This window comes from Lycium barbarum, chromosome 7, assembly GCF_019175385.1.
Source record: "Lycium barbarum isolate Lr01 chromosome 7, ASM1917538v2, whole genome shotgun sequence".
NCBI classification, from domain to species: Eukaryota; Viridiplantae; Streptophyta; class Magnoliopsida; order Solanales; family Solanaceae; genus Lycium; species Lycium barbarum.
Genome location: NC_083343.1, coordinates 124,283,000 through 124,427,178, shown reverse-complemented (window position 1 = coordinate 124,427,178; position 144,179 = coordinate 124,283,000). Strand labels below are relative to the sequence as shown.

The following is a 144,179-nucleotide window of genomic DNA, read 5'->3' as shown; positions in this document are numbered from 1 at the left end:
CCCATAAAAAGAACTTATATGTAATTAAATTGTTTTGAGATAATCTTTTTTAAATAATTAAAAATAGCAATAACCAAGTTTTCAAGAGAGCACTTTTTTAGAAAGTTGTTAAAAAAGGAATTCGACTCTGCAGCTTTAAAACACATCATGTTGGTTATCCTTTGCGTCAACTTTTTGTTATCAAGTTCTAACGTTTTCGTTACGTTTATCCTTCTTTTTCATCATCATAGCCATCAGCTTTCGCTTTTCTGCCCTCATATATGCAGAACTTTATGCATTTTAATTTTTAGGATACCAATATCAAGAATTAGTAATGGATTCTAATTTTTATATATATATACTAATTTTAATATAAAAATATAGTTTAAAGTAAAATTACTAGGTCCGATCAAATTCGTATGTCGGCTTCTAGTTCCGCCGTGCACATATGCCCTTCACTATACAAAAAGCAAAATTTTGAATCTGGAGAGTATCACTCGCAAGAAATGGAACTTACTTACTAATTAATAAGAAATGAATATTGAATTTAACCCAACAATAAATATCCACATTCCATATATGTAGGACAATTCAACACCTCCTCGCACGCCTTGGCCTACCAATTGGAGCGCGAACAATCGGGGACGAAATCTGAATTTGAAGTTTATGAGTTCTTAATTTTATTTTTTTAAGTTACCGGGTTCTAAATAAATAATCCGAATATATTCAATAAAAGTTTTAAGATAAATACAGAATTTAAATCAAAGCTAGGTTCGGCCGAACCCGTAGCCGACACTCTCTCTGTGCTCCTGTGGACAACCCAGCATGGGGTAAACCAAGAATTAGAATGATAAGAAAATGCATCCTGGGACTAACTAAACCCCAAAAACTAGCCCATGAAAATGAGGATTACCAACAACAACAACAACAACAACATACCCAGTGTAATCCCACAAGTGGAGTCATGGAGTATATGATGTATGCAAACCTTACCCACCTTTTGTGGAGTAGAAAGACCGTTTCCGATAGACCCTTAGCTTAAAAAAAAAAAAGACAGTAAAATAGCAAGAGACAAAACAAATACAACAACAGATAGTAATACACATCAGGGATTACTCAATACCATATAACAAAACCAAGTATCCACATCTCATTCGATGCAGGACAACTCAGCACTAATTATTTTTATTATGAATAATTGCCTCTAATTATCTTTCAATTGGTCTGTTTTATATAAATTAAACCTTTTGTTTTCTCAGTGCTCATCATTCGGTTCAGTGCAAGCAAGACGCGGGACACTTGTTATTTCAACACCAAAAGTTGATCGATCATTTAATAAAGCACTACCATGTTATTTCTTAGAAGTGAAGTGTCTTATAGTACCGATGTTGGACACTACAATTAACCATAAACATCACTATCACTTCTATCTTTTGTTTCCACATCATCTCTTCACAATAAAAAGGCCAAAAATCTGAAACCAGATAGAAATTAAATATCTATTTCAAGAAATGGAGCTCTGGAAATCCATTGTGTTGTTTAATTCTGTTTTAATATTTATTGGTTGTGTGAGTTCACTTCCATCCAAGCAAGATGGGTTCTGGTACGATAACAGAATGGACAAAACAGAATCAATATTAATCGAGGCCTTCTTTGATCCAGTGTGCCCTGACAGTAGAGATTCATGGCCCCCCCTCAAGCTAGCTCTCCAGCACTACGGTTCTCGTGTCTCTCTCGTTGTTCATCCCTTCCCTTTACCGTATGCGCTTTTCTCTGTTAGATAACATGTTTTTATTTATCCAAGTAGATTTTTTTTTTCATGGATCATGTGAAAATTAAATTTGATAATGAACGGCGTCTAGAATTGAACTCAGGATCCTTGCATGATGCCATTTTGAATTGTGTGACCAGCTTATCTAAAAGTTTAAGTCGTTAGAGAGGGCACATTTCGCCTTTGATTAGAGAAATTGTCGTGATAGACCATCAGTTTTCTTGAATGATGCTCATGGGAAAATGTAGACAAAATAGCTAAACATATGTGTAATATTATGAAAATTGAATCACATGATTTTTTTACTGTTGGTTTGATTGGTGATTTACTTAAATCTGTTAGTTGATGGTAGCATCTCGTTCAAAAACTTCTCTAATTAATTATCATCTGAATTTAGAGTTTGTGCAGTGGTTCTAAACCTTGATTAAACATACTAGTGTAGCTTATTGATAGCCATGTTTTTCTAAAATGAGATTGATTGTCCTAATATGCAGTTACCATGATAATGCATTTATTACCTCGCGAGCGCTGCATATTATCAATAAGTTGAATACTTCTGCCACATACAGATTACTGGAATCTTTCTTTGATCAACAGGTATGAATCTTCAGCAGCAGTACAACTTCAATGCTATTGTTTTATATAGAAAGAATATGCAACCCTCCAATTTTTAGTGCCTTGTGCCACTTTCAGTATGCATACTTAATTTCTACTGCTTGAAGCTTGAGCATATCTTCTTTGGCCCCTTGTCTCTATTATGGAAGTATAGTATTTATGAAATTGCCGTTGCAAAACTATGTTACCTAGATTTGGCGAGTCACTTAACTGAATTTTTTTAGGTAAATATCTTACTTACAAACCCTCTCTGAAGTCTGATATGCTATACTATCTTGATAATGTCATATGTTGAAAAAACTTTACATATTTTGAAAACCTTACAACTAGGTAACCTTCAAGTTACAGTCTCATGGAGCTTAATTGGATTTTAAGCAACTGCAACAATCTGTTTACTTCATAGTCATCTCATATTGGCTTTATTGATTATTGTTCTATGTTGATTTAAGTGGTGGCCTTCAATTATTGTTCTAGCTGTTCTCCGGGAGCTGGACTAAAATATAATTTTCAGTTGTGGAATCGGCTATTGATGCTTGATTCAGGGTAGGCTATCTACATTACAACCTTTGGGGTGCCGCCCTTCTCCACACCATGCGTGAATGCGAGATGCTTCATGCACCAGACTGCCCTTTTTTTTAGTCTTTATAAGAATCTAATAGAACACCTTAAATATGATATTTCAATGCCCAAAATTTCAAATTTCTCTGATACTGATGAGCTACAATCTCTGATACTGATGAGCTACAACAAGGCCACCAATTTTTCATTATTAATGGGTAAAACTAGAACAATGGAAAAGCATGAGTTAGTTGAATTCACAAACTACAGAGTAGTACTTATCAGATTGTATGCCAAAAAGTTTCTCTGTTAGTCAATTATGGTAATAGACATATATTTTAATTTTGGTTTTAACTGGCCTGGTTAAAACAGGATAAGTTTTATGGCAAAGCAACTTTCAACTTGTCCAAAGCATCTGTTGTAGATAAAGTTGCAAAATTTACATACAATGCAATCGGGATTTCGAATTATGCTGCTGTAAAGGATGGATTTACTGACCGCAAAACCGATCAAGCAACTAGAATGTCCTTCAAGGTACATTAATTTCAATTACCTTATACATTGTGTGTACATATATTTCACCTATGCCGAAACTTACATTTGTGTGTATTCCATTTTTTTCACAGTATGGTTGTGTGAAAGGCGTATATGGGACACCTTTTTTCTTCGTAAATGGGTTTCCACTGCCTGATGCTGGCTCACCATTGGACTACAAAAAATGGAGAAATACACTTGATCCATTGTTTTCACCAGAGGACAAATGAAGAACTGAAACTTTGCATTTCTTCTTGTGAATCACTGATCTTTAAGTCTTTAGTTGTATTTGTAGCCTCATCACCTTATATCTGAGCTAGAGAGACACACTTTTAACTCTTATGTTTACAGATATAATGACAATAATTTATTGCTTCTCTATATATCTTATGGTTATAGAAAAAATGAAATTACGAATTCGATAGTAAATGCTATTTTCTATCTAACTGGAAAAAAGGGCAAAAGAGCAGCCCGGTGCATCCCGTGTTCAGGCATAAAGGCATGATTAGTTTCACAAATCTCACTGTGCTGACTATAGTAACTCCTTGTTGTACCGAAATAGAAGTATATCCATTCTCTCTCCGCAATGGTAAGCTCCTAGATCTAGCTGGATAATAGCAAATCAAAGATCTCAAGGCTCTCAGAATATACCAACCCAAAGCAAATGTCTCTAAGACACTTATTGATCTTTGCCTCTTCTTCCACACTTCACTCTTCAACTTGACGGAGACTAAGCTATTGTTTGGCCATAGATTTAGGATCATAATTGAAAATTTATCTTCAAATATTTGTTTGACAATGAAATTTGATTAGATTTTGAAGACGGAAAAGGGCCAAATATACCCCTTGACTATTAGAAAAGGGCTAAATATACCCTTCGTATACTTTGGGGTCAATTATACCCCCGTCGTTATACTTTGGTCCATATATACCCTTCATTTTAACGGAGGACACGTGTCACCATTTTATTGACCAATTTTAACTATTTTCTAGAATTGGACAATAAAATGGTGGCACGTGTCCTCCGCTAAAATGAAGGATATATATGTGCCCAAAGTATAACGGTAGGGGTATAATTGACCCCAAAGTATAACGAAGGGTATATTTAGCCCTTTTCTAATAGTTCAGGGGTATATTTGGCCTTTTTCCGTTTTCAAAATTTATCTTCAAAATATTTTTCAAGTTCCAAAAATCTCTATACTAGCTTTAGGGAGAAATTTCATTTCCATTTACAAAACTTCAATTTCTTTCCAAATAAAATGCATGGGCAAACACAACTTCAAGTTCCAAATCACAACATAAAAAAATCAAATTTCAAGTTTTAAACTTCAAAATCTATGGCCAAATGGGGCTACAGGTGTTTAAGTTTGACAAATCTAAAGGACCAAAACTGTTAAATGCATACTTAAAGGACTAGTTTGAACTTATCCTCAAACATAAGAGACCACTTTTGTCACTTTTTCCTTCCTCAACTTTAGTTTTCTCAATAACCAATAAAAAGTCCAGGAATCTGAAACCAGATAGAATTAATATCTACCACAAGAAATGGAGCTTTGGAAAATTCAGTAAAAACCAATTCTGTTTCTTATTTCTGTTTTAGTACTAATTATTTTTTGTGTGAGCGCTCAGATTTCACTTCCATCCAAGCAAGATGGGTTTTGGTATGAGAACCGAATCAATATTACTCCCTCCGTCCCAATTTATATGATGTGATTTGACTCGACACAAAATTTAAGAAATAAAAGAAGGCTTTTAAATCTTGTAGTTTAAAATAAGTCAAAGATATTTTTGTGGTTATATATCATCTCATTATGCGTAAAAAGTAAAATTTAAAGTTAAATCCTTGTCAAATAAAGAAATGTGTCATTCTTTTGGAATCGACTAAATAGGAAAGTGTGTCATATAAATTAAAGCCTCTTTGATCTTGTGTGCCCCGACTTTTCGGGGAGTAGCGAAAACTGTTTTTTAGAAACTAAAAAAAAAAAAAGTAGTTTTTTCCAAAAGCACTTTGAGAAATATACACTTAGAAATACTTTTTAAAAGCTTAGCCAAATACTAATTGATATTCAAATGTAATTTTTTTATTAATGGGCCAAATTTTAACCGTTTCTCACAAAAAATACTTTTTACAAAAACACTTTTCAAAATAAGTTGATTTTAGATGTTGGGCCGAACAAACTATGAGCCCATTTGAATTGACTTATAAGTCGCTGAAAACAGCTTAGCTTTTTTGTGTGTTTGACTAGCTAGCTTAAAGTCATTTTGTACTTAAAATAAGTTCAAAAAAATAATTAAACCTATTTAATTTATATTATCTAAAGCAACTTATAAACTGTTTTCAGCTTATAAACTTTCTTTTTTCAAGCCCATACAAACAAGCTCTATATAGTGTTTTAGTTTGAGAAACTTAAATGACCAAAATTGTTAAATTCATACAGAACTATTTTGAACTTGTCCTCAAACATAAGAGACGATATTTTTGTTCATTTTCTTTTCTCAACTTTAGTTTTCACATCTCGTCACAATAAAGAAGTCCAAAAAATCTGAAACAAGATAGGATTACTATCTACCACAAGAAATGGAGCTTTGGAAAATTCAGTACATATCCATTCTGTTACTTAGTTCTGTTTTAGTACTAATCATATTTTGTGTGAGTGCTCAGATTTCACTTCCATCCAAGCAAGATGGGTTTTGGTACGATAACAGAAAGGACAAAACAGAATCAATATTAATCGAGGCTTTCTTTGATCCAGTATGTCCTGACAGTAGAGATTCATGGCCCCCACTTAAACGAGCTGTCCAACTCTATGGTTCTCGTGTCTCTCTCGTTGTTCATCCCTTCCCTTTACCGTATGCTCCTGTTTCAACCCACTTTTTCATTCTATAGTTTGAGATCTGATTATGGGTTGACGTGAATTTAGTAATTGTTGTATCGACTCATATATATACCCCATCAGTTTTAATTTATTTGTCTGATTTTGATTTGATCTCAGACTTTAAAAAAAGTAATTAAAGTAAAGAAGACTTTTGAATCTTATTATCTTAAACTAAAACTAAAGATACATAGAATGTACTAAAATGCTTGTTAATCTTATAGTCTTAAATATGTCACGTGGAAATTTGGAGTTACTCACTCTGTCTCAAATTATCTGTTTTTTTTTTACTTACCTTTAAGAAATACTCCCTCCGGGTCAAATAAAGTATCCACTTAGCCATTTGCGCACCTCGTAAGAAAATATTAACTCTTAGATAAAAATAGGTGGTTTGATTAAATTGCCCTTAAATTAAATAGGTATTAGGATTTGATCACATAGCATTTAATAGAGGCAAATCTGGAAAAATAAGGTTAATTATTTCTTGATTTGATAAATTGACATTTTGTTTACTAAAAAAAAGGCTAAGTGAACACCTTTTTTATTCGGAGGGAGTATTAATTAGGAGTGATATTTGACTAATTTTACTCTTATTTATGTCTAAATTATAATATCTCTCCATTGAATGATTGCTCTATTTATGTGTCATCTCCATCAATGGCAGAACCCCACTTTGTGTGATTATACGGGGTAAGTTGTTGTTGTTGTTATTGCTCCATTAATGACGAAATTAAAATGGGGAAAAAAAAAAATTAATTGTGTCTTGAACTTCTAAAACGACAAATAATTTGAGACAACTAATTTTAGTAACCACAGCTATTTTGAGACGGATAGAGTAAAGAGTTGCCAAAAAAGGAAATAGATATTCTTGTTTAAACGGGCTAAAAAGAAAAGTAAGACAAACAAATTGAAACAGAGTGAGTGTTATCTATAGTATTAACCTGAAGTCCTTATAGTAACTACTCATAAATCTCAAATCTTGGATCCTGCATATAGAGGCTAAGTTGTAAAGTATAGAGACAAATCCTGGATTTAAAGTTTGTGAGTTCCTATAAAGACCTCAAATTAATTAACAACAATAATTGAGTTCACACTCAAATATTCATAGATATTTACTAGATTTGAGTTTGGGTAAAAACTAGTGAGTTCACGTGAACCCATAGATTATAAGCTAGGTCTGCCCTGGTAAACAGTCCATAAAAAATAGGATTAGTAACCTGAAAAGTCAGGCAAGTTCTCCTATAACAGGTATAAGTTAAATTACACTAACAGGGGCAATGGTTATTTATATTGTCAGTACAGATCAGTTAAATCCTATTGTATAGGTTTCTTATTTAACTTCTATGTACGGACAGTGTGGAGAGTCTTTATACTGTTACATCATCTTAACATATAACTACAGGTAATCATCCATAAAAATGAGAACTAATAACATGAAAAGTTGGAACGGTTACCTGTTACAACATGTTAAAATACTAGCTAGAATCATTTGTCCGATTAATATAACTATAGGACCTCACAAGCAATGCTTATTGGCTAAGTTAACAGGGGAGTTAGTTCTTTTAGTTTTCCTAAAAGTACATCTTTGCTGCTGTTAGCTGAAATAATGACACATTTCACAAGATTGAAGTACCTATTGCTGTTTTTTGATTGCTTTTACTTCTATTTCTGGGAGCCAGATTGTTGGTATGTGTAGGAAATGACAATATCATTTGGTCTTCCAGTTCAGCATTAATTTGTGGAGTAATAGACATGAGGATGATTTGTTTTACTTGTTATAATATGCAGTTACCATGACAATGCATTTATCACCTCGCGTGCGTTGCACATTATCAATAAGTTGAATACTTCTGCCACATACAGATTACTGGAGTCTTTCTTTGATCACCAGGTAACAATTTTTTTCTGGTGCAGAATCTATAAATGTCAAATAGCAGTAAAATTACACATATTAGTTTTTTTAACGAAAACAATATGCAACTCTCCAATTTTTAGTGCCTTGTGCCTCTTTAAGTGTGATCGTTTAATTTCTACAGCTTGAAGCTTGAGCATGTTCTCTATTATGGAATTAGTATTCATGAAATTGGTGTTAATAGGATCTGCAATATATATCGTATAATCACATGACTGAATTTTTTTGGGAAAGATCTTACTTACATACTTCCTCTGCTTTTCTATACTATCTTGAGAATGTCATATGCAATTGAAAAAACTTAACGAAAGTTTACAAACCTAACAATAGGTAACCTTCAAATACTGGTCTCATGGAGCTTAAATTGATTTTAAGCAATTGCAGCAATCTATTTTGTTCACCATTCATCTCATAATGGCGTTAGAGGTTATTGTTCTCTGTCGTTTTAAGTGGCCTTTAATTGTTTAACTGTTCTCTGAGAGCGGGACTAAAATACAAGTTTTCAGCCATGGAATCATTCACTGTTACTTGCTTCAGGATAGGCTGCCTACCTTACAATTTACACCCCTTTGGGTGCGGCTAGATGCTTAATGCACCAGGCTGTCCTTTTTTAGTCTGTATAAGAATCTAATCGAACACCTCAAATATGAAATTGCAATGCCTAAAATTTCTCTGATACTGATGAGCTACAAGAAGGCTACTGATTGTTCATTATTAATGGGCAAAACTAAAACTATGGAAAAGCATGAGTAATGTTTTTTCTTCTTTTTTCTTTTTTCTTTTTAATAATCAAACTCGTACTCCATTGATCATTGATGAGCAAAAATATACAGCCTGAGTTTGGCATTCCAAACTTAGTACATGATCATTGAGATGGGATTTGAGCTAAAGCCAAAAGTCCTGATCTACCCTAACCAAAAAATGAATAAGAGCTGTTTCAAGGAGGTTCATATACAATTATGTGGTTTTAAAGGTAGGAAGATTCCATCTATTCATATTTACTAGGCCTTTGACCTACCTTGGAAGAACAGAGGAGGAGTTGAAGACATGGTCTTCATTTAACTCATGGCTCATGGAAGCAAACTTATCAGTTGGTCTTGTTGGCTTCCCTGAAACAATGGTTGATGTGGAAACAGCTTCTGTATCTCTAGCACTTGGTAGTTAATCCTCCATGGGGGTCTCCACTCTCCTTTTATATACTTAGTAAGTCGTAAGGAGTCTGTTTCCCCCATTACCATCTGAAAACCATCCCTGGCACACCAATTTAGTCCATAAAGCAGTGCCATACTGCCATTGCTTCAGCAAGATTACTTGTGCCAGGGCCAATTTTGATGGAGTATGCAAAAAGAATTTTGCCTTGACTGTCCCACACCACACCCTCTCCTCCACATTGCCCTTGTAGATAGCATCAGAATTTATCCTAACTTGAGGGAGGAGTGGTTTCATCCAAGTGATGACAGATTGACAGTGATTGTGTGTTGGTTTAGTCTGGCCTCACTTGCTTGACACAAGCTCTCCCACTTGTTGCCGGTACTTGCTCTCCGAAATTGGTTTTTTGTTACCTGCAAAATATTGAAAGGATGAGTTGGTACTTATCAGATTTTATGCCGAAAAGTTCCTCTTGCAAATTATGGTACTAACATATATACTTAGTCTTGGTTTTAATTATGCCTGGTTGAAACAGGATGAGTTTTATAACAAAGCAACTTTCAACTTGCCCAAAGCATCTGTTGTGGATAAAGTTGCAAAATTTACATCCAATGCAATTGGGCATTCGGATTACACTGCGGTAAAGGATGGATTTACCGATCCTGAAACCGATCAAGCGACAAGATTTTCCTTCAAGGTAGGTACATCAATTAGCTCAATTACCCTGAACATTGTGTGCACATCTTTTTCACCTATACTGAAACTTGCATTTGTGTATATATGCTTTTTCGCAGTATGGTTGTGTGAAAGGCGTATATGGGGCGCCTTTTTTCTTCGTAAACGGGTTTCCTCTGCCTGGTGCTGGCTCACCATTGGAATACAAAGCATGGAGAAATATTCTTGATCCATTGATTTCTCCATCAGGACAACTGAAGACTGACGCTTTGCATTTCTTCTTGTGAATCACTGTATTTGTACTCTCATCACCTGATGGCTGAGCTAGAGAGACAAACTTTTCGCTTATATTTACATATAATGACAATAATTTATCGCTTCTATATCTTATAGTTATAGAAAATGAAAATACTAATCTGATGGTAAAAGTTTTTTTCTGTCTAATCGATCAAGTATAAATGCTTTGGAACGACAAATGATTGTGGAGTATGAATAATCCGTCGTCTATGCAGTAGATAAGACAGAGACCTTATTACTTATAATATAAGAAGGATTTAAATTATATGCACTGACTACACAAATTAGTATAATTTAACTAGTTGCAGCAGGTTATTTACAATATACAATGACTATGCAAATTATATACACTGACGATACAGTTGTTACCGCTGAGAGAGGCAGGAAACTCACACTAACATAAGAGTAACTCTATTTTGCATAAAGCTAGACATTGAGGCCTATATAGCTTTGTAGATGGATTGTTCTACTAGGGAATAAAACAAATTAAGAGATCATTTCAGCCAAAGATGAGGAACAAAGTCAACCATGTAGAATGATAGGTAGGGGAATAAACTGTCACGTCCTTATTATCTTTCACTAAATGTTGTAAGTAGCCTCTCAATGCCTAATAGAGAGTGTAGGTCTTACTAACTTACCAAACTTATTTACGTTCTCCACAATAATAGACATATTGACTTGCTCATTTATTAAGTCAGCTCATATTGACCTGCCTAAATTCAGTCTAACCTGCCCATTTGACATCCCTTAATTGATATATAGTTTTGTTTTGACGCAATGATGTGCCATGGATTCAATAAAGTGCTGCACCAAATTGTTGAATAGTTTGGGTTTGGGACAAAATTCAATCTCGGCTATTGAGAAGGATTTGAGCATCTGATCAATGGTAATTCCAAAATCTATGGGCATACAGGAGCTTAACCTTTTGCGTTCAATCAAATTGTCTTGTCGATCCATCTCACAACTTTTTTATACAAAATAATTGCGCTAATAAATCTTGTTGGATTTGATTTTTTCAATTTTGGGGGAGCATACTTGATAGGAGACGGACATACATGCAGTGGAGAGGTCCACCACTGCTAGAAAGAACGGATCAAAGAGAGGTGGGTCAATCACTTTGGTTGGATAGTTTGATTATTTTGATTTGATGTATTTAGTTTAAGTTCTATTTGTGCTTTTTGGAGGTTTTGGAGGACTCAGATTAGGGTAGAAGGCTAGTAGGTAGTCGTTGTTTCGATCTATAGTCTATTGTCCTTTGTTTTTTGCTACTCTATGTGGTTTCTTGTACTTCGATTATCTTATTTATCTGTGGTAGTTACTGCTCCCTTTTTTCAGACTGCTCTATTTTTACTTATTCGCTTTCTTTAGTTTCATTTGCATTCTGTTTTGAACTGCTTGTGTTTATCTAACCTTTCTCGTTGTGATTTCTCTTGAGCCGAGGGTCTTTCGGAAACAACCTCCCTGTCTTCCGAGATAGGGGTATGGTCTGCGTACACTTTACCCTCCCCACACCCCACATTGTGGGATTTCACTGGGTATGTTGTGGTTGTTGTTGTTGTTCTTGTTGTTCTATTTGTGCTTTTTCAATTTAGATCTCTTGCACGGTCTACTGGACTATGTTATTATGCCTTTGGATATGTAGTTAAAGTTGTAAACAAGATCATTATTGAAGTTGAAAAATAGTAATTTGAAGGCATAATACATAAATAGGCTCTCAAACTTGGTCTCAGTTGGCAAGTATGTCGTCCAATTTTTGATATGCACAAGTAGGCACCTCAACTTGTATAAAGTTGAACACGTAAATACAAATACTAACGTGGCACATAAATTTTGGAGGTGTCTGGATGATCATTTTGTAAGTTGGAGTGTTCAACTGATAAAGTGGAAACAAATTGAGGTGCCTACTTGTGCACACACAAAATTGGAGGACACACTTGTCAGCTGAGGCCAATTTTGAGAGTTTGTTTATGTATTATGCCTCATTTGAAGTTGGAGTTGTGTTATCTATTTCTAATATTCAAACAATGCCAACGCTCCAACATGAAACACTATTTCGTCCTTAATGAGTGGTAGAAAAATCATATTTTCTATTTAATATCTCAAAAATAAAAGGAACATTTCTAACGTTCCTATTGATTATTGAATTTAATACAAAGACTTGATTCAATTCTGTTAGACTTAATGGCAGAATTCATGTTGAATGAATTTGACATTTTCAAACGGTATTATTATATTTAATTTGGTCATTGATGACATTTTATGGCATATATATATATATATATATATATATATATATATATATATATATATATTTTCGGATGTGTTCTTCCAGGTATTTTTTCTAGATGAGAGAAAAACAAATAAATAAAACTTTCCTCTTCTCATTTCTCTTGTAGTGCTGGATTTTTTTTTCTTTTGGATAATCTTTGTTAGATTCTGGCTACTAGTTTTGTACTAGAAAAGCTTGATGAATCTTGAAGGATACACCTATACCGGGTGAAATATCCTTAAGGATAGTGTTTTAATTGACATACCTCAAGCTATCAAGAATTTCTTACTGCAAGTTTCGTGATCAAGTATTTTCCGATAAGATTCGTGATCCAGTATTTTCCGTAAGATTTTCAACAATCTTAAGAATATTTCTCGCTCTATTCTTACGGGAAATTGATAGAGAATAATTTAGTACAATATGTCTAAGTTTCAGGTATGCTTCTGCTAGTATATAAATGTTAAACGTACTTTATAATGGGTAGATGAACTTTGACGCTCTTTACCTTTCCTTTTAAAGTGATGCCCAGTTAGTTTTAGATTAGTTCTTATCTGTGATGAATTTATGTTGTTATAATATTATTTTAGGTAGTTCAAATAATGTCCAAGTCATTTGAATATTTGTGGATAATTTATATTTGAGTTGGTAAAATGAGTGCAGATATATATAATAATATACATCTATTGTGATGATTTTTAAAAAGTTGGCTTGGAATTGATATTATATTAATGGATTAATTACGGTGCAAGAATTTGCAGACCTATTTTATGAGATCTCTCTTTGAATTTTATGTATAAGTTGTGTTGTTTGCACATTGAAGAGTTTTTGGTAAATTTAAATTAGGCTTTAAAAATATCTTGCTTTATGATTTGGATGAAGAAATGTTGAATTATGACAAATTTCTTTTTCTTGAGATATTTTTGTGGAAATTTTACTTTGGTCTTTGAATATGGGATTGAATGTGGCACTAACGGTTTTTTTTTTTTTTATGAGAATGATGCTTGACAAAGTCAACTTAATGTGTCAAATGATATGGCAGTGATCAGATTCCGCAAAACTAATAAACAAGTTTTTGATGGAAATAATTATTATTTTGTGCTGTAAAAATTAAGCTATCATTTTCAAAATGTAGAAGAAGATTTAGAGAATGATAATCCCGCTAAACAAAAATATATTTGATGAAGTAGATGATATAATTATTGTGGTCATTTCTCAAGCGAATCTTGTGGGCACGACATTGAATGTTGATGACTTTGGTGCTACTAAGCTTCTTTGTGCTAACAAAATAAATTTGTGTAACCCAAGTTGAAGAAGAAGAATGATCTATTTATGTTGGTGATTCAAAAACTACCCAAGTTCTTGAAAAGAGAAAGCTAGCTCGTATTTTAAAAAAAATGAAGTGATGGTTATTTGATTATGATAAAGATAGGCAATAGATATTGTAATCATAGTTCATTTGTGCCTAATATTTTTTTAAAAATAATTGAAAAAAATATTAGCATTGATACTGACTTTTCTCATATTGTTCTCTTAAAATATTTGTCGATGGTGTCATAGGATGAGTAAATTTACATGATTATTTGAGTCAAGTTCTATACCGGGTGAAATATCTTTAAGGACAGTGTCTTAATTATCATGCCTCAAGCTTTCATAAATTTTCTGCAAGGTTCGTGATCAAGTATTTTCCGATAAGGTTAGTGATCAAGTATTTTTCGTAAGTTTTCCAATAATTAGAGCCTCGAATTTGAATCCTGAAAATAAAATAAATCCTGATAGGATACGTTTTTCAATGCGCATATTTTGAATATCAGATAGTTAGTTTTGTTTTTTTTTTCCAGAAAAAAAATACCACCAAAATGGAAAGAACGAGAAACTGAATGATTGAGTTTTACTTTTTAGTGCCAAACTTCTTCCAGAAGGAATAAAGGTTTATGATATTATAGAAAGAAAACGACGAAGAGAAGACTTGACTAAAAAGAGAAAAGACATAACGAGTTTAAGAAAGGTTGTAGTTAACAACCAATAATTTGATTAAAAAAAAAAAAGATACTAGTGGCAACTGGCAAGGACACGGTATAATAATTGACTATTTGACTTCCATAGACCATACGAGCTTTTGCGCTGATTGATCAAAAGTTTCACACACTTTCGCGTCTAAGGCTTATAATAAGTAAACTTGGCGGAAGTTGTTGATCTTGAGCGCGTTTGGATTGGCTTATAAGTTACTTATAAGTTGCTTATAAACTGTTTTCAGCTTTTTTGAGTGTTTGGCTGGTCAGCTTAAAATTATTTTGTGCTTAAAATAAGTTCAAAAAAATAATTGGGCCCATTTAACTTAACTTATCTAAAGCAGCTTATAAGCTGAAAACAGCTTATAAGCCAAAAAAAAATAAGTTAGACTACCCAACTTATTTTTTTTAGCTTATAAGCTGCAAACAGCTTATAGACATAAACTCATCCAAGCAGGCTCCTTAAGCATGAATAATTATTGAAATTATCAATAAAGTTTAATCGGTCATATCTTACTTATCGTCCTTTTTCTATAGAATAAACGTACACTTGCTAATGGTTATTAGATAAAAAAATTAAAAAAAAAAAAAAAGTAGAAGACTAAGAAGAATGTACTCCCTCCGGATAAAAAAGAATGTTCACTTAGCTCTTTTTTTTTTTACCTTTTTTTTTTTTGCAGATCTGTCCCTATTAAGTGATATGTGATCAAATCTTAATACTTATTTAATTAAGGACAATTTAGTCAAATCACCTATTTTTTCCTAGAAGTTTAATATTTTTTTAAGGGACATGCAAATGGCTAAGTGAATATTTTTTTTTTTATCCAGAGGAAGTATTATTTAAGCACAAGAAAAATGGAACAAACTTAGAGCCTGTTTGGATGGGCATATATTTTTAGTAATTTGGCCAAACATGCTCTAAGTTTGTTCTATTTTTCTTGTGCTTAAATAATACTTCTTCTGGATCAAAAAAAGTATTCACTTAGCCAAATTACTAAAAATATATGTCCCAAATTACTTGTTCATTTACAAAACCAAGATAAAATTAGTCAAATCTTTCCCATTTAGTATTAAATGTTCTTGAAAATAGTCAATATTGATTAGAATGTATTTATTGGAGTGATATAGGAGTAAGGTAATAAAATACATTTTTTATTTATGATTTCTTAAGGGCGTGTAAAAGGAAAAGTGGCCAAATAATATGGGATTGAGGGAATATTGGTATCTGGATATTAATAGCATTATTATTGCACCATTATTAAAGTGAACCTAATTCAAAAAGAGAATCGCAAAAGGCCATAGAAGTACTACCACATCAATGTATTTAACTGAGTCTTTTAATAACTTTAATTAATTAGTTATTCTTTGTTCACAATTGTGAGTCAAGGAATTCAAATTATAAAGGAGTGAGAAGCACGACACCACTCATTAGTCATATTTTACAACGAGTGCGAATTTAATATAAATACAAAAAATTTGAAGATTTTCAACTATATTTATACATATTTCTGGTCCAAAATATTTTTTGTGCTCATATAGCGCATGGCGGCGGTATCATTATGTTGTTGAGTGTGCAAATAAAATCCCTAATTAAAAGAACAAAAAACTACATATATATAAGATATACAAGATATTTCGCTAATGATCTAATTTTTTTGGGGGGAAAACTTGCATGATGACTATAACCTATTCCTTTGTATATTTGTTTTCCTTTTTGATGTAAAAGGGAGACACCACCATACGGCGTAATTGCATTTTAAAAAAGATCATGTTTTGCTTTTTTAGAATTAGCCAAATATCTTCTAAGAGATGTGTGTCACACTGATCTTTCCTTTTTAATCAGTTTACAAAACCATGACATTTTTAAATATTTAGTAACAATTTAACTTCAAACTTCTCCTTTTACCCTTAGGCTGACTTGGTATGAAGGAAAATATTTTTCACGGAAAATATTGAATTATTTTACTTATTTTCTTGTGTTTGAATTAGCAGAAAAATTATCTCAAAAGTATTTTGAGTATAATTTAGGCAAACACCATTGGAGGTGGAGGTGGTCATACGGGTATGGGGTGATGGGATGGAGGCTAGGTGGAGTGTGGTGAAGGGCGGATAGGAAACAATCAATGCGGGAGACTACTCGTAAAACTTATCTTCTCTCCAAGTGGAGAAGTCATTTTCTTCATTAATGTTTTTCAAAAATTTGACCAACCAAACATGAAAATTTTCAAAAATATGTTTTGGGAAATGTTTTCCTTCATACCAAACAGACACTTAATGATATAATTTATAATCACATAAGTTTCTAAGACTTATTATAAATCACAAGTATCAAAAGTTTTGTTTGTTTTAAATTTGGTACTAAATCAAACAGTTTCACAAAAATTAAAACGACCGGAATAAAATTTATATGTACCATATGCCAACACCTTTTGGAAATACAGAAAAAAAATAATCATTTTTTTAGACCGGAAGCAAAGCCTTGTAATCTCCATAACTCCAAAATCAGACCCACAACAATCTAAATTATGATCATAACACTTGGTATGGGCATGCATGGACTTTACTTTCTTGATGTTATTGTAATTATGTGGACGAAGATGAAAGTAACTCCTTAACAACCTTAAATTTCTTGAAGCTATGATTGAAATTATGTGCAATGAATTATGATGAAAGCAACTCCTTAACATCCTTAATTACTTTACTACTATATAGAAGCATGGTTAAACCCATGCTTCGTCGTCAGTCATCATTAAAAAAAATAAAAATCAGGTGGGTCCCATACCAAAAACACAAAGCCATATTAAAAAAAAAATGAACTCCATCATCTCCAAACTCATGTAAAAAAAAAAAAGTGGATTCCATATTAAAAAAATCAAGCAATATTTAAAAAAAAAAAAAAAGTGGACCCCATATTAAAAAAATCAAGCAATATTTAAAAAAAAAAAAAAGTGGACCCCATATTAAAAAAAAGCAATGTAAAAAAAAAACGTGTACCCCATATTAAAAAATCAAACAATATTTATGTAATTCCCAAAATATCCCCATTAAGACAATAATGGTAGATTCATTGCCACATGCGTATCAACTCATTAGTGGGAGCAAATAAAATTATTGCACAGCAAAAAATATGAACCCCATATTATTGCTTTTCTTCAAAAGGTTAAGTAGCCAAACCATACAATTTCCTTTCTTTTAGAAGCATGGGTTTACTACTGCTTCATCGTCAGTCACTGTTAAAAAAATAAAATAAAAAATAAGGTGGGCCCCATACTAAAAACACCCTTAAATATATATAAGGTGGGCCCCATAAAAAAATACCGAGCAATATTAAAAAAAAGGAAAAAAAGTGGACCCCACCATCTCCAAACTCATGAAAAAAACTGAACCCCATATTAAAAAAATCAAGCAATATAAAAAAAAAGTGGACCTCATATTAAAAAAAACAAACAATGTCAAAAAAAAAAAACGTGCACCCCATATTAAAAAATCAAATAATATTCATGTAATTCCCAAAGTATTCTCATTAAGTCAATAATGGTGGATTCATTGCCACATGCGTATCAACCCATTAGTGGGAGCAAATGAAATTATTGTACAGTAAAAAATATGGACTTCATATTATTGTTTTTCTTCAAAAGATTAAGTAGTCAAACCATACAATTTCCTTTCTTTTCTTATATTAGCTTGAGATCTAATATAGATATTTAACTGTTGTATTTGCTATTCAGCCAAGTCATTTATTTGTTATGTTTATTAAATAAATATACTTAAAATATTTATATTTTAAAATAAGATAGAATTTAATTACTTTTTCATTTTTATTCTTACTCTAATAAATGTGAAAAGAGATTAATGTCATAAAAGAAAAAAAAGTATTAAATGGAGATCAAATAATTAATAAGGTAAATTAGTCAAATTATAATTCTAATTGACGTTTTCTTAAAAAACCATGCAACAGACAAGATGACAAGTAAAATGAGCTAAACCAAGAATATTTACCGAAAAATAAAAAATAGTAGTTCTTCGTTTAAATAGAAAATCAAATTTCTACTTTGTTTCGTTTTAAACATGTAATTTTTTTTTTTGGCCAAACAGAAATTTTATTCAACCAAGTATAGCATTATGTACAATCAGCTCATTTGGACTCTAGAGCTAAATCTCAAACATAAATCTCTCACTCAACATATTCTGCACTCATCCTCACTGCACAAGCCATCAGTAGCTCAATATGTGAGCTTCTTCGTCTAGCAGCAGGGTGGGAGGCAGCTAACATGGGAAACAATTTAAACTATCTAATACTTTGGACCATTTAGGCTTGCATCTCTCCACAATATGTAGTTGCAGGGCTATCTCTTTGACGATTTTGTGCTTGGTTTGCTGCTTCTGTTGAAATCTTCTATAGTTCCTCTCAGTCCAGATGTGGTATAGAGTAGCAGCAAGCAAAGTTCCTAGCACCAGGGTCTTTGGTTTACTGGGTCGGATGGTTGCCACAAGCCATTGCACTTCTCCAGACCATGATCCAACCTGTCTAGCTATGCTTATCCATGTAAGAAGAGTCTGCCAGATGTATTTGGAATATTGGCATTCAAAGAACAGATGATCATGCGTTTCCTCAGCATTAGTGGAGCACAACACACAATTAGGGTCAACATGAACCCCCCATTTCCTGATCCTATCTACTGTAGACAGTCTCTTGTGCATAGTTAATCATAGAATAAATTGATGCCTAGGTATCATGCCTGGAGCCAGAATCAATTTCTTCCAAGATACTTTAATTTAATTTAATAATTTGAATTAGAATTATCCAAATCAAAATTTGATAAAAAAAATAATAAGTATTGTTTAGGTTCAATCTACATACATTAACAATAGAATATTTTACACCTTTAAATTAATCGAATTAAAATTCAAAGTATCAACTGATGCTTAAATAATATTTATCTCAAAGAGAGGAAAATAGTTTCCTTTTAAACAAATCTTCTCTTTTAAAAAGTATTAATAAATTTTTGTCAGCTTTGTATTCGTAAAAAACACCAGTATAATAAAGTTTTAGATACGGAGCACAAACTACAATGTTATATTAATCGTGTTTTGAACATAGTGTGTGTGTGTGTGTGTGTGTGTGTATATAAACAGTGCAAACTTATGTGTATTTATTACCAATATAAAATATATATATATATATATATATATATATATATATATATATATATATATATATATATATATATATATATATATATTATCACTATCTAAACACAACTACATACATATAGATACATCATAATCTAAAGTGTTGGGTCTATGCGCAGCACGGGCATATGCCGTCTAGTTTGGTGTGTATGATTGAAACTATGAGCCTGTTTGGATGGACTTATGCCTATAAGCTGCAAACCGCTTATAAGCTAAAAAAAATAAGTTGGGATAGTCTAACTTATTTTTTTTAACTTATAAGCTGCTTTAGATAAGATAAGTAAAATGAGCCCAATTATTTTTTTGAGCTTATTTTAAGTACAAAATGACTTTAAATTAGACCGTCAAACACAACTTATAACCAACTTATTTTGAGCTCTATGTCTAATTTAACTCAATTCGTGTTAAGCCACCTATCTCCTAATTACTTCCTTCTTCTGACCCAATGCAAGGCAAGTACTCCGAAAAATGTACCAACGTGAAAAGATTGATTGATCCATCATATATCGTAAGTGTTTTCAAAAGCCACTTTTTGCAGCAATATTAGTGGACGGCAACTCAAGTGGTTCCTATCCCTTAGAAAACTAGTAAGAAATGCCGTTTTAAGAGATTCTTAAATTTGTACTTTTACCTATTCAAAATGAAAACGTCTTTGCTCTTAATTTGTAACTTTTTCATTAGTATAAGCAGTGACAGGAATCAAGATTTTCATTAAAGGAATTTAAAAATATAAAAGAATAAAAAACGAGGAAGCCAGGGGGGTTTAATATTTATTATTTATATATAAAAAATAATTTTAATCTTGTGTATATATGATAATTTTTCGCCGAAAGGGTTTTGGGTGAACACCCTGGCCACCACTTGGCTCCGCCCCTGAGTATAAGTTTAGAGCTCTTCCTAAGATACATTTTGTTAAAATTATAGTGTAATACAACTTTCATAATCATAAATTTAAATTGAATAAATTTCTCCTAAAAGATAAAATGCAATATAAACTTGTACAATGTTAAATTTAGTGATGTATTGTTATTAGCTTTAGTATTTACAATTATTTTCAATACATTGCTCAAAATTTTGGATGCACTAGCTTATTCAACTGTTATCTAAGCTTTGTGAAATGTTAGACAGTTTATAATAGTAGTATGATTTTGAAGAAGTACTCAATAAAGAAATATCACAAAGCTGGATATAAGTTATGCAATGCTAAGAGAGAGACAAGTATTGACACATTTAAAAAAGCTGCAAGTGAAAGTGGAAAATTTTTACCGTGGTAGAGGCTCAACCAATAAAAGTTGTGTAAGGCTCCACCCTTTGCTTGACAAGTGAAATTTCTGAGTTCCACAAGTACTTTTGCTTACATACACCTTTCTCTCTCTCATTTATTCTTTCCAATTATCTTTTTTCTCTCTCATCTCTCTCTTTCTCATAGAATGTAAAGCTTTTTTCTCTCTCTCTCTCTCTGGAAAATACTAGTTAATGTAAAAATATTTCGTTTCTATTATTTTTAGCAGAGTATGGAACTTTTGAGTTCACTAATGCACAACTGTTATCAGAATTCTAAATATGCAAAATGTATATTAAAATGCGTGTGATATACTATACATGTGTTTAAAAGTTAATTGAGGTAATAAAACGTTGAAAAACGATATTTAGCTTCACTTAGATTTATAAATCACATTTCTAAAATGAAAAAAAGGCCCCTGGAGCCCTAAGCTCCAATATGAAAAATATAATTTATTAAAAGCAATTATTGAATAATTTATGTAGTTAACAAAGTGATTATTCCAAAATAATGTAATAAATGGTCAATCAATATTTTAGAAATGCATTAACTATTCCTTATTCCTTATATGTTGTATGCCATTTACAAAATTCACACAATTATGTATTGATAATTGGTCAATTGTCAGTTTCGTACATTTTAGTAGATGAAGAGAAATCAAAAAGATCTATTTCTATATTTATCCATTTATTTTGTCAATTTATGTTGGTTTATCCTTAGCATTAAAATAATGTAATACCTTCTATTCAAAATAAATGTCACTTAGCCTTTTTCACACCCTTAAGAAAATATTAATTCCTAGAAAAAATAGGTATTTTGATTAAACTATCCTTTATTAATAAGATTCTTACCTATTTATTGCCTTGAGTAAATAGGGGCAAAACTGAAAAATAAAGTTAATTCTTTCTTGATTATGTAAGTAAACACTTATTTTGAACTAAAATAAAAAGGCTAAGTGAAAACTTATTTTGGTGCTTTACAAAGTGATTTTTAAATATACGATTTATAAATTGCATTTGAGAAATTCAATTAACAAATTTGATTTTTAGAATACGATTTAAGTTAACGTCATACACGTATACATTTTGCATATTCTTAAAAACTTTGAAACAAAATTCTTCCTTTTTTTGTAGGAGCGAGTGAGAACTAGAAGACAAAATAACAATTAATTCACTATTGAAAACTAAATATTTGTTGTTGAACTATGAAATTGCATGGGTTAATTTAGAAGAGAAAATTATAAAACTAAAATTTGTGCTAAGTTGTGTGGGGATAGTGGGCAAAATGATAGAGTGAATGATTAGAATAAAAGAGAGAAAACACTGTGAATAAGCAAAAGTACTGGTGGGACCTAGAATTCCACTTGTCAAATAAATGATGGATCCTCACACAACTTTTGTTGGTTGAGCCTCTACCAAAGATAAAAATTTTCGTTAAAGTGTAAGAAAATTCTGCCTGCATTGTCAAAAAGTGATAGTTGCAAAAAAGCTTGCAATTGCAGCGTGTGGCGTGGAAATTAAGGTAGGCCCCAATTTAGCAAATTCATATACACGTGTCCAAAGATTATCAAAGGAAGACATGAAATGACCAAAAAATGGAAAAATGGGGAAGACTATAGTCTTTCTTTATTTGTTATCATTCGAGTCAACCCAAAAATGGAAAAATGGGGAAGACCAAAAAGATTATAGTACTGTCGCAGCGTTAGTATATAAGTAAAATGTCTCTGAAAGTCTAATAATCTATCTCAGTTGGAGAAGTATTGAAATAGAGAAGGAATAATTCACTAGCTAGCCAAAAGAAGCATTATGCAGCCACAAAAGGAGAATATGGAGATAAATGAGGACATTGTCATAGTTGGTGCTGGAATTGCTGGACTTGCCACTTCTGTGGCACTTCACAGGTATACAAAATCGTACTAAAAGGGTAATCTTAGGGCTAAAAAGTATTTTTTCCAATTTATATGACGATATTTGACTGGACATAGTTTTTTATTTTTTTTAGAAAAAGAAAGACTTTTAGTCTTTTCGAAAGTATTCTTACAATTTGTGGTCTTAAAATGCCAGACATTTTTATGGCTACAAGAGCATTTGGTTAGGAGTTTTTATTTCATATTATTTTGATTTCAACCATTGAAACTTAGGCGAAATGAGAAATTTAAAATTAGAGACTTTTCAATTATAGAAAAATGTAATTCTTTTAATAAACAAATTAGAATTAAAAGAGTCCCATATAAAATGAAACAACACTAAAACAAAGCATTGAGGAATAATCAATGGGCAATTTCTTTCGTTAAACATCAAAAATCCGTTGTTAATCCTATTTAACGACGGATAATAAAAAAAAAATCATGTTAGGTACAGACTATTTGGCAACAAATTTCTTAACTAATTCCTCTTTCTTTTTATAGTGTAAGAGCATAGCAGTTTGTGTACATGTGCTAGATTTCACTATCACATCAACATTATTTTCATTGCTTAACGTTTTCAGTGTATATATAATTTCTTTGAAAATCATATAACAAGTTATTAAATTCCTACAATATGTTATTAATTTAGGTTGGGAGTGCGTAGCATAGTTTTGGAATCATCAGAATCTCTACGAACATCTGGATTTGCACTTGCTTTATGGACCAATGCGTGGAGGGCACTTGATGCTCTTGGTGTTGGAGACTCTCTTAGACAACTTTCTCTCCACTTTACTCGGTAAGGCTAACTCAAAACTATAACCACTTCAATTTGAAACTTGCACATTGGTGTAATGCCTTGCATGATTAAAGTATGTTGAAGGAAAAAAATAAGTAGATAAAAGTGTTTCCTTTTTTTCACAGTTTAAATTTTTAGATAAGATAATCATAATTCAACATAGTACTGGAGCAGAAAGAGATTCTTGATTCAAATCTCACTCCTTCTTATCAAAAAGAAGTTTTACGTGTTTGACTCATGGAAAAAAAGAAAATTTTGCCCGCACATAAGGGCATGTTGGAGACAAAATTAAACAAATAAAAATGTGTTCTCTCTCACAATTTAAATTCTTAGATGAGATGATCACACACTTTAACAAAGTATTCCTACAATTAACTAATTCGTACGTGTGGGATCTGGCTTGAATTTAATGATTTTTTTCTTGTAGGTTCCAAGCATTTTCAGCAGATTCAGGCCTGCCTATTGCAGAGATTTCCCTCGAGGCAAATAACAAACCGTAAGCACACATTCCATATTTAGTGCTTCCTCTTCCATTTTTGTTTTTAATACGTTTAAAAAAGAATGATAAATTTTTAAATTTGGAAATACTTAATATTACACTTTTCATTTTAACTTTTATAACCTTAAAAATATTATGAAATTTTATAGTCACACAAATGCGATAACATGTTACCGTAACAAATTTTTTCATTTTTTCTTAAGTTTTTTATCCATTCAATCTATACCACATAAATTGAACTATAATATAGTTCTCCTCATATCTTTTTCTTCTCACACAACTCTTAATACTATTACAGAATTGATTACGACAGCCGTTGTATAAAAAGGCAACAGATAGTGGAGACTTTAGAGAAAGAACTGCCTCCTGGAACTATCAAGTATTCTTCTCGTGTTATTTCCATTGAACAATCTGGAGTATTCAAATTGGTGCATCTCGCCGACAAAACTGTTCTTCGAACCAAGGTGAATTATATTTTTGGTCTTCTTCCTTTTTAGAAGTATTTATACTCTATGATACGCTTATAGTCAGAGGTGGATCTAGGATTTGAAGGTGGCGGGTGTCACAATTTTCTTCAATGTCAATCTTATTAGGAACATATATTTGGGTCGGGTCCATTTCTTTTTAGTTTATTCGGGTCAACTTAATAGACTTTTTTTTAATTTGCAAATATGAAAATTACATCTCAAAAATAAAAAAACGAACATAATTAGCATCTTAAACAAGGAATCACACTCATTAACACCCACTTTCAGTAAAATCAACATTTTCACCAAGGGACTTGCATCTCTTATGTATATTAAAAAATGAATTTACACAAGTAAAATAACATATTCAATAAGGGAATTGCGCTAATCAAAATAAGAAAAATAATAGAAAAACTCTTCAATAGGTAAATACTCCCCATAGGTAAATGTTACTACTATATATAAGGAAGAACCAAGCGGTATTTGTAGTCCTCACAAAAGTTTTCAATTTAATTTCAAACTTTTCAATTAACTACTTCTAGGTTCCAAATTTATTTTTAAGGTCAAATTAACTTTTTATTTTTATTGTCTACTTTTCCTTACTTTACTATTAGATATAAGGGAGAATAGCGATTTTTTGTAGTCTTCACGTGAATATTTTTTGACTCTTTTTACCCCTAATTGAAAAATTAATGGCTTTGTGAATCTTCACACATTTTTGAAACTTTTGAGAACTTTAAGGACTTTTTCATGCCACTAAAAATTATGATGTTATGAAAAAGGTTATAGAGGCCCCACAAAGCATACTCATACATATTTGAATCTTTTATGTAGAAATATTATTAAACTGGTTTCAAATTATGTTTTTCCTTAAGAATTTATTATAGACATATAAAGAATTATCATGTCATTTTATTCTATCTTAATATAGGCTTAATAATTGAATTACAATATTATTCTGATAATACTATTTATTATTTATTGATGTTATGTATCATTTATCATTTGCTATTTTAATTTTTTATTCGTCCATTTAGTAATTTCTTTTTAATTTTTTCCGTACAATCTTATGTCGTACATGCTGGCGAACATAAGCAATTTATGAAGATTTCACTTAAGTTTGGATTGAGTTTTAAATTAAGAAAATAAATGTAAATAACTTATATCATTGTTAAATACTAGTGTTTTAAAAGGCGAGAGCGTAAGGCGGGGCGTTTTACGTCTGCCTCAGTGAGGCGTAAGCCCCGAGGCACGGGGTATAAGCCCCATGGGGTTTTAACTTTTAGTATTTTATAAAATGATATAATTATAATAAATACTTTTAAATAGGTGAAATAGGGTAAAAAATTGAAGAAAACTATAAATAAGTGATATATATATATTCTCCACCCCCACAAAAAAAAAACTAATTAGAACAATCTACTATACGCTACTTACAAGTACAAGTGATTGCTCGTTACTTTTTTGAGATAGTAGAAGACAGGATAAATAATTGGAAAAGAACATGTATTAGGCATTCTAGCAATAAAAAAAGGTCTTGACTTTTAAATTTAATGTTTCAGTTCCTTTTTAAAACATTTGAGTAATTACATGTTGACTTTTGAGAATTTGGACATTATACTAAGGACTTATTTAACAAATTTCGTTTTAGTTTGAAGAAGTTTTCTGGGCTTACGCCCCAACAAAAAAAACTTACCCCAAACTCCCGGGCATACGCCCCGAATTGCTGGGCGTACGCCTTTTGGGACTTTCGCCCCGACCTATCACCCCGGGGCATTTTTGGTACGCCCCGCCCTAGGGCTCGCCCTGAAAACGACTTTTAAAACACTGTTAAATACTTCAAAAATGTAAATTGCAGTCCCTCCGTATCAATAGAAAAAAATGAATTCCGAAGTACAGTAGTTAATTATAATTTTACGTGCACACACTATTAACATAAAATTTATTTATTGTATTAAAGAGTAACAATAAAATATTATTTTATATATTCTGAAAATGTTTGAAAAAATAATGTAGTTAAAGAAAATACAATTTAATTTTCAAACAGTAATAATACTAGACAATTGTAAAAATTATATTTTTTTACCTATTTTTAAATATTAAAATATTTTACAAAATCTAGGATAATCAATATTTTATATAGTCTGGGATAAAATAGTTACGTTTAACATGAACAAGTTATTACAATATAGATTTCATAAAATGGTTTATTAAATTAAGAAAAAGTAAAAAAAAAATGTTATTTTTAAACATGCATCTTTTGGAATGTAAAACAAAGCTTAAAGTAAGAACAATTAATTCTATTGACTTTTAAGTAGTTTTTTGTGAATTAATTTGAAAGAATATCTACAAGAAATTCTTGTAATATCAAGGCTTTTACTTATTTATATTTATTTGTAAGTTAACTTTATTGATGTCATCATGCTACAATATTTGCGCATCAAATATTTTTGACATAAATTGAATATTGTAATATCTTTGGTAAAAAAAATGAGTTTGGCAATATGCATTTAATTCAAAGAAGCAAATGAAATTAATTTAACTTATGAAAACTAAATTTGGATCATAGAGACTTTAATCTCAAAAAATTTAAGTAAAATGGAAATTATGAGAGCTTTCATTTTTTTTTTAAGTCTAATATATAAACTAAGAAAAATACTTTCCTTTAATTTTCAGGTCCGCTTTTTGTACTTTAATATTTTAGAAGTCTTTCGAAGTATCAGATTAATGTTACAAAAATAAAAAAGCAAGAGTAGAATTTTTTTAAAAGATACCTATAATTAATGCCAGTTTAGGCCCGGGCTTAGCACGGGCCAAACGACACTAGTAGAATTAGATAAACTAAAAGTTCTAAAAAATAAATCATAAATTTCATGTCTTTTCTAAGCTGTGCTTACGGAATTTCCACCATAAGTAGTAATTAAAGTGATTTAAATTGAATTTAATAATTATAGAATAGCATAAATTTTTATAATACACTCCCTCCGTTCATTTTTATTTGTCCATTATACTAAAAATATATGTCCACTTTTACTTGTAAGTTATATAGTTTGAAAAACCAAGACATAATTTACCATTTTATACCTATTTTACCCTTATTATTAAGTACTCCAATTCATTTCTCATTTTATTTATTGCTTATTAAGAGTGTCTCAAGTCAAATATAGACAAATAAACATGGACGGAGGGAGTAATAAACAAAAGAAATTATTTAAAGAAAAAATTAATATCAATCCAAAATTCCCATTGAGACCCTAACTTTTTTATTTAAATACTTACAGATTTGAGATTAAGAGAAATGTTTAATTTAAGGGATTTTGAAGTTTTTATTTGTCTAGCGAGAACATAGATAAAATAATAGAAAAGAGGAAGGACAATATAAATAATAAAAAGATAAATAGAAACTTGGGAGGGCCGAAAAGGGAATTACTGGTACAAAGGAAGTAAAAAGCGCAAAGAAAAACGGGAGTCCGAAAATGTTCAAGACAGATTTAAATTTTTGTCTACCAACCGTGACACCTTTGTCTAATTACGATTGGGGGTGGCAGGATAAAATATTTAACCATTTAAGCAAATTACAGCATAGGTATAAAAAAAAAATTTAATCAAGGGGGTGTCATGCCACCCCACCCTAAAGGGTGGATCCGCCCCTGCTTATAGTGTAAATAATTTTTATACTATTGTATTAAGCTGGCTTACCATAACATGGAGCATCATATTACGTCTAACATGGTAATCTAAAAAAGTAAAGTAATAACTTACTATAACCAGTTAGATTGTCCAGATAGTATCCTTTACATCGCCAGTGTAAATAAAATTAAACTAATGTATATACAAAAAAAAAATATAAAATCTGTGTACCTTAATTTGTAGCAGCAGGTTGATGTAAATTATTTTTTTAGATTACTAATTTCACTTATTATGAGTAATTATCCGTAGACAATTTTTCACCTACGAGTCCCGTGCATGAAACCTTCAACTAAAGAAAATCAAGTTATTAGTAGAAACTTAGACAGGATTCAGGAAGGTGGATTTAGAATTTTAGTTACCACTACTAGAAATAGAGTTTTTTCCCACCGATATTCAATGGGAAATATGTAGAGCTGTCAATATGAGCTAGGCCCGCGAGGCTGACCAAACCCAACCCTTTATTTAAGTAGGGTTGGGCTAAGATTTCTTTAGCCCATATAGAAGTGAGACTCAAAAGTCCAGCCTCTCTTGGCGCGCCGGCCTCAAGGATTAGGCCGAGGCCAGCCCTTAAGGCCAAAAAAGAATAATATTAATTAATTTAAAAAAAATATAAGTAAATTAAACAAAAAGATAAAAAGTAATGAGAAAGAAGAATGTGCTTACTACTGAGTAGTAATTAGAAACTGGAGTAATACTTTTTTAGTCTTAGAATTTATATTATGTTTAATTTCTTTTGAACGTGATCTGAATTAGTGATTAAAAATAATAATTTATATTTGTTCCTTGAATTTTTTCTTCTATGATATGGATTTGCGCAAGAATGGGTGGTGGAAGATTCTATTTCATATTGCAAAAGTTTCATGTTCAAATTGTACCAAAAATCACTAAGAAAATGTTATTTCGAAAGATGAAAAAACTTAAAGGGCTGGCTTGTCCTAGCCAGCAGCCCGCTTAGGGCTGAGTTGAGCTACCATTTTGCAGGCCCTTCAATTAAAAGGGCCAACCCGTCCTAGCCCATTTAATAATTTGGCCCTTTAGGGTTGGGTTGGGCTGGGCCAACCCAGCCAACCCATTTTGACACCTCTAGAAATATATGTTATGAAAAATGATTTTCCAACCTTATTCTTACCGAACCAGCTCACTGGGAAAAGTCATGGTGGGAAACAGGTTCCCATTGAAACGCTGTAAAGTTTCTGATTTTTCCTTGTGAAAACACTATTGTTTAGGTTTTTCCACCGAAATTCAATGGGAATAGCCACTAAACATTTTTCAGTGGGAAAAAATAGTGATTTTTAGTAGTGATTTTATAAAAAAATTCACTTAATTTATAAAAATAATTTATCAAGAACTCACGAATAAGCTTTCTTTTCTAGAATCCAAACTCATAAACTCAAAATTCTGAATCCGACATTGAGCAGGATATATATCGCTGACTGAATTCTATTTGCATGAATTAGGTGTTAATAGGATGTGATGGTGTCAACTCAGTGGTGGCTAAGTGTATGGGTCTTCAAAAACCAGTTGATGCAAATCGTTCAGCAATTAGAGGATATGTTGAGTATCCAAAGGCTCATGGTTTTGAGCCCAAATTCTGTGCTTATTTTGGTGGTGGAGTTCGTATTGGCTTTCTTCCTTGTGATGACAAGAGCTTGTACTGGTTTTGCACTTTTACTCCCTCCGATTGTAAGCTCCTTCCTTCTATTATTACTATAAATAAATATAGAATCAATACAACATACCCAGTAAATTCCACAAAGTAGGGTCAGAAAAGGGTAGTCTACCCTATCTTGAGAGTTGAAGAGACTATTTTTTGGACATGCTAACACACTATAATCATAGTTATATTATGACGTACGTACTCCTTTTGTCTCATTTTAAGGTATCACACTTTTTTGTAGTTTGTCCCGAAAGATAATGTCACTTTTATACTTTTAAAAACAATTTAAGTTTAAATTTTCTATTTATCGTTACACGATTATGATTTGTTTAGATCACAAATTTCAAAAGTCGATTTTTTTCTCTTAAACTTCATGTCGAATCAAATAGTGCCACATCGATTGGGACATCTGAAAGTATTTAATGTTACAAGTTCTAAGCATACTTTTAAATATATACCAAAAGTCTTTTTCCCCCCTTAAATTTCATTCTCAATTAAACATCATCATGTAAAATAAAAGGGAAGAAGGGCTTATTAGTGGTATATCTCTTTCTTTTATCTACAGAACATAATGAGGTAAACTATCTGTATACCTTTTTACAGACGATAAAGGGACGATTAATTGTGTACTTTTTCACCGGAAGATAATGCGACCTTTTATTTCTGCTCTTTTTCTACATAAAGTAACCCTTTTGTGTATGCTTGTCTCTTTCTTTCTCTTTTATGAGTTGTACTAATTAATTAATTATCTGCCTTTGAATTGTATACATCTCAGACGATGAAAAGATAGAAGGAAGTCCAACAAAAATGAAACAATTCGTGCTAAGTCTGGCCAGCAACGTGTCAAAAGAAGCATACGATATCCTAGCGAGAACTTCACTAGATAGCCTATATTGTGCAAAGCTAAAATTAAGGTCACCATGGGACATTTTAAAAAGAGACAGTATTGTCAAAAATAACATTTGTCTAGTTGGTGATGCACTTCATCCAATGACACCTGATATTGGTCAAGGTGGATGTTCAGCATTAGAAGATAGTGTTGTTCTTGCAAGGTGCATTTCAGAGGCTATTTTTGCAAGAAAATTAATTAAAGTGGAGAAATTAGAAGAGGGTGATGAATTGTACAAAAGAATTAAAGTTGGTTTGGAGAAGTATGCAAAAGAGAGAAAATGGAGGATTTTTAGCCTTATTAGTACTTCATATTTGGTTGGTTTAGCACAAGAGAGTAATGGGATGGTGATTAGCTACTTGAGGGAGAAATTCTTGGCTCAATTCACTATTAAGACTATGCTGAGAATGGGTGATTTTGACTGTGGGAAACTATTGAAATAATCTTGTTGAAGTGAAGATGTTATGATGCTCTATTTGTTGATTTATGATCAATGAAAAATAGAGTCACCTAGAAAAATATCCAAAATTTGTTGTAAGAACTTATCAAGCTTGTATGGAAGTCCTGCTATTTGGTTAGCACTTAGCAAGTATATTAGCATTGAATTAAGGTTGCAAATGTTGTCACTTTATCACAGGTAAGATTTTCATTTCTCAAATTAGTATTCCATTTTAATTTAAGTCTCTTAATTTTCTTTTTTAGTTTGTTTAAAAAAGAATGTCTTTTTCTATTTTTGGTAACTCTCAAATATCAACATTTTTCATGATTTGTTTAAGACCAAAAGTTCAAAAGGCATTGTGGTACATTACACATGTTTTTAATTTAAGACCATAAGATTTCAAAGTCTCACTTATTTTCTTAAAATTTGTACCTAAGCAAACTAAGAAACTTAAATTGAAATAAAGGGTGTAGTAACTATCAAAACCAATTTGAACGTACATTGGATTACAACATTAACTGTCATACGATAAATTAAAATTCAACAGAATTATTGGAACATGATATACTGAAATGAAGATCTAAACAAAACTATATTTCACTTAAAGAGTGCACTTTAACCTTTTGATTTATATATCAACTAGATCAAGGCCCGTGCCGACGTGTAGTTAGCGCCGGTAGGTAAGTTAGTACCACAACTAAGTTGCGAAGAAATGGTCTTTACAATTTGCATTACAAACACTGGCGCTACTGATTGCTGTTAATGTGGCAGTTGATAGTCAGTGCATAATTCAATATTTATCGACTCGTTATGTAGCAAAGTAGTGATAGTTAATTTGGGGAAAAATAAAAAATGGTATCAACAAACTTCACACTTACGCAATGGACATTACCAGGAAGCCATGATTGTTATATATGAAAACTGGATACCATAACAATAGATAAGTACATTGTTTAGCATAACTATATTCAAATAACATCTTCAAGTACATCTTCATTTATCATTTCATATGAGCAGGAGCTACAATCCCCTAATCTTAGTAGCCAACCTTTGCTATTCCAAAAGCCACATAGCAGGGAGGTATTTTGAAGTACCTTCAAAAAAAGGTAAAATACCAATTATCAACGATTTGTTTTCAGAAAATAAGATTGCCTAAAATAAGGCACATCCTCAATGAAAACACAAATTTATGAAAAAGTTAAAACTAATATTATATGTACAGAAGTTGTGGACAACATGTATATACTTAAAATGTATAGAGAGATGCACAATTCATGAACTTCAAACTTAAGGCTTCCCTATCAAGAAATAGATCTTCAACACTACTATCAATTAGAAAATTGAAAAAGACAACATGATTAAATAACCAACCAACACGGGCTAAAATTAGAACCATATCCGTCAGAAAGTAACCAACATTTTATAGGTCAAACGTATGTAGAAACCTGAGTACAAAAACTAAATAGTTACAAAGTAAATGCAAACTACATCATGATATGAAACTATTTTCTATCTGGGATCTCCAATAGATGTGGGACCAAGATGAGGTGCCATTTCAATAGAAGCAATCCATAGAAGGACATTCCTGCATCACTTTAGTCATGATTCGATGATTTTTTTTTTGTTTGCCATGGTAAGCACTTCTTGAACAATACTTAGCACATTCATTTTTCCTCCATATCAGAAAGACACCGACAATGGATACAATGTGGCAGTGCTTAGGCCAGATCCACATATATTTTATGCCTTCTCAAAATTACAAAGAACAAAAAACTTACAAGGCTACAACCTATCAGTTGTGATTTTTCTAGAAATAATAGTAGCAAGAATGTTGTGTTTTCTCCTAAGCAGTGATACATATACAATACATGGTCCAACTGAGTCTCTTCTTATATTAGAAATACCTCAGAATCTGTCTGATAAGGGCATATCAACTTATCAAGTACACAGAGGATCGCAACCTTCAAAATTGAGCTGCTTTGTTCCTCTCTATTACATCCCACATAATTCAAAACTTTACATCGAAATTTTTTATGGAAGAACTCATGTTTGGGGATTATGGATTCCAGCATAAGAAGTTTAGATGTTATCATCATCTACTTACCATCTCCACGTGTTGTGACTGCACAAAATTGTTAGTTTGGGTAACCAAATACCAAGTCATTCACACTCTCGACTTGAGCACCATTTTTCAAATGAAATATAGGTCACATTGCCGGTAAAAATTGACATTTAAGTACGCCACAACATTCTAACCCACATTTTCCAAAATAACTTAAACAAAATCTCTTTGAAGTGTTGTTGGACATCATTTGTTCCAATGGTGCCATACAGGTAGACCAAATACGGATTTTTCTGTTCTATCTGAAGAAAAGACCACTACAAAACATATATTTCTTAGCTTTAAAAGTAAAACATATACTCAAGCATTCATCCATTCTACTCTCCAAGCTTGAATTTTTAACTTAATCCACATTTGTATTTTGATGTTCGGCTTTTTTGGTTTCATCAGAAAAATTTAACAGAAGGCTGCAACAAAACATATATTTCTTAGCTTTAAAATTAAAACATATACTTAAGCATTCATCCATTCTACTCTCCAAGCTTGAATTTTTAACTTAATCCACATTTGCATTTTGACGTTCGGCTTTTTTGGTTTCAGAAAAATTTAACAGAAGGTTGCATGTCTACTTACGTGTGAATGTGCAACGTTGAGGCTCGCAAAAAAAAAAAGCTAAATAACCTGCATATCATCTTCGTTACTATCTCTTTTCCAGTAAGCAAAAGTCACAAAATGAGGACGACAGTTCCTGCAACGGTATAAAGACAGTCAAAAGGAAAATCTAACTTATATTATATCTCAAGCGTGTCGATTCAAAAGTAGAGGTGGAATGAATCGATGCTAATTTTTCCCTTGACATATGGCTCTAAGGGTGTATAGTCATTTGGTATAGCAGGATAGCAGTAAAAATAAAAATAAAAAGAACAAAAAAAAATTATGAAAGAGCATATCGGTATTACATAACTTATAGATTGATGTCTGATTTTTCTTTTCTTCTCTCAAAAATTCAGATCTCAAGAATTTCATGAATCTAAAACTATCTTCTATTTGAAGTCACCAATAATGTGATGAAGACCTTTGAGGGGGAAACAGTTGAATATTTTCTATGCGCAGTATTTTTCAACTATGAAATACAATTTAATTTGGCAGGAATTGCTACGAACTTGCAACGCATGTATCCAGAATTTGCCAAAATCAGCAAGTGTGTCATAGCTGCGAGGAAACTGTTTCAGATAGGGCCACCACCGAGAACTCTTGCCCTTGTTCACTTCATTTATATAGGGTCAGTATCTGCAGTAAAAATACGCTCAAAACCATAACATCAAATTTGAAGGAAACTGTCATCACTAACCAAACAAATGCTTTTCTCTACACTTTCCAAAGCTTTTTCAACACTTGTTTAATGCTTATCAAAAAATTCACTTCGAGCACGACTTCTTTACTTAAAGATGTTCATTTCAGAAAGTTATCGATTTGTACAAAACCTAAATAGACCGCTTAAATTGAGGGCAGAGAATAGCAGTTCATTAAGCCCCAAATCTCTACCCAATTTGTTTTAAGAACACAGTAGACACACAGCTCCATAAAAAGGTGTCCAAGTTGAAACAAAAGCTAAGTCAACACATGTACCGGAGGTTGTTCTCAACATCTTCTCTAATCAAGGCAAGTTTATGAATCTGCTGCACTTCCATGTATTTCTCTTCCATCTCCATTGCTTATTTCTTCTTTCAATGTGACTCCCACATTAGTAGAGATGTTTTCAGTTATTCCATTTTAACCATGCGTTAGTATTGCAGCAATGTAATTTCCCGACAAAAATATTTTTCTGGCGATTTACTACCATGGTGTGTGCTCTTCAAACTTGTCATACAATTTATGCATTAATAGCTCAGTCATCTCATACTTTTGAACACAATTCTTTTCTCCGAACTTTTTGTTTCATTATATAAAAACAAATCAAATTGTTAAGCAGAACATCACTGTGAAAGAGGAGATTAATTATTACCGCAGAATTCTAGCTTTACATTAAGAAGCAAAAGTACACATGATTAAAGAAGGTAAACACACTGACCAATAAATTTTTAGTTAAGACACTACATAAAGCTTCCTGATTATTACTCTCCTTCATCATCCGTTCATATTCCATGTCTTGGACAAGACACAAGTTCGAGCTGCCTCTTTTGCGTTGCATTGGCTAACCCAGCGTATGATATGCGGAATTATGTGGTCAGGCAACTCTGTTATTTTGTCCTTGACATCAACTATTTCCGTCATCTTAAGAAAGAAAAAAATCACAACTTTGTTCTATTCTTTGCAGGCTTTTATGGGGTATTCTCATTCTTATAAGAAAGGCAAGCATCATATATATATTATTCAGTCAGTTCTCGACAATTACAACGTCCAATTTTGGTATTTGAATCGACTGACCTTTTACGGCTTTTTTGCTGGTGTGGTTGGTTGACCTTTCAGTCTTGTGCTTGAAAAGTCAGATGCAATAACTGCTTTCTCCATGTCAACCTCACTTGTGCTTAGAGACTTCAGTTTTCTGGTGTTCCTCTGATTAATGCTAGGTGGAAAAATTGGTACCCTTTCTACGTAGGATAGAATTGATACAGTTGTCTGTGTGTCGTTCGAGCTTCTCCAGCATGACTTTTTTAATTGAATTCGGAACAGTCTGTTCGACAACATCTTATGAACATGGTCAATGGGCAGGAGTTGATTCTGCAAGCGGGAAGAGTCATTTCTTAGATTTAATAAAATATCTAATAATCATGAAGCTGATGTGAACGCTTATATAGATAGTGTTTTGCATGCTAAAACGATTTAGTTGTGGCTGGTTTTTACAGAATTAGCAAATCAATAACATATATGAAGTATACTACTACATATAAATAAGGGAACCTTGACCAAAGTTGTTTCAAATATATGTTCTGTTGTCATGGAGAGCATCTTCTCAGCTATATCTCCAGAAATTAATGCTGTAATCGACCCACTGCCATCAATAAGATCAATTTGGAAGGTACACGTGCAACCATATTGAGTTAATATTTGTACACCTATGCTATATTTTGTAGGGATGAAATTTATATGTATGGTGAAAACGTAATACCGAGGCACTAATGCTGTTTGTCGATTACACTTTGTGCATTCAAATTCTCTTCTTTCTTTCGTGTGCTTTTTCTGTTTGCATCCTGAACATTCAAGCACACAAAATTTCTACAGCTCGTTTGAAATAAACATTTCTGCCTCAACATAGAAACTCCAATCTGTCAAGGAAGATGAAAAGCACATGTATTACTCTGTTTCATGAATAAACGTATTCACATATCTAGATAAGTGAAACACTTACCGAAGTTTGTGATGAAAATTCTGCAATGGGGATAACTTGCTTCTGAGCTGGAGTTACTGTGAGAGATGTTGATGACGCGGAGAAGCTGGCTGATGCATAACTCGAAAGCATGTGTTTGTTTGTTTTGCCCTATTGTCACACCAAATAAAGTATTCAATATGTTGTTGAAGGGCAAGTTCAAAAGTAAGGCTGAAAAGTTGGTACTAGTTGATGAGCTCCAACGCCTATGGGTAAAAGTTGGTACTAGTTGATGAGCTCCAACGCCTATGGGTAAGCAGGATTTATTTGTATTGTTGAATTGAGTCTAGTTTGCAGCGATAAACATGTATGGCACAATGTATGTGTAATGTTGTATTAAATAAAAATATGTAAGTAAAATATTTTAATATGTGCATACCCTGATAAGAAGATATTCCTATATTCCTTTCAAGGATTATAGGGAACTCTTCGTCCTTTCCTATTTTAGCTTGGAGCTCAGTTCCTTCAATTTCTCTGAAGTCCTCCCATAAAGTGACTAGAAACTGTTTTTTCCTGAGAGCGCGGGGAATATAATACTAATATTTTGAGCATCTATCGTAAGGATATGCATATACTTCCAAAGGAAAACAAGGGCATATAATCTGAAATGAATGTTGTACTTACTGATTGTCAAACAAAATAATCTCTCAGCACCTGTTTTGATTGCGACTTGCGTATTTTGGAGGGCCACAACGTAGAAAAACTCCTAGTATGTCTGCTAGTAAGATATAAGGGCAGGGGCGGACCCATTTACAAAATACTGGTGCTCGAGCACCCATTAACCCTGACGTAAATCACGTATATTTGTATAGAAACTTTTCAAAATTGGGTTATATTAAATCATCAGCACCTAATGAACAAAATAGCTGGTGGGTGCTTTGGTTGGGGCGCTGAAATGAAGACCCCTGGGCAGATGGACGGAGGGTTCGATACCTCACTGCTGCATCACTGTCATTTTTTCTTGCTTTGAAGTCAAATGTTTTCCTTCTTTTTCTCCGATACATGTTCTTCATTCTTTTTCTCATATTTGATTTATGGCTTTTCCTTTTAGTTTTGGTCTCAACTTAGTGATTCCTCCTCCCCCGTTTATACTTTATTAATCTACTTCACATTTAGTTTTGTTAGATTTTTTTTTTTTATGTAATTTCTTGTGACAAAGAAAGAGAAAAAAATCATCCTCTCGTTTTTCTTGAGAAATGTTGGTTGGCTAAGAAAATCCTTCAAGCTAATTCATTTTTTACTAAGAAATGAAGAGTTTTTTTTTTTTGGAATAAAAATATAGATCGCATTTTCTCATTCACTTTTTTAAAACTACCGTGTTTAAATAGTTGTGCACTTATACCATGTGATTTGTACTAACTTTGTATTAAAAAAGTGAGCACCCACAAGCTTAAAATTCTGGATCCGCCACTGTATAAGGGAATATAATGAGTGCGTACATGTATACGCATATATAATTGAGCATGCTAGTTATTGATAGGAGTGGCATATCAATTTCTATAGAAGAATGAGGAGTCATATGAGCGATGTTGTCAAAAGTTGTGATATTCAGCTTAGTTGATAGTGGGAGTGATTTCTCATGCTCGTCAGTTGGCTTGACATGTTCAACTATAGTTTCTTTGTCGAGTACCCAATAAAATTTGTGTATTGATTTGTCGTATAAAGTGGGCGAAACTCGAACTCTTGCGGTGGAAATCAGATATGTCTCGGAGATTTGAAGCTTCTCGCATAATGCCCAATATCATCACCATACACAACATCCCTAATTTGCTGCTCCTGTAGAGTTCAGCATGTGTCTCAGATGCACGTAAATTATACTTCCATATAAAGAAAATTAAATGATACTGCTATAGATAAAATTACATCTTCATCTTCCAAAATCAAATTTTGGAATCTGATTTTCTTCTCAGGACTTTCTCGCTCACGGCTCATGTCCACGATTTGAACTTTGGAAGTCCAATCTGGTGTGTCGGTTGTTATTTGATCGATGTTTAATCTTGGTGCCATGTGTCTGCCAAATGTATAACTTTACTATAGTACTGTCAGGAAAAGTTATACAAATAATTAATATCGCATTCTGAGAGAGATATACCAAATAGAGTTCTTATTTTTCAATGTGATAAGGTAAGAAGTCCTGGGTAGGAAAAAAGGGAAATTTTCAGAAATATTGCTTACATCTATATATACTACTACTCTGGTAGAAGAATAAAAAGAAGAACAGAAAGCATCTTTACCTATCCAACTTCGACTTCTTTATGGATTATAGACAATTCCGCTCTTCCAGAAATAAAAAGGATTCTAACATCACTCCAGAAGCTTATTCAGAATATTTACTTATCTTTTCGTCTACCAATATTTTTTCGTCTCCGTCATTTCATCTAGAACATAGTTATGTGCTCTAGCAAGAATCTCTGACAGTTTCCACCCGCGGTTAGTTATTACTATCTTCTTTCCTCATCTTGTTATATTTATTTTTTGTGTGAACCAACTGATCCAAGACCACTAAAACTGCACAATTTCGTATAATCCATCTCAATTCTCAAGTAGTTTGGTTGACATATCGAAACAATAGCTAGGCTCAGAAAGCAATATATTCAAGCATGAGAAGTTCTTCCGGTTGTTAACATTAACTACTGCAAATTGGCTGAAGAATTGGTAATTAACCTACCTGATTTTTTATCAACACCGACATATTTAGCTCAGCTAATTCATCATCCTTATGTCTGTCTCTGTTTCTCTCGGTTCAAGATAATGAGAGCATGACTCAACAATTGCCAAGGCCCAAGAGGAAGAGGAATAGGCAAATTCTAGCTTTCTGTTAGTTTAATCTTTTTTTTTTCTATCTTTTTAATTCTTAATTTAGAGATTTTCTGTACTTAGTTCTTGTAAGCTACATTCTATGCTGAAATTTCAAGCGCTTATTTTGATTTTCTTCAATCCTAATTTTCAAGCATCCATGAGTAAACCCAGCCAAATTAGGAACAAGCAAGTACAAAATTCTACAATAAACTGCCAAACCACCAGGAAACCTATCATATACCCATCAAAAGTAGTGGAATAATATACCCAACAAATAAACAGAGATTTTTTTTATCACAATCAGTTAAATTAGCCAGAAAAAAAAAGTTGGAGTATAAGCTAATGACATCAAACTAACAGATTGAATTTAAAAGGAGTGTCAATTAATAAAAGCAAGGAAAGTTTTAATATCAACATATTCAGAAAAATCTTGAACAAAGGAAAAAAAAACCCAATTTCTTAAACTGGTGTTGCTCTTTCTTTTTCTTCATAAAATTGAAAAATTGGAAAAAATCTAAGATTGCTATGAACCCCAAATCGCTGAAAATCAGCATAATAGCCATACAAATTCTATAATAAACTACCAAACCACCAGAAAACTTATCATATACTTATAGAATGAGTAGGAAAATAAAAGTACTGTAAGAGTCTAATGGAAGGGGGGGGGGGGGGGGTGTAACACCTCGTAGCTTCAGGTAAAGATTTGACTCATCAGATGATAATATAATGAAACCAATATGAGGGTTTTATAAAGTAATTTGAAAACAAATAAGTCATAGGAATAGTCTTTGGACAAAGCAAAGTCAGAAGCCTTTCTACGAGGGATGTTTTCAAGTGAGTTTGTAGAAGGTCTTACTTCCAGCGACCATAACCCCTTTATTATTTGGGAATTTGGGAAAACTTCCTTGATGAAAGTTGTATCCCTTCGAAATAGATTTCCAACGGTATATTATGGGTCTCCAACAGAGCTATGTACAAGAAGTTATGCCTATTTTACCGAACACTGTTCAGAACCGACACCCGTCGCTTGTGCAGGCGCGTGCGATGGCCCCGCGTCGCGGGCCGATCGCACAAAAACCCCCTCTCTGACCATCGGTCTGCATGGGGGTCGCTCGATGCATGTGCGTCGCAGAACCAACGCATAAAAGGTCGGGTTCGGGTCAAAAGTAGGATTTACGCGTTTTAAGTTATATTTAAGATTTGGGGTTTATTTCCCAACACCCCATTCACGAAAAATCACCCTAAATTCATAGAGAACAAGTCCCAGACCTCAAGGACCTTCCAAGGTAAGTTTTATCATGATTCTAGGTTGAATTCAAGTCCCTAATCCCTTTCTAACATATACTCTAATAATCTAAGCAAGAAATCATTGTTCCTAGTCTAGGGTTATCAAGAAAACCCATCTCAAGATTCAAGAATCAAGATTTAGGAAATCTTCTCCAAAATTCAAGTCTTTAATTCAAGATTTTGGAGCAATTAAGGTATGTAGAACTTCCATCCACATGTGGGAATCTCTACGTTCTTCCCCATGCTCCGTTTCTTGATATCCATGAAGTTCAAACCCTAGGGCATTAAACCCAACATATTAGTAGCCCGTATTTATGTACATGAATTTTGTATCTATATTCGTTATTGTATTCCTAATTTTCCATTACGGTTATTAGGAACCCTAGCTTAATCCATGAATCATGAATTCTTCCTCATGTGTTCTTATTATGTTTATATGAAACTTTATGATTTTATGTAGCAAGTTACAAGCATGTTTTCAAGTCAATTATATATATATATATATATATATATATATATATATATAATTATGAACTATTGTTATTACTCATGAATCAAGAACATATTTGCAAGACTATGACAAGTTATCTCATGAAACCATATTTACAAGATATTTCATGAAACCATGTTTACAAGTTATTTCGTGAAATCATGATTACAAGTTATTTACAAGTTATTTCACAAAAATCATGGGCTTCTTAGCCAACTATATTATGTTCATGTTTTGGGGAATTGCTTAGTTAACCGAGAATGCTCAGATAGCCTGAAACTACGTAGCCACCGTAGGATAAGGGTTGTCAGCAAGGAGGCAATACCTTCATTATGCAGTTTGGATCCTTACATGCTTATTATTACTTAAATCTCATATCCCTGGCAAGGTTGTGAGTGTTCTGCTGGTAGGACGCAAGTACCAGACCATGTTGTCGGTTATACTATAGCATTCCCTACGTTACAAGTAGTTTTACATACAAGTATTTCTATTGATTGCTGTTTTAAGACTTCACTTACGTTTCATGTTCATGTTCAAGTTACATTCAGTTTCAGTTCATATCCTATATCTATGTTGTGCCATGTTCTTCATTTCAGCAGGTTTTACATACTAGCACTATTCACCATGTACTAACGTCCCTTTTGCCCGGGGCCTGCACTTCACGGTGCAGATACCGATTTTCAGGAGCATACATCTGCGCAGTAGGATCACTTCGGATATTAGCTTATTGGTGAGCCCCACTTCTCTCGGGGTTCAACATGGAGTCTGCATTAGTATTCAGTTTATGGTAGTCCAGGGCCATGTCCTGGTAATTAGTATTCAGACATGTTTTAGAGGTTTCATAGACATATGTTAGTTCACAGAGTCAGTTATGCTTTTATGTTTGCAAACTATTGTGTTTCCATGATATTTCATGCTATGAGATAATTTCAAGACTTTTTTTTCGCAAATTACATTTTCATGATTTATTTAAATTACATCATATAGATTATATTGTTTTGATGCCATGTTGACAAGCAAGCCATGAGGTTCGCTCGGACACATGCAAGTAAGGCCCGAGTGCCGTGTTACGCCCAGGCCATGGTTCAGGGCGTGACGGGGGGGGGGAGGGAGAACGAAAGAGTCAAGGAAAACTACCAAAAATCACAAGATACCTGAAATTGGAAGAGTGAAGAACAAAGAGAATTTCTGAGACCCTAATTTGAAGATTCAAAGCAGTGAGACCAAAGTTTACTGATATGAGTTTTGAGCGATTGTGAGATAATAGATTTTAGTAGAAGAAAGTGGAAGCTTCTATCTGAGTCTAAATCTAAAGGAGTAGGAAAATAAAAAGACTTGTGGAATGAAAGGGTTAAATACAAAATTGTCCTTGACAAATATTGGTAATTTCTGTTTTGCCCCTGTTCGGCCTTTCAAATTGCCGTTTCTAAATATTAGTAATACTCGCTACACGTTTTGAATAGAAATGAAATTTTTCTTGGGTTCAGAATCAACGGTATCAGAGAACACACTTATCCGTAATCAATTATGTTGTTATGAAATAAACATTGTATGGATGTTCCTCTCATTCTATGAACCAACTTAATTCATGTATTTATTAAAGTGTTCACTTATGTTTTGTAACTCTTGGGATGATCACAATATTCATGCAAAAAAATGTTAAATACTAATACACTGATCAATCACTAGTTATATAATTTTTTAAAAGGAATCTATTAAGTCTTGAGCCATTCCACCAATTACGATGAAGTTTTTTGTGGGATGCTTAAGTTCTTTCATAAACAACCAAAATGAAATTATTGGTGCTGGAATATTCAAAAGGTTAAAAGTTGTGACATCAGTTAGAAACACCTTTTTGTTGAAAATGCAAATATTGCACAACATTGTTCGTATAAAATTTGAATTCCAGTACTCTTCTTTTTCCTCCTTTTAACTTTTTTCTTTTTGGAATATCAAAGCATCACTTTATATTTTATGATATTTTTCTCATGGAGCTTAATTTTTTGTTTACTATATATACCGGTGATACCTCTTTTTGAAGTATTAATTGTACAACTTGATCTTTTACTTTGGAAAAAAGACATCATTTAACCCCGGAACTTAGCACGAAAACTCACTTTAACAACTAAACTTAAGTTGTATTTATATACCCCCTTAACAACTTTCATTTCAATTATTTTTCACCCTAAAAAAATAATACCACTCTCACAAGGTGAGGTGTATTACACTCGCGCCACGTCATTGCCACATCGTTGCCATGTCATTGCCATGTCAAAAATTACCAACACTTCATTTTTTGTTTTTCTTTTATTATTTTTTCTCTTTCTCTTTCTTCTTCTTCTCCCTTTTCTCTTTCTTCTTTTTTCTCCTCATCCTCACCCTACTTTAGCAACCACTACGCCGCTGCTGCCGCCACCGCAAAAAAAAAAATTATTATTATTATCAGTCCAAATTGGACAAACTGCCCTTCAGAAAAAAATCATCACCTGTAACACCTCGTAGCTTCGGGCGAATGTTTGACTCTTAAGATGATAATATAATTGAACCAATATGAGGGTTATAGGAAGTGTTTTGAAAACTAATCAAGTCATAAGAAATGTCTTTGGCCAAAGCAAAGTTGGAAGCCACTTTACGAGGCATGTTTGCAAGTGAGTTTGTAGAAGGTCTTACTTCCAACGATCATAACCTCTTTATTAATTAAGAATTTGGGAAAACTTCCTAAATGAAAGTTGTAGCTCTTTGAAATACCTTTCCAACGGTATATTATGGGGGGGGGGGGGGGGGTAAAGGGGACATCTGTACAAAAATTTATGGCCATTTTACTGAAGGATTACAGTGCAGTCTGTTCACTGATCATATTATATGAACTTGTTATACGGCCCATATAATTTTATACGGACTGTATAACTCGTCCGTACTTCATGAAGCTTCAAATCAACGTTCTGTTTTCAGCCATGATAAAATATGGTCATATTATACGGACCGTATAACTTTATACGGACCGTGTAATATGTCCATATAACTTCCGCCTCACTTTTGTATAAATTCAAAGCTTGAGTTCTTTTATTTCATTATTCACAATTCCAAGCCCTAGCAACAATCCAAACCCTTCCAACTCAATTCTAACATATACTCTAATAATCTAAGCAAGAAATCATTGTTCACAAACTAGGGTTTTCAAGAAAACCCATCTCAAGGTTCAAGAATTCAAGATTTTGGAAATCTTCTTCAAAGTTAAAATCTTTAATTCAAGTTTGGAGCATTACCAGGTATGTAGAGTTACTATCTATGTGTAGGAACATCATTGTTCTTCCTCACGTCTCAAAATCCATAAATTATGATTCTCTACTAAACTAGGGTTTCTATACCATGCTCATGATAACCCTAGGCCCATGTCCATGATTATATTATGTATGAATTGCTATTTTTCTATCATTGTGTTCTTAATAACTCCATATGATTATTGAGAATCAGTCCGTAATCCATGAAAACCAATATCTTGTATTCCATGGGTTCTTGCATGCATGTTTTAACTAAAATGATTATTTCATGAATATCCTACATGTCTACAAGTTTTCATGCAACTATATTATATAATTACTTTCATGCTATGATACAAGATACATAAATGCTAAATACAAGTTATTTCATGAAACCACGTTTACAAGTTATTTTATGATATCCATGTACAAGCAAGTTATATTCATGAAAATCATGGGCAACAAGTGCCACTTATTTTACATGTTCATGTTTTTGGGAGTTGCATTAATTACCGAGAAGGCTTCAAAAATCCTGAAACTACGTAGCCACCGTAGGATGAGGATTGCTCCACCCATGCTTAGGACGATCTCTCATAATGACTGGATCCTTTCATAATATTATTAAATCTCATGTCCCTGGCAAGGTATGAGTGTTCTGCTGGTAGGATGCAAGTACCAGACCATGTTGTCGGTTATATTTACTGCTCTCCCTACTCACGATACTTTACACATGTTATATATATATATATATATATAACCATGCTCATGTTCATGTCCAGGTTTTCAGTTTCAGTTCTTATCATGTTATTCCATGTCCCATGTTATTTCTTTCAGTTGCTTTACATACCAGTACATTCAATGTGCTGACGTCCCTTTTTATTGCCCGGGGGCCTGCATTTCACGATGCAGGTACGGATTTACAGGACGACGCCTCTGCTCATTAGGATCTGCACGTACCAGCTTATTGGTGAGCCCCATCTCATTCGGGGTTTAGGCATTGTCTTTCTTATTTAGTTTTGCATCTAAAGGTATGCTGGGGGCCTTGTCCCAACAAGTATGTTACGTGTTTCAGACTCATGTTAGAGGTTTCATAGACAAGACAAGTGTCATGTTAGACTTCCAGAGTTGGTTAGCCGGTTTGGCTCATTTATGATATTGTCGGCATTCATGACTTAATCAAGTACTTATGTTTAATATTATTACTTACTATGTTTTATAAAAGCTCATCATGCACTTCACGTTATATTTCCGCTCATGTATGCCTCATAATGATTCAGGAAGCCATGTGGTTCGCTCGGTCACATGCAGTCAGGCACCGAGTGCCGTGTTATGCCCTGGCCATGGTTCGGGGCGTGACATCACCATCATATTTAACCCACACCCACCACCACCACCATCATCTCCCCACCAAATTTCATCCAATTCTTTCTCAAATTAGTTCCACTTACACTCAAATTCGTCCAAATTGATTGTTTTGGTTGTTATTGTGGGCCATTATTAGTTTGGACGAACTGCCCTTAAAAGAAAAAAAAAGTCACCACCACCATCTTTAACCCACACCCACAACCACCGCCATTATCTCCCCCAACAAATTTCATCCAACTCCTTTTCAAATTAGTCCCACTTACACTCAAATTCGTCCAAATTGGTTGTTTTGGTTGTTATTGTTAACCATTATGATTATTATTAGCAAACTCATTTCTTCCATAACCATTATTCTATAACTTTATTTTTGAAAGAAAACAAAAACCAAAATCAAGAAACCAAAAAATGGTGAAAATGAAAAGAAAAGATTGATGAGAATATAGAGAAAAGGAGGGATTTGTGGGGCGGAGCTGTAGTGGGGGCGGGGCTGTGAGGTGAAAAAGAAGAAGAAGGTGGTGGGGGCGGGGCTGTGGGGTGAAGAAGAAGAAGAAGGTGGTGGGGCGGGGCTGTGGGGCGTGGCAACGGGGGAGGGGGCGGCGGGACTGTGGGGTGTGGCAACCGGGGTGGAGGGGCTGGGGTTTTGAAGAATGGGGAAGAAGGAGAGAATGAAGAAGGAGGTTGAAATTATGGGGCCCATTTTTTTATTATTATTATTTTATGTTTTAATTGTATATTATTTTTATTTTATTTTTTAATTGTATAATATATATATATATATATATATATATATATATATATATATATATATATATATATATATATATGTCAGCGGGTCCACTTTTTGTGTTGTTTACTCTCTTAATTTTTTTATTTTTTATTTTTGTCACGTCAGCATTTGGGGTAGAAAATAATTGAAATGAAAGTTGTTAAGAGGGGTATATAAATACAACAATACAACTTAAATTTAATTGTTAAAGTGAATTTTCGTACCAAGTTCAGGGGTTAAATGATGTCTTTTCTCTTTACTTTAACTAGTGAATTTTGTGTAAATGATTTAAAAAAAATTAAAGATCACGTCATTTTTACTTACTTTTCAATCTAATGATATGAGAATATCAATTTCATCAATAATTTGTTTGTGCTGATTCCAAGGACAGCTGGATCTTGATGTGCTGTAAACAGATAGACTAGTGGGCCAATACGAATTTTAATAATTTTCTTATCCCTACGAGTAAAAATTAGGAATTTTTACTGGTTGTAGCTTCTCTTAAGATATATTTATTAATAATAACTACCCTTTAAATTATTTATAAATAGTAACTAAAGTACTTTTTAAAATTACTGCACATAGCTATATCAGCAACTTCTAGTTACTATGCCAAATACACACGTAAAACACTCCCCCCATCCCCAAATCCCACGTTTAACGGTTATTCAATTAATTAGTCTGATTCTCTCTCCAGCCACTTTAATCCTTGCCATTTTTTTCTCACCTAGCTTCCTTCACGTTTCACCACGTTCTAACCACTGTTGCGAAATTTGGGGTAGTTGTATTTGGATAGGTTTTTACATTCTATTGGTGTATTTTTGTTCAGAATAATTTCATATTTTCAAAGATTGTGAACCGTATTCAACTTCCAATCCTTTCCTTTTTCTTCTCCAATACCTTCCTTCAAGATTCTTCAGCTTCAAATCAGCTTATGCGAAAATTGGGGAAAGTTATATTGGGGTAAGTATTTTACATTCTATTAGTGTATTTTGCTCATGACTACTTCATATTTTTCAGATTTTGAAGTGTATTCAACTTCTATTTGTTTAGGTTTTCGAGCAATTAAACTCACCTGTTAATGGCAGACGGAGCAACACCTAATAGGGTTACTCGAGGTATACCATTTACAGTTCAAAATATAGTTTTTCCTTCGTTTGATTTGGGGATTTCTCAACAACAACATAATGTTGTTGCAGCCTCTGCCGATAAAATGGCTACTGAAAGGCGTTCCAAGAATATACATGATCCTCGCAGAATTCCAAATCCACCAATTGCTAAATTGTCAAACAAAATAGATGCGGCTACAGTGACGAAGAGGAAAAAAACTACTGATGTTGTTCCGGCTAGCAAGGGGAAACAAGTCGTAGAGGCTGAAGCAGAAGAAGATCAATTACCTGTGAAGAAACAAGTATTTCTTTTAATATATATGTTTTTTTGGTTAAAATGTATGTGTAGCTAGAATGTACATCAATCTTTGCTATTACTGATGTTCAATTCCTGGGACTTTGATATTTTTTTATCAAATCATGTGTTTTGGCACGTATAAATGTGTTTTTCAACAAGCGAGGAACGACAATCATGTATTTGAACAAGTGTTAAATGTATTTTTGTTATAAATTTGCATGTTCTGTTGCACCATAAATGTGTATTTGAAGGAATGAGTAACTTAATATCATGTATTTGAACATATGAATTATATGCATTTGCACAGACTTGCATGTTCATGGTAAAGGTAACTGTGTATTTGAACAAATGAAGAACTGATTTTCATGTATTTTTTCACTTTTTTTGTATGTTTTGTTTACACCTAACTGACAATCATGTATTTGAACACGTGTCATATGTATTTTTTATAAACATTTATATGTTCTGTTACATGATAACGTCCAAATCCACCCTATTAATTAGAATGAGCACGGTCGTATGCAAATATAATTACCCAACTATGAGTCGGGGTCGAATCCCACAGAGAACAATATGTAGGCGATTAGGAAAAGTAGGAATTTTCACCAATAATAGCTAAAGCCAAACGATGGATAATATTTTGGTTTTGGAGAAAATTATAACTAATGCAAAAATGTAAACTAACCTAGAAAGCAAGTAAAATGATCAATGACCACAAGCATGGATACAAGGGAAACTACGCTCAAGTAACGATCCAATGTACTTCATGATTTACAAATAATGGTGAGTTTATATTACTTAGCCTCGGATAATGACTCTAAATTAGCTTCTTCCGAAGACTAACTAGACTACCTAATTGAATATCCCTAAAGCAATTAGGAGCATTAAGAACACCCGAATATGGCTACAAGTGGCGTCGCCTATCCCTAGGTCGATTTCCATTAGATGAGGGTTAACACCCCAAATTCTTGTTAATTAATCTTTCCCAATCCCGAGTTTTCCTCTTCAAAGTTTAAATCGAAATAAATGGGCAAGTCTTAGGGTTAGCTACTCCCTTAAGAATCATTCAAAATGAGATTAATTAAAGAAACAATAACCCACTTCATTAGGAATAAAATCATTCAACACATAAGCAAAACAAGAGATTCAATCCAAACTTAAACAATATATACTTCCATAAACAAGGTTCAAGTATTGAAATGAAATACTACACACATAAATATTCAATACAAAGCAAGAGTAGAAGAAATGGGTAAAGAATTTCTCATTGGGTGCTTCCAAATCTTCTCTTCCAAGGTGTTAGTGATGAACCCTAGCCTCCAAGAACTTGTGTGTTGTTCCAAAGATGATATGTTTTTGCCCCCTAGTCTTCCTTTTATGTTTCCAAATTTTTCCAAGTCCAAAAAATGACAAAATATGCCCCAGATTTTCGTTTTTGCAGTTCTGCCCGTTTTTTGCGAATCTGTCCCGTTTTTGCAAAACTGTCCAGTTTTGACAGTTTTGCAAATCTGTCCAATTTGACCTCTTTTTGACTTTATTTTCACTTGGTTTCTTCCGATCACTTATAAATCATATAAAACCTGTAAAATAGATGTAAATGATATTAAATGCACTATTTTCTCAAGCAAACATAGCAAAAATATAAGATTAAAGAAGAGATAAGTTGGTAAAATACCAACTTATCATTACACCTAAATGTGTTTTTGACCAAATGATTAACTAAATATCATGTATTTGAACATATGAATTATATGTATTTGCACAGATTTGTACGTTCATGATACCTGTAACTATGTATTTGACTAAAAAGAAGAACTGTTTTTCATGTATTGTTACACTTTTTTTTAATGTTTTGTTACACATATTTTTGCACAGAATTGTACGTTCATGCTACCTGTAACTGTGTATTTGAACAAATGAATAACTGATTATCATGTATTTGAACTATTTTTTTGCATGTTTTGTTACAACTAATTGTGTATTTGAACGACTGAAAAACTGATTATCATGTATCTGAGCCAATTCGAGCATAAAATACACAGAAACTTGATTACATATACATTGCCGTAATGTTGTTGTTTTTTTCCTATATTACATATTTGATACTCATTTTTATCTACATATGACTTTTTTTCAGGACCCTAAATTCCTTGTTAAATTTCCTCCAACTCATCATATACGATATGTTTCGTACATGAACTACAATATAAAAAAGGACTTGGAGGACAAACTTACAGAAAGACAGCAGCAGCTATTTTCTAAAACTATATTTGGAAAATACTTGCAGATGCAACATTGTGAAGTCCAAGGGCAGCTGTTCCGGTGTTTAATGGTCAGAGAGCTGAAGAAAAGCACACCTGATGCTTTTGTTATTAACATTAATGGGACTGAATTGACATTTTCTCTATTTGAATTTGCATTAATGTCCGGGTTAAAGTGTTATGGTGAAGAAATCGTTTTTAACGAGGGTAAAAATGGACTGTTGGAAAAATACTTTGGTGGTTCCAAAAAAAACGTTAAAAAGATGGAGCTAAATGAGTGCTTCAATGACAAGAATTGGGGTGTAGATGATGATGCAGATCAAGACGCTTTAAAGATTGCGGTGCTGTATTTCATTCATAACTACATACTTTCAGGTGAGAAGAGGAACGTCTTAATTCCAAGACTTCATTTTGACCCGGTAGACAGTGGACGGTACAAGGACTACACATGGGGCAAGGAAGCATTTGTTGATTTGATTAAAAGCATTCACAATAAGATGGACAAGCCGAAACAGTATTACTGTCTTCGGGGTTTTCCATTTGCTATTCAAGCATGGTTATATGAGTGTTGTTCCAATGTGGACCCAGATTTAGCCGTAAGAAATGGAGACCGATTCCCCAGGATCTTAAATTGGAAGACAGTAGACCCAACACCATCATTTAACCACCTGATGACTGGGATGTTCAAGGATGACGTATCTGAGGTAGGTCTCTATCCTAACTGAAGTGGCTTTATACATTAGCAAACATGTGTTTTTTGAACTGTATTTTCATAGGTGTTCCTTTTTATCACAAATACACAGTCTTTGTTCCTTTTTATCACAAATACACAGTCTTTGAACCATTTATTATCATGTATTTGTATATATATTTTTTATGTATTTGTACATATGATCATTATCATGTATTTGAACATATGAGTTATAAGTATTTTGTTATGTTCAAATACATGCAAAATCAGTTTCACTGTCACATTCATGAAAGTACTAGTTTCAATAATATTTTAACTAAAGCATGTATTTGTACACAAAATATATGTAACGGTCAACTCACATATGTTCATTTTGCAGGACCATGTTACATATAATAATATTGTGCCGGTCATTTCTGAGGTTGAGACTCTTGGACTACGTCCATATCTCAGCAACAGAACTGCAGCAACCACCAACACACATGAGGTTGCAGATGATTATGATGATTTCAGTTCCACACCACCCCACTTGGCTGCTGCAAAACAACCTCAAAAGAAGGATGCATCAAAATCTCCACCACACAAGAAGCCGAAACAGATGCGAACTGTACCACAGACAGTGGACAATACAGCAACTCCAATCCCAAGTACTGTTACTCATTCTAGGGGTGGACGATCTACCAGACGTCCTATTTTGGCATCAAACAAGTCTGTTGCAACAAAGGAAAAGGAAAAGTCATGTCCAACCACCCCCCGTCTCCATCCCGACCGTGTTTCTGATGATGCTCCAAATACCAGCAAATCAGATGACATCAAAACTTTGAGGCAGGAACTTAACGAGTTTAAGAACAATGTAAGTATTTTTATGATGTTACTTATGTTATTTTAGTTATGTATTAATAAGCAATGCATTTTAACGATTTTTTTTATATGAAAAAATAGGTTTATGCTGAATTAAAGGATCTTCGCAAAGCCATGGATGCAAAATTCGACAGGGTTTTTGACCTTATCAAAGGGCATCAAACTTCTGAAAAGGTCTGGAAAAAAAAATCAACACGTCGACAATTGTTTTTTTAGTATATCCGCACAATTCATGAATATATTTATCAAATACACCTTTTTGTTCTTAGGGTGCTGACAGCGAGGCTCCAGTTCATCTTCCCGATGCTGACATACATCAGCCAGCGGACGACTACATGGACCATGGGGATGACATTCAAATGGAGACGGATACAGGCCATGTAGATTCAGCAATTGTAAGTCTTATGTATCTGCAGATAAATTATAACGTGCACCAGTATATTGTAAGGAACAATATACATGTGCAGTTGATATGGGTAGAAAATAGAAATCAAAGCATATAATTGGTCTGTCAAATACATAAAATTGTAGTTGCTTGATTTTTAAATACATAGTTAGGTGTAACAAACCATACAAAAAAAGTGTTCAGATACATGATAATCAGTTTTTCAGCTGTTCAAATACACAGTTAGTTGTAACAAAACATGCAAAAAAAGAGTTCAAATACATAACAATCAGTTATTCATTTGTTCAAATACACAGTTACGGGTAGCATGAACGTACAATTCTGTGCAAAATATGTGTAACAAAACATTAAAAAAAAAGTGTAACAATACATGAAAATCAGTTCTTCATTTTTGGTCAAATACATAGTTACAAGTATCATGAACGTACACAGTTACGATTAAATATCGGTGAGCATGTATTTATAGAATTTTTGTTTTTAATTGGGTTACTGTTATACTATTTTTTTATTGTGATGTATTTTGGTATATTTCAGTTACAATGTTCGGGTTTTATCGATTCATTTGGTTTTATTTGAATTAACTGATTCATGTATTTTATCTTTTTTATAAAATATCTTTAAGGGAGTGGAGACAGGACAGGGAGATGTGCCAGATATTGGAGTCGGTCATTGCAACGAGAGTGGGGATACACTAAAAGCTTCGACTGAAGAGATTAATGACGGAGGTGATCTTTCAGGAGAACCTAAGAGCTCAGCCCAGTTCCCTTGTGATGTATCACAGAAAGATAAAGATGAAGGAAACCATGAATCTGATGCCACTCGACAAGATGATTCATCGAACAATAGTGAGGTACGTTATATGGATTTTATCAAATGTTTTAGTGTACGAAAAATACAAGCGACTTTAAAAAATGTACCTTTTTGTTCAATCAGGGCATGATAGCACAGGTCCTAGCTGATATAGCTGCCTCAGACATAGCTACACAATCAGTTAAAGAACAAGATGCCGGGGAACACATTGATCATATTGTATCTGAGAAGCCCTATATTGCAGTTACGGACGCAAAACCTCTATCTCAGTGGTTGTTTCCCGACGAGTTTTTACCAAGCCAGACTCCTGGAAAACAAGTGATTTTGCATCCATCAATGTCTCGAGCCACTCGTCCCAGTAGATACAAGAGTTCACCATACATGACAGATTTTGGTTCAGCTTCAGGTATGTATTTTATTCACATTTATTAACGTTTTTCACGTATTTATGTAAACATATGTTACTTCTTCATTATGCATTACACAGGAAGCAGTTCGTCGAAGATCCATGTGTCTATTTTTGACAAAAAATTTCCATTTGAGCAAGATCCCATTATCGGTCCACTTGATGTACAACTTCTTGATCAATACCGTGTGTGGCTTCGTCACGGATTACTTGTTAGGCACGATAACAAGTATGTTTTTTTATCCACAAGTACAGATTTTGTTTTTTTGGTCATTTTGTTCTTTTTATCAATACCGGTCATCTTGTTTTTGTTTTTGCTATACACACCCCTTTCTTTGTCTCTGTGTATGTGTATGTGTTTTCGAGATATCATAACATAAGTTTTCTTTGTTTTTTTTGGTCATCTTGTTCTTTGTAAGACTTACTAGTATATCTTTTTTGACCTGTTTTTTTTTTTTTTTTTTTTTTTTTTTTTTGCATTCATGTTCAACTTGATTTTTTGTTTGGCATACATACTGATTTTTTTTGGCATACATACTGCTTTATTTTTGTCTCGCTCTATGTGTATGTATCTTTCTGTATGTGTGTTATACTGTCATATTTATTATTTTTTCACACATACCATTTTCATTTGTCTCTGTATGTGTATGTGTTTTTGAGATGAAAACAATTTTTGAGGATTTTATTTTTTCAAACAGTTTTTCATATTGCACAGAAGCTACAACAAGATACTCCCAAAACATAATGGATGATGAGTATTTATGTATTTTTCTTTTATAGAAACTATAAGGAAGATACAAAAAGAAGATGGCAGTTTTTGAGCATGGGGTCGAGTACAATTTTGGCATCACAACTGTCGCCGATAAAAATTGGTTCTACCTTTTATCAATGCCTTGCCAACTATGGAATGATGAGGTGCAATATAGCTGAACTATACACTTAGTTATTTTTAAATAGGTCATGTATTTTTTTTTGTGTTTTTAACTACTGTATTTTTATGATTGTAGCACATCGACGTCATTTTCTACTACTTTTGAAAGAAAGGCAAGTATGACAATAGGATCAATTACAAATTCACCACGGTGGACTGTGTATTCAGGCAGAAGGTTGATGTTGTCTAAAGTGCCTATCACAATCTTGAAACTCAAACCAATGTGGCCAACGAAGAGCAAGTGTTATGTGAGTACGTGAAGGGGCACAGGATTCTTGCAAATGTCCCGTGGCATACGGTTGACAATGTGTTGATTCCAATCAACATACAAGAACAAAATCACTGGATATTGGTTGTGCTTTCATTCAAGGACAGGTAATTTAATATATATATATATATTGTTAAGATAAGTGTTCGCTGTATTTTGAAGGAAGATTTTGATACCTTTTTTCTAAGCACGTATTTTTGTGTCTTTGGGTATCCTTATTTTTTATGGACAGACGTCTTTACGTGTATGACTCGTATCAAGCAGCAGGGCATAATGCAGTTGTTAGGGCTGAAGTACAGAAACTTGCTACACTTCTACAACGTTTCCTACATATTGGTGGATTCTTCGTAGACCAAAAAAGCATAGATTTGGTCAAAAACTCGGCTTATGCGGATAAGACACAAAATGATAGTCTTGAAGTAGTCTATGCGGAAAATCTGCCTCAGCAGGCCAGTGGTAGCATGTAAGTTGTTCATGTATTTTTTTTTAAAGTATTTATGTATTTTCTAACAATTGATAAACTAAAAATCAAGCTCAAACACTTTTCAAATACATGTGTGCACATATGTATTTGTACTTATTAATAAATATTTTTTTACCTCATCAAAGTGTATAGTATTCTTAATTTTTCTCATACATCTTTTTTCCAGGGATTGTGATGTTTACGTGGCATTATTTGCTGAGTATTTGAGCTCGGGTGGAGTGGTTCCAGCTACAATTGATGCAAACATGATGCGTATTAGATATGGTGCACTCCTATGGGACTACGCTGAACGAAAGGTAGCGGACGACGCTGAGAGCGATAATGAGGTGCCACCAAGACCAATTAGGCCAGCCATAGATTACACATCTGTTGATGCAATCGATGTTTGATTAGTACTGATTTATAACTTTAGATCAATACCGGATTTGTGATTAGTTTTAAGTGAACCTAGTTTGGCACACATTTTTTGGTTTTAGAAGTATTTTACAATTTGGTGTCACTCAATTTTTAATTTACCAATATTCAGCTATTATGACTGCATTCAAAATACATCAAGTTGAGTAATTTGAGTATATTTGTCTATTTTCAAATACACAGCTGACCAAACACACAATATATGTTTTGCAGTTTTATCTATGTTGGATTATGAACTTACCAAGTTGTTACTGCATTCAAATATATACAAATACACAACATACATGTGCAGTTTATCATACGTTGGATTACCAACTAACAATCTAGTGGGATTCAAGTTTGTAATTAACACATTTTGTTATATCATTCACACTGTGTATTACATCAAGTTGAGCTTTTTTAAATATATTTTAAGTATATCCAAATACACTCAAGTTTCAAATTACCACATTTTGTTATATCATTCATACTATGTATTCCATCAAGTTGAGCATTTTTTAATATATTTTAAGTTTATCCAAATACACAGTTTTCCAACATAGATAAATACATGTGCAGTTTTTTCTTATGAACATATCAAGATGTTATTGCATTTAAATATATAACAATACACGAGATATATGTGTATTTTTATATCTTATGTTGGATTATGAACTTATGTCATCATTCACAGTGTGTATTTCATGTAAGTTATATTATTCGGAACTAAGTAATCTATTTAAACTAACTACCTTTATTCGAATATCGCAAAAAAAAAAAAAACAACGTATTTTTAATAACAAATGCAAATGGCTATAAATAAATAATAAAAAAAAATCACTTCTTCCGAGGCTCAAAACTACATGAACGTCTATTGTGTCCCAGCTGTCCACAAGTGCTGCAAGCATGTCTTTTTTTACCAATAAGCAATTCCCTTAACGGCTTATCACGCTTCAACTTCGGCCTACCGGGCGGTCTCTTGTATCTTGGTGGCAAAACTACATCCTCCAAGATGTATGTGGGAATCTTCCATTCACGCTCGTCAGGGAAAGGATCCACAGGTATATCAAATGTTTTCACCACAGTCTCCGGTTTGAACAATTCTGAGCAATAATCATCAGCTTTTAGATTTTTCTTTTTTAATACAGCCCAAGCATGTGGGCAAGGAATTTCATCTATTTGAAACATACGACAACTGCAAGTTTTGTTTTTCAAGCAAACAACAAAACGCCTTCCTCCATCATGGACTGTGTACACATATTCGGTTGATGGTTCCACCTACAAAAGTCATTAGTTGTATTTGTTGAGTATGCAGTAAAATAAATACAAATACATCAATATGCTTTTACACAAATACATACAAATACATCCTCAAACATGCTTGAACTTTAAAAATAACAAAGACAAATCAACCTTAAGATTTCAACATTTGATGCAGGCTACATTAACATTGTATTTAAAGTATAGGATGTGTAATAAATAAAAGAAAAAAAAATAAAGAATAGCTTGCACACATATACAAATAGAACCTGACTAATACAGCCAAAACATATCAAATACATGACAAACCTGCAACCGACAATTACAGAATAATAGAACAGATACGATGAAAAAATTTGAGCATCCAAATACAGCCAAATAAATCACACGCAGCTAACGATAACTGCAGGTCATTAAAGTATATTTTAAATGAATTTAATTTAAACGTACCGTCATACGTAAACATAGATACTCATTTATTGATAGCTTCTCCTGGAACTTCTTAGAGAGTGTTGTGAACGTGTATGTACCGTTCCTCCGGTTAGTGTAATTCCATCTACCATACATCTTCCTAATTTCTTCAAGAAAATCAAATATAGGCAGTTCTTTTGCCGCTACAAGGTGACGATTGATACACTCTGATATGTTCGAAGTCATGGTCCACCCTCGGTTAACAGATGCATACACTCTAGCCCACACTTTTCTCTTCCAGCTAAATCCAAATACTCTGCCACCCGAATATCTGCCTTAACAACCTTCGCCATCAACTCATCAAATTCATCCTGTGTGTATGCCTTTGCCATTGCATAAAACACTGGACTCAATACATCTTTACTCTTCTTGTAATTCTTACATACGTTACCCCACAAGTGCCATATGCACGCGTAATGCAGAACATTTGGATAAGTTAGACATACAACTTTGTTTATGCTTTCATGCCTATCGGATACGATACACATATTCTCTCTAACTCCATAGGCTTCTCTGAACCGCTCAAAGAACCACGTCCAAGACTTGTCATTCTCAGAATCTATCACACCATATGCTAAGGGAAGTATATTGCCTGCACATTCAGTTGCGTTTAAACAAAAGAAATTAGTATGTATTTATAAATTTAATATATACAATATTTCATTTTCATAATATATATGTGTTTTTGGCTTACCTGCACCGTCTAGTGTGCTTGCTGAAACGAATGTGCCGTTGTATGCTGTTTTAAGGTGGCTCCCGTCTACTACCACAATGGGTCTACAACACTCAAAGCCCTTGATAAATGCATATAATGCTATAAAAACATAAAGGAACTCGTTGTCATGGGACTTGCGCATTCGTATATGCGACCCAGGATATGTTTTATCCATGATATATAGATATCTGGGTAACTTATTGTATGATTCTGCTGGCTCACCCATTAAGTCCTTCATAGCCCTCTCTTTAGCCCGCCAAGCGACCATGTAAGACACATCCATGCCAAAGTCCTTCAATACATCATCCGCTATGTCATTAGGTGTGTATTTCCTCTTATGGTTGGCTACTTTGGGTTTAACAATCCCTCCTATTAACCAACTTGTGGCATGCCGTTGCGAATACACTTTATCCTTTAGCGGACATGTATGCTTGTCACGGAACTCCCTGACTAAGAACATTTCTGATTTCCCAACACTTGATGCCCTGAATTTCCAATTACATTCTTCGGACACACACACAAGTGTGTAGCTACAAATACACAGATCAACATAAATAAATTAAGTAAAAAAACATCAGTCAATAAAAGGCATATAATATGATAGAACAGTTAAATACATAGCACAATTTCTGATAAGACAAAATATTTGAATAAATCAACTTATACAATATAAATACATAACATTATACACACTATAAGACCTTTTACCGTACCTTATTGCATTAGACCTCTCCGTACGAAAATTAAACCTATGTGAAATTGCATAATTTGCCATCACAGCCTTTAATGTATTTTTGTCCTTGTAGACTTGATCAACAACAACCTCTTTTTGGTTTTTGTCTTCGATAATTAGATTGGTGTCTTTTTCAAATATAGCAACATCCTTGATATAACTTGAAGACGCAAAGTCTACACAACCGACTGTTTTCATAGAATCGAACTGACTTGTGTATCCAAGTTGCAAAATCTCCCCTTGAATACAACTTTCATCAGATACACAGTTGTCAAGGCGTTTATCATTACAAGTTATGCACAAAGGATACATTGCTAACTGTTTATTCTCTTTCTTCAAATCCACGTAAACTCTGACACCCATATCATTGTGTATTTCCATCGGCATATTACTACCCTCCACCATGTATTTGATGTATATTTCTGTTCTGGACGTGTCTAACTTCAACTGTGTTGCAATTGTCTGTAACAAATCCATATATGTTGAATACTCCTTGAAAACAACAACATCGATTTTAAAATTCACATAACGGTTCTCATTATTCCAAGTACCACAGTGTCTAATTAACGAAGAGATATACGACATTTTTCCTGCAACCGAATTCAATATGCTTGGTAAATTCCTGAAATACATTATCAAATAAAATATGGGATTATTCTAGAAAACAACTAACAATGGATAAAATCAACACATACAAAATATATACAAATTATGACACAAAGATTTGAATATATGCGTATTATTGGACATGCAGTTCATTGGTGCTTCAAATACATTAACACATATGTCAGGACAATACACATACACTCAAATCTTTATATGTATTTACTTGTATGTAGTTAGGTGTAACAAAACATACCAAAAAGGTGTTCAAAATACACAGTTAGGTGTAACAAAACATATAAAACCAGTGTTCAGATACATGAAAACCAGTTCATCATTTGTTCAAAATACACAGTTGGTTGTAAAAAACATACAAAACCAGTGTTCAGATACATGAAAATCAGTTCTTCCTTTGTTCAAATACACACCTAGGTGTAACAGCACATACCCAAAAGTGATCAAATACATGAAAATCAGTTCTTCATTTGTTCAAATACAATCTCACAAAACATTCAAACAAAGCTGTAACAGTTGTTCCTTTGTTCAAATACACACCTAGGTGTAACAACACATACCCAAAAGTATTCAAATTCAAATAAATCAGTTATTCATTTGTTCAAATACACAGTTAGTTGTAACAAAAAATACAAAACCAGTGTTCAGAAACGTCAAAATCAGTTCTTCCTTTGTTCAAATACACACCTGGGTGTAACAGCACATACCCAAAATTGTTCAAATACCTGAAAATCAGTTCTTCATTTGTTCAAATACACATTAATGATAATCAGCTCTTCATTTGTTAAAAAACACAGAAATGATAATCAGTTTTCATTTGTTCAAATACAAGCTCACAAAACATTTAAAAAAAGCTGTAACAAAACATTCAAACAAATATGTAGATCATCTCTGATTCACAAAAAAAAAAATACACGAAGTCGTTTGTCTGTGTATTTTTTTTTTTCACATTGATGAACTGACGGCACTACATATAGAGATGAACAAATCACTGCCTAAAATATAAAAACATAATAATAGAGATAATAAAACATAAAAACGAAAATCAAATTCCACAAAACCATAACTCACCAAAAGCGGTACTTCAACAGTTTGTACAGTGAGTTTGATTTGTAAAAGATTTTCTCCAAATTTGCTTTTGTGTCATCAAAACCTCTGTTTTTTGAGTTCCCTGTGTTTTGAATTTTTTTGAAGATTGATTTTACGTTACTAAGAAGAATAAGGAGAGAGAGAAGGAAAAACGTGTGATTAATGGGATTCTAATTTGCTGGAAGAGATTGTAAAATATTTAATTTCACCTTTCCATATTAAACGCATGACTAGTGCCTAATATCCAGGGATTTGTTTTTATCATACACGTTACATGCCACATATCCGTGTATTTGAAGAATTCCAAATACACCAAAATTAATATGTTTTTTGCCATAATATTAGCTACTAGCTGTAATATTGGAATGGTAGCTATATTTGGTTACATCCAATCTTATGGTAGCTATTCCTGTAAGATTGCCTAAAAATTATCATAACAAAGTTTATACTACATTTAAACCTCTCTATAATTATTATTCGTTATAACAGTATTTCACTATAACGACATGATTTTCTTCGAATCAATTTTTTATGTTATATTTTACTTCTCTATAACAACATTCCGCCTATAACAGCAATGACATTCATTATAGCGGTACACTTTTTGTAAAATTATCTCTCTATAACAGCCACACTCAAATATTTTATAAGAAATAAATTATCTACAAAATAAAATATTAAAATATTTATCATAATCATCATTAATGTCATGTACATAGTAAATTTCGAGTACGAATATCTAAAAATCTTCAATTGTACTATTAAGTTCTTAGACAGCCTTCAAGGGAAAATTACTGAATTTCCTTTTGCTGAAAGTTTGAACAAAAATCTTCGTCAGTTCAAACGTTATATTATTACTAAGAGATTGGAATTTATGAAATAATCTACGATTTTAGAATTCTTACATCAAACTTGAAAATTTAAATTTTCAATTAATTTTAAATGCGTATGTTCCTTAGATTTTAATTTTTTATCGGTATGGTATAACTAGTTATGAATTTCTTAGTAATTTATCAGTCTTTTCAAATTTTAATTAATGAAATATGAAAATCAATTGGATTTTAAAATTAACTAGTATATATGGTTTCGTTTATACTAGCATAAAAAGTTTTTTTTTTTTTTTGCGTAGTTTTGTTTATAACAGCTAAATGAACTTTAAACATCAAATGCCAGTATACATACATAGCAGCACCTCACTATAGCAGCCATGAAATTTTTGGACAAACGCTGTCATTATAGAGCGGTTTAATTGTATTCTTAAACTCGAGTCTTTTTTTCTTATAACGAATGTTAGCTTGAAATGTTTGTTAATTAGCAATTGACCTAGCTCTGACCATATTTTCAGGAAGCTGTCAATGATAATTTCTGAGTAGCTCGAGTTTATTAATAATTGCAAGTTCTCTAATCATTTAAAATCTTTTACTTTATGTGCATGGTGATCAAATGATTTACATGGAAATAGTGTCAAAAGTTGATAGGAGCAGCTAGATCTAGTTATTAATTGTTGACCTGGTTATCTACGAATAAAACCTGGTAAATATTTACTCGCATGTTTCTATCAAATCAAATAATTTTACTTTTATTATTAAAAATTAAAGTGAAATACATATCATTTAATTCTGGGGAAAACACATAACATTATAAATATCGAATGAATTGCTGCTCTTTATTTGTTACATCCCTATGAAGTTGTTGGTTATTATGTGTCTAATAGAACTATAGAAGAATGATTAAAAGTAAATCAGACGTGAAAAAATACTTTCATTCTCTTGTCAGTTGTCATTGATTAATAATTAAGAAAGATAGTTGACGTCTAAACTTCGATCTTATCAACATTTACAAGCATAATGATCCTTCGCCTAACAAAAATAATTCCCTTTTTTCCACATCATAAAAAGAGAATAATCCACTTAGATGTTTTTTAAAAGAGACCCTTTTTTTCTAGCTCCTTTGCTAGCTGTGCATGGAAAAGTGGCACCCCTTTAATGTACTTCACAATAAGCTTTGATGTGCTTTATGGTGGAGAGGATAATCACATGTACAGTTCATAGCATGTTCAAGTATATATATCATTATTTTATCAATAAAGTCGAACACGGCTAGGAACAGAAGTTACTCCCGTCCACATTCACCGAGGAATTTGTGTTACAAACGTGATATTCCCACTTCATTATGCAAATTCATTTTCCTTCAGCATATAGAATCCTATGATTCAGATTTGCATATGTTGCTAGTTTTTGGTGCACCTCATTCCCACTGAACCAGCTCATTGGAAAAACGCATAGTGGAAAACATGTTTTCATTGAAACGCTGAGAAACTTCCTAATTTTTCCGTGTAAAAACACTATTATTTAGATTTTTTTCACCGACATTCGATGAGAATAACCATTGAACATTTTTCAGTGGAAAATTTAGTGAGAAAATAGTAATTAATGTGTCAATGTTATAAAATAATAAAACAAGCAAGAAGAATATTGTAGAGAAAGAGAGAAGAGAGGGGAATTCTTATTTCTCTTGTTAGGAATTTTATACAATGAAGAGAACATCTCTATTTATAGAAATAGGAGAAAGTTAACTTGATGCCCAAGTCACAAACCCTAAAATTTCTCCTAAAAATAGACATCTATAATTAAATAATATTTATAACCATCACAGATAAAATAAACTCTCTTTTTTCCCTACACGCATGCCGTCTATTAAGGAAAAAACAACTTGGAATCAATCATGAAAGTGCACGATCAACCAACCAGTGCCGACCACATAGTTATAAGTTAATTTGATTAACTTCTTTGTTTAATTAGGCTATACTTTTAATTAAATGAAGATTCAGATTAATTGGATTCCTTCATAAATTTGTTACAAAATGCTGCGCCAAGAGCTTCCCTCTGTTCTATTTTATATAAGCTAATGCTAACAGTTAAATGATACTTTCTTTGATTATGATTTTTTCAAAGAACATTTGAAAATATTTTGTATTGTCAATTATTGTCACATACAATATTTTTGTATAATTTCTAAACATATAAATTTGATTTAAAAAAAAATTAAAGACTTTATTCGAATTCACGTACAAAATTGATTAGTTTAACTTTCATACTTCGAGTCAAATCACATAAAGATGAACGGAGGGAATAACTAGTTTACTCCCTGAGCTTGTTATTTAAAAAAATTGCCATACTTATCTTTCACGGATAAGTTTACGAGTGTATTTAATATACCACTTTATTATTTGACTACTTTCTGAAAATAAATGTACGTATGTCAAACACCAATAATAATGACTTAAAAGACATGCCTACAAGACATCTCATGTGGACGTATATCAATAGTACATTCTTGAATGGATGGATTTCCAGTAAATATGTACTCCATTTGACACATACATACAGAATACGGTGGGCAAGAATCGATTAATGCCCTATTTTTTCTGTGTGTCTCAGACGGTGGTTTCTTAATTTATTTAGCAAACTTTATATTTTAAGAAATTGGATTTAAGCTATATGCACTAGTGTACATTTTGTTTTTACACTTGTAGTAAATTTACATAGTAGGGTAGTTAAGCATTTTTATTAGATTATCAATAATTTTTGTGAAAAAATTTACTGCAATTACGTACCTAATAAACGATCTAACCATTTTTTAGATCAATGGTTGTGTATTACAAATGAGTTTGAATGGCTTAATTAATTTTGAATGCAAAGTGGACCCACTAAAGCTGATGTGGCATGCAACTTAATAATTTGCCGCAGATGACGGATAACGCAGCGGATGATACATACTTAAAAATAATTTTGAGGAATTTTCACCACATTTGTGCATTTTCAAGCCAAAGTGACTTTTGAATTGATATGGGTTTAGTTAAGTGAATTTTATGTAATGAAAAAAGGAAAAGTAACTTTTGTGATATGAAGTTAAACTTGACTGACCTCCCTTGAAGTTTACTCATTTTTTACGCTATCACTGTATAGAACTTAAACTCTTAGAAATGATATCGTTTCTAAGCTATTTGATGAACTTTGTATTTTTGAAATATTTAATGATACTAATTAAATGTATTTTAAAATTGTAGTGAATTGGAAAAAAGTTATTGACCCTCCTAATAGTAAGTAACCGTGACATTCTTTTAAACAAAAAGAATATTACGGATCTTATGTAACAATCTTATTCTAGTAACTAATGATTGTTAAGTTATATGGAGTAGTTAATATCTAATGTAGAAAGTAATAAGCTCCCTAGCCAATATGCTACTCATATAGGAGTAACATTATATCCTCCTATTTAATTATACTTGGAAATTAGACAAGTATATAAATGACAAGAGTATGAACATGTGCATTTACAGATGATCATAATGATGGGACAGAAGCAAAGCCATGTGAGGTAGCATCACAATTTGACAGAAAAAATTATTCCCTACATGGTAATAAAACATTGAATGTGTTAACTTAATTTCATAAGGAACCAAGAAAAACATTAGAAAAATATGACAAATTGACCAAATTGAGATGGGTTTAGATGCATTCCCATGTGGCCTAAGAAGTTAAGAGGTGATATAACGTGGGAATAATTGAATTCTTCAGTTTTCTGCAGAGATAATTCAATTTTATAATAAAATGTCTTAGTTTTTTTTTTCACACCTAGTTGTAGTGATCACATGTAAGGTGGTTGTATTTAATAGACAGTACACCTATTTAAGTAGCAACAGTACTTGTTCTTGGCTATGTCAATATTGTAGAATTCATCATAGTTCCAATATAATTCCTCAATTTTCATCCGCCAATATCTCATTCTTTTTTCTCCTATTGGTATCCGCTAAGAAAATGGCCAACAGTGGCATTTTAGCATTGGGATTTATAATTGGTTTGTGCACTCTTTTCTTAAGTGCAAATGCTTTCACAGCACAATCTGGATGGACAAGTGCTCATGCCACATTTTATGGTGGAGCTGATGCTTCTGGCACAATGGGTACGTACTCAGAGACGAATTCAAAATTTACAGATAATGCATGCATCGCTAAATATATATACACTTATTTTAAAAAGATATCTTCAAATTGTGTACATACATGTATGTATGCGTAGTTCTAGTCGAAGTACACCCACTACTTACATGTCGGGTCTGCCTCACTCGAGACAACATTTATGAACTTCCTACTATAGTCCGTTTTGTCAAAAGTGTTTTTTGAAAGGGTACTTTCTGAGAGTAGTAATTTGTGTTTAGCTACTCAATTTAAAAAGTACTTTCGCTAATATTAGAACAACAATTTGTGTTTGGCTAAGTTTCCAAAAGCGTTTGTAGGGAAATTACTTTCTTTTTTTCAGCTTCTAGTAGTCCTCAAAAACACTTAATTTTTTCCTAAAAGCCAACTTTTAAATGTAACCACTTTTGACTTACTTGGAAGCTTGGCGAACCACCTCAACTTTAAATAATAAGCACTTTTGATTTCTCATAAGTTTGGCCAGACACCTTAATTTTCAAAAGTAATCTTAAAAGCTTTGTCAAACACCTCAACTTTCAAGAATAAACACTTTTGACTTCTCAGAAACTTGACCAAAGCAGGCTACTACCTGAACTAAAATCTTGATTATTAACAAGTGATTGGTTTTTGTGGCTTGAAAAAACAGGGGGTGCTTGTGGATATGGCAATTTGTATTCAACAGGATATGGAACTAGGACTGCAGCATTGAGCACAGCATTGTTCAATGATGGAGGATCATGTGGCCAATGCTACAAAATCATATGTGATTATAACGCAGACCCTAAATGGTGCAAGAAGGGAGTATCTGTTACAATTACAGCTACAAATTTTTGTCCACCAAATTACAATCTTCCTAGTAACAATGGAGGATGGTGCAACCCTCCTCGTCCACATTTTGACATGGCTCAACCTGCTTGGGAAAAGATTGGCATTTACAAAGGAGGCATTGTTCCTGTGCTCTACAAAAGGTAGTCATTCTTCACTTATACATTACTAATATATAGAGTGATACAATCTTCACTCTAGATGAGAATATTAGTTCTATTTAGATTAAGTCTTCTCAAGATTCTTTCCAATTAACACGAAAGTTATATATGAAGACAATGTCAGATTATCCCACATAATTGAGAGAATTAGTTGTTGTCGTCTTATATGATTTTGGACAAATCTAACCTCATGAGCTAGTTCTTTAGATTGAGTTAGATCCGACCGTCCGGGGTCTATTATCTTTACATGATATCAGGGTTAGCCTCAACCTTATTTCTGGGTAAAATTTATAAATAGTCACTTTTCATAAGAAAGTCACTGTCACAAATTTTCAAGCTTCATAGGCAAAATTACGGGACAGTGCTATGGAGCTTCATTTGTGGAATTTAAAATTTCAAGACAATGGCTATCTTTCAAAAACACGGCCGTAAAGTGGCCAGTGGGTGCTATTTCTACTTTATTTCTTGATTTAGTCAGCGTTGAGCCTCCATATTATATTATCCGCCCTCCGAGGAGTGTTAAAGTGTCCCGCATTAATTGATGAATAGGATGTTGTCTCTTTATATGGTCTTGAGCAATCAGACAAGTTGATTTGACAAATTTGATGTTTTTGTGGGGCAGGGTACCTTGCAAGAAGAAGCATGGAGTTAGATTCACAATAAATGGAAGGGACTATTTTGAACTAGTCTTGGTAAGCAATGTAGGAGGGGCAGGATCTGTTCAATCTGTTCAAATCAAAGGGTCAAACACAAACTGGCTAACCATGTCTAGGAACTGGGGTGCAAGTTTTCAATCCAATGCATATCTTGATGGACAATCCATATCTTTTAAAGTCACTACTACTGATGGTGTCACAAAAACATTCTTAAATGTTGTTCCATCTGGTTGGAAATTTGGGCAAACATTCTCAAGTCACATTCAATTCTGATCATATACAAGAAAATGCTCAAAGAATAAATGCTCAAAGAATATGTCTTTTAACCAGAGTTTAGTTTTTGGGTTTATAGGGCTGCGGCGTGCTTACTATTTACAGAAAGTAGCCCGCCCCCTTTTCTTTTGTTTTTATTCAATTATTATACATACTATTGGAAGAAAAAAAAAAAAACTCGAGGAGGAATTGAAGATTAATTGTGGAGTGGTTTGACTGTTGAGGAGTTGGTGTTAATTGGTAAAGTAAGCCCATGAACTATAGTCCAAATAAAGCTGGTGAAAAGACAGAAAATCAATTATTGATGTAAGTAGGGGTAGTTTAAAAGCTTGTATTTTACTATATGAAAGGATAAATAAGACAGTTTGTCTAGCTGCATCAATTATACTTTCAGTTTGCTCCTGATCTTGTACCTTTGTAATATGACCATTTTCATGTTATACATCTTGTATACCATATATATTCTTGTTTAAGTACAACATTTTTGTTTTGTATCCAAGAATTGTTGGAAGAAGTGAAGTATTTTTTTTTCCTTTTCCTTTTTTACTTTGGGAATTGGTGATGGTGACATACTTAAAGCAATAAAAACTCATTTAGGTACAACAATCAAGATGGACATATCAAACCTAAAGATTTCTTTAATGGCTACTGGTTCATGATTTCAATACTTCAAAATAGATCAGAAATTTTGCTTTGGGTGAGATGATGGATTGATTCAAGTCACTTGACGCAAAGTAAAGATTTATGCACATCTAATGTTTTTACCGAAATATATTAATTAATTATGATTAAATGGCTAGGTCTTTCCTGATTATTGTTACAAATATTAATTGTTCTTTCATAACTAGTTCCTAGAACGTCTGCCCACTATGTCATATTAATGTTAACAGTTGTATATAAAGTTGCATATTGATATATTTATTAGACTAGTATAAATATCGAATGTGAGTAAGTATTCCGGACTATGATAGTGACAAAAGGAGTAGTTGGCCAGATTCCGATATTTATGATCTGACAATAATAAATTTGCATAATGACCGGGCAAAATATGTTCCTAAACATGGTCATATGATATTAGAATTTTCTGAATATTATAACTCTCATTGCAAGTATAACATGACAAAATGTTATTAATCAATCTATGCTTTAGTAGTTCAATCCTAACCACCAATGTAACAATAACATTCCTCTTTTAAAGTAAGTGAAAAGGTTGGTCATTTTGCTTGCCTCATAAACAGCACTTTAGCAACTGTTGTTCCTCCACTTTTTGTGACCTAATAACAAGAACTCGTTATTGACTTATATTATAGAAGCGATTTAACTATAACTTTAAAGCCACTGCATGCTTACAGAATTCTCCTACCTACCAACAACTTATCCTCTCTTATTTTATATAATTGGGTAATTGTTGTTTATGGTGATCAACCACATTCTCTAGCCTATGGTTGTTAAAACTTGAGGCTCAACTCTATGGGGTCGTTTGCTTAACGGGTTTAGGATACTACTTTCGGTATAAAACTTGAGATTACATTTATCCTGTGCTTGGTTATTAGTTTAAAATTGTTATAAATTTTATGCCAAAGTCTTGGTACTAAATTGGTATCCTGCATAGAATGTGGAATTATAATCTCAGGATCATGATCCCGAGACTATAATTTCAGGTTATCCTTCTACCAAACCAATCGACCAGCCCTTATTATTCATGCCCGAATTTTTCACCAGCTTGGTCAGATTATTGAGTTGTGTATCTAAGTTGAATTTTTAAAAATGTATATTTACACTTAATATGAACCAATTTCCACAAAATAATGGATGTGACACTACGTCAAAATAATCCATAGGCTTAATATCTAAATTTGCTTTCTTATTTTATATGTGATCGAAAGTGGATTGAGAACACGGGGGTTGGTAGTACATAGAGATCAAACCAACTAAAATGGTAAAAAAAGACCTTATGTATTAAATGATTATTTACTTAAAAAGAAAAGTAAATAAAGCAGATAGTTTAATCCTTACATTAGAATTTATGCATTGTTAATTCCTACATTACAATCTCAGCATTATAATGAATTCATACATTATTAATCTTTGCATTCCTTGTCCCTGAACCAAATCACCCCTTTGTCACTATATGGCAACAAAAATCAGTAAACATTAGAATTGGCTTCACTCAGGTTAAAGAATATGAATGTGCGTCCCAAAGAAGAATTAAATTAAGAATGCTAAACTACTCCAATTCCATACCACTCTAATGGTTCTAGCTGACCAAACTTGCTAACAAACAGAACCAACAATTCAAATAACAACTCTCTCTGTAATCTTATGCCCGCTATTACAAAGCATTCCCTTTAAATGCACATTGTATGTGATCATAATGTCTCACAGCATAGTCCCAATTCAAAATTAAGCATAAAGAAAAGATAGGATAATTTTGCCCTTTTTTTAGTTATGATGGCAGTATCAAGATGTCTTATTGCTTTATTCTTTGCTTTTGCATTGTTTTCCACTGCAGTGAAGGCACTGAGCTCAAATTACTACGACCAAACATGCCCCAACGCCGAGTCAACTGTCACAAAAATTGTCAAGAAAGCTATGTTGAATGACAAAACAGTTCCAGCTGCACTTTTAAGGATGCACTTCCATGATTGTTTCGTTAGAGTAAATTTCCACTTCTCTATTTTCTCTCTAGCTAGATAATTATCAACACTTTTTCCCGGCTCAATGGAGCCAGGGGCGGAGCCAAGTGTAACCGAGGGGGTTCCGAACCCCCTCGGCAGAAAATTACAGCGTATATTGAAGGTTAAAATTATTTTTTTATGTACATATGGTAGGTGTTGAACCCCCTTGGCTTCTTCGTATGTTTACTTCTTCATATTTTTGAACCCCTTTACAGAAAATCCTGGCTCCGCCACTGAATGGAGCATACTAAACTCCCTCATTCACTCATCATTCGGGAGCCAGAAATTCATATATGGGATTTTAAAAAGATATTAAAATGTCATACCTAGGATTTGAGCATGTCACTTAAACAACTTTTGAACCCCCCTTGCCACTACACTACAACATTCCTAATGTCGGGGGATTCAACGTTTATATAACGAAAGAATTCCTTTTGCCATATAGTTGCAAAAAGGTATAATTTTCCAAACAAGGGGATTAGATTGAACTCCCTTGCCTGAACCTAGCTCTGCCCCTGGTCCTTGGAGTTGGAGGCGCTTACCACTTAAAGCCAACCTCGCTCTATAATTATCGTATTTTGCCAAGTATTAGTTATTTCTTTTTGTTATGATCATCTTATGTTGTAGGAGTAGCTAATTTTCCTTATGATGGACAGAGTATCATAACTAATTATACATACATAGTAGCTAATTATATACTTATGTTTTTATGTATATAAAAGGGTTGTGATGGCTCAGTGCTGCTGAACTCAACAAGAAACAACAAAGCAGAGAAAGATGGACCTCCTAACATCTCATTGCACGCATTCTACGTCATCGACGTTGTTAAGAAACAAATCGAAGATTTGTGCCCTGGTGTTGTCTCTTGTGCCGATATTGTGGCTCTCGCTGCTCGTGATGCTGTTGCTCTTGTAAGTTCTAATATAAACTAAACATGATATTACCATTAAAAATATTCCTAGCAGCCAAACAAAGGCAATATTACTTCTCCGTTAATGAATATATGTATATTGTGTCAGTCTGGAGGTCCTAGTTGGGAAGTGCCAAAAGGTAGAAAAGATGGAAGAATCTCAAAAGCCACAGAAACCCGACAATTACCTTCTCCCACCTTCAACTTTTCTCAACTCCAACAAAACTTTGCTCAAAGAGGCCTTTCTTTGGATGATTTGGTTGCACTTTCAGGTAAAAAAACTCTGCTCTTTTATTGGTTGCATTCACGGCTCTTAAATTCTGAAACTATCATTTCAGAAATATAATGAGTTCGGTACTAAGAACCTTAAGGTTGGACCTATCAAAATGTAAATATCGATTATGACTCTATTTCTCACCTTTCTGGCCTCCACAAAAATGTAATAATATTTCCTACATTGATTGCAGCAACTCAAGATTTACTTTAGTAATAGAGTTGTTTTTTTTTTGTTTTTTTTTTTTGGGTTTCCGTTAACAGGAGGGCACACTCTTGGATTCTCTCATTGTTCTTCCTTTCAAAACAGAATCCACAAATTCGACAACAGTCACAATGTTGATCCAACACTACAAGCGTCATTTGCAGCCAGTCTCCAGAATGTTTGCCCCGCGCACAACAAGGTCAGAAATGCAGGCGCCACAATGGATTCTACAACAACTTTATTCGACAACGCCTACTACAAGCTACTAATGAATGGCAAGGGCCTATTCTCTTCAGATGAAGCTCTGCTCACAAATTCAAGGACAAAAAGATTAGTTTCAAAGTATGCTACCTCTCAGGATGACTTCTTTAAAGCATTTGGCAATTCTATGATCAAGATGAGTAGTATAAGTGGTACCGGACAAGAAGTTAGGCCGGACTGCAGATTTGTTAGGTGATAACATTTGTTTCACATGATCAGGCCAAGTAATTATTGTAATTGGGAACTTTAATTTGTATTTATTTTGTTGATTGGTGAAGTGTGTTATTCTGAGAAAAGAAGCATTGGTGTGGGGTTTATAACAGCATGTTTGTCTTGTTTTAACAGACGCTACCAAAATGAGAATATTATATTCTTCTTGATCCTCTTTAGTCACACTAAGAAAAAACTGATAGGTAAAGAAGTGACACCCGATAATCTCCTCATCTCCACTTGCCTTTGTTCTTGGACTAGTGCACAGCAACAACACAGAAAATGTGAACAAAAGTCATTGATGATGCCTCCCTGATAAAGAACTTACCTCAAGTTGGAATTATAGTACAAAAAGAACATGGAAGTTGGACTAAGTTTCTAATTTAGACATTAGCTAGAACAGTTAACTCAAGAAAAAAGTAGTTAAAATGGCCACAGATGCCAAAGAGACGACTATCACAGAGGCCAAAGAAATCACCATCTGTAGAGAGATTTGCAACAACCAGTAGGCATGGCCTATCCAAGAAAACTATTATTTCCTTCATTTTTAGTACTCATGCTATACTGCACAAATAATATGACTTTCTAGTGATTACTCTCACAATGCCATTAATACTACTAATACCAATATGTTTATTTGTGCTCGGAAATGATGCGGCGTGATTAAGGGGCTACCGTAACAACATTCTGAGTATAGAAACAACGTGATAACTAAAGAATAAGCCCATAGTTCATTACAAGCTTCTGCAGAAGCTGCTAATATAAAAAGATTAAGTTGCCCTATTAGTTGGGACTTATATTCAGTTTGGCATGACCAAGCGGAAAACTATACAGGGCAAAAGAGAAAATATTATATCTATGATACAAAAAAACATATATCTAAGATAATCATGAATAGTTTAGAGGATTAGTGGGATCACAAAGCTCACAAGGAAAACCAGAGTCATTTATTTTGAGAATGTCCAATATTACAGCAATTCAGATATAGTTTTAGAGTTATTGGATTATACATACATGTGAGTTTGAGTAGAAGCTAGGCGATGTGGGTGCTGCCAATATCCAGGTGCAATAGTACATTGAAAGTTGTAGTTAATTGTACAGAAAACGGGCCTTGAGTCTAATACAAGTTAGCTCCAGCCTCCGTGAGATAAGAATAGCATAAGATCAAGGAAGACCATAGCTCATTTCGTCGACCAATTTGGGACTCTTTAACATAAATGAATGATTGTATTATATGGCTTTGGTGGGTGTTACCTTCCCTATATTGCTTAAAAACTTTATGGGCTAATCTGCAACCCCCCTTCACTAGACCTTTGTAATAATATGTTGCTTCACTGACATATATATCACTTAGAAAACTGTCTCAGGTAGCAAAATTAGACATTGTAACTTGCATTTCCAGTTACACGCTCATTGAATTACCCTACAAGGAAGATTCTGTTTACTTTCTTGCCAATTGCCACTGGAGAGCAGCTACATCTTTAGCTCTATAACCAGAGATATCGTCTATGTCCAAAATAAAAACGCAGGTAGGGCCATGTAATTAGCTTTTTGCCATTGGATTCCTAATATAAAGTAAGCACAAACTCGGGATTTCTTTAAATCTCAACAATACAAAACCCTTTAGGTATCTAAATGGAAAAAACATAAGATGTATAAAGGTTCAAACTCTTGTGTAGGACACAAACACATTCTATATAAAAGAACAAAAAAAAACTCAATCAATACAGATATTAGGACAGTAATGAAGTACGGACGAAAAGGCGCACACTTGTTTTGTGAGCTTTTTCCCAATGTCTGGGGGAAGCAATATCCTGGATCTTGATATTCAATGTTTATGTGAAACTATTGATATACTTTTTCATCATTTGATCAACTAGGACCCTGTAGCCTCTTTCAGTGGGATGATAACTATCCCAAAACAAATATTTTGTGTCATCTTCACATGTACTACTCATGTATCTGTTGCATAAAAAGACCACCTCTATGCTTCCTGTACCACAGCATCCTTTATCTACCACTTCAAATCCTGATAGCATCATCAGATTTCAAATAAGTTCACTTACTGGACAACACCAATGTACCAAAATGTATATACATAAAAGAATTACATTTAGCACCTTTCAGTTTTCAGTAGTGAGAAATATAACTAATCCTTTTCATACCATAAATAACTCCTTTCAACTTGTTGAATTGATGTCAATGTTTGTATATGATATAGCCATCAACAATATTTTTTTCCCTCCTATATTTCCAAATCTCTAGCTACAACCACTTAGCTCATTGCACCCTTTGCAAAAAACCCATTTCCCTTATTTAGTTAGACCAAAATCTAACTTTCCTTAATTAGTTTGTCAATAAGTTGTAGCTTGGAGATTAGTTACGATGCCTGTGTTGGAAACTTATGACAGTGGTGTTCACATAGAGATCCTAAGAGCTAAAATGTTAGTTAATCTATTAAAAACAAACAAATTAACAAAAAAGAGACAAATAATTAGACAACAAGTGAGGCTTTCTCTGATAGTAAAGCGCCTCCACCATCATAGACAAATCCAAAATTTAAACTTTATGCGTTCGAGATACCACTGAATCACCAACAATTTGAGTTACAAGGTTCGAAATTTTTTATTTCCTAACATATATATGCTATGTTGCTCGGACTCTTAAAATATTTCAATGGGTGCGTGTCGGATCCTCCAAAAATAGTGCATTTTTGGAGGATCCGACACGGAGGCAAGCAAAATTCTTTAAGAGTTCGAGCAATAGAGTATATATGCATGACTTGAACAAAAGTTAGTGGATTCGGCCTAAAAAGATTCAAAATTTACCTACTTTTGAAAGTTGCAATGAGACCAAGCATATACTATGATCATAGAATATGTATTTAGAAAAGATTAAAGTGTACCATATTTTTGAGGGTTGACAATGAGATCAAGCATAGGATCATAGAGGTCAATGAAAATCAGCTTGGAGTGAGGCAACTTCTTGGATAGTGTATCATTAATGGCAGTAGAAAGCTTAGTGTTGGCCAATTGAGCAGCTTCATTGTATTCCTCTATACATTGTCTAGCTATACCTCCACTTATTGTTCTCTGCAATGGCAAACAACCAACTGGTGGAATCCCAAAAACTCCTATTTTTCTTGCTCCCAACTTGTACAATTCCTTACAAATTAAAAGATGAATTAATTAAATAAATAATAGCAAATTGATGTGCTGACTCAAGTCAAAATATCTACTGACGTAAATTAGCGGGAAAAATAATAATTTTGTGACTGTGTGAGACTATTTTTTGTCTCACAAAAATGTGGACCCAAAGTTTGTGAACCCAAAAGTGTAATATTTGGGTCCAAAAAACAAAAAAGTTTCACACAACTGATGTAAGTTATGTGACACTGGTTTTGAATTCTAAAGGGGTTCATTGTGAAACTTATTTTAGGCAGATCATACATCGGAATAGGATGGGAAAGTTAGGTCATATAAGGTCATAATTCATCTATTTCTTTTATGTTAGGGCCCGAATTAAAGTCTTGAGGTGACCCAATGCAAAGGGATTGCGCCAAAGCGGCAATACCGTTGCTGTAGGCTTAGAATGTTACAGGTGGTATTCGAGTCAGTATATTCCCTAGTACAATGGTGGGTAAAAACTCCACAAGGACGCTAGTTTCGAGAAGGGGTGGGTGTAGTATAACGAACCCACAAACCAGTAGCGTTTGAACTCGAAGAATGTTACTTGTGAAACTTGTCTTAGGCAAATCAGACATCATAATGGAAGGAGAGGGTCATATAAAGCCAAGTTCAGGATTCAACTGTCGGAGACGCCTATTAGGTTAAAGTCCAACAAGAAAAAATTGTAAGGCCCAAAATCCTTGAGGTGGCCCAAAGAGGTCGGACTAAAACGGTAAAATCCACAAGAGACAACTACGTATATATACATCTTAAGGAGAAAATATTTACAAAACGTGACGATAGTTTTATATTTACAAAACATAACATTAGAAACCCTATACAAAACATGCTTTTAAAAATATATATGTATATATTTTTTATTTTTCTTAAAATACTTTTTTTCGCTCAAAAATTTATGTATAAAATGTGTATATCTCGCTCAAGGCTTAAAAAGTTCGCTCAAAATGTAGTGTATGAAAACGGTATGAAATGTGTATATCTCGTTCAAGGCTTTAAAAATCCGCTCAAAATTGTGTGTATGAAAACAGTATGAAATTTGTATCTCACTCAAGTCTTAAAATTTCGCTCACATTTTCGTGTATAAAGTTCATGTTAGATTTCTGTACAATTAATACAACTACAACAACATTGTATACAACTTTGATACAATATTCAAGACTTAAAATAATCGCTCAATTTTTTGTATATGAAATGTGTATATCTTGCTCAAGGCTTAAAAAGTTCGCCAAATTTTATGTATGAAGAATGTATGAAATGTGTATTTCTCGATCAAGGCTTAAACATTACGCTCAAAATTTTATGCATGAAAATGGTATGAAATGTGTATATCTCGCTCAAGACTTAGAATTTCATTCACATTTTTCGTATATAAAGTTCATATTAGGTTTCTAGAAAATTAATACAACTACAACAACATTGTAACAACTTTCATACAATATTCAAGGCTTAAAGTTTTCGCTCACAATTTTGTGTATGAAAATTATATTAAAAATTTCGCTCACACATACATTTTTCATACAAAAAAATTTGAGGTAATTTTTTAAGCCTTTGAGCAAATATATATATATATATATATAATATTAATTTATTTTTTTTTTAAATCCGAAAATAAAATAAAAAACAAAAAATATATGAAAATCCGTCATGTTTCGTAAAATATCGTTACGTTTGTAAATAAGAAAAACTATCGTCACGTTTCGTAAATATTTCTTCTTTAACATGTATATATATAGTTTTCCCAAATAGCCATTTTCAGTCTGTATAATTGAGACATTGTCCGCAAGTGAAATTCTAGGATGTTGTCACGGAGTTTTTCACATGATAATGACTATTTTTGATATGCATGATCGATAAATGATCAGCGTGGGCTATTTCTCAAGCTCAAGATCCAAAGTAGACAATATACCTTTGACAGTTGAATCTAGGCCGTTACACGTAGGCACCATAAATTGCTGTAGAGAAAAATATATTCATATACAGTCAAACCTCTCTATAACAGCATCGCTGGGTCCAAAAATTTTCAGTTGTTATAGAGAATGGTTGTTATACACCTATAACAGCATCAGGGGCGGAGCCAGGATTCCGACGAAGGGTGTTCATATTTTAGGACAGGGAATGTGTGAGCGATAGTTTGCACACCCTTAGCCGCTAGGCTATCCTTCGTTTCTATGTCAAGGTTGTTCATTACTAATATATATTCACAAAATTCTATATTTAACATAGGCATTCGATAATTTTTTCCGACGAAGGGTGTTCATATGAACACCCTTCAATGGGTGTGGCTCCGCCACTGAACAGCATTGACATTTAAATAATATTTCGCTGTTATAGGCAAAAAAGATGCATAAAATTCATTTTTCATTTTTAATTGTCGAATTCTAAACTTAATCACACTTTATATAATGAAGGAAAATCGTTTAATAATGAATATATATATATATATATATAATATTATTTTTTGTTGTAATAGTGTATTAAATGATCAAATATTTGATCAAAATCTCTACACTTATTATTGGTAATCATAGATATTCTATTTTTATAAAGATGATTAATTATTATATTACCAAAAAAAGAAGATAACAGTTATATAGGAGGGTAATTTTACAAAGAGCGTACTGTTGTAAAGTTGATTGTTGTTGTTATAGATGAAATGTTGTTATAGAGAAGTAAAATATAACATAAAAAATCGATTTCAAAACAAATTGGCTGTTAAAGAGGGGTGTTGTTATATGCGGGTGCCGTTATAGCAAGTTCCGACTGTACTTACTTGGATAAAATCTGCAGCTCCATCCACCATAAAATCAGTATATGAGTTAATATCATACTGCTTCTGGCGAAATCCGATTGTGAAGTAGGTGTTGGCAAGGTCATTGCTTCCAGCTACCACAAAGTATAGGCTGCTGTTTATTATGTTGTTGGCTTCTTTTTCTCCAACCAGTCCCTTTAGCTTCCCAACATATTCTTGAAAATAATTTAATTGAGTAGATAGTGGCATCACTGACTGATCATTTTCATCCATAAGTAAAAATGTAATTAGAAGATTATGATGACATTCAAACTTACTAAGTTGACTATAGTATTGTTGCAGTAAAGGATGAAAATGACTTTTCATCAATCGAAGGTATAAAAAATATTTACACGCTCAGGGTATGTTTAAAAGGTGATCACTTAATTCACTTAATTAAACTTATACTCGCCCATTTGGCTAAACTTTCAAAATTTGTTTATTTTGAAGAAGGAAAAATTGATAGAAGTATTTTTGAAAAAGTACTTTTGCAGGTTAGCAATGTATGTCTAACTAATCAATTTGCAATTACTTTTGTCAGCAATTTGTGCTTAACTAAGGTTTTCAAAGTGCTTTTAAGAAAAAGTTACTTTCTTTTAGCTTGTAATAAACAACTTTTGTTATTAATCAAAAACACTTTTTTTCCCTAGAAGTTTGGTCAACACCTCAATTCTCTAAAATAAGTATTTTTGATTTCTCAGAAGCTTAACCAAACAGACTATTAAGTAGATATCTAGTTGAATGTTAGTATTAGTTTTCAAATTATCTGATTGTGTAAATATATTTTGAGTCGTTTGTACTAATAAAACGTAAATTCAAGAATGGAAAATACCCACCATAAAGGCAGCTGTTTGAGGGTCGTATCCACAAGCTCCTGATGCAAAACTTACTCCAGTTTTAAGATCTTCAGCTTGCAATTTGGGGTCGAGATAAGCTGGCATTAGCTCTTTAATTCCAAGTTCTTCCACTGATATTAATATCACAGTTAAGTCAAAACTCTATTTAACATAAGCAAAGATTAAAATGGAATTTCTCAGATTAATGGTCTCCCGTTAAGGATTAAACATTGCACTTGTATGTAGCTAATTAAGTGTAAGTGACACTAAAATTATATTTTATAAGGATAATCTTGCAAGAAAAAGATGAATATTTTAAATTATATATGTTGAAGCAATTGATGGTCACTCAACTTTCACTTTGTTGCACTAAAGTCATTTAACTTATTTTTGTAACGAAGAAATCACTCAACTTTACTTAAATATCACGAAAGTTACTAAACTATTTTTTTAATTAAAAAAGTAACTCAACATTTTATAAATATCACTAAAAGTCATTAGAGGGAAATCAAATAGACATTTCATATGGTACTTAAGCAAAGACGTTGAATGACTTCTTGATTAAAAAAAAATGTTTAATGACTTTTTGTGACAATTAGGTAAAGTTTAGGGAATTTGTTCTTATAAATATTAGTTTGGTCACGATTCCTTGTAATACCTCAGTAAAGTTGAGTGACTTTTTTATTATAAAGAATAATTTAGTAATGTTAGTGTAGTAAAATAAAAGTTGAGTGAGCATTGGCAAAATTAATCATATTTACAGCTACTTCTAGTAGACATTCAAATGTAAAACGGTCTCTCGGGCTATGACTAATAAGATGGTGTTTGTTAAATTGAATATATAATCTTTAATTGCTCTCTCATGTTTTAGCTTCACTCTGTGCTTATGTGTCGTAGGAAGGTGAAGAGAATATATCACATCGGTGATGGATGAGAATTTTGGACTCTTTATAAGGTTTGGATAATCGTTCTTCCTTTGAACTAGCATTTGGGAGCTCAGGGTTCTCGTAGTCGGTTTCTTACTTTTTCCTAGTATTAGGTAAGTAAGCAGGAAAATATTATCCCAAAAACATTTACATGTAATCTAGCAAAATACTATGAAGTGGGATGGGGTTTGGGGTGGGTGGCGGTGGTGGTGGGAGGTTCAAGGAGTGAGGTTGGGTGGATGGGAAGGAGACGAACTTGAAATTTCAATATTCTCGAAAATATTTTGACCAAAGGAAAATGGAAATATTAGAAACTAAAACGTTTTCTGAAAAAAAAATTCCTTTTTACCGGACACACCCTAAGTATAATTAGCTTAAGATCATGGATATACCTATCAAGTCTGCCGGTGTTTTGGCATTCGAAAATCTTCCAGTTGCCTTTCCATCAACAAAGTCTTTCCCATAAGGTGGAAAATTACACTTGACTATGGTTGTCATATTGTTATTATTTCCTTGATCAACTATGGAATCTCCGAACATAAAAACGGCCTTCGTAGTCATGTTTTTTGGTAGCTGCATCTTCCCTTCGGATAAAAGAACAACATAGAATAAAAAGACCACATGTAAAGATAATATTGAACGACAACACAACATGTTATATTAGCAACAAAAGTTAGACACTTTGAGTTCAAGAAGAAGAAGGGGGAAATGAGGGATAGGTCCAAATTAGAGCTTTCAAATGGCAGATTTGAGTACGTAGGATAAAGGAGGTCTATGTTATTTATAGAGGGCTAGAAAAGAATATATTATTAATTGAGTTGATAATTAGTAGGTTGTTTCCAATCATAAAGGCAAATTTAAAGTTTATGAGGTACTTTTTCTAATGACAGCAAGTTAACACTATAATAATAATCGGATTCTCGGTCTAATAGTTATACATATTTAATGGATATATTATAGGATCTGTGCAAACACTATTGAATTTACGTGAATTAGTAACTAAAATCAAATGGTAGTAATAATTTATTAAGTGAAAATTTTAATATATATACATGGTATGTGCAAAAGTTATTGAGTTCACGTGAATCCGTAACCAACATTGTAGATGAGGCTCGACTCTAATATATTACTCATTGGTCCTAACTTATGTATTTCACTTGCGTAGAATTTATGAAAGGAATGAATACTTTTGAATGATCTAAAACAAGTCTTAAACGTTTATGTAACTATAAACTATCACTTAAGAATAAATTGAGAAATGATATTCTTTTCAAGACAGATTAAAAATGAGATAAATGCCACCCACTTTAGTTGAGAAGAGAGCGAATGGTGAGTGAAATTAAATAGTTTTGCTTTTCATTAAGAATTTTATCGAATGCACGAGGGGAATCGTGTCATTGTGAATGGCTTCTTGTTCCCTTTATGAAATTGTGGTTCTTGAACGTTTACTATAAATAGAAGTTTCCTCTTATTATTTACCTACTCATAGATACTTTTAAGGGCTCAAACTAATTATAGATCACCGACACATCATGTAGATTCAGAGTATACTCTAAGATAATTAATATGGGATTTTGAGTGCATTAATTCATATGGATCATCATCAGGACTGTCTAATTTTACTTTAAGCAAGACCAAAATTACATGGATGGCCTAAATTTTCCGTATTTTAATCAAATTTGAAAGGTTCGGTCTAACCCTTGTGAACTTTCGAGCTAGTAATAAGGTTATTAAATTTTGATTCATTGCACACGTAGAGTAATAGACTTAATAAATAAAATTATCTCATGTACAAGTGTACCTTAAGCTTTTCAACGAAATGATTAACACCACTTAATTATCTCATTACCATTGTGCATGTCTTGTGGAAAAATAGATTAGGAGCGTAACTTATTTAACGACAGTAGTGTATTTTTATATTATCAGATTATTTTTGTCTATTATAAAAGAGAGTTTATCATATTTTCAAGATTATAAAAAATTGCGTGAAATCCATATGTGAATAAAGTAAAAAAATAACTTGATAATGTAATTTTTTTCATATTGTCAGCGTAATAAATGGTTAGTAGCACTTTAAGAAAATCATCCGCGGATAATGATCTATGCGTGTTACTCATCATGCAAAGTAATATGTTGAAAAACCTCAACTACTGAACTACATACAAGTGGAGTAGTCGGCATCCTCCAAAAGTTTACACGTAGGTAGGAAAAAAAAGAGTAACTTCTATTTACTAATAAAATAATATAAAATAAACAATTACGTTATCAGGTCACTTAAAAGATAACTATAGATAATCATTTATAAAATGTGAAATTAATTAGTAGCCTGGAAAAATTACATGTTAAAATATATTGATATATGCATAATACGTGAATGTTTACGGGCACGGCAAATATGCCTTGTTCCAAGCGGCATCACGTGATACGTTTCATTAAATGTTTTACTAAATATAAAAATATCGAGTATAAATATAAAAAATGACGCCGCTTGTCATTATAATAATTTGTCATTTATTCATGTTTTCAAATATTAACACCACTTACAAAAGATTCTACTAAATTGCCTATAGCCTATAATCACCAGCTGATGTTTTCTATGGAGAAAAGACTGAGCTTAAATGGACATGAAATTGGTAGGGTTGGTACGGTCTTAACTTGTGCGTCAAATGAAGCAGCACTTGCCTTAGGTTGGTGGGCTACCAATAGTCCATTTTATCTTTTCATTAAAAAAAAAAAAAAGGTCTAGGTTCTGGTTTATCTCAAAACTCAAATACACAAATGTAAAACTTAAAATGTAAGTGGTTTGGTGAACAACCTGTACTATATCAACCCATTTTGTATTTGGACATTGAGTTTAATTCGCACCAGTAATGTATGACATTTGGTTTTCTTGCAAAATTTGATTGAAGACCAGAGCTTGGACAAATTAGGAATAATCCAACCCAACAGGGTACGTACATATATAATACATATTCAGCCCCTAAACTTGCACTTTTTTTCCATTTTTGCACCTCAACTAAGTTTTATTCCTATTGAACCCTTAAACTCGTCCTCAAGTGTGTCTATCAAACACAATTCGACTTACATAGCAAACTTTGCAATAGGATAGAATTATTCTTTGTATGCACGAACCGATATTCAGTTAGATTCATTAGTGTCATTTTCTTACTTAATTACCAACTTCCAGTTCATGTGCCACGATTTTTTGGTTGATCATTGATTGAATTGATTTCTAATAGGTGTTACTGTTTTGTTGCATTTAGGTAGTCAAACAGTGGCGGAGCCACACGAACCCCCTCGGCGGAAAAAAATACTGTTTTTACAAGGTTAAAATTATTTTTTATGCATATATAGTAGATGTTGAACCCCCTTAGACTTCTTCGTATGTTTACTTTTTTATATTTTGAACCCCCACGGCGAAAATCCTGGCTCTGGCACTGTAGTCAAATAATTAAAAATATTCTAAAGATTTTGTTGCGGGATATCTAATTTTGTAATATAAACTACATGGGGTTTACACTTTACAGAAGACAATCTTGTTTGAAGTTTCTGGAAATGAAGAAAAATATATGGAATTTGGGTTTAAGATGGTCCATTGACCAGATGGCTAGTTTTGTAACAGTATGCTTAGATAGTCAAAGGAATAGGTTCATATATGCTATTTAAAAAATGCTATTTAAGTCGGATTGTATTTGATAGGCACACTTGAGGACGAGTTCAGGAGTTTAATAGGAACAATGCTTAGTTAAAGTGTCAAAATGAAGAAAAAAAATGCAAATTTAGGAGGCTGCATATGCATTAAGCGAATATAGTATTTGTTAATTCCCGTAAATCGGATCATCTACAATCTCACATGTGACAAGGTCACGCCAAAAAAAACAAAAAAAAAAAAAAAACAAAAGCAAATTATACATTTATGTGTTTCTGTTTATATCTAAGTGTGGTACGTACGAAGTACTCAACACATCCATTACTCTCTTGTGATAGTAGTTCAAGCTCCGGTTTTCTTTTTGGTTTTGAAATTATTTAAGTATGTGGATTGCTATAAATGCTAAATAATGAGTTGGGTGTCAAAAATTCACAAAACTGGTCACAATTAGGGGTGTTCATAGTCCGGTTTGACTCGGCTTTTGGTTAAAATCAAACCAAACCAATCAAGTCGTTTTTTTTAATATTCAAACCAAACCAAATCATTATAGTATAGATTCTATAGGTTTCGGCTTTGTCGGTTTGATTCGGGTTTCGCGAATTTTAAGGATGTATTTTATAATGCAAAACAATTGATAGTACAAGTGAGGCACAAAAATTTCTTATTCATAAATGGATAACAGAGTTCCCAAGAAATATTGACATACGCTTGAGACAATATCCACAACATCTTTGACTGAGAGACGAAATCAGAGAGGAAATAATTGGCCTCTTGAATCTACCTATGTATTTACTTAATGGGAAGCTCTTGGTTATATGTATCAAATGAAGTCTTTTGACTGAAGTGAGTAACGTGTTACTTATGATTGAAGGTTGATATTAACAATTGGAAAACTAAGAAAAGTTTAAATTTGAGATGAAAAACTAAATGAGGGAAAATTCCATTTTTACATTTAGTGCTTTTTTTAATTGTTTTACCTTAAACATAAATGGGCTAGACTTTCTTCTCTAATTATTTGAGTATGTATAACTTGGAATGCCCAAAATTATGAAGAAGATAGATAAAATATAGTTAATATATATAATATTTTAAATATGTATATATTTATCGGTTTGGTTCATATTTTTTTGTGTGTAACACCAAACCAAACCAAATGTTATCGATTTTTTAAAATTTAAAACCAAATCAAATCAAACCAAGCTGGTTTTTGGTTTATTAAGTCGGTTTGACTCGATTTACTGGTTCGGATCGTTTTTCGGTCTCATTTGAACACCCCTAGTCACAATGATCATTTGTGTAAATATTTTTGAGAAACTTATGTAAATGTACCCTTTGACCATTTAGTTTACCAAATATGATCGAAGTATATACTATTTATACATTTCGGTTGTATATATATTATGTATAGGTATTAGTACTATATAGAAGCATGGGTTTGCACCCATGCTTCGTCGTCATCGTCGTCCGTTTTCCACCCAAAAAAAAAAGGTGTGGGCCTCAACTAAACATCAACCATTATTAAAATAAAAAAAAGTGTGTGGGCCCCAACTAAACATCAACCAATATTAAAAAAAAAGTGTGGGCCTCAACTAAACACCAACCAATATTAAAAAAAAAAAAATGGAACCCACCATCTCCAAACTCACGGAAAAAAAAAGTGGACTTCATATTAACAAAATCAAGCAATATAAAAAAAAATGCATCTCATATTAAAAAATCAAACAATATTTATGTAATTTTCAAAGTATCTCATTAAATCAATAATGATGGATTCATTGCCACATGCGTATCAATCCATTAGTGGGAGCAAATGAAATTATTGTACAGCAACATACTTAAAATACTTATATATTAAAATAAGATAGAATTTAATTACTTTTTCATTTTTTCCTTACTCTAATAAATGTGAAGAGAGATTAATGTCATAAAAGAAAAAATAATATTAAATGGAGATCAAATAATTAATAAGGTAAATTAGTGAAATTATAATTCTAATTGACGTTTCCTTAAAACATCGTGCAAAAGAAAACATGACAAGTAAAATGAGTTAAACCAAAAAAAAAAAAAAAGTAAAGGTTTGCACCCATGCTTCGTTGTCATCGTCTTCCGTTTTCCACCCAAAAAAAAAGGTGTGGGCCCCAACTAAACATCAACCATTATTAAAAAAAAAGTGTGTGGGCCCCAACTAAACATCAACCAATATTAAAAAAAAGTGTGGGCCCCAACTAAACACCAACCAATATTAAAAAAAAAAGTGGAATCCACCATCTCCAAACTCACGGAAAAAAAAAAGTCGACTCCATATTAACAAAATCAAGCAATATAAAAAAAATGCATCCCATATTAAAAAATCAAACACTATTTATGTAATTTCCAAAGTATCTCATTAAATCAATAATGATGGATTCATTGCCACATGCGTATCAATCCATTAGTGGGAACAAATGAAATTATTGTACAACAACATATTTAAAATACTTATATATTAAAATAAGATAGAATTTAATTACTTTTTCATTTTTTCCTTACTCTAATAAATATGAAAAGAGATTAATGTCATAAAATAAAAAATAATATTAAATGGAGATCAAATAATTAATAAGGTAAATTAGTGAAATTATAATTCTAATTGACGTTTCCTTAAAAACCCGTGCAAAAGAAAACATGACAAGTAAAATGAGTTAAACCAAAAAAAAAAAGTAAAAAAAGTGGAACCCACCATCTCCAAACTCACGGGAAAAAAAAGTGGACCCCATATTAACAAAATCAAGCAATATAAAAAAAAAGTGAATTCCATATTAAAAAACAAACAATGTCAAAAAAAAAGTGCAGATTTTGTATTCATAGCAAACACTAATATAATAAAATTTTAGATACGGAGCACAAACTACAATGTTATATTAATCGTGTTTTGAACATAGTATCCCATATTGATAAAATCAAGCAACATAAAAAAAATAAAAAAAAAGTGAATCCCATATTAAAAAAAAAAGTGTAGACTTTGTATTCGTAGCAAACACTAATATAATAAAGTTTTAGATACGGAGCACAAATTACAATGTTATATTAATCATGTTTTGAACATAGTGTGTGTGTGTGTGTATATATATATATATATATATATATATATATATATATATATATATATTATATGCATAAAAATAGTGCAAACCCAAGCTTCTATATAGTACTAATATATGCATAAAAATAGTGCAAACTAATAATGTCCAAAAAAAAAAAGTGCACCCCATAAAGGGTGGACCTCATACTAAATAACATCAAGCAATATAAAAAAAAATTGAACCCACCATCTCCAAACTCACGGTAAAAAAAAGTGGACCCCATATTAACAAAATCAAGCAATATTAAAAAAAAAAAGTGAACCCCATATTAAAAAAAAAATAATGTCAAAAAAAAAACTGCAGACTTTGTATTCGTAGTAAACACTAATATAATAAAGTTTTAGATACAGAGTACAAACTACATTGTTATATTAATAGTGTTTTGAACATAGTATATATATATATATATATATATATATATATATATATATATATATATATATATATAAAATGCATATATATATATGCATAAAAATAGTGCAAATTAATAATGTCAAAAAAAAAAGTGCACCCCATATTAAAAAATCAAACAATATTCATGTAATTTCCAAAGTATCTCATTAAGTCAATAATGATGGATTCATTGCCACGTGCGTATCAATCCATTAGTGGGAGCAAATGAAATTGCTTTTCTTCAAAAGGTTAAGTAGTCAAACCATATAATTTTCTTTCTTTTTTTATATTAGCCTGAGATCTGATCTAGATATTAAACTGTTGTATTTTCTATTCCGCCATGTCATTTATTTGTTATGTTTATTAAAATAAATATACTTAAAATATTTATATTTTAAAATAAGATAGAATTTCATTACTTTTTTATTTTTATTCTTACTCTAATAAATGTGAAAAAAGATTAGTGTCGTAAAAAAAATATATCAAATCGAGATCAAATAATGAATAAGGTAAATTAGTCAAATTATAATTCTAATCGACGTTTTCTTAAAAACCCATCCAAAAGACAACATGACAAGTAAAATGAGCTAAACCGAGAACATTTACCAAAAATTAAAAAATAGTATTTGTTCGTTTAAATAGAAAATCAATTTCTACTTTGTTTCGTTTTAAACATGTATAATTAATTTAATAATTTGCATTAGATTTATCCAAATCAAAATTTGATAAAAAATAATAAGTATTTTACACCTTTAAATTAATCGAATTAAAATTGAAAGTATCAACTGATGCTTAAATATTGCTATTGTTTTATCTCAAAGAGAGGAAAATAGTTTCCTTTTAAACAAGTCTTTTCTTTTAAAAAATATTAATAATTTTGCCGATTTTGTATTCGTAGCAAACATTAATATAATAAAGTTTTAGATACGGAGCACAAACTACAATGTTATATTAATCGTGTTTTGAACATAATATATATATATATATATATATATATATATATATATATATATATATATATATATATATATATATATTATCACTATTCAAAGACAACTACATACACATAGATGCACTATAATCTAAAGTGTTGGGCCCGTGCGCAGCACGCGCATAGGCCGTCTAGTGTAATTATATGCATAGGTATGTATAATAGATGTATATTTAGTATAAAGTAGTGTACATATTATGTAAACTAGATGGTCGAATGGTAATTGGCTGTAATTTTCTCAATATTTTTTTATTTGGCCCAGGGACCGGTTCAGTCCAGCCTCGGTCATGCCTCACTGACTAACAAACTTACTAGGGCCAGGCTAAAAAGTGTCATTCTTAAACGGGCTTCTAATATCTCAATTCAGCCTATCAAATCACGGGCTAAGCTAGACCGGACAAACGGACCAAGCCCATATTGACAGCCCAATCTAATACAAACAATTCAAGGTTTTAAAAAAGGGGAACTTACAGAAACAATTATAACTTACAGAAACAGTTATAGTTACGACGCTTCTAATAAGCCTTATCTATAGTTTAGCTATTTACGGCTCGTAGCTACTAATTCCTTGTAGGATGTATTCCATTGTATTCAATTCGGTTGTATTCAATTCGGCTGTATTTCAAACAATAAAAATTAAAAAAAAAATACAGGGATATTCAGATATGTTTAATTTACTGCATTCATTCGTAGCTACTATTACATTGTATTCAATTCACTTTATTCAATTCGGTTGTATTCAAACAACAAAATTCAAAAAAATACTGGCGGAAATATAAAAATCTCCTTTGAAATATAGAAATACAGGCGAAAATACAAAAAGATACACTGTATTCACAATAAAAATGACAAATATGCTCAAATCCAGCCAGATCTGAGAAATACAAGAAATAAAATACACTCAAATCTGATAAATACACTCAGATAAGAGAAAATACACTTAGATATGAGAAATATGGTTGGTTAGCCATAGATTTCGGCTAGAGATGACGACGGGGTGGAAGTGATAACGAAGCCGATTTGGAACTCGAGTTTTCCGGCAGGTTTCATCAACATAGGCAGTGAGCCTTATAGTGATGAGGAAAGGGCGAGAAAGAGGGAAAGCAGTTGATCTTCACTGGTGTTGTTCGTGGTGGGAGTTGGTCGGATTTCGGATTTCGCCGGAGCGGCTCGTGCAGTCTTGGAGAATGAGAGGTCCAAATTTAGAAAATTGAGGGAGAAGAAGGAAACTTTGTTCTCAATGTATTTTTATCTACGGTGTAGTACTCTTCTTTAAATACATAGTATAGCTACGGTAGGTAATTACATACATAGTATAGCAACTGTCGGTAACTAATTAAAAAGATTGAGAACACCAATCATCTTTTCGGGGCTAGTGAATTTTTTTGGTGCTAGCTGTGGTATTATCTCGTCTGCTAAAGATAGCAGGGTGACTGCTGTTGACAACCAATTTTGTCCCTCCTTTATTTGATTTTATTTACTCGGGTTTCTAAATTTACTGACGAGCTAAATACTTTATTTTCACTATTCTATTTTATTTCACTACCATTATTTTCGCTACTTTTATTTTCAACATTACGAGCATTACTTTATCACAAATTTTAAATGTTCTTCATCGTTTCATTTTTGGGTTTGGAATCGTTTAAATTAATTACAAGACAACACTTTGTAAAATCTTTATTTCTCTACATATTAATTATTAATTGTCTCCACATAGTATATATTGTATTAATTATTAAATTAGAGGCCCAAAAAATAACTAAATAAAGGAGGAAGGATCAACGATTTTCAGCCGAATTAATGGCCAAAATACAAATACAATATTACCTCCCTATCCAAATAAACAACCCACATTTTAATACCCAATCCACATTATATCAGCCCACATTTAAATTAATCGACCAGCCCAAACGAATTATTGACCAGCCCATTACCCCTAAATATTCGGACCAACTGAGCCCAAATAACCCCCTACCCGGTCTAGCCCAATTCCATTTTCACCCGACCCGGTCCAGCCCACTTATCTTTCTAAAACCTAACCCCTAATCCCTTTCTCTTCCTCTTCTTTACCTTCAGCCGCTGCTCTCTCCCTCTTTATTTTCTCTCTCCCACGCTACTCTCTATCATCTCCACTCTCCCCTGTCCCCCACGTTCTCTGCCACTTCCACCACGCCTGTCCCCCGCTCCCGTCTCTCTCATACGCTCCTATCTTTACTTTAATACGAACAAAACCCTATAAATAGAGGGGAAGTTGAATCGTTTAAGGGGGGGATTTTTGGGGAGCAAAAAAAAAACCTAACAAAAAAACAGATCGGGAATCTACAAATTTCCCTATAAAACACAAGCTTACTCCTAAATCGAAGGATTCGATAAATCATTCGGGTCTGCCTTTGAACATTTTGAAAAAAAAAAGAACTTTTGAGTTGTTGTAATTCGAATTTCGAAATCGTTCGTAGTATTCGAGAGTGGATTCAAGACGTCCTCATCCCATTTCGCTGCACCTGCGAAAGATCAGTAAATTCCCTTTCCTTTATTTCGCATTTTTTGTTTATTTATTCGTCTTCTTCAATTATTTGTAATTGATTATCCGTTAGGTTAATATGTTTTTATGGTTGAGTGTGTTCTAAGTGATTGTTCAAGTTAGTTATTATATGGCATGGGTCATATGTTTTATAAAGTATATGTTTGGCCTTGAATCATTCGAATCTGGCTGCATGTTTAGTTGAGTTAATGAGTTAAAATCGACTTGCGTATGGCTTTGTTGAAATTATGTGAGCTCATATAAAGTGTAAAAGTGTATGCTATTTCTGTTCCTGCGTCTAGCACACTGTCCATCGGGGATTTGTCGACTTGCATAAATGATTAATTTTACTACATTATGCCGCTTGGATGTCTTGCTTAGTCTAATTTCTGAGAATGCTTATGCCGCATGTGTAATGGTTTGTCTGATCCCTGTGGGATTTGTAAATGGCTGTTTGGTATCTGGTAGTTCAAAATCATGTTGACTGTTTAGATACTGAATAAAAAAGGCAAGTTGTTTGTTGAGCTGAACTTTTTTTTTTTTCAAACTTGGTCAAAGAATATGTATCGGTATTCCAGTTATACCTTATAAACTTCTTCTTGAAGTTTAATTTCAAATGAAATAGTGTCTGTTAAAAGGATAGAAAGTTTCAGAGAATAATGTGCTCTCATTGTTTTTTTAGTAAAAGATGATTTGAATAGGTTCTCTCTTTGGGTGTCCTTTAAAAAAAAAAAAAAGTAGAACAGGGAGCTGATAACAGATTTCCCTTAAAGGATTCGGTTTCAAATCTGTAAGGTTATCTTATCTAAATTGATGCTTGTTTATGTGTTTGAAGACAAAATATGTCCTCCTAAGTAATGAGTCGTAATTTTGCTGCAATTAACTTACATGTTAGGATACAGTTGCTTAGTTTCAGGACAATGTCGATCCCTAGAGTGATTTGTTACCCCTTTTTTAGAGTAACTGAAGTTCCCTTAGTTTAAGCATTGTCCCGTTTGAAAATGTTCTGTCTGTTGCATTCATTGATATTCGCTTACTAATTCTGCTGAGTTGAATCTGTGTTTACTTATAAGCATTGTACGAATCATATGAGTGTACATCCTTAGGAGATATTCGTTTAAGCCTATATAAATTTGTGAAGCTGCTGCATCTAGTTAATATGTGGGAATGGGAATGCCAGATGTGCATGTTCATTTGATTACCTATTTGAAAACATGTCAAGATATCTGGGTATTCCTTCTGGTTATGCATGTAATTGTGCCTTGGGCTTGCTTTGATATGATTGTTTTAGTTTGGAATATATAAGATGCCCATGAATTTCCTTTCCTCTTTTTCAGCACTTTTGAATCTGCGTTTGGCTTGTCCCCCTCCCTACCTGATTTTTATGTGGTATGGTATACTTCAAAGTATACACGGTATATAAACCTTAGTGCACACGCGTGTATACAAGAGGTCGTATATTAGTGTATACCTTTCAAGTATACCAGGTATACTCTGAATATTATGTGCTATTGCATCTGTCCGAGCTTTATGTACGTCTATGTATGACAAACATTACACTGTTGGTTCTGCCTACGTTCAAATGTTGCCCTGTTTTGCTGTGTCTTAAGCGTATTTCGTGGTCAATTTGGTGAAGTTCAATACCGATGTTAGCAGCTGCTATCGTCTAAGCATGTTTTGTAGTTAATGTTGCTCACTGCCACTGCTATGCAGATGCTGTTTGCCTTAGTATCTTATGTAATTTTTCTTGCAATGTCCACTGCCACTGCTGGGCAGATTGTGTGCCTTAATATGTTATAAATGCTTTAATGTTGTTAAGGCAGTGAGGTTGCGTATCTATGTATGCACAAGGTATACTTCAAATATACATAGAATATATACGCTCTGCTGATTTGTTTGAGTTTATATTTTACATGTCTAACATTACCCATTGATCGTATACTAATCCTTTTTCTTTTGTTCTTGTGCATGACTATCGCGTACGAGTCCTTTGGGCTCGTTTTCCTCCGTATTCGGTGTTGGGCTTTCAGCCCAACGTGATCTCCTCCTCTCGGGTCAGTCCCATCAGCAACAGTCCGCAGCCTCTATTAAAATTTCACTGGGCCAAGCCTAACAGTAGCGGACAACAACATTCCTAAATGGGCGGAGCCCATTTACATTATATCTACTCTTCCATTTTTATTTTTCGTGTGCATTTAATGTGTATTGTATGACTAACATTTTTGTTTGTTAATTAAGATAAACCTTAGTGACATTAAGGGTTTTAGTTTAGTAATAGGTAGTTAATTCCATAAATTACAATCACTTTTATTTTTTAAGCTATTTGTAGTATCTATAACATTCATTTGAATAATTGATTTTCAAATAGCATGCCTACATATTTTTGGGTTAAAGGAATCATTTTTTCCTTCTCACTAGCTTAGGAATTTCAAAATGTCACTAACACATAAAATATGAATCCGATTATATTTTATAAACATTTTCAAGATTTACCTAATTATACATATTTTTAGCCGAAATTGGTTAAATAAAGAGTGATAAAAATAGAAAGAAACTTATGGCCTTTTCATAATATTTAAGAATATAAGTCTAGGCATTTTTCTATACCATCATATTCATATAACATCATTTTTTATCTAAATATCACATTTGTCAAATCGTCTTTTAAAAGCAAATTACCCTATTTTCTACAAATCTTATTTTTGAATAACATTACTATATTTTCCATTTAAGGCCTTAGAAATATTTTTTAGTCTCATTTAACACTTAGAATCTTCTTTTACCCAAATTATTATTTTTCTACAAGTCTTATTTTAAATAGCATTCTTACATGGCTATTTACAAAGCTATTTTCTTTCCTATAATACTATATTTACACTTAGCCTAATTAAATTTGAGTCCGGTCGGATTATCCATTATTAATGGAATTTAGAGGATGCCTAATACCTTCCCTCTAGGTTAGTTGAACCCGTACCTAGAATCATTTGGTTTCGTATACTTTAAAATAAAATCAACTTTAGATAATTACTTTAATTAACTTTAGGTGTCCTAATTCACCGTAAATAATTAGGTGGCGACTCCTTGAAATAAAACCAATAGGAATCTCCAATATGTTGTACTCTACTTTAACCCGGTTAAAATGGGGTATGACAACTGTTAGGAACTGGTGGCTTCTTAAGCCTAATAACAAAGTCCATGTTATGATCCTCCAATGCCTCCTAACTATTATTTGTTGGGAAATATGGAAAGCAAGGCGTACTTACAGATTTGAAGGCATCAAATACACTCGGAGAAGGGTCATTGATCAAATTACTTACCTTGCTAGATTGATCATTAATTTTCAATTTACTTCTCTGAAAATTGATGGCCCCTGGCATAACTACTGCTATATGATCGAAAATCTTAAGCCTAAAATCAATATTAAATGTATAAAATGGATCAAACCTGATTTATCTTTTCTGAATTAAATACAGATGGATGCAATAAAGGCACCCCAGGCATTTCAAAAGGAGGAGGAATACTTAGAGATGAGAACGGGCATTTCTTGATGGCTTTCTTTGCCTACTCTGGACAGTGCAGCAACAATATCACAGAGACAAAAGCTACCTTGATGGGGTTGAATTGGTGCATCAACAAGGGTTATCAAAACATCAACATCGAATCAGACTCTAAATTGATTATTGGCATGATCAGTATATGGTGATATTTGCATTGCTTGGCAAGTCAAGATCTCATTCAACATATCAACATGACAAAAAACTAGGGCAATATTAACTTCAAACACTGTTTTTACGAAACTAACACAGTTGCAAACTACTTAGCTAACCACCGAGAAGAGACCAAAAAGAAACAATTTTTCATAGAAGATTTAACTCTCCCTACAAGATCTAAATCTCTTTTGAAGGACGACCCTCTTTCTGGATCAAAGCTAGACCTAATCAATATGAAACTCCTCATGATTAGTAAGCTTATTTTTTGTATAGCTTATATAGCTAACTTCCCTACCCAGGATTGTAAGGATAAACTTTCTTTACACTATAACTATAAAGATATCCCCTAACCTTAACTCAGCAGGCAAATATTTATACAGGGATGAAATCTTCATCCTTCTTGTAACTCAAAAGAGGCTTGGTCACTACACCACATGTTTGGTGGTTATTTGGAAAAAAGAATCATGTAATATTGATTTGATAGAGTGGTTTCTTAGAGTTTAATGCTTAACTTAATTAGATTAGACTCGTGTTTCGAATTTGTCTTCACTGTTTCTATTTGGTGCATAACATTACATATCTATTGTAGATCAAATGTAAGCTTAAGTGTTAGTAGTGCTTAGAAAATAATATTGCATAAAATTATCCATTTCTCTTTGTCAGTATTTTGGAATCTTGTTATTGAATTAAAAAAAAAAAAAATTAAAAAAAAATGAATATCTATTTTCTTTTCTTCTACCTATGTTTCCATTTTCATTCGTTGAATTATTTTATAGTACGTGCGCATTATGTATTTCTTGCTCAAATTTGCTTCCGGGTTGTTCATATGGGTCATGAGAGCTGTTTTCTTTCTTTTACTTCTTTTTTTGCCCTTTTTTCTCTTTCAATTTGATCTATACTTTAAGGGAGTGATTTCAATTGTCTTTTAAAAAAAAATAGAAAAATTCAAGATTCATATTGTTTTAAGATCAACCCTGAGTACAATATATACTATGCCTACATGTTTATACTATTTATAACTAAAACATAGGATAAGATCCAGAAAGGTATATCCATCCACTAGTGTCTTGAGAAAATCAATAGCGAGCTGCCAATTCAACTAGATCATTATAGTCCTCAGAGACAAACAGTACCCTGAGGTTGTTTGTTGAAAACAGCATGGCATGATGAAGTGTAAGCCCGACAAAAGCTTTCAAAGCCACCAAGTAGCTTTTTTTTTGGGGGGGGGGGGGGGGGGGGGGGGGGGACTTCCACGACTTCCACAACAAGAAGGTTATTTTCTTCCTTTTCCGCAAGCTTAGGTTTAGTTTAGGTTTTGGAATCTTTCCCAGTTTTTGAGATCTTCATGCATTCCTTTCAGAAGTTTAGTGTTACTGAAAAACATATTTGAAGGGTATATCCGATATTGTTCCCCAAAAAGTATGTTGTAGTATTGAATAAATTTAATCCCAACAAAAATTTGTTAAACCATGACCAGATCAACCACAAACTACTTTTAACTCGAATTGTGATGCCGCCACCCTTGACTTCTTCTGCTTCGTTGCTTTTGACTTCTTTTGCTTTGTTGCTTTTGGATCGGTCGAAAGTAGAGTGGTGAAGAAGGTTATATCGGTCGAAAGAGTGGTTGCGGCTCCGACGAACGTATCTGATGAAAGACATGGCTGGAACATGTCACTTGAACACATGGCATATTTTCATTGATCTTTGATTTGACAAGGCATGCGATGTCACTTTGACATGTGGATTGACTCTTTTATATGACTTGACGTGTCATTTCATTTGACACGTGACACCACTTTGGACCTCTAGGATAAGATGATATTTTGGGCTCGTAAAAGTGAGCTCATTGTCGGTAAGCCAATAAAATTGAATCATTAATTCGATTTTCTTGTGGATTTAACTTCAATATGATTTCGTTTTCCACAGTATGAATCCTTACGATTCATTTCACTCTTGTGTATGCTCATTACTTTCTAATATTGAATAATTTGGTATTCTCTAACACTGGAGGTTCTCTACATACTCTACCAACAAATCAATCTCTACAAGAGTGAACAACAACGGTCGGCACGTGCCAAAGTGTGTGCTTGCGGGTATTTGATGAAACTCGAATCAAGGTCGTAAGAAAGAATAAAAATGCTTGTTTCAAGACTTCAACGTAACTGTGCTACTACTTCTTCCATTGTAGCCACTAAATATTTGAAAAAAGAGTTGCATATGGAGGATTAAAGGATAAAAAGATAGAATAGTTATAAATCTATATATATATATATATATATATATTATAATATAGGACATTAACCAGATAACGTGGCATGCCTCGTTGGTCAAGGAATGTATTTATCTACTTTCTCAAATTTTTGAATATGTCCTATGTGTTGTTTTTACAAAGTAAAAAAAAAAAAAAAAACACCTCATTAATTCTCTAAATATATAGTTACATCTATTCAAAATACTAAAACCCTTTCCAACAGTCAATTAAAGAAATAACTGTTACAGGATCCAAAAGTCGAAAAGTCACACCGCTTGAAAGTGAATAATCCCTCCGTCCCAAAAAAATTGTCCTCTTTTGACTTGGCACAAAGTTTAAGAAATAAAGGAAGACTTTTGAAATGTGTCACGCCCCAAAACCCACCCTAGACGTGACCGGCATCCGAAGTCATGAACAACATCGGAAGAACCTAAACGATACAATAATAACACTTGAACCCGCCAGGTTCAACATTCACCTTCAACAGTTTATAAAATAAAGGTAAACAAATCATGCAAATATGAACTAAATCAGCGGAAGTCTTTAATATTATAAAAGTTAATCAAAACGTGACAAACGCCCAAGAGTTAAACAAAACTCAACAACTACTCACAAGAATGTATATTATGGAGCTTCCAGGATAAAGAGGTAATAGTTTGACTCATCGGGACGCAGCCCCAAAAACTAATAATAAATGAACAAAATAATAGGGTGTCCCACGAATGAACGTGTGGGCTCACCAAATCAGCAGCAACATCAAGTCCTTCCTAAGCGCCTGAAGTATCTAGAACCTGCTCTTCTCTGTTACCTAACATACCATCAAAAACAACAATGGTATGCCTGAGTACTTCGTACTCAGTGAGTGTCTTGGGGACAACAAGTAATATGAACATAAATTATAATAATACATAAAGAAATCAGTCCAGAAAAGATAGTATAAAAACAGTTATTCCACTTTGTGATTCTTAATATCATTTGTTAAACAGTTTACAAGCCATTTCAAAATCCCAATTCCTTTCAATTATGCTTTCCAAATTGATCATGATTGTCAACAACAGACCCATGAGAGAATAATAATATCACACATGCCAATACAGGCCCAAGAATCAATCACATCGAAGGGATGACCGTAGAGGTTCCCTAAACACTGCGTAATACACCGAAATATGGATTCACAGTGGCTACTCTTCCTCCCGAATAGCAAGACCATTAATACACCCCAGGTAGCGAACCCGGAAGTGGCCACTCTTCCTCCCGAATGGCAAGGCAATTAATACACTAGGATCCATAGTGGCTACTCTTCCCCCCGAATAGCAAGGCAAACACAACAACAAGGTCCATGGCATAGAAGCCGATTCACAATTCATCTCAAAGTAGTCACACCATCAACAACCTTAAAGTTCATTATGCCATATCGAAAGAATAAGTCATTCCAGTCAATGTTTTGAAAACGTATAACTCCTTTACGAAAGATTTCCATGTCTCAATTCATCAATAAGAATGTCATTACCAACTCTTAACCATCATTATTAAGCATCTATCATAGAGGAAAACATTCATAATATCTTATACATATATAGGTTTGTTACAATCCAGGTTTAATGTGGGTTTGTCCCCTCACACACATTAACCGCTATTTAGACATGAATTAGAGTTCAAGAAACAGGAAAAGATTACGTTTCCTTTCATTCATCAAAGAATCTTGAATAAAATTTATACTTCCAACAATAGGTTCAAAAGTGATTTTCATTCCAAAATAAGTTTCCAAAAAGAGAGACATACAAATCATCCTTATAGCCAAAATATGATTTTTAAAAGAGACATACCTTAATATGTTAACAAAGTTTAACAATTCACTTTCCTAATGAAGAACACCCAAACCCTAGCTTGAATCACTTTAGGAAGAATTATGCTGCAAACCCTAGGTTTTGATCACAAGAATCATGGTAAGAATCATGGGTTTGATGTTAGAATAGATTAGTAATGTTAAGAGTGTTCTTACCTTTGATTTGAAGACTTGGAGAGATGATTTTCCTGCTTAGGGTTTGGAAGGATGAAAAAAAAATGGGAACAAAATGAGACCATATCCAATTTAAACCCAAATTTTCTGTCAGAAACGGAGAAAATACGGCCTACAAGTACGTCCTGTACTTTGAAGTACGTCCCGTACTTGTAGTCTGTATTTAGGCTGCCAATACCAGCGAAGAACGGAAGAAGTACGTCCAAAAGGACGTCCCATACTTTAAAGTACGGCCCGTACTTTCCGGGCGTACTTTGGGCGAATTCTCCAGCTTTTGTGCCCTTCAGTAAAACGGACATAACTTTTTGTACATAGCTTTTCTCGGGTTGGGAGACCTAGCGCTGGAAATCTATTTCAAAGATCTACAACTTTCATCAAGGAAGTTGTTCCAAATTCGCAACACATTTTCATGAAAATCGCCCAAAAGACAGTCCTACCAAAACTTAGGCGAAGTTAAGAGCCCTTAAGAACTTCAATTGTTGGTTTGACTTCAAAACGACCATCTTCCACCCGAATTCATCAAGAATGGATTCATATAGATATAATATCATGTTAACACTAGATTTTTACACATTTACACCTAACTCGGATTTACGGGATGTTACAAAATGTGTGGTCCAAAACAAGGCTTAGATATTTGTGTGGCTGTAAATCATCTCATAAAGTTAAATTATTTCTAAATATAAAAAAGGAACAATCTTTTTGGGACAGACTAAAAAGGAAAGGAGGACAATCTTTTTGGGACAAAGGGAGTAGTTTTGAATCTACGTGCATGGTCGAAGGTCTTGAAAAGGCTTGAAATCCTCAAAAACTGATATATGTGTAGGCATCGAAATTTTGTTGGACTCTACAAGATGAGCCCAATATGTGTATATTGAAAATGGTAGCTTGGGGTGGTTATTGTTTTGACTTTCACTTTTTCTCTAATCCCCTTTAAATAGACATCTTCATTAAGTAAAAATGGTGGTTGTCATAGAGTAGGGGTGGCAAATGGGTGGGTTTGGTTGAAAATGGTTTGAACAAAAATGAATTGAAACCGCCCATATTTTATGTGGGTAAATATGGGTTGGGTGATAAATGGCTGGGTTGGTTATGGGTTAACCCATATTATACAGGTGTAATATTATTTCAAGTGCATGTTTATAATTTTTTTTCTTTTGTCAAGTTAAATTAATTTTTTCATATAAATTTCAAGGGTGAGGGGTGGGGGTCATGGAGGGGGTGGGGTAGGGGTAATAATTTATTTTTCATTTTTTATAAAAGTAAAATATATGAAATTGATTTTTTTTTGGGCGGGGGAGGGGGGGGTGGAGGTAGGGGATGGGGTGGGGGTGGGGGACCAGAAATTCTTTTCCATTATTTATAAATTTTTTATTGAAGTAATATATAAGAAAATTGAAATTTCGGGTGGGGGTCATGGCGGGGGTGGGGCAGGTGCAAGAATTTTTTTTCCATTTTTTATAAAAGTAAAATATTTGAAATTGATTTGGGAGGGGGGGGGGGTCGTGGAGGGGTGGGGTGGGGATAAGAATTTTTTTTTCCATTTTTTATAAAATTTTATAAAGGTAAAATATATGAAATTGATTTTTTTTGGGGGGGGGGGGGGGGTGGGGGTAGGGATCGGAGTGGGAGGTAAGAAAAAAATTCTCCTTTTTTATATGCTTTTTATAAAAGAAAAATAGTATATGAAATTAAAAAATTGTTTGAGGGTGGGGGGCATGGCGGGGTGGGTGGTGGGGTAAAGGTTGGGGTGGGAGGTAAGAAAAAAAATTCTCCTTTTTTATAAGCTTTTTATATAAGAAAAATAAAATATATGAAATAATAAAAAAAAGTGTGGGGTGGGGCGGGGCATGGCGGGGTGGGTGGTGGGGTAAGGGTTGGGGTGGGAATTAAGAAAGAAATTTCTCATTTTCTGTCACGACCCAACCCCGTAGGCCGTGACTGGCGCCCTAGTTGGGCACCCTGACGTACTTATTCAATCGAATCACACACAAATAGCATATACGGCCATAAATACTATATGCCGTCTCAAACTATATCAAACTAATTCAAACACATCTCAACGCAACCGTATACGGATATATATATATATCAAAAAGCCGGCAAGGCTATCAAATGTATCAAAAGCCGACAAGGCTATCAAATGGCACAACGGCCCAAAACATATACAAATGCACGCCGACAAGGCTGCCATAGCGAATAGGGTCATACAACCACATCTGAACAGAAGTAGGCACACACACCCACAAATATGTCTACAGACCTCTAAACAGACCAACCGAATCATATGGCGGGACAGGGCCCCGCCGTACCACTGAACGAATATATGCATACATAGCGAACAAAATATATATACCAAAAGTGTATGCTCTGAAATGAGAAGAGCGCTCCAAATAGAAGGAGAGGGTGTCCTAAACTGGTGGATCACCGAACTGTGCGTCTGTACCTGCGGGCATGAAACGCAGCCCCCGAAGAAAGGGGGTCAGTACGAAATATGTACTGAGTATGCAAAGCAGAATATACGGAAGCAAACCTGAGACATAAACGAAATAGTAGTACAGAGAATAGGTACAAATCCATCGTATCAAAATGTTTACTTTAAAAATATATAAGTCATGCAGAAGGTACAGAAGAATATGGTCGTCCGCCCGTCGATGGCGCCATAACACAGCATCACACCAGAAAGATTTCAATTCTCCGAATCCCCGTCACATATCATAACACAGCATAACGCCATACACACCATAACATCATATATAAGTGGAACCCGACCCTCTTTGGCGAGTAGCTCGGTGAACCATAAGCACAGCATAACTCCGGAGTATATCAAAGTGCGCACGACAACAGAACCGGCCCGGGACTCGGCGAAGGGATAACAGAATGCACGAGTAGAGTCGTGAGTAGTCATATGCACAAAATCATTATCACAAACTCAAACATAAGTAAAAATGATCATATTCGAAATCGGAATAATAGTCATACCAAATTCTTTCAAAAGTTCTCCGAATCGCATAAAGGAAAGTCGCGGGACCCACGAACGGGTATTGACCCGAGTCGGGCCCGCCTATGGAAATCATACTCATTATACATCATGCAAACTCCTATAAAAATATTGGAACAATCCGAGCCTTTATGCGAAAGATATGGCATCCAAAAGTTATGGAATTCTCTAAACAAACTTTTTGTGCAACATTTGGAAAACGATTATTTCGAAGACATAATGGTTCATATTCTTATCAAATCATACATAAGAGTGCCATTATATAAGGATCATATCATGCTCGGATTTCGAATTTGGAATTTCCTTAAGGCTCTAGTCTAGCCTATGTAAAACTAAGGCATGCCAAAAGAAGGAAGGTTGCTTTACATACCTCAAACGCACTCCAAGCTAGCCGATCTAAAGTTATTCCCAATCTACGCCTCGGGCTCCCCAAGGTCTACAAATATGCCAACGAATATCCCATATTAACCATAGGCACTTAAGCAATTATTTATTCCAAACTAACTCTAAATTCTACAGAACATTCGGCAGCATTTCCCCTGTAAATAGGCCAACCCGAGAATTTAACTCGCTCAAAATCAACAACAACAACCACAATAACCAACCTAGCAACATCGATAATCAATTCGAAAGGCAATATTACATTAATACTCTCTTTTTCATCATTCAACAACATTCATAATAACTAACTGGACGGCTTACATTCAAGCCACAATATTGCTCGTACATCCAATTTCCAACCCGAATCCTTACCAACAATATTCAAGGACATCCTAAACATCTCACAAAATTTTTCCAACAAGCCAATAATTTATTTATTTTTTCTATGGTGGCCGAAAACAGTCCCAACCGTGAACAGCCCCTCTTTACCACATTCCTCATTTTCAAGTCATGATTTGTATCACAATCCACAATGTAACGATATCGTTCTCATAAAATATACTAATTACCTCAACGCACAATAACCCTCAAATCAGCCCACACAATTTCAACATCTTTCTTAAGTCAGTAAATGCTCATTTCTAAACTAGAATTCATAACGACGGCGATTAAAACGCTAAGCGATATTAATGCGATCTTCGGCATATTATATGACCCACATTCGTCCACACTACACATATACATATGTTGATGGTTCTCATAAATAAAGATTGCATTAAGTGCACAAAATTCTCCAAATCAGTCCGCACATTTACCATATCAATTTTGGGACATTAAGCTCTCATTTCCAACATAAAAGTCATCACAACAACCATTACGACGCTAAGCGATATTAATTCATTCTTTGCTACAAATTGGAAGCTATATACACGGCTACATACCCACCTATATACATACATCGATAGTTCTCATTCATTTCTTCACCCTACAACAATCAACATACTAAATAGGATTAATTCTTCACTTAGTCACCACACCCATTTACACAACTTCACACACCATACACGACCCAACTTCCAACATACTACATTTTATGATTTTCATCCATATTAACATACTATAATATGCATACAACATTTATAACACATAAACAAGGTTAGAACTCACCTTTCTTCCTAAACCCACAAGAAGGCTAAGGTTTGCAAATTCACAAAACGGATGACCCAATCGCTCCAACGACACTTCCACGCTACTTAGGGACCTCAAAATAGTTGATTTGAACCAAGGAATTATTTTTGGAGAGGCTCAATTTGGATTTGGTTTTTTTTTTCTTGGTGTTGGCCGAGAATGGGAGGAGTTGTTTCTCCTTCTTGATATATTTTTGTCTAAGTGTTGAGTGAAGATCAAATGAATACTTGGTCATCTATTTAGTTACCACAAAATATCTACAAGCCCTTGGCCCACACATGTGTTGGACCATTTAAAATTGGCCACACAATGTGTGGGACCAACTCCATCATACACGGCCACAATGGCCTTGTGCACAAATTTTTTTTAATTCCAATTTTATGAATTGTGGTCCCAATTTTTCCTAAGTGTTCAATGCCAACAATTTCATATATAACTTATGTCTCAAAATAAAATCAAGGGTCAAAAGTCCCGACTTCAAATCTTGGAATAGTCTTGGCCTTAATTTATCATAGTTAATCCGGGTTGTCCCAATGTATAAAAATACGGGACGTAACATTTTCGAAATGAGTTGTTATTGGGTCTAGTGTGTTCTTATATGGATACCCATATTTGCCCATATTTTTATAGGTTAAAGAGAGACTTGAAGCTCATATTTACCTATCTGAAATATGAGTGACCCAACTCACTAACATGTGGGTAAAATGGGCTAATTTTCTAAATATGGGCTCAAATTTCCATCTCTATCATAGAGCAAGTGAATATGCAGAATGTTCTAGACGTGACAATGTCGAAAGTTGCCAGTTTTAAAAGTATTGCCCTTAAAATGTGACTCAACAATTCAAGATTTGTTATAAAATAATAAAGCAACAAAAAGAATATTGCAGAGAAAGAGAGAAGAGAGGAGATATCTTATTTCTCTTGTTAGGGATTCATTTACAATGGAGAAGAACATCTATATTTATAGGGAAAAAGTGACTTGATCCCAAAGTCACTAACCCTAATATTTCTCTTAAAGATAGACATCCATAATAATAAATAATATTTATAACACTCCCCCTTGGATGTCTATTTGATAGATAATGTGCCTCGTTAAAACCTTACTAGAAAAAAAAACCCAGTGGGAAAAATTCTAGTGAAGGAAAAAGAGTACACATTTCTAATAATACGCCATTTGATTGCCTCATTAAAAACCTTACAAGGAAAAACCGAGTGGGACAAAAACCTTGAAAGGGAAAAAGAGTACAACGCGTATTAACTCCCCTTGATGAGAACTTCAATCCAAAAACTTGAATCTTCACATCTCAGTCTTGTGCACCATCTTCTCGAAAGTTGCAGTTGCTAGAGCCTTGGTGAATAAATCAGTCATATTATTGCTCGAACAAATCTCTTGCATGTTGATATCACCATTCTTCTGGAGCTAGTGTGTGAAGAACAACTTTGGTAAAACATGCCTTGTGCTTTTATGAATCCTCTCTTTAGTTGGGCTATGTATGTTGCTGCATCTTCAGTCTTTGGATAGAGTTGCATTGGTATATAATATTATTGAAATCACTCCAAGTGCATTCCTGACTTGCTTTATAAACAGATGTTATCTTTATATGATTTGACTATCATGTAAAACAATATTGTATGACCATAATCCCTTATAGTCATAGAAAAATATATAAATACATCAATTGCATAAAGATATGGCACTTCAGGACCAAAAAATCTTGCAAGTTTCTCATTTCAACTTCTTTCAACAGATAATCTATTTCTTTTGAAAACTCTTCAAGAGTTTGATGAATCGTGAACCTACGCGATATTCGATACTAATTCCTTAAGTTTTTGTGACTCTTTAAGCACTTTTGTTGTTACTTTTTATGTTTTTATGTTGTTTTGTAGGAAAAGATACCCGGAGAGCATAAAAGAGCAAAATGGATCAAAATGGACCAAAATGGAACAAAATAGAGCAAAACAAGCCAAGTAGCTGAAATGAGTGATCGGAAGAAACCAAGTGAAAAGAAAGTCAAAAAAGAGGCCAAACTGGACATTTTTGCAAAACTGTCAAAACTGGACAGTTTTGCAAAAACGGGACAGATTTGCAAAACTGTCAAAAGTGGACAGTTTTGCAAAAACGGGCAGAATTGCAAAAAACAGAAATATGGGGGCAGATTTTGACATTCTTTTAAACTTGGAAGAATTAGAGGAGCTACAAAAGAGAGGCTTAGGGAAAAACATATCATCTTTTGCCATTTTGCAAGTTTGGAGGCTAGGGTTTTTCTACAATATTGGAGGAGAAGATTGGAAGCACTTCAATGAGATATTTCTTAATCCTTTCTTCAATTCCTTGTTTTGTATTGCATATCTAAGTGTGTAGTATTTATTCCATTACTTGAATCTTGATTGTGAAACTATTCTTGATTAAAGTTTGGATTGAAACTCTTGTTTTGCTTATGTATTGAATGATTTTTATTGCTATTGAAGTGGGTCTTTGTTGATTTAATTAATCTCATTCTTGAATGTTTCCAAAGGGAGTAGCTAACCCTAGGACTCACCCATTTACTTAGATTGAGCTTGGAAGAGAAAATCTAGGTTGGGAAAGATTAATTAACAAGAATTTGGGTCATTAAACTCATCTAATAACTTGAGCTCGGAAGAGGATAGTTACTTGAGGTTAAATTGATTGTACCTAATATCACTCTAAGGCTTGGAAAAGCTTAGAGTGAAATTCATTGATTTGGTTGGAAGACTTTCAATGAGATTTTAGATATCATTATCTATCAACACAAATCCGCTCTTAGTTGTAAAATCATAAAATACGTTGGATCGTTACTTGAGTGTAATTTCCTATTATCCAAACTTGTGGCCATTGATCATTTTACTTGCTTTCTAGGTTAGTTTACATTTCTGCATTAGTCATAATTTTCTCAAAAACCAAAATATTACCTATCGTTTGGCTTTAGCGTAGTTGGTGAAAGTTCCTTACTTTCTTAATCGCCTAGCATATTGTTCCCAGTGGGATCGACCCCGACTCATAGTTGGGTAAATATATTGCATACGACCGTGTACACTTTCTCTTTGAGGAGTGTATTTGGACGTTATCAGAGTTTCAATAATTCTCAAGTCATCAACTTGCACAAACAATATGACAGATTTTGATTTTCACAAAGACGTAGGGATAAATAGACCCTTAGTCATTAAACATTCATTAAGGTGATTAAATCACATTCACCTTGCTTGATTTAATTCATATAAGAATAATGAACAAAACTACTAGAACTTGTATATGCTTCAGGCATTCAAAATTATTCAAGAATTTTCATATAATTTTGTCAAGTAATTCATTGTTACACCCCTCGTTTTAGTAGTGGTAGAACTTATGATTTCCTAGTTGGATATGCCTTGGGAATTGAGACCCGAGCTTGAGTTTTGGAGATAGAAAGTGTCCTACCCCGTGTGCAATGAAACCAGCAGGAATTCCTGGTGATTTACAAGGTTAGAAGTTGAACGAATCGAATCGACGCGATCTGAACCGAATTGGAAAAGTCTGCAGGCACCAGTCATGATCGACGGGTCGTCGAACCTGTCGATGGACCGTCGTTGTGCGACGTCGACAAGGTTCCACAACCCTGCATTCTGTAGGTGTAGGTCGACGAGCACTTCAATAGACCGTCGACACGTCGACGGGTCGTCGACCCGCTCGTCAAACCGGACCACTGAAGCAGTTAATTCTCCAAGTATAAATACATGGTCCACGACTTTATTTCATATTTTTCTCACTCCCAGATCAGAGAAACCCTATTATATTTTCTCCCAACATTTCCCATCATCATTGGTAAAGATTAGGTAAGATCCGAGCCCCGTGACCCCGAGCTAGTAAAGGGAAGGTTGTTCCTAGGGTTTGATTAAAGTTGTGAAGCTTGAAGAGTTGGATTTGAAGCTAGGGTTTGAGATTTTAATCCCTCCAAGGTATGTAAATGGTTTCTACCCTTGTATTTAGGTTAGTTACTAAGAGTTTTGGTAGTTCAAGTGAAAAGAAGATAGCTATGAAAGTGATAAGTCAATGAAAGGTTAAATAGTGCTTTTGGAGTTATGTCAAGAAATGATTGAGGGATATGTTTGGGTATATCTTGTTATGTAAGTATTCCCATTATTGTTATCATTGATACTGTGGTTGAGATTGGATGGACTTAGGAGTTGAGGGTTTTCTACGTTTTCAAGGGATATGTTGTCCATAGTTGTTAAGCTCTTTTGTAATTATGATGATTAGTGAGTAAGGTGAATAGCCTAATTAAGGCCTATGTTATCTTAATTGTAGACTTAAGAGTTCAAGGAATAAGAGTTAGACGATTGAATATATCTCAAGGTATGTTAAGGTTTTCCCTTTCTTTCATTTTGGCATGATCCTATGATATGAACGAACAAAGTAGTAAACAAGTTTCCCTATTATTCTATTCTTATAAGCACTAGGAGAAATACAGTTTTGGTGTTCCCGTACCCCGACTATGTTATTTTCCTCATATACAGATCTTGTGATTTCCTATCCTAGTAGTATGCGTTAAGTAAGGCCTAATGAGAGGCAAATTGTCATTATATTGTTTTGAGAATCATGTTGTTCAGTTTTACTTGCATTACGCATTCACTTCCAGTTCTCAAGGGTATGAGTGAAAGGCGCACTTGACAGGGGGTGAAGGTGTGACCTGTGATATTATGTTTTATATGTGAAAGGCACGCTTGACAGGGGGTGAAGGTGTGGCCTATGAGTGGTCCATGAGTAGCCTATGAGGTTGGGATATATATACATGAGAAAGGCACACTTGACCGGGGGTGAAGGTGTGGCCTGCGATGTGACAATGAGGTGTGTACCTACTAGAAATATATATATGTATATATGCATGTCCATACTTCCCGACATACAAATTCAGTCAGATGCAAACAGATACTAGTTCATACAGATTCATGCAGATAGTCATTTCAGCTTATGAGTTCAGATCTTATTCATGATTTCTATACTTATATGCATGTTGTCTTTATGACTTACATATTTAGTACATTATCTGTACTGACTTCCCGTTGCTCGGGGGTTGCGTTCATGCCCGCAGGTACAGGTAGACAAGGAGGTGGTCCAGCTTAGTAGGACCCTTATCCAGCAGAGATCAGTGCACTCCATTCGTCCGGAGTTGCAGTCTATTTTGGTAGGCCATTCTTTTGAGATGTATATAGATGGGTACGACGGGGCCCTGTCCCGTCCTTTCTACAGCTTCTATTCCAGTAGAGGTCTGTAGACAGTTGTATGTAGTAGTCAGACGATGTAGCCTTGTCGGCTTATATTCTTTTGTGTACAGTATATATAGCAGCCTAGCTGGCTTGCACTGTTCTTCCGCATGGTTTGTATATATGTGCAGATTGTACAGAGTTCGGATGTTTCCTCTTTATGAGATTAGTTGTGCCATTTATGGGCTATTGATGTTCAACATATTTCAGATAAGTGTTTAGGGGTGTTTGGTCGCTAGAGGTCAGACTCCCGTCACGGCTCATCGGGTTGGGTCATGACATTCATATAGGCGGTGACAACATCTATTTCTATTTAAATGATGTAACATCTTCTGGTGTCTAGACAGTAGGTCCAATAAGCTTTACGATTACCAAGATTCATCATTTCACTTGATAATAATTTCTACGCTAGCATGCTTTAATAGACGTAGGATTTAGATCCTCACAATCTTTTACAATATTGCGCTATATTGTACCAAAGATATCATCGACGATATATCATTTGTATCGGTTCGCAATGTGACATAACTTATTGAGATCTCATCACTTCTATTATTTTTAGGTACCTAAACCTCTCATGAGGTTTCATAAAGTGTTATGTCGTAGGCTCTTCAAGAGCACATTGCCTCCTTATGATGATCATTTGCTCATCTTTCTTTTCAATGATTATGCGTTTGGAACCGATTAGTCTACACACTTCATGTATGATGTAGACTCTATCCTTCAGGGACATGAATTTAATAGGAGCATTTTGCAGCTGAAATTAGAAATTAATTTTGGGTCAGCAAATGCTTCTAGCATTTGAGTTGAATTATCTTTTTAATGAGGATCACACTAATGATAATTCATAACATATTCCTCAGTTGCGTCTTCTCTCCCCCTTATGTTAGAAAAACCAACATATATCCCATCTTCTTTAGGGGAATCCATCTTTGTTCATCATGGTAGATTAATTAATCATATACCACACATAAAAAACTGTTAGATGAAAATATCTAGTTCTTAACCCTGAACCAAATGTGAGGGGAGAATTTATCATAATTTATTGGTCTAAAGCATATAAGCATACAAGTGATGTTGAATATAATATATCATATCTCAGACTAGCATATGAAGCTTTGTTCTCAGAAATAATGGTTTAGCTATTTATCGGAGGCATTCAATGCCAAACCAGCTTGGATATAAACCAGCATCAACAAGATGAATTATCTTGATTACATAATCTGAAAATTGTGCCCTCAACTGAATTATTTTGAGGAAGTAACTTTGCATATGTCAAACTGCGGGTTGACAATAAACGCACGTGCGACCGTCTATTCGATGCATCTATTTAAGACATCACATAATAGGTGAACGGGCCCATATTCACCTTTTATATATTTACAGAATTTAAGAAATTCAATCCCAACATTAGCTAGTATAATCAACTTATCATGAGAACAAGCAACACAAATAAATTCTTGAAGAATCTTCTAGTTCTTCAATATATGTCAAATACTCAATTTGCACATCATATTTGAATCGGGATGGTCAAACTGCTCATGCCGACTAATAAAATTATTTATACTAGTAAACTTCAAGTTTACCATGCCATGTGCTATTAGTTCTAGTAAACTTCTAGTTTACTATGACATGATTTTTTTTTGTACCAATAAACTTCTGGTTTACCGTGACATGTCATTTCATCATGCTTATATTTGTGTAATACAATTTGGAGAATAAAGAGGGTAACCATTCACGTACATATTTCTTACCCACCATGATTTTGAAAATATTTAATATTCCCATCATTTATAGCTTCAATATGATAGCCATTTACTTTAGTAAACTTCGGATTTACTACAACTTGTGTTTCAATCATAACAACTTCGTATATTACAATCTAGAACGAGTTCAATAATAGTATATACACTCTTCTGGAGCCTTTAATTTATTCTCCATAATCGGATATTGTTTGGACACTGCTGGTGTCATGATCCTTGTAGACGAATAATTAGGCTCTTTTGAACCTTGATCATTAATTTTGTACTACCAAATATTGCATAGACACTGCTGGTGTCATCAAAACCTTACTACTTCATGAGTAAAGTTCAAAGTCTTACCACTTCGGCATTGAAGTTCAAAACCTTACTATTTCATGAGTAAATGTCAAAGTTTACTACTTCAGAAGTAAATTTCAGTGTTTTACTTCATGAGTATATTTTTCAAAAGTTTACTATTTCAGTAATTCAAACTATTTTGACTCAATTATTCTACCTCTTCTGGAGGTGAGACGTGATATTTTCACAACCAAGAACATGTCTATATTTATAATCTTTACTAAATATATGTATTTTTAACATTTATCAAAAGTTCTCATTCTTTAGGAATGAAACAGAATTATCTCTACGTGTTCTGAGCATATCAAATTATGATAGATTAATGCCTCTTTTAAGATGTTGCTACTTCAGGAGCAAATCAAAGTATCCATATAACATAGAGTATTCTAACATATCTTCAATTGTAATCACAAGCATATAAAAATTATTATCACTTCTAGTAATTGATGAAGACATAGAAATATATTACCACTTCTGATGATTATAGACATAAACAAATTAATCATAACAGGCGTACAAAAAATATTATAATTTCTGATGCCAAAGATATGAATAAATATTATTATTACTTCTGGTAGTTAATTAATTTGGTTACAATAGATATGCAAAGTATGACCGCTTTCGGTGATTGTGCCTTAATAGTTAAAGTAAATCATGAAATTAATATTAAAATAGTACTTGGGTCCTGACGAGTGACGATACTGCTCTTAAGAAACAAATTTAATTACATCTAAAATCATGGAAGCGTATACCAGAGAAAAGCTTATGCTATTTAAGTAGATTTCCTTTTCTTTTCTTTTTAATCATTGGCCAGAAATTAGCTTTTGCATCCTTTATCACTTCATGGTGTTATCCAGTAAGCTTGATAGCTAGATTTTAAATTGGCAATACATATATCTACGCATATTAAATAACTGGGCAAAGAGTCACGAGATACCTGTGGAACGATTTGTAGAAGTCAGCAAATATTTCGTTTACGATATTGTCCAGTTGCTCAGTTAGTTAGAATCTCGTGCTGATAACGTGTTATAAAATAATAAAGCAACAAAAAGAACATTGCAGAGAAAGAGAGAAGAGAGGAGATATCTTATTTCTCTTGTTAGGGATTCATTTACAATGGAGAAGAATCTCTATATTTATAGGGAAAAAGTGACTTGATCCCAAAGTCACTAACCCTAATATTTCTCTTAAAGATAGACATCCATAATAATAAATAATATTTATAACATGATTGTGGTTTTCTTGTGATTTTCAACTTATCAAATAAAACCTACTAAAAATGAAATAATTCAAGATTAAACATGAAAGAAATATTTAACGCTATAAGTGATGTAAAACTTAATTTCGAACAAAAATTAGGTGTTCACAAAAACATTAATTGAATTTCAGAAGGGATGTATCACTACTTACCCACACCAATATGAACATTAAATTTCTCATATTAAAGAAGTTGATTTAAAAAGAGTATGTCATTCATTGAGATGATTATCAGTTTTTCAGTTTAAGGGTTTAAATTTAATTTTAATTATTTTTTTTGGGTAATTCTTATTTTAGTTCCTATTTTTTTTTTTTTTTTTTTTGTAGTCTAACAAAATGATATCCTTAGTGGTGGATGAGATTCTATTAACTACTGACATATTTCAAGTCTGAATGTCTGGTTTCAGGAATTAGTGAAGTTCATAATTAAACTATCATACAATAATTATTTTAGGATTTAAATGAAATCATCTTTAGAATTGATGATACGGAGAGTTTCGAAGTTAACAGGAGATAATAAATTAATATCTATGCATATACATGAAAAATTATTCTATCATATTCTGAGTAAGTTTACAACACGATGATTTTGCTCCATTTCATGACTGCGCGAAATGCCGACATATTAACTAGTTAAAGAAATAATCTAAGAACATAAGTTATATACATTAAATAACTAAGTTTTGCACTATCATTCTAATTTTACTGGTGATAACAAGTTGTATTAGTTTATTTTTTGAGTTTACTATATTAAAGCACTTGTAGAATTGTACTTGTAGTTTAACTTAAATACACTTTGTTACTCAAGGAAATAAAACTTTTTTTTTGCGCAGATTGCCATTCATTTGGGGTGATGTTTAATTTTTGGTGGTCTTTAACCTAATATCAAGAGGTTGTGGGTTCGAACTCCAGGTCAGTAAAAAAAAAAAAATCGCAAGGCAGAATTCTGTCCATTCTGCCCATGCAAATTCGGCCTTGCGAAATTCTACCTTAGCGAAGGGCAAAAGTTAAAGACTACCAATTTGAGGGACAAAAATTAAAGATCACCCCAGCAAAGGCCAATCCTGCAAATTGCCCGAAATAAAATGGGCAAACTGAACAGAACAAAACTGTTGGGTCAAGAATCACGGTTATGGGCTTGGTCTTGTGGGGATTGCATGTTGAGGTCCTTATTTCAGCCGAAGTTCAAATTGGACCCAAAACCAATAGTAAATTTCATTTCTCCCTGAGCTTTGTGTATATGTAACTAAGGGAAAAGGATCAAAAATACCCTCTACTTTGGAAAAAAGACTAAAAATATCCTTTATTACAAATACAAACTTTGGTCAAAAATATTCCTCCCGTCATTAAAGTTTTTAAATATAACTCTGTCTTAACGAAAATCTCCAAAATAACCCGATTTCATTTTTAAACCCGCTCCATTTAAACCCGACTCAATTAAATAAAAAATTCATATGGGTTACCTGCTCCTGTGCCTAGTGGCTCCAAATGTAGGACTCAAGAACAAGTTGGTCGCATATGGGTTTTTATATAGTTGGGTCGGGTTTAAATAGAGCGGGTTTAAAAATGAAATTGGGTTATTTTGGAGATTTGGAATTTCCGTTAAGATAGGGGTACATTTGAAAACTTTAATGACGGGAGGGGTATTTTTTACCCAAATTTATAACGGATGATATTTTTAACCATTTTCCCAAAATAGAGGAGCATTTTAGATCCTTTTCCCTTTAACTAATGCACATTTTAAAGGAGCAGCCTAGTTCTTCTCTAGTATAAGACAAGTATATGTCTCCTTAACCATAAATATGTCATTCCCTAATGATTTTTTACCTCATTGGATATATTGCAGTTAGGGGTGTACATGGACCAGGTTGGTTCGGGTTTTTTAAATCTATAAATCAAATCAAACCAATAAAAGTCGGATTTTTCAACCTCGGGTTTTTTCGGTAAAGTCTTCATACAAAACATATAACTCGTATTTCAAATATTTCTTTAGTCCTAGTAAGATAAGACTATCTAATTAAGATATTTATTAAGAAAATAACACAAAACGTGATATGAGAGATGACATTGTACTAAAATATTCAACTAAAAAAATTAATGAAATTGCATAAAATAAAATGATCATAATCTAAAAGTACTAATTCATGCTACGATAAATACGGCTAATTTATAAGGCATGTAGAAAATGATCATAATCTAAAAGTACTAAGTCATGCTAAAATAAGTACGGCTAATACATATTAATTACATCACTAGATATTAAAGAGAAAAAAAATTAAGTTATGTATTTTCACTTTTAAACTAATACAAAACTAAAGAATAGATATCAAAATTATTGTCAATCTAGTGTTAGATATGAATGAGTTTCTTTTGTTAGCATTAGTATTGATTTTGTTTTTGTTGAGTTTTGTTTAAGTTACTAATATCATTGGGCTATAAAATTTATTGGACCATTCAAAATTCTAATTCCAAGCTTGAAATAATATGTTAAAAGACAAAAAACTATAAAAAGTTAAAAAAACATTTATAAATTACATTATAAATAAATATTTTTATGTATAAAATATGTTTGAAATTTTATAAATGTAATGTCGGGTTGGTTTGATTCGGTTTGACTTTTTTTAGTTAAAACCAAACCAAACCAATAGTGTTCGGGTTTTTCTTTTTAAAACCAAACCAAGTCAAACCAAATCACTAGTCGGGTTTTTTTCTCGGTTTGATTCGGATTATCAGTTTGGTGCGGTTTGTCGGTTTGCTTTCTACACCCCTAATTGCAGTAATTTCTTTTCGGTGTTAACTTATTCATTTGATATGGTTGATTTTTGGGAGGAGGCGGATTCGGGTTATAAAGTTTGAGTTCCTAGCTACATGATTCACAATCCTTTTTCTACTTTTTCTTCCAAGTGCAAGATGACCCGAGGAGTTGTTTTTTTTCCCTACCAATTGGGGCTCTCCCTTCACCACCCCTGTGGGGATGGTCTACGGGATTGATAGCTACTCCTTTTACTATAGGACGCTTATCTAGTCAATACTTAGATCCGGCTCTACCCAAATTTTTCTGGTTCACCCCAATATTTCTCACTTGTCCGAATGTTGTTGAGCAGTTTTTGGATATCAAATGGACCTCCCCAGAAGGTAATTAATGTGGCCAATTTCCCCTCTTTTACAATTAGTTTTGGCTACAACACCCGCTGCTCTAGTTAATTGTCCACCCTTTTTAAGTGTGATTTCTATGTTGAAGTAGATTGTTCTTTTGATCAATCAAAACTCCCTTTTAGTGAATTTCTTAATATATAATAAAAGCTAATGAGTTCTAGGTTTATATGTTAGTACTACGACAACACACTCCTACTTGTGGAGAACCAAGGTTTTGTATCCTAAATTCACATTTACATTTGTTACACATGTTATTATGGGATACTTTCTTTCATTAGTTTTCATCGTTTGTCATCTCTATTCCTTGAGCTCAGAATATGACTTCTATGTTTTCAGATGATTGCTCTTTTCATTTAACTGTAAATACTAAATTTGCTTCAGAAAGTTTTAACAGTTAGTAGCTTTGATTATGTCATTAGCTTCCAAATGCTGCTAAATTTTCAAAAAGTTTTGATTGGGGGAAAATTATTTTTTGACTCCCAAGCTTGGCCAAATAAGCACAAAATTAAATGATAAAAATGGTCCCTTATCTTTGATAGTAGGTTCAACATAGTTCTTTAAGTCACTTGAGGAGTTTTAGTCCTTTAAATTTGTCAAAAGTGAGCACTTTTGGTTCTCTTTCAGATACTTGCCAAACTCTTAATTGTTAAATTTAATCGAAACTGTGAAAATAGAAAATATTTAACTGGAGTTCGCATTTACCAATGTGTAGTTTATGTTATTATTGGTCTATTTTGAGTCTAATATAACTTTTTTAAGGTGCAATTTATTTTATTTTTCGTGTTTGGTGTATTTTTTTAAGTTGCAGTTTCTGAAATTTTGACAAAAGTTTTTAGTGTTTTTGTTAATTTTTTTTCATAATTTCGGTTAAACTTAAAATCAGAATTTGATAAATATTAGAAGGTGACTTTTTTACAAATTTAAAGAACCAAAACTGTTTAAGTGATACTTAATGGACTATTTTGAACCTACAATCAAAGCTAAGGAACCTTTGGTAATTGGGCATTTTGCTGAAATAAAACTCTTCCACTAATTCGAAGCCCCTTTGCCTGCATATACCCAATTAACTCTTTGCATCTTAGCTTAAAAGGCTTCTTTTGTGCGTTGTCAAAATCCAAGAAACAATTTCCTTTCTTATTCAATCCAAAAGAATAGAGACTGCGCTTCAAAGGTGCACCTTGACTCTAGAAATAAATAAAAAGTTGCACAAACTACAAAATTATACGTTTAAAAGTGAGTTCCTGTTAATTTCATTTTTTTTATAGTTCCCATCAAATCTAATTAATAAAGTTCGATAAATATTTGACGGAGACTAAAAATATTATCTTTTAATGAACTTAAAGGTGCAAAATTGTTAATATGGATTATTTTGAACTATCCTAAAACATAAGGGACTATTTCTGTAATTCTCTCAATAAACAGTGCCAAACTTAATGGCAATTTAGATATTCTGCCGAAATAAAAGGAAAAATAACACTCTATATCTATTTGGAGAAAATATTTATCTGAAATGGCCCATATTCTAAAATTACCTCAAATGACCCATATTTCTAAAATTATCTGAAATGACCCTTTTATATATTATTATACACTTCCTCCGTCCCATAATAAGTGTCACCTTAGCTAAAAACCCGCATATTAAGAAACTAACGATGCAATAAGAAGTTTACCAAATTACCCTTATATAATAAAAGTAAAGTACTTTTTCCTCTTGATTAGAGCATGCAGGAAGAGTAATCCTTTTGACATTGAGAATCCAACAATACCAAGTTACTATGTGGTTTTTCCAGTCATCATTTAGATGTTACCTTAACTTGTCATGTTTTGTTTAAGGGTAGAGTTGAAAAAATTAGGCAATTTATGTCTTGATTTCTCAAGGTAACACTTATTATAAGATAATTTTTTTTTGACTAAGGTGACACTTATTATGAGACGGAAGGAATACTTTCTACAAGGCTATACATTGTTTACGGTAAGTGTATAATATTATATAATGTTGTATAAAGTGCGTATAAACACTATGGTAAAAATAAAACTTAGCTACGCGAATGTAAATTAAAAATATTGCTATGTGAATGTAATATTTTATGATGAATTATATATTATTAAAATTATCCCAAAATAACACTCTATTTTTGAGATCACTCATTCTAACCCCTCCCATCTATATAGGGTCAAGAGTCAAAAACACACTTCAAGTATTTTTTATTTTTTTTAGTTTCCCGCCTCAACTATAAGGTGTGAGAGTTTCCAACTTAAAGTATCACTAATTAGTTTACAAAATACACCTCAACTATCTATTATTCACTTTTTTTACTTGAACTATCACTAATTAATTTATAAAACACACCTCATTAAAAGATCATTGAGGTAGACTAAAAAAAAATTGACACTTGATGTGTGTTTTTTACGGTTATTTTGCCACTATATAAACCCCCGTGGCTCCTCACAAGTTAGAATTACCAATTAAAGGATCAAGAAAAATTTCCTTTGCTATTGGATCAACAATACATCTTAACCTTAGCCTTGTATTAATTTCGATTTTTTTTATTTAAGGATGTCTCGGTGCTTGGAGTACCCACCACCTGGTTATACTCCGAAAACAACCAGCAATTATGCCTTGATCGAATCGATTAAGGTTTGTTCCATAAAAAGAGCACTTAGATTTTACGTGTCTTTTTGCTCTGTTGTTTCCTGTGTTATACCTTCATCATGTTAAATTCAATTAGTGGTTTTCTATTTTAAAAGAGAAAAAAAAAAACTTACAAAATTAGGGTTGATTTTTATGGGTATTGAGAATTTGGAACTACCTTATAAGGATGATTGTGCCTAGATGTATCTAACTTTGGTTAGAATTTAGGATTGGAGTGGACTTTAGTTAGATGGGAAGAGTTGTTAGAGCTGAGATGGGTTGAGAATTTGGTAACAAATTTTGGTTGTGGATAAGTGGAAATGTATATTGCTCAGACTCTCTTAAAATGTCGTTGAGTGTGTGTCTTCGAAAGTAGTGTATTTTTTGGAGGATCTGGCATGGGTGCGGCAACATAGATGGAAATTAAACCTGTTTGAACTATACTAAGCAGTGCAATTGATACCTAGCATTTAATGATAACAACATATCCAGTGTAATCCCACAAATTGGGGTCTGGGGAGAGTAAATTGTACACAAACCTTAACCCTACCTTGGGAGGTAGAGAGGATGTTTCCGATTTGCATTTAATCAGAGGAATGTGGATATTACCTCGACTGATGTTGCAGTTTGATTTTTCTGCTGGTGACTTGTAAATACGAAGCATTATAGGACGGTTTATGTAGATTTTTGGAATTTCCAAAGGGTTACTTGGTTAGGATTTACGATTAAGTTTAATTTGAGTCTAATTTTTAACAGGTTTTGAGTAGTAGGTATGATTAGTAGAGTTGTTCAATCTGTAATGAACATAATGAAGGACTATCCATTAAAAATTGGAATGATTAGAATAGTAATGAATTTGATCCGAGAAGAGTGGAATGAATTTAGAAGATTGATATAGCAGATCCTAGCTATCTGGAATTTAGCATAGTTGATTGATAGTGAATGAATGAATTGTTGTTTGGGGAATTGAGATTACTAAAGACCTGCCGAAACCAATAAGGAATCTGGGGAAAAGTATGCCTACATTTAAATCCATGATTTGTTCAACAATGCTCTTCAATTCAGTACTTTACCTCACTCTCAGGACAACTATTTTCATTTTGTATTAGGAATTTTCTAACGTGTGGATTTAACGTTTATAGTACAGAATGTTTTTTTGGGGTAAGATGATCGGTTGTGGCTTAATGAGAGAGGAGGAGGGAGGTTCGTGCTCTCATTTGTGAAACCAAGTTGAGCTACTTGTATAATGGTGTTTCTTTTTTGAAACTGGTAAACATTAAACTGGTGTTTCTTTTTAAGAAAAGGTAAATAACTATTGTGTAGACCAAAAACACCAGTTGTATAACTGTAAATTCTTGATGTCACTAAATATTTTGTGTTATCAATAGTCAAAAGTTATATATTGTCAGTAGTCTTCTTTAAGGTTTTTTTGTTTCTTGATAAGGTATAGTACTTTTTTGTTTTGTTGATAAGGTATAGTACTTTTTTGTTTTGTTGATAAGGTATAGTACTTTACTAAAAGAACATTACGAAGAAGGGTTAATTTCAAAAGTCTGCTCTTCTGTTATCGTGAACATGAATTAGATTCTATTCTAATTTTTTATTCTTAATAGCAGCCCCCCTCGAACCATTCTTAAGACCACCAAGCTCATAGTTTAGCCTTTTTTCAGCTTAAGAGAATATCTGTTACTACCCTTTTGCAAGCAGCTTCAACAACTTTTCTTGGTTTTGTTTGGCACAATTTTCTTGTGCTTCCAGTGGTAGGTCATTTAAGGTGTCAACAGAGATGCTATTATTCATTTTAATGTACTTGGTAGTTTGTCAAGCAAATGCTTTTTTTTAAACCTCTCGCGCGTGGGTTGGGTATTGGAGCGTTCTCTAGATTGTACTTTTTACTAGAAGTAATCATGCAACTTCTAGCTGAGGTGTAGCTATGCGTGGTTTTGTGAATAACTCTCTTTGGTGATTGATACAGTTAAGTTAGTTACTAAAAAAATCATGCAACTTCTTCTTATAGTGTTAGGAGCCAGGTTGTGTAAAGTACTGGTTGACGTGCATTGCATGATTAATCCTTTAGGTTCATGTTGTTGTGAACATGAAAAATTAACATGTTGGGTGCTAAGCTTGTACCTTTAATAGGAAGAAGTGACTGATACTTAACATATGTTTGAGGATCCTAGTTGTTCATTATCATGCTGTACTGGTCATATCTCTTGTCCCTACAAGCTGAACTTGTTATTCTGGTGCTGTAAGCTCCAGAGGGACAAGGAAAGAGTCAAATCGGAAAGGAAGAAAGAAAAGAAAAGGGAGAAGAAAGAGAGGAAGAGAGAGAAGCAGGAAAAGGCAAAGCAGGAGTCAAGTTGTTCTCGAAACGGGAAGTTGATTAGTGGAGGAGATAATAGGGAGTTGAAAACTAGTTACTTGCAGAAAGATTTAGAGAATGCAACTGAGCGGTTGGAGATAAGCAGTCTCTCTGAGGAACATGGCCAGCCTGTCTGTTCAGAAGATCCAAGCCACTCATCTGACAGCACTGGGAATAACAATAAAAGAAAGAGACCTACCTCACCTTCAAATGGAATACATGGCCATGGTGAGTTATATTCTGTTAAAAATAAGGTAGCATGCTTATGTCCGGTTTTCCAAGTGTGTTTGTTGGTGCTTTTTTCTGGGGCTTGCTTTACATTTCTTTGCTTGACAAATAGGTACCACTGTCCCCATTCGATTGTCCTCACAGAAGCATGGAGAATGTGACATATCTACCAAAGAAGACTGTTTCACAAAATCTGCCAAACATGAGGCAGAAGTTTCTATCAGGGCTTCTGCAGAAAGAGTCTTTCCTTTGTCAAACAATAACAATCAACTGTCTCCTCGCATTTCGGTTTCAAAGCAGTGTACATCGTCGTCTAGGGGGACAGAACCTATTGCAAAAGACAAGAAAACAACTGCTTCTTGCTCCAAATTGCACGAGACTGATTTAGAACTAGAGTTCAAGAATTTGATTACTAACTGTGTTCCACCAAGTCTTGATTATGATTTTGACGATCAAGATTGGCTGTTCCAGAGAAAGGATAAGCGCATGAGAGTGAAGGAAAAAGGTGAAGACATCAACATGATGTCTTGTGGCACCTCTGCATTGTTGCCGCGTGCGCAATACCTTGATGATGCTGAATTATATGCATTCCCCTTCACAGTTCCGTTTTGAGTTGCTTGTAGTAAATTTGAGCTAATTCTTATGTCCAGGCACTTTAATAGCTATTCTCTGGAAGTACATGTCAGGAATTTTATTCTTGCCAGTAAGTCATGAAAGCTTTGTGCTGGTTCTGTACTCTCAATGTAGTAACATCTCTCGGAGAACAATTGTTGCAAATGATTGCCAATATTAAGAAACTTTCGAGTTACCTTGAGAAATCTCCGCACAACAAAATTAGCTTACAATAATTATTATGCTACTAGCTCACTTCAAGTCTGTTAGAAGTTATTATTCTTACGTAAGACGATCTATTTAACATAGCTAGACGAAAGCATAGCAAGTATTGGTATGAAATGGATATAGAAGATCTATAATATAGTCAACTCCAATAAGTTTTAACATAACTAGACGAAAGCATAGCAAGTAATGGTATGAAATGGATGTAGAAGATCTATAATTTTGTCAACTCCAACCATTTGAATTTAGGTAGAGGTTTGTATTTAGGCAAGTTTTTTTTACTCAGTTGAAATTTTGCAAAACTCTCTTTAAGGCTTAATTTTTGCCTGAATAGGTCTAATTTTGCTACGAAACAGATTGAATTGAAATCTCTTTTTTTATTTGGGGTTTAATGTTGTTGGAGTGAAGAAGAACAGAGGGCAGTGGCAGCACTGGAGCCGGTGAAGGAGAAGACAGTTACAAGTGTTGGGGTTCAAAATATGCAAGTTGGGTCGGTTTTGGTGGATCGGTCGGGTTTTAAGATTGAATTCACAAGAAAGAAATATTCATGTAGGCGCCACATAGAATAATAAAAGTGCGAATCAAGAAACTAAAAAATTAAATGAAAAGAGCAAATATAAAAAAAAAAAAAAATGTATAATGAAAGACAAATATAACCCCTTTTCTGAGAGGATAGGCAAATATGGCCCTTTTCCGAAATATAAATTTGTAAAAAAAAAAAAATTCTTTTCTTGGAGTCATATGGTTTTGGGCAAACAACTGAATCATAGCTCAAAACTTCACCCAAAAAATAAAAAAAAATCAAATGATAATAACAACACAATCAATGGAAGACGAAGAGAAATGGCTAGCAGAAGGCATCGCCGCTATTCAACACAACGCATTCTACATGTCTCGTGCTTTGGTAAATTTTAAAATTCAAAATCAAGTTTCACTTTATTCAATCCAAAACCCTAAACTTTTTAAAATTGACAGTTTAACACCTCTGATTTTTTTTTCTTTCTTCAGGATTCGGATAATCTAAGAGAAGCATTGAAGTATTCTGCTTTATTGCTGTCTGAGCTAAGGACTTCTAAATTATCGCCGCATAAATACTACGAACTCTGTAAACATCAAATTAATTCATTTTGTTACTGATAAAATTGATTTATTTGACAGATTTTGCTTATGAAATGTCAATTTGACTTGTTTTCGAGCTAAATCAGTTATTAATTCATTTTTTTTTTTTTTACTGATAGAATTGATTTGTACTCTCTTCATTCTAAATGTTAATTTGACTTATTTTTTAGCTAAATCAGATCATATTAATTCATTTTTTTACTGATAAAATTGATTTATTTGGCTGTTGTTGCTTATGAAATGTTAATTTGACTTATTTTCGAGCTAAATCAGTTATTAATTCATTTTGTTTTTACTGATAGAATTAATTTGTACTCTCTTCATTCTAAATGTTAATTTGAATTTTTTTTAGCTGAATCAGATCATATTAATTCGTTTCTTATTGATAAAATTGATTTGTACTCTCTGGATTCTATTTTTTTTTTTGAAAAGGTAACAGTAAGTTTTTGCTTGTAAAAAAGTTAATTTGACTTATATTCGAGTTAAATTAGATTATATTGATTCATTTTTTTACTGATATTGGTGATTTGTACTCTCTTTATTGTAATTTGTTTGGCAGTTTTGCTTATGGAGAGTTAAATTTACTAATTTTGTAGCTAAATAGGACTACAATTCAGTTTTTAAAAATTAAAATTTAGATTTTTGAAGCAAAATTATAAAAAGTTTAAATTTAAGTATCCTGAAACTACTCGAGAAGTACTATAGCTTGCATTTTTTACTGATAAAATTAAATTTCAATTTGACTTACGTTTGAGCTAAATCAGATCATATTAATTCTTTTTTTTTTTTTTTTTTTTTTTTTTACTGATAAAATTGATTTGTACTCTCTTCATTCTAATTTGTTTGTTAGTTTTTGCTTAGGATATGTCAATTTGACTTATTCGAGCAATCTATTAATTCATTTTTTACTGGTAAAATTGTTTTTTGCTCTCTTCATTCTAATTTGTTTGGCAGTTTTGCTTATGGAGAGTCAATTTTGCTAACTGTCTAGCTAAATTGGACTATTAGAATTGGTATTAGAATTGTGATAAATCGAAATTCTATTTCGCTATATTAATCCTTACCTTAGAGAATATTCAATATAATATTGAATAGTTAATAACTAAGATTCCAATTCCAGTAGTTTAGTCAATTACTATGGATATAAGATTTATGAATGTCAACTAAGTATCGTTAGTAAAATATTCAGAAATACCCTAATGAACTTTATCAAAAAAAAAAAAAAAAAGGTATTGAAAGGAACATAGGAGTTTGTCGCTAGGTATTTGGCCAAATAGGATTGTTCAGTTCCTACAGAACAAAACCAAGAAATAACTCCTCACATGCGAAATTATAGAAGATCCCCTTTAAGATCAAACAATTGAAATTAAATTGCAGATATTTGAAGCCAAATCAGACTAGGTTAATTCATCGTTTTTGGAAAAAATTTAAATTTAAATATCCAAACTCCTGAGACTACTCGGAGAAGTACTACTATAAGTTGCACATTTCACTTATGAAAGTTAATTTGACTAACTTGCGGAGGTAAATTGGGCTAGATTAAATAGAAACACATATTTTGGAACTATAAAAAAAGTTCCTTAAGTTATAATTCTCCTCGTATAAAAAATGGTGAGAAAATTAAAATGTTGGTTTGTTTATGTAGTTTAAATGTCAGAAAGCAAAAAGTGCCAAACGTCTTGGCACAGAGGAAGAGTCTGTGTTCGTTACGTAATGTTTGTTTTCAGACTTTTTGCTCTTTGTGGTAGATATGCGAGCTTTTGATGAATTGAGGAAATTGGAGATGTTCTTCAGAGAAGAAGATAGACATGGTTGTTCAGTTATTGACTTATATGAACTTGTTCAACATGCTGGAAATATATTGCCTCGATTGTAAGTCGCTGATGAAGTTCATGTGTTAAAATTCTCAGTTGCTAGTTTTTGTTGTGTGCTAATTGGCTACTTATTGTTTACTAGTATCTTAGAATCAAGCAAATCAGCGAAAATAATAAACTTGGCTATCCAAATAGGATGTTTATGCTTCACTTGAAATTTGATGGGATAACTTCGATTTCGTTCTTCTTTCATGTGTTTTTCTCTTTATTGGTGTTTTTAGTGTTGAAGATTTTTAGCAAGAAGAAAGGGCTTCTTGTATTTCTGAATGAATATACAATCCATAAGAATGGGTACTTATACATGAGTTCTAAGACTAAATAAGGAAAGACAATATTACACAATCAATTCCTAATCATTCACATCAATACAATATATTCCTAAAATTAAGCTATCAATCTTAATCATCAATATCAAATCAACATCTCAATCTTAGTCATTAATACCAAATCAACACTCCCCCTCAAGTTGGTGCAAAGATGTCGCACATGCCCAACTTGCAAACCAGTGTATGAAAAGTCCGTTTGTTGAGGCCTTTAGTAAACACATCACTAGTTGTTTTTCTGATGACACGTGGAATAAACTCAAGACACCACCTGTGACTTTTTCTTTGATGAAGTGTCGATCAATTTCAACGTGCTTTGTTCGGTCATGCTGGACTGGATTTCGAGCTATACTGATTGCAGCCTTGTTGTCACAATACAAGGAAAGTTTCCTTTTTTCAGACAATCTCAATTCTTCTAGTAACTTTTGTAACCACAAAAGTTCGCAAACACCCTGGGCCATAGCTCTATATTCTGCCTCCGCACTTGATCTAGCAACTACACTTTGCTTTTTGCTTCTCCAAGTGACCAAGTTTCCTCCTACGAGTGTACAGTAACCGGATGTAGACCTTCTGTCATCTAAAGACCCAGCCCAATCTGCATCGGTAAAGGCTTCTATTTGGAGGTGATCATGTCTGGAGTAAAGTAGACCTTTTCCTGGAGCAGACTTCAGATACCGCAAGATGTGAAAGACAGCTTGCATATGAGGATCTCGAGGATCATGCATAAATTGACTCACTAGGCTGACTGAATAGGCTATGTCTGGTCTAGTGTGAGAGAGATAAATGAGTCTTCCAACTAGCCTCTGATATCTCTCTTTATCAACTGACTTTCCAACTCTGCTTTGTAGTTTGTGATTGCTTTCAATGGGTGATTCTGCTGGTTTGCAACCTGTCATACCTGTTTCTTTCAAGAGATCCAGAATATACTTTCTTTGAGAAATAAAGATTCCTCTTTTTGATCTAGCAACTTCAATTCCCAAGAAGTACTGCAATTTTCCTAGATCCTTGATCTCAAATTCCTGTGCCAACAACTTCTTCAATCGGGTCATCTCCTCTTTGTCATCTCCTGTCATTACTATGTCATCAACATAAACTATGAGAAGAGTGAGTTTACCCTTTAAATGTCGTATAAAGAGGGTGTGATCCGCATTGCTTTGTTGGTAACCAAAGGAGATCATTGCTTTATAGAATCTGTCAAACCAAGCTCTAGGAGGTTGCTTCAATCCATACAAGGCTTTCTTCAGTCTGCATACCTTTCCTTGACTTTGTTCAGTACCAAAACCAGGAGGAATCTCCATGTACACCTCTTCTTCTAAGTCTCCATGAAGAAATGCATTCTTCACATCAAACTGTTGCAAGTCCCAGTCAAGATTAGCTGCACAAGATAGAAGAATTCTAATAGTATTCTTTTTTGCAACAGGAGCAAATGTCTCTTGATAATCCACTCCAAAAGTCTGAGTGAATCCTTTAGCCACCAATCTTGCTTTGAACCTTTCAATGGAACCATCAACTTTATGTTTTACAGTGAAGACCCATTTGCAACCGGTGGTGATGCGACAAGTTCCCAAGTCTCATTCTTTGATAAGGCCTTCATTTCTTCCATCATAGCTTGCTTCCACTTAGAATCTGCAAAAGCTTCCCTCCAATTCTGGGGAATAGACACATGCTGGAAATATATTGCCTCGATTGTAAGTCGCTGATGAAGTTCATGTGTTAAAATTCTCAGTTGCTAGTTTTTGTTGTGTGCTAATTGGCTACTTATTGGTTACTAGTATCTTAGAATCAAGCAAATCAGCGAAAATAATAAACTTAGCTATCCAAATAGGATGTTTATGCTTCACTTGAAATTTGATGGGATAACTTCGAATTCGTTCTTCTTTCATGTGTTTTTTTCTTTATTGGTGTTTTTAGTGTTATTGAGAATGTTCAGTTTCCCATAGAGTTGATGGTCTCCGAATATGCATGAGGGTAGTGGTGGACTTAGGATGTGAAGCCAGTTGATACCTGTTATAACATAAGATCTGTCTCTGCTCAGAGTATAGTAGGAATATTGTGCGCACAAAAGTGGATCCAGGATTTGGAGTTCATGGGTTTCTGCAGCAACCTCAAATTAATATACATGTATAACTGAGTTTACAGTCAAATATTTATAGATATTTAGTGGATTTCTTAACTAGGCTCGGATCAATTTTTTTTTTATTGGATAAAAATATTTTAATCACCTACGAAAACTAAGAGAAAGGAGGCATACTTACTAGAGAAGCCAGAGAATTTTCCCCAGAGGGGTTTGAGGCAACATGCTTAATCACCTTTTGGTTCCCATGAAAGAGTATCTTTCATGCAAGTAGTGAAAACTGAGTCTATTGCATTCATAGATCAGCATGGACTCGAGAGAACTGCTTTCATTAACTGCTAGCAAAACTAACATATGTTGATGCCACGAAACATATAGATATCAGGCGTTTCAGAGTAATTTTAAAAGGTGCTTATCCGCTTACCATATTGATCAAGTTCTAAAACTAAAACATGGGTGCGATATTCAGCTTAACCACATACATGTCCAAGTACAAATAACTGGAGACTGATAGATTAAAACCATACAGATAATTTAGACTTTCTCTTCAACAATTTTCATTCTTCCCCATTTCCTACTGAAGATTTTTCCTTTTTCGTTGTAGTCTTTTGATTAACCAATCAGTACTTTTCTCTTTGCAATTTGCATTTTATGTGAACTTAGATTACCCAATCTAAGAAGACTGGATGTCTTATGCAGAGATCATGTTCTGATGTAGATTCTCTACTTTTTGGCGTATGTGGAATCCCCCCCCCCCCCCCCCCCCCCAATTAGTAAAATTATTTAACTTTAAAAAAAAAAAGGCCCAATCAACATCGTTTAATTTCATTTTTTCCTTATTACTCAAGAGTATATACACCCATTGGTTTACATGTAAGAAGTTGATTAAAGGAGTATGAAAGAGTAAATAGACACCTGTACCATGGGTGTGGCCTAGTGGTCAATGAAGTGAGTTAGGAACCATGAGGTCTCATGTTCAAATTCCAGTAGAAGCAAAAACTCTGCCCAGGCCTTGGTGGTCAGAGCTACCGGTACCTTTATTGATGGGAGATAGTTGGTACCTCGTGGAATTAGTGGTAGTACAAGCTCATCCAAACACTGCTGTTATAAGAAAAAGGGAGTAGAACACATTTTTGAACTAATAGCAATTCTCAGTGCTTGCAAAATGGAACAAGTGTTCTTTAGCAAAACTTGCAAATAATACTAACAATACAAGAATGCAAGAATTCACAGGCAAAAGTCTAGTTTAAAAGCAAAAATATTTGCTTTTGCATAGATACACAAAGAAATAAAAACACAGAATAAAGAAATAAAACCCTAAATCACCTATTAAATAAATTTGACAGAGAAATTTTGTATCCTAACCTTAGATATTGATGAAGAAGTGTTGTTGCAAGTGTCAGTGATTCTAAGAAGGAAAAGCACAGAAGAATGAAATATGAGAGGAGGGAAACGGTGAGCAGCAAAGAAGGAAGAGCCTCAGTTTGATCTGATTAGATAGGGGAGCTGAAGATCGTATCTGATCTGAGAGGGACAGCTGTTTCGCTGATAGGTTTTTCTGTGACTCTTATCTGGAGGAGGACTGGATTGAAAACTCAATATGAAACCATTTACAGTCCACGTCGTGTCCCATTGATACAGGGCATTTGGAATATGTTATGTAGCTGCCCATCTGAAGAATTGAATACAGGGCAGTTGGAATATGTTATGTAGCTACCTATCTGAAGAATTGAATACTCTATATGGAACAATTGCAGTCTTCAACATGTCCAATTGATACATGGAGTGGGTAAACATGTTATCTAGCTACCAAGAACTTTCATAAACACCATTGTTTTAAATTTGAAATTCCATTTGAAGGCAATGCCAACATGACCAAATTTTTAATGAGGTGACTTTGGCTTCAAAGCTCGTAATCCAAATCATTTGGCTGTTCAAATGGTTAGAGCCGAGTTCTGTCGGAGAACTGAAAACTTCATATAATCCTTTTCCATTTACTGTTTTTGTCCCTCCACGTCCTTATCCCAAAAAAAAGAAACCAAAGGTTTATTTCCTCGCCTTGTCCCATTGGTACATGGCTGTGGGTTGATATGTGATGTAGCAACCAAGAATTATCACAAACACCAATGTTTAAATTTTGAAATCAAATACCAAATATCAACATCCCTGTTTTGAGTGAGGTCACGCTGGCTTCTTGGTAGACAACAACTATCAGTAAATGTGTTTTCATTTCTCCCGTTTGGTTGTGAATTGTTCTTGCCACGAGTAAATTTCTGTTTTTGGAGTCGAATGATAGCTGCTCGATTTTGCTTCCTTACGTTGATCTTTGTTTCCTGTGTATTAATGTCTTCTCCCTCTCTTGTAAGCCCTTGCTATTCCTGAAGAATCAGATGTATGATGGAAGTTTGTCATGTAATATTTCAGGTATCTCCTATGTACAGTAGGTTCTGTTTACATCAAATCAAAAGAGGCTCCTGCTAAGGATATTCTCAAGGATCTTGTTGAAATGTGTCGTGGTATTCAGCATCCGACACGCGGGCTCTTCTTGAGGAGTTATCTTGCTCAAATTAGCAGAGATAAATTGCCAGACCTAAGTTCTGAGTATGAAGGGTAAAGCTATTGATTACTCATACTTGGATTACATGATGATTAGGTTGCATATTGCTTGGAACAAACACGCAGAGAGCTACATGCACAGACATTAGTTATATACTCCCTCCGTTTCAATTTATGTGAACCCATTTGACTGGGCACGGAGTTTAAGAAAGTAGAGAAGACTTTTAAACTTGTGGTGTTAAATAAGTCACATATATTCTCTGTGGCTATAAATCATTGCATGAAGGTATATTGTTTTCAAATATAAAAGAGGTCATTCTTTTTGGCACGGACTAATAAGGAAATGGGTTCACAGTTCACACAAATTGAAACGGAGGGAGTATATTTTTGTGTACCTATTTAAGTTTGCAGGGAGAGCCAATGTATTTTATCCTTCTGTAAAATCCTTGTCTTTTGTTCAATTGAGTATTTTCTTTTCATTTTCTAGTTTCCTAGGGAATGATCTTTTGAGATGCTTCATACTGTTCTTCATGCAGAGAAGGTGATACTGTCATGGATGCTGTAGATTTTGTGCTGCAGAACTTCACAGAGATGAATAAGCTTTGGGTTAGAATGCAGCCTAATGTACGTTAGGATCTTCTGAACTATTACTTTGTTTTTATTTTGGACATGCATGGCATCTGTGCATTTACATGCACAGGAAGGTAAAATGAGTCATGAAGGCATGTTTTGGCCATGCAGGTGTTAATAGTGCTTGTGATACATTCATTTGCTTTGGTGATCCTGAGTTGAGGCATTCTTCGCGCTTTATGGTCTGCAGGGACCTGTCAGGTTGAAAGAGAAACTGGAAAAAGAAAGGAGCGAGCTTCGTGATCTTGTAATATCAATGTGCTCAATCATTTATGTTCTCTTTTCAAGATCCGTATGGCTTGGTTCAGAAATACATTATTCAGCTGTTCCTCTCATATTTTAGGTTGGGAAGAACTTGCACGTTCTTAGCCAGATAGAGGGTGTTGATCTTGAAATGTATAAGGATGTGGTTCTGCCCAGAGTATTGGAGCAGGTAAGTTTAACATGATAACACCTTTTCTAGACATGGAATATCGTCCCATTTGCTTGTAGCAATTATCTCATCTCTAAAGATGCGGCAAAATGTTTCTACAGGTTGTCAATTGTAAGGATGAGATTGCCCAATATTATCTGATGGACTGCATAATTCAGGTCTTTCCAGATGAGTACCACTTGCAGACACTTGAAACTTTATTGGGTGCTTGTCCACAACTCCAAGTAAGTAACCAAAAATATACGAGTAACCAACTTCTTTGGCAGGATAAGTTTGTTTGTCCTGTCCTTTGTCTACTCCTCTTCATTGCATCTTCATATCGTTTCTTCTCTCAAAAGTAAACTGTATATCTAAAACATACCTAACTAACTTGGTGATGCTTATAAATACAGGTATTACCTTTTCCAAAGAAAAAAAAGAAATGAAAAAGGAAAAAACAGAAAGAGAAAGCCTGTTTTGACTGCCTTTCAGATCCTTTCCTGTTGTGAAAGAAGAATAAGATAATATATCTGGTGAATGCTAGTGGCCTCAAACTTGTTTTTAGTTAATGTTTTTTATACGTTCTTATTTGTCTTGAGAGAGAGAGAGGGGGGGGGGGGGGGGGGGTCTCGAGTAGGTTTTTTGCTTTTTCTCCCTGCTCTACCTTTAGTGTGATAAGTTCCTCATTTACTATATTAACTAGAAAAACGGTCTTGTGTTGCCATGTTGCTGCAGCTTTCGGCTTAATTTTTTCTTCTTGGATGAGAATGTGTGGATACACTTTTCATGTTTCTGTGATCTATAAAGTTTGGAGTGTTCTTAAGTATGGAGCTTAAACTTGTAGTTTTTACAATTTGTTCAAATCTTAGGGTGGTTGATATTGTAGAAACTAGAAACATGTGGATGCTTATATGTTATCAGTCCCTTGCTCAACATGTTATCCCATCTCCCAGACAAGAAAAGAACAAACAATCCACAACAGATGCATTATGTTACTTTGTTAATTTCCATGAGAAAATTGAAAATATACTTTCTTTATTTCTTATTTAGCCTGCTGTTGACGTTAAGACTGTGTTGTCACGATTGATGGAGAGATTGTCGAATTATGCTGATTCAAGTCCCGAAGTAAGTGCCTAACTGTTTAACGGTTTCTGCCTTGAGATTTTCTTGAGTTCTTCTCCTATTTAGGTGTATTGTTTTGATTATTTAGGTGTTACCTGACTTCCTTCAAGTTGAAGCATTTGCCAAGCTAACCAGTGCCATTGGGAAGGTAAATCCTGATGTTTTACTGTCTGATTCCAGAACAAAATTGAGTAGTCTTCCTATGTAGAGTTTCTGGGGAAACTAGTAATTCAGTGCAAGTGCAGCTTGTAGCCTGCATGTAATGGGTGATTACATTGTTTCAGACATATATTTGGATTATCCAGTTTTGTAACTTGTAGTTGGACTTTTATTTATGAATAAACTTCAGTTTTTAGCAGGATGTATGATTTAGAGCACCTGACATTAGCCTTTCAAATTGTCAATGGGTTCCTTGATATGCAGGTCATTGAAGCACAAGTTGGTATGCCAGTTGTTGGAGCCATTTCTTTGTATGTATCTCTCCTGACCTTCACTCTCCATGTTCATCCTGATCGACTAGACTACGTGGATCAAATATTGGTATGTTCTTGCCAATTTGGTATCCAAAGTGAGGTTGTAACATAGAAACTGCTGTCTTTATTCTCTAAATTCTATGCAGCCAGTTGATGAGTAAAATGTGGTCACCATTTTTGGTGAGAGGAGGATAGTTGTCTCTTTGATCAATTTCTGTGTGGCATGGATTCTAGGATAGTTGTTTCTTTGATCGATTTCGCTATGGGCATGGATTCTTAGTGGTTGGTAGGAGTGTTGAACAGGCTAAGTTAAGAAATCCCAACAGAGTTGTTAGCTAAAGGGGGGAGATCTATCGGATGACATTCCTCTGCTTGATTTACTTTGCTGATTGTTGGTAGGGAGCATGTGTCAAGAAACTTTCTGGTGAAGCAAAGCTTGAGGATAGTAAAGCGACAAAACAAGTTGTTGCTCTCCTGAGTGCACCCTTGGAGAAATACACTGACATTGTGACAGTTCTAACTCTTTCAAATTATCCACGTGTCATGGATCACCTTGATGTTGGAACAACTATAATCATGGCAAAGATAATCATTGAGAGCATCATGAAGAATGACACCTGTGTATCAACTGCTGACAAGGTATAATCCGCGATCTGTGATTGATCACTAGTTCGACTGTTCGAATAATTTGGTTCTCTCTTTAATTGATTTACATCTTTTATCCAGGTGGAGGTTTTGTTTGAATTGATAAAAGGGCTTATCAAGGACTTGGATGGAACTGCTACGGATGAGGTGCACAGATAAATCATCAATTTTGATTACTTCAAATTCCTGAATCTGTTATGTTTTGTTCCGACTCTATTGATGACTTCCTTTTTATTTGACTTTTACTCAGTACTCATAAATGTGTGTTTTTTGGTATAGTTTCTACCAGTGAAATGACTTCTTTTCCTTTTTGTTGTGGTTTTGGCCAAAAGCTCGATGAGGAGGATTTCAAGGAGGAACAGAATTCTGTGGCTCGCCTTATACACATGCTGTATAATGATGAACCTGATGAAATGTTAAAGGTAATTAATTTATTGGACAAGTCTTTGTATAGAAAATTATTATGGATCACTTTTTAGGTATTTGCACTAGCAGACCTTAATGGGTGCTTCATTTTTTTTTTTTTGGGAGTAAACACTAAGATTAGTGCTATTTAAAAAATAATCCAATAAACCGAGTTATTTGCTTGTGGTCTACTGTTTGAATCTTGCCTTTATCGCCGCCTGAGTTCAGAGTACACTAATAAAACTGTATGTAGTTTGATTTCGATAAAGAAACTGAAAAGTCAGTGTCGAAAGAAGAGTGTGTTCCGCTATATGCCAATTGATGATATTCATTTGTCTACAAAATATTCATTTACACTAGATGGATGGACAAGTACTGAAGGTTGATGGAAGCTTGAGTTGAGAGGAATTGTTAAAAAGGCTATTCGTTTGATAAGAGTTGAAAGGATGGGATGCTTACCTAAATGGTAATAAAATTGGTGTAATTAAGAGAGTTCCAATTTAATGATTTGCATACAAAATTGTGTATGCCCTTCGCTTAGCTTCCTCTTGTGTAGACAAACAACTTAACTATTTTCTGATGCCTTTTCTCTGTGTGGTTTTATGAAACATGTGACGATGCTGAAACTAAAGCACCTAAATGTAGGAGATCGTACTACATTGTTGACATTCTATACCGTTGACATTCTATACCTCTGTAGCTTCGATTGGAACTTTTTGTTTCTAGGATGATAACATGATTTATCCTCTCTTCCTTGTATTATTACCTAATTTTTGTGAGGATCTTTGGGATCACTCCCACTAATGCTGAAATTTATAGAGAAAAGTGATTTTTAGATCACAGACCACAACAATCATTCATGGAGGCAATTAACCGGAAAAGAAGCCCATTTCATTAAGATGGCATGCGTCGCTCTGCCGGTTATGATAAAACTGTATTACATATTAGATACCACATGATTGTAGGCTCAATAAGTTGCTCTTTTTTTTTTTTCCAAGTAAATATTTGGGGTGGAATCAGGAAAAAAAAAAAAACTTTCTACTTACCGTTTTCTCAAAGAAAGTACCTATCTTCCTGGAATATATAGCAACACACAGTTTTCACATTTCTTTTCTTCTTTCAATATTCGAAATCAGACTAGCACCCAAGGGTGTTGACTAGTGGTCAATGAAGTGGGTTGAGCACCATGAGGTCTCAGGTTCAATTCCCTTCAGAGACAAAACACTAGGTGATTTCTTCCCATCTGTTCTAGCCTTGGTGGAAAGAGTTACCTGGTATCTGTTGTTGGTGGGAGGTGGCAGGTATCCCGTGGAATTAGTCGAGGTGCGCGCAAGCTAGCCCGGACACCATGGTTATACAAAAAAAAAGAAAAGAAAAATCTAAATCAGACTTGCATTACTATGATACTGGACTAGTGTTGTTTGATAAGGGGATGGTATCATGGTATATGATTTAAGTTCGGAAGCGATATTCCAATGGAAATTATTGGTGCTGTGGGTTACTTAGATTCATTCCAGCATGATTAGATAGAATACTCTACATAGAGCCTGTTTGGATGGGCTTAAAATAAGCAGCTTATAAGCCAAAAAAAAAAAAAATTGGGGTAGGCTAACTTATTTTTTTTTGGCTTATAAGCTGTTTTCAGCTTATAAGCTGCTTTAGATAAGCTAAACCAAACGGGCCCAATTATTTTTTTGGGCTTATTTTATGCACAAAATGACTTTAAGCTGACCAGTCAAACACTCAAAAAAGCTGGAAGCAGCTTATAAGCAACTTATAAGCCAATCCAAACGGGCTCATAGTAGATCAAGACTGACAAATAGTTTGGAAATCATGGATTTGCTAGAGATTCAAAAGTAGAATTTCTTGGTTCATACTTAGCACTATTGATTGTGCCTCTGCTCAGCGCTTTAGTTTAGATAACACATAACAGTCAGGTTCATCATACTAATACTATGTGGTTATCAATTCTTATAGTGATTTTCTCATATAATAACCGAACACCAATAATGTTTAACAAATTGATTCAATAAAAAAGTACTGACTAAATCAGTCGAAATACCCCAAATTCAAGCTCATACAATTCTTAACTCTTTTTTGTTGCAAATTCAGATAATATGCACTGTTAGGAAGCATATAATGGCTGGAGGTCCAAAGCGCCTAACATTTACAGTTCCTCCTCTAGTCTTTTCTGCACTGCAGGTTTGTTGTTTTCAGCACTTATGCTCTCCCCCCCCCCCCCCCCCCCCCCCTTCTCTCCTCCTCCTCCTCTCCCTTTTCCTTTTGTTTGTGATTATGCTGATGTCTTTACTTGTATGCATTTAGTAGAATCCCATGACCTTCTGTCATTAACCCTATAAGAAAAAAAGTGTCATTGCATGTCATCCCATCAACAAGATGTTTGTGCATAGTTATGCAAATAAAGTTAATAAATAGATGATTTTCTTATCAAAATAGATGATATTTAGCATCCATAGACCAGTTTCTCCTGCTGCTGAAGATGACTCTTCTCTCTTTCATTCTGTCATCCGGCGTACTTGCAAAAAAATTCTCTACATATTGGAATTAGATTCAGACATTCAAGCGGTAAGAACTGTTATAGACTGTGCCAAGTGATGTATGACCAAAGCAGGATACTGATCATTTGCCTGTTCCCCTCCAGTCCGCGAGTTTCTGAATTTCTTTTATTCTATTTATTTCTTATGAGTGATAATGGCTTTTGCTTCAAACCTTCTACCTGTAATGAAATTTGGAGACGTCACATATAGTTGAATGTTTCAAATGCTTACATATAGTTTGTACCGTGCTATTTCTTCTTTCGACCTCTCCTGAAATTTCAGGATCATAATTCTGAAATACTTTCTCAATCAAATGGAAGTTGGTTAGGAGACTGCAAGGTCAGGATGGAAGGGCGGGAGAAGAGGTTCCAGCTACACCAAAGAAAATTTTTCAGTTATTGAATGAGGTAATGTCATTATAATCAGTATGTGAGATTCTTTTTGTATCCTTTGATTTTGATTCGTTGTTGATTTTATTTCTCACCATGGTTATGACTTATGAGATGTGACACAAAATGTCCCCTCCTGGATGATCTCTGTATTGGTGATGCAGTACCCTAGAGTGCTTTTTTCTTTTATTTTTGTCTTCTGCGAAGATATTATAAGTCATGACTGCAGACTTGTAGTGTCCACTCCACTCCATATTGGTGATCTTCAAGTTTAAACTTTGTTGATCTTTTGAGCACACTGATTTGTGGTGTGTTCAGTTTTATTCATGGTATTCTAATACAGTTACCTCCATTTGATTCCTGTCATTTTTCTATTAACTATCAGATAATCCCTTGTGTGCTGCACTTTGCTGATTGAACTTATTTTGTATGCAGACTATCGAGGCTCTTTCATCAGTTCCATCGTCAGAATTGGCATTGCGGTTGTACTTACTGTGTGCAGAGGTGAACAATTGATTTTTTTAAATTTTTTTTGTTGCTCCGGCGATGATGTTTATGATACTATTTTTTGAAATTTCTGCGTGATGCTATTTAGGAAACCCTTTAAGAAGCCAAAAGTAAACTACTTCCCAAAAGTACAGATAAATTTATTTTCCATCTTTTAACTGTTAAATGTCCGGTATAACTACTTTAATTGGAAATAAACATTAAAAGCATAAGCTTTTACAAGCTCTCTGCCTCATATTCTGAAAAGATGGCCAGGTTAGCGCTCCGAATCCTCCATTGTAAGAGAAAATATGTGAATAGAGATTAAAACAAACCAAGCCATCAAACAGATACCAAATTAGACTAATACTTCACCCAACAGAGGTTGAAGGGTTTGTGAACATCTAAAATACGAACCTTTCTATTTGCCATAAGTGACTAAGTTTAGACTATAAAATGAACTGTTCCAGATTTAGTAGGAGAGTTACCTAGTGGAATCTTTCAAATGCCCTAGGAAATTGTCTTTCTATGCAATAAGATGTGCACTAAGATATGTCTTCCAGTAGTGCCTGTGATCTATGCATTATGAGCACATCCTTTTTATTTGTTTCATGTGAAAGTCTCTTCATTATCACTAGGCGAGCAACAGAAATTTACTCTATCCGTATAGTATTTTATCTATCTCTGAAATTTGCTTTTGTTCCTCAGGCTGCCAATGATTGTGAACTTGAACCGATTGCTTATGAATTTTTTACACAAGCTTTTGTGCTATATGAAGAAGAAGTTGCGGTAATTGCTCATATATAAACAATGTGTTTGATACTGTATGCTTCTTCCATTGGCCTTTTCATCTGTTCGGAGTTCTACTTAAACTTCTTCTACTTGGTATTAGGATTCTAAAGCGCAAGTGACTGCCATACACTTGATAATTGGAACTCTTCAGAAGATGACCGTGTTTGGTGTTGAGAACAGGGATACCTTAACTCATAAGGCCACAGGGGTAGTTTCTACCTCTAATCTCTTCTGATCTGTCCATCTTTTTTGTTTGTCTTCTAACAATGGGCATACCTTTTTAATGTATAGTATTCAGCAAAACTCCTAAAGAAACCTGATCAATGTAGAGCAGTTTATGCTTGTTCACATCTATTTTGGGTGGACGATCAAGATGGTATTAAAGATGGAGAAAGGTTGGCAAGAGTGTTCCTCAAATTTCTCACTTTCAATTGAATTATTTGCATATTCAATTTATGCTCTTCTAAGAAGGCTTGAACTTGTCTTTTTTGTCCATTCAGGCGTTAAAGACTTGCATTTTGCTTTTTATGTATTTCTCCTTTACTTTGTTACCTGAAATATATGAGTTGCTGCCCTTGGGTTATCACAGGGTCTTGCTTTGCCTAAAGCGTTCTTTGCGGATTGCTAATGCAGCACAGCAACAGGCAAATGTTACAAGGGGTAGCAGTGGACCTGTCACACTCTTTGTTGAAATACTTAACAAGTTAGTAATCAGAACATTAATTTTAGTAAGTGAATTTTGGGTTCTAGTTTTACATTATACTGAATCCACTTCTGGCCTCAGGTACCTTTACTTTTTTGAGAAGGGGAACCCTCAAATAACACCAGCTGCAATTCAGAGCCTTATAGAGTTGATCAAAACTGAGATGCAGAGCGATGCCACGACCCCAGATTCAGCTTCAGACGCTTTCTTCTCCAGCACATTGCGTTACGTTCAATTTCAAAAACAAAAAGGAGGGCTAATGGGGGAGAAATTCGGTCCAATTAAGGTGTGATACTTTCATGTTTCTTGTGGTATGTCATATTTGATGTGCTAGATACATTGTGTCTAAGCCCTGAAAGTGAAGTATTTACTGGATCTGAACTGCCAAATGAGTCTTCTGCAGTGCCGCTGCCCATCAATTATCCTATCAGCAATAAATACAACAATTTCCTACAATCTTACTACTAGGTGATTCAATGTAAAATTCTCCTTTCACAGTATAAGTTATTCTTTAGAAGTTGGTACATGGAAGGAGATTTGTGTCCTGTTTCACTTGAATTCTTATTGCTGAATTGCCAGTCGGCTGGGAGTGTATATTAGGATTTCCTCTTGATTTAAACTTACTTGTACAAAGCTGTGTCTCTTAAATGAATAAAAAGAAATGTGTATTTACTGGTTTTCAAAATGGATGATCATATGATTAGGTCATTAACTTTTTTAGGTAATGGGCAAGCTTGTGACATCAAGATTTTGCTATTTGTAGTAAAGTGGACTGAAGTATAATCTATGGAAGGCCCTTCGTTTCTCTCCCCCAGTCCCTACTTTGTTTAATCATTAGAAGATATTTTTGAGCTGAAACTGATGTCTACATGGGACTGAGTTAACCATAAATTTTCCTACAAATATCGTTATATCATTGTTTGTGTATATAACTGATTGATCCAGTTTATCTCAAATATCTTCTCACCCGTAAGAACTGAAGAAAAAATCATACTGAAAGGAGCAAGTGGCTGTCCGGTGACTGGTTATTGAGTTCCGGTGCATAGGGAGTTAGCTAATACGGCCGTCACAAAGAAAAAAAGGAATAAAGCCAACAATTTAGCGAAGGAATCCGTTAGATATGATGCAAAAGGGCTCTTGTTCTATCCTTGATCAAAGATTTTTCTATACAAAATATGAATTGGAGTTTGAAGAAGGGGAGGGAGGAGCCCTTGGTAAAATTGTTGATTAACCTATAAGGTACGTCCTTCAGGGATATCCGAGCCCGGCGCCTTTTGTAACCTAAAAAATTTTTTTGGAACCAAACTAACCCATTAAAAAAAAAAAAAAAAAAAAAAAAGGAACCAAACTAGGCTTCACGCACAGATTCTGTGCATGAAAGGGCCAAAGTGTACATTTACACTTTGGTCCTTTCTGTGCGTGAAACCCCTACCAAAATTCCCCGACCCCAACACATGCATGCTCTTCTCTTTCATTACCTCTATCTTCACCCTTTCAACACACTTTTGCACTTTCAAAAACATGTCTCAAAGTTTTGAAACGTCAATGTTTGCTATATAATTCGATATTTGTGAATGCAGTTACTACTGTAAACTAAAAACATCAAAAACCCAAGATAATCCGGGTCGCCGTTTTTGGCGTTGTAAAGTGCCCGAAGTAAGTGTTTTTACATTTTTTTAGTGTTTTTTTTTTCCACGTTATCCATATATTTTACTTTAAAAAACTGATTTTCTTGTAAAGTTTATAGGATATGGGCGGTTGCAAACACTTTCGGTGGGAAGATAGCATTCACGTGGATAAAATAGTGGCGGCGAAGTTTAAAAATCCACGTTTTGATAGAGATACCGCGACTTCACGTATCTCTAGAGATACTGCTAAGTTGGACTTGCAATTTAAGCTTGTGGAAGCTGAAGAAAAAATTGAACGTTTGGAGGTCTTGCTCACCGATTCCGAAAAAAAAAAAAAATTGCTGAAGGCTAAACTTAGAGTCAACACGAGAAAATAGCTTTGAAAGAAAAACTTAAATTGTGAAAGATTATTTGTGCTATCTTGTTGTTGTTCATTATTTATATGTATTTTGTTTATTAAGTTTAATATTTCTATGGATTATGTTTTTTACTAGTTGTACCTTTTCCCCTATAATGTAATCCGCACCCTTTATATACTAATTTATTTATGTTTTTTTTATGAAATTGTCAATTAATAATAGACTTTAACAATAAACTTTGAAGAATTAAAAACATGCCAAACTAATTTAAATTTATGACTTCATCATAAAATAAAAATACAAATTAACAGCCTTAGTCCGAAACTTAAATGACCCATAATCTAAGACAGTGAGCCTAAATAGACTCTAATCGTCATCAGAATAGAAGTCCTCAATATCGTCCTCAGAACGATATTGGCGGTCTCTTAACACACATTTTTTTTTCAGGAGATGTTAGTTCTCTACCGGTTGATGATGCTTGTTCTTTGGCCAACTTTAGCATGTAAAATCTACAACGTCTTGCCAGCATTCTGTTGTTTTCTTTTCTAAAACTTTGTACGGCAAGCTCGCAAGTTGCTGGACCTACTTAAGGCATGGTTATTGAGTACCTTGTTGGGATTGGAGCGTTGAGATTTTCCAAGTCACGAACAAGACGTTCTGATTCGGCAATTCGATATGATCATTCTAGGCGTAAACTGCAATAATATTCTCGCGGATCTGAATATTTCACACTGCAGAAATCATCATTACGCTCTATAAGAAGGTGCGGATTTAGCTCGTCTAGTTTGAAATCACTAGTATCCCTCGAAAAACTGCTGTGATTTGAACTCTCATCATTATTGCTATTTGGTTCTTTTGAAAGGAGTAAAGACCAAGCTGAGTTTCTATTACTCGACATTGAATACGTTGTAGTCTAATAACAAAAGAAAGGGCTACTTAATAGTTGCAAACCCCCAAGTACCCTCGCGGGGTGGGGGGGTAGGGGTCTTTATGACCCTACCTACTTACCTTATAATAAAAAAAATATTAATCTTCATCGGACATTTCACAGTCCGAATCCCACTTGGATCTAAATCATGTGCTACCATGTATACCATATTCTACCCTATGGTAACGTATTTGCATCCGATTGTTCTCTTCGCGAAAACGATTAAGAACAAAATTAAACTTTTGTGGAGTTCCGCGAGGCATTGACATAGCATGTTTTTTTGGGCGTTTAAGCCCTATTGAAGCTAACTTTTGCTCCAATGCTTCAGCCTCCCTAACACGCCAATTCCACTCCCCTCTCATTATTTTATTGTATTGTTGATTGAATCTTTTGTTAGGGTTATTTGAATAATGAAAATCATCATCATTTAGTTCCCATGTCCTACTCATTGCTTCAAATATGTTTGTTGGGGTAAAACGTGTAATAGAATCAAGATTACCAAATTGGATGTAGAATGTCATGATAACTCGTTTTAAAGTGAATACTAGTTGTTTGTCAATCATGTTATATATAATACTACATTTTTTGTCCGTTTATTTGAATTTAATTCATATTACGCAATGTTTCAATGCGCAATAGAACATGATTTGACAACACATCATGCATGCCAATTTCAGCTTTTTTATGACACGTAAAGGATCGATTTGACAATACAATGCTGCAGTTTTTTACCGTTTATTTGAATTTAATTCATATTACGCAATGTTTCAATGCACAATAGAACATGATTTGACAACACATCATGCATGCCAATTTCAGCTTTTTTATGACACGTAAAGGACCGATTTGACAATACAATGTTGCACTTTTTGACCGTTTATTTGAATTTAATTCATATTACGGGGTCAATATTTGATAACACATCAACAACAACAACAACAACAACAACATACCCAGTTGAATCCCACAGTGTGGGGTCTGGGGAGGGTTAAATGTACGCAGACCTTACCCCCACCTTGGTAGGGAGGCTGTTTCCGAAAGACCCTCGGCTCAAAAGAAAACAAGAAAACAAAGGAAGAAAAGTTAGATACCGACAGCAAATCAAAGCAATGCGAAAATGAGAAAAAAATAAGGGCAAAGAAGTCATGATAAAACAGCATGGAGAGACAAGACCCAACACATAGGGCAATAAAAAGTAGAGCAAAGCTATGCTTACTAGTGCGACAGAAAAGCGAGACGACCTACTAGCCTTCTACCCTAATCTGAGCCCTCCACAACCTCCTATCTAAGGTCATGTCCTCGGTAATCTGAAACAACGCCAAGTCCTGCCTAATCACCTCTCCCCAATATTTCTTTGGCCTTCTTCTACCTCTCCTAAAACCGTCCAAAGCCAACCTCTCACACCTCCGCACTAGGGCATCTATGCCTCTCCTCTTCACATGCCCAAACCATCTCAACCTCGCTTCCCGCATCTTGTCTTCCACTGATGCCACTCCCACCTTATCCCTGATGTTCTCATTCCTGATCCTATCTCTCCTAGTGTGCCCATACATCCACCGCAGCATTCTCATTTCCGCGACTTTCATCTTCTGCACGTGAGAGTTATTAACTGGCCAACACTCTGCCCCGTACAACAAAGTCGGTCTAACCACCACTTTGTAGAACTTGCCCTTAAGTTTTGGTGGCATTTTCTTGTCACACAGCACTCCGGAAGCGAGTCTCCATTTCAACCATCCTGCACCAATACGATGTGTGACGTCATCGTCAATATCCCCATTTTCTTGTAAAATAGACCCAAGATATTTGAAACTTCCTTTCTTTTGAATCACCTAGGTACCAAGCTTCATTTCCACGTCAGCCTCCTGAGGTACACCACTGAACCTGCACTTCAAGTACTCTGTTTTGGTCTTAATCAACTTGAATCCTTTAGACTCTAACTGTCACACCCCAATCCTGATAGGGCATGATGGGCACCCGACCCCTTACTCAGAGCCGACCGAACCCGCTGGTTCTCGTTATGTTCGTAATCTCACTGGACTCTTAAATCACGAGATGAAATGCATAATGAAAGCTTTTCAAAAACATTCTTTTCTTTGTTCTCAAATCAAGTAAAATCTGTAATCATATGAAAGTTGTAACATAATGCATGATGATACATCGGCTTGCAGAGACACTTACAAGACTGAGACGCTATATACATGACTCTGTCTGCAAAATCTCTAACATCAATCAAGATACCATAACATAGATACTTTGACTTGGCAACACTCCGGAAGGAAATGGAGCTCGCCAATCCAACTGGAACATCTTCTAGCAATATTCTCCACTCATCTGTATACACCTGCGTGGCATGAAACGCAGCGTCCACAAGAAGGGACGTCAGTACGAATAGTGTACTGAGTATATAAGGCGGAAAGTGCAACACAATAGCCATATATTAAAGGTGAGAAGAATAAGAATCAACCTGGCATTTCTGAACTACTGATGGAAATCTAGCATATGTATACATACCTCTTCATCTTCTTGCGATCTTTACTAGGTCTGTATACCCTACCCTTGTCCTGGTTACCTCATCATCAAATGTTATCTGAACATGTGTTGCGGCGTGCAACCCGATCCGTATATGATACATGTCTCTCTCTTTACTTTCACATGCTTAACCATATCTATGTGCGGTACTGTGCCTTTTATCTTACTAATCATCCTATACTAACTGCCCAACAGATCAGTGGTAACTACCCGACCGGCTGCAGGCCGGTGGTAATCGCCTGTCCGATTATCACCCGACGGTAGAGCCCAACTGCCCGACTGATCAGCGGTAACTGCCCGACCGGCCGTAGCACGGTGGTAACTGCCCGACTGGCTGCAGTCCAGTGGTAAATATATGCATCTGCCCAACCGGCCATAGCACGGTGGTAACAACTGTCCAACCAGCCGTAGGCTGGTGGTAAACACATATCTGCCCAACTGATCGTAGACTAGTGGTAAATACATACCTGCCCAACCGGACTTAGCCCGGTGGTATCATCTGCCCGACTAGTCGTAGACCAGTGGTAATTATAATTAACATCATAATCAAACTTCTATAAGTAATCTATATGCACATCTCATGGTCTTCGCTTAACCCATAGTGTCTACATAATCATACAAGCCTTATAAGCACATCTCTGACCATTAGTACTTCTTTCCACTTGACTAGACTATAACCAAATTCTAAGATCCAACATGAACCTCTTTTCAAACACTAAATACTTCATTAGGGATCCTCTACTAGCACTTTATTCATGTCCTATAAGGCATCCCTTAAAAACCTGTTCCTAAACTCATTGGATTACTGGTATTATGGAACTATCGTCATCGCTATATCTCACCTTGAAGGAACAAGTATCATAAGGTGAGATCAATCACAATGAATAATTCCAAAGGTCATGAATAAGGTCAATAATATCATAAGGATCATGAGATTCATAGGCTTCTAGCATTTGTGGAAGCAACGATATTATGGATATAGTACAAAGGTTTACAATAAGGAATCATGCCTTTAGAAAGAAAGGGTTTAGCCTTAACATACCTGGAACCTTGCTCCTTGACCTTCCCACTTATCTCCTGACTTGTAATCTACATATAAAATCGTTCATACTATTATTAGGCTCACCATCATACACTTGTCTTAGTCCTTCACATAAATCTTTCTAGAATCCGCCGGAATTTCGACAGCATATCCTCTGTTTGTATGCCTAGCCCAAAATTACAATTCAGCGACCAATCAACAACAACAACAATACCAACATCAACAACAATATTATTCATACCAATATA

The 144,179-nt window shown here is 33.8% G+C and overlaps 11 protein-coding genes and 1 long non-coding RNA gene across 17 annotated transcripts; 9 read left to right on the top strand and 3 right to left on the bottom strand.

Moving 5' to 3' along the window:
* Positions 1-1,195: 1,195 nt before the first annotated feature.
* LOC132604163 (uncharacterized) lies at positions 1,196-3,840 on the top strand. The gene is made up of 4 exons (XM_060317532.1): positions 1,196-1,738; positions 2,245-2,347; positions 3,296-3,457; positions 3,550-3,840. The coding sequence occupies exons 1-4, from the start codon at positions 1,491-1,493 to the stop codon at positions 3,685-3,687; spliced, it is 651 nt and encodes a 216-aa protein (XP_060173515.1). The 5' UTR covers positions 1,196-1,490; the 3' UTR covers positions 3,688-3,840.
* Positions 3,841-5,872: 2,032 nt separating this feature from the next.
* LOC132604162 (uncharacterized) lies at positions 5,873-10,510 on the top strand. The gene is made up of 4 exons (XM_060317531.1): positions 5,873-6,307; positions 8,119-8,221; positions 9,927-10,088; positions 10,186-10,510. Exons 1-4 carry the CDS (start codon positions 6,036-6,038, stop codon positions 10,351-10,353), a joined length of 705 nt encoding a protein of 234 aa, XP_060173514.1. The 5' UTR covers positions 5,873-6,035; the 3' UTR covers positions 10,354-10,510.
* A 12,336-nt stretch (positions 10,511-22,846) lies between these two features.
* LOC132602576 (monooxygenase 2-like) lies at positions 22,847-31,654 on the top strand. The gene is made up of 6 exons (XM_060315395.1): positions 22,847-23,016; positions 23,672-23,818; positions 24,246-24,314; positions 24,616-24,781; positions 29,932-30,157; positions 30,907-31,654. The coding sequence occupies exons 1-6, from the start codon at positions 22,922-22,924 to the stop codon at positions 31,461-31,463; spliced, it is 1,260 nt and encodes a 419-aa protein (XP_060171378.1). The 5' UTR covers positions 22,847-22,921; the 3' UTR covers positions 31,464-31,654.
* Positions 31,655-47,378: 15,724 nt separating this feature from the next.
* LOC132602575 (uncharacterized) lies at positions 47,379-48,204 on the top strand. Its single transcript, XR_009567828.1, has 3 exons — positions 47,379-47,818; positions 47,909-47,973; positions 48,055-48,204. It is a non-coding gene; the product is annotated as an uncharacterized LOC132602575 (long non-coding RNA).
* Positions 48,205-50,456: 2,252 nt separating this feature from the next.
* LOC132601887 (uncharacterized) lies at positions 50,457-54,339 on the top strand. The gene is made up of 7 exons (XM_060314941.1): positions 50,457-51,227; positions 51,594-52,067; positions 52,157-52,249; positions 52,345-52,470; positions 53,104-53,331; positions 53,415-53,697; positions 53,779-54,339. The coding sequence occupies exons 1-7, from the start codon at positions 50,457-50,459 to the stop codon at positions 54,075-54,077; spliced, it is 2,274 nt and encodes a 757-aa protein (XP_060170924.1). The 3' UTR covers positions 54,078-54,339.
* Positions 54,340-56,378: 2,039 nt separating this feature from the next.
* On the bottom strand, positions 56,379-60,792 carry LOC132604161 (uncharacterized). Its single transcript, XM_060317530.1, has 5 exons — positions 60,642-60,792; positions 58,933-59,574; positions 58,199-58,749; positions 57,484-58,096; positions 56,379-57,051 (listed from the first exon to the last, which is right to left on the bottom strand). The coding sequence occupies exons 2-4, from the start codon at positions 59,535-59,537 to the stop codon at positions 57,687-57,689; spliced, it is 1,566 nt and encodes a 521-aa protein (XP_060173513.1). The 5' UTR covers positions 59,538-59,574; positions 60,642-60,792; the 3' UTR covers positions 56,379-57,051; positions 57,484-57,686.
* LOC132601886 (uncharacterized) lies at positions 56,611-57,600 on the bottom strand. The gene is made up of 2 exons (XM_060314940.1): positions 57,484-57,600; positions 56,611-57,051 (listed from the first exon to the last, which is right to left on the bottom strand). Exons 1-2 carry the CDS (start codon positions 57,598-57,600, stop codon positions 56,611-56,613), a joined length of 558 nt encoding a protein of 185 aa, XP_060170923.1.
* Positions 60,793-65,401: 4,609 nt separating the features above from the next.
* Positions 65,402-68,183, top strand: LOC132602574 (expansin-A11-like). The gene is made up of 3 exons (XM_060315394.1): positions 65,402-65,624; positions 66,284-66,605; positions 67,246-68,183. The coding sequence occupies exons 1-3, from the start codon at positions 65,480-65,482 to the stop codon at positions 67,550-67,552; spliced, it is 774 nt and encodes a 257-aa protein (XP_060171377.1). The 5' UTR covers positions 65,402-65,479; the 3' UTR covers positions 67,553-68,183.
* Positions 68,184-70,000: 1,817 nt separating this feature from the next.
* Positions 70,001-72,156, top strand: LOC132602573 (peroxidase 64-like). The gene is made up of 4 exons (XM_060315393.1): positions 70,001-70,210; positions 70,953-71,141; positions 71,250-71,412; positions 71,678-72,156. The coding sequence occupies exons 1-4, from the start codon at positions 70,001-70,003 to the stop codon at positions 72,073-72,075; spliced, it is 960 nt and encodes a 319-aa protein (XP_060171376.1). The 3' UTR covers positions 72,076-72,156.
* Positions 72,157-73,619: 1,463 nt separating this feature from the next.
* LOC132604160 (GDSL esterase/lipase EXL3-like) lies at positions 73,620-80,565 on the bottom strand. The gene is made up of 5 exons (XM_060317528.1): positions 80,220-80,565; positions 78,902-79,032; positions 78,048-78,281; positions 74,995-75,253; positions 73,620-74,118 (listed from the first exon to the last, which is right to left on the bottom strand). Exons 1-5 carry the CDS (start codon positions 80,479-80,481, stop codon positions 73,925-73,927), a joined length of 1,080 nt encoding a protein of 359 aa, XP_060173511.1. The 5' UTR covers positions 80,482-80,565; the 3' UTR covers positions 73,620-73,924.
* A 36,711-nt stretch (positions 80,566-117,276) lies between these two features.
* On the top strand, positions 117,277-120,855 carry LOC132604159 (uncharacterized). 3 transcript variants are annotated; one of them, XM_060317527.1, is made up of 3 exons: positions 117,277-117,463; positions 119,717-120,047; positions 120,160-120,855. In XM_060317527.1, exons 1-3 carry the CDS (start codon positions 117,383-117,385, stop codon positions 120,657-120,659), a joined length of 912 nt encoding a protein of 303 aa, XP_060173510.1. In that variant the 5' UTR covers positions 117,277-117,382; the 3' UTR covers positions 120,660-120,855. The 3 variants fall into 3 exon arrangements, with proteins under 3 accessions (XP_060173510.1, XP_060173509.1, XP_060173508.1); XM_060317526.1 differs by having other exon boundaries at positions 119,711-120,047; XM_060317525.1 differs by having other exon boundaries at positions 117,320-120,047.
* Positions 120,856-121,583: 728 nt separating this feature from the next.
* Positions 121,584-138,130, top strand: LOC132604157 (vacuolar protein sorting-associated protein 35B-like). 4 transcript variants are annotated; one of them, XM_060317521.1, is made up of 22 exons: positions 121,584-121,788; positions 121,893-121,989; positions 123,731-123,875; positions 128,699-128,884; positions 129,367-129,454; positions 129,651-129,707; positions 129,804-129,893; positions 129,995-130,117; positions 130,923-130,997; positions 131,083-131,142; positions 131,418-131,534; positions 131,867-132,106; positions 132,194-132,259; positions 132,445-132,534; positions 134,630-134,719; positions 135,396-135,482; positions 135,900-135,968; positions 136,659-136,739; positions 136,843-136,950; positions 137,034-137,137; positions 137,332-137,445; positions 137,527-138,130. In XM_060317521.1, the coding sequence occupies exons 1-22, from the start codon at positions 121,690-121,692 to the stop codon at positions 137,735-137,737; spliced, it is 2,397 nt and encodes a 798-aa protein (XP_060173504.1). In that variant the 5' UTR covers positions 121,584-121,689; the 3' UTR covers positions 137,738-138,130. The 4 variants fall into 4 exon arrangements, with proteins under 4 accessions (XP_060173504.1, XP_060173505.1, XP_060173507.1 ...); XM_060317522.1 differs by having other exon boundaries at positions 121,585-121,788; positions 123,752-123,875; XM_060317524.1 differs by lacking the exons at positions 121,584-121,788; positions 123,731-123,875 and having other exon boundaries at positions 121,915-121,989.
* Positions 138,131-144,179: the final 6,049 nt, after the last annotated feature.

Coding starts and splice junctions, on each gene's coding strand:
- LOC132604161 (XM_060317530.1), bottom strand. CDS start 59,537: ATGTCGTATATCTCTTCGTTAATTAGACACTGTGGTACTTGGAATAAT. Junction 58,750..58,932: donor GAGAGGTCTAATGCAATAAG/GTACGGTAAAAG, acceptor GTGTATTTGTAG/CTACACACTTGTGTGTGTGT. Junction 58,097..58,198: donor AAGCACACTAGACGGTGCAG/GTAAGCCAAAAA, acceptor CTGAATGTGCAG/GCAATATACTTCCCTTAGCA.
- LOC132602576 (XM_060315395.1), top strand. CDS start 22,922: ATGCAGCCACAAAAGGAGAATATGGAGATAAATGAGGACATTGTCATA. Junction 23,819..24,245: donor CTTTCTCTCCACTTTACTCG/GTAAGGCTAACT, acceptor TTTTTCTTGTAG/GTTCCAAGCATTTTCAGCAG. Junction 30,158..30,906: donor CACTTTTACTCCCTCCGATT/GTAAGCTCCTTC, acceptor TATACATCTCAG/ACGATGAAAAGATAGAAGGA.
- LOC132604160 (XM_060317528.1), bottom strand. CDS start 80,481: ATGTTGTGTTGTCGTTCAATATTATCTTTACATGTGGTCTTTTTATTC. Junction 75,254..78,047: donor GAGCTGCAGATTTTATCCAA/GTAAGTACAGTC, acceptor TTAATTTGTAAG/GAATTGTACAAGTTGGGAGC. Junction 74,119..74,994: donor TGTCAACCCTCAAAAATATG/GTACACTTTAAT, acceptor TGATGCTATCAG/GATTTGAAGTGGTAGATAAA.
- LOC132604163 (XM_060317532.1), top strand. CDS start 1,491: ATGGAGCTCTGGAAATCCATTGTGTTGTTTAATTCTGTTTTAATATTT. Junction 2,348..3,295: donor AATCTTTCTTTGATCAACAG/GTATGAATCTTC, acceptor TGGTTAAAACAG/GATAAGTTTTATGGCAAAGC. Junction 3,458..3,549: donor CAACTAGAATGTCCTTCAAG/GTACATTAATTT, acceptor TTTTTTTCACAG/TATGGTTGTGTGAAAGGCGT.
- LOC132604162 (XM_060317531.1), top strand. CDS start 6,036: ATGGAGCTTTGGAAAATTCAGTACATATCCATTCTGTTACTTAGTTCT. Junction 6,308..8,118: donor GTTCATCCCTTCCCTTTACC/GTATGCTCCTGT, acceptor TATAATATGCAG/TTACCATGACAATGCATTTA. Junction 8,222..9,926: donor AGTCTTTCTTTGATCACCAG/GTAACAATTTTT, acceptor TGGTTGAAACAG/GATGAGTTTTATAACAAAGC.
- LOC132601886 (XM_060314940.1), bottom strand. CDS start 57,600: ATGTATGGTAGATGGAATTACACTAACCGGAGGAACGGTACATACACG. Junction 57,052..57,483: donor ATCTATGTTTACGTATGACG/GTACGTTTAAAT, acceptor TGACTTTTGTAG/GTGGAACCATCAACCGAATA.
- LOC132601887 (XM_060314941.1), top strand. CDS start 50,457: ATGAACTACAATATAAAAAAGGACTTGGAGGACAAACTTACAGAAAGA. Junction 51,228..51,593: donor TCAAGGATGACGTATCTGAG/GTAGGTCTCTAT, acceptor TTCATTTTGCAG/GACCATGTTACATATAATAA. Junction 52,068..52,156: donor TTAACGAGTTTAAGAACAAT/GTAAGTATTTTT, acceptor ATGAAAAAATAG/GTTTATGCTGAATTAAAGGA.
- LOC132604159 (XM_060317525.1), top strand. CDS start 119,621: ATGTTTGAGGATCCTAGTTGTTCATTATCATGCTGTACTGGTCATATC. Junction 120,048..120,159: donor AAATGGAATACATGGCCATG/GTGAGTTATATT, acceptor CTTGACAAATAG/GTACCACTGTCCCCATTCGA.
- LOC132604157 (XM_060317521.1), top strand. CDS start 121,690: ATGATAATAACAACACAATCAATGGAAGACGAAGAGAAATGGCTAGCA. Junction 135,483..135,899: donor TTTTTCAGTTATTGAATGAG/GTAATGTCATTA, acceptor TTTTGTATGCAG/ACTATCGAGGCTCTTTCATC. Junction 137,138..137,331: donor GGTATTAAAGATGGAGAAAG/GTTGGCAAGAGT, acceptor GGGTTATCACAG/GGTCTTGCTTTGCCTAAAGC.
- LOC132602573 (XM_060315393.1), top strand. CDS start 70,001: ATGATGGCAGTATCAAGATGTCTTATTGCTTTATTCTTTGCTTTTGCA. Junction 70,211..70,952: donor TCCATGATTGTTTCGTTAGA/GTAAATTTCCAC, acceptor TGTATATAAAAG/GGTTGTGATGGCTCAGTGCT. Junction 71,142..71,249: donor CTCGTGATGCTGTTGCTCTT/GTAAGTTCTAAT, acceptor ATATTGTGTCAG/TCTGGAGGTCCTAGTTGGGA.
- LOC132602574 (XM_060315394.1), top strand. CDS start 65,480: ATGGCCAACAGTGGCATTTTAGCATTGGGATTTATAATTGGTTTGTGC. Junction 65,625..66,283: donor TGATGCTTCTGGCACAATGG/GTACGTACTCAG, acceptor TTGAAAAAACAG/GGGGTGCTTGTGGATATGGC. Junction 66,606..67,245: donor GTTCCTGTGCTCTACAAAAG/GTAGTCATTCTT, acceptor TTTGTGGGGCAG/GGTACCTTGCAAGAAGAAGC.